Source organism: Oncorhynchus gorbuscha, linkage group LG04, assembly GCF_021184085.1.
Source record: "Oncorhynchus gorbuscha isolate QuinsamMale2020 ecotype Even-year linkage group LG04, OgorEven_v1.0, whole genome shotgun sequence".
Taxonomy (NCBI): domain Eukaryota; kingdom Metazoa; phylum Chordata; class Actinopteri; order Salmoniformes; family Salmonidae; genus Oncorhynchus; species Oncorhynchus gorbuscha.
In genome coordinates this window covers 51,815,655-51,957,517 of record NC_060176.1, presented here as the reverse complement: position 1 = coordinate 51,957,517, position 141,863 = coordinate 51,815,655, and the positions used below count along the sequence as shown (strand labels likewise).

The 141,863-nt window shown below is 45.2% G+C and overlaps 9 protein-coding genes, 1 long non-coding RNA gene and 1 pseudogene across 15 annotated transcripts in view; 6 read left to right on the top strand and 5 right to left on the bottom strand.

The window, feature by feature from the left end:
- Positions 1-2,057, bottom strand: part of LOC124034247 (transforming acidic coiled-coil-containing protein 1-like) — a 33,284-nt gene extending 31,227 nt beyond the window's left edge. The window contains exon 1 of one of the 2 annotated variants that reach the window (XM_046347157.1): positions 1,595-2,057. In XM_046347157.1, coding sequence (XP_046203113.1) covers positions 1,595-1,659 — 65 coding nt within the window. In that variant the 5' untranslated portion in view covers positions 1,660-2,057. Of the gene's footprint in view, positions 1-1,074; positions 1,216-1,594 lie in introns of those variants that run through there. The other variant, XM_046347156.1, reaches the window with a different exon arrangement.
- A 6,772-nt stretch (positions 2,058-8,829) lies between these two features.
- LOC124033283 lies at positions 8,830-12,782 on the bottom strand. Its single transcript, XR_006838355.1, has 3 exons — positions 12,577-12,782; positions 12,116-12,324; positions 8,830-11,904 (listed from the first exon to the last, which is right to left on the bottom strand). It is a non-coding gene; the product is annotated as an uncharacterized LOC124033283 (long non-coding RNA).
- Positions 12,783-29,043: 16,261 nt separating this feature from the next.
- Positions 29,044-45,938, top strand: si:ch211-166a6.5 (clustered mitochondria protein homolog). Its single transcript, XM_046347149.1, has 28 exons — positions 29,044-29,790; positions 33,178-33,287; positions 34,819-34,990; positions 35,836-35,973; positions 36,155-36,312; positions 36,397-36,551; positions 36,943-37,065; positions 37,255-37,387; positions 37,519-37,611; positions 37,769-37,935; positions 38,078-38,260; positions 38,469-38,867; positions 39,032-39,105; positions 39,191-39,295; positions 39,438-39,538; positions 39,625-39,777; positions 40,656-40,718; positions 40,854-41,086; positions 41,247-41,331; positions 41,413-41,566; positions 41,680-41,819; positions 41,933-42,013; positions 42,176-42,301; positions 42,430-42,539; positions 42,622-42,715; positions 44,223-44,339; positions 44,434-44,513; positions 44,612-45,938. The coding sequence occupies exons 1-28, from the start codon at positions 29,742-29,744 to the stop codon at positions 45,336-45,338; spliced, it is 4,323 nt and encodes a 1,440-aa protein (XP_046203105.1). The 5' UTR covers positions 29,044-29,741; the 3' UTR covers positions 45,339-45,938.
- A 15-nt stretch (positions 45,939-45,953) lies between these two features.
- Positions 45,954-48,969, bottom strand: srrd (SRR1 domain containing). 2 transcript variants are annotated; one of them, XM_046347153.1, is made up of 7 exons: positions 48,383-48,969; positions 48,187-48,227; positions 47,825-48,030; positions 47,495-47,551; positions 47,212-47,363; positions 47,020-47,065; positions 45,954-46,895 (listed from the first exon to the last, which is right to left on the bottom strand). In XM_046347153.1, exons 1-7 carry the CDS (start codon positions 48,529-48,531, stop codon positions 46,641-46,643), a joined length of 906 nt encoding a protein of 301 aa, XP_046203109.1. In that variant the 5' UTR covers positions 48,532-48,969; the 3' UTR covers positions 45,954-46,640. The 2 variants fall into 2 exon arrangements, with proteins under 2 accessions (XP_046203109.1, XP_046203108.1); XM_046347152.1 differs by having other exon boundaries at positions 47,453-47,551; positions 48,383-48,912.
- On the top strand, positions 48,714-56,495 carry tfip11 (tuftelin interacting protein 11). Its single transcript, XM_046347150.1, has 15 exons — positions 48,714-48,861; positions 49,280-49,498; positions 49,644-49,821; positions 49,998-50,166; positions 50,290-50,417; positions 53,177-53,338; positions 53,514-53,705; positions 53,835-54,014; positions 54,143-54,277; positions 54,411-54,517; positions 54,636-54,804; positions 54,946-55,189; positions 55,429-55,571; positions 55,734-55,899; positions 56,003-56,495. Exons 2-15 carry the CDS (start codon positions 49,290-49,292, stop codon positions 56,350-56,352), a joined length of 2,532 nt encoding a protein of 843 aa, XP_046203106.1. The 5' UTR covers positions 48,714-48,861; positions 49,280-49,289; the 3' UTR covers positions 56,353-56,495.
- Positions 56,496-57,091: 596 nt separating this feature from the next.
- On the top strand, positions 57,092-78,833 carry LOC124034245 (THO complex subunit 5 homolog). The gene is made up of 20 exons (XM_046347151.1): positions 57,092-57,249; positions 63,313-63,427; positions 63,627-63,770; positions 63,877-63,990; positions 71,203-71,300; positions 71,443-71,589; positions 71,678-71,792; positions 72,053-72,185; positions 72,487-72,564; positions 72,699-72,745; positions 73,648-73,747; positions 75,256-75,364; positions 75,440-75,541; positions 75,657-75,753; positions 75,862-75,973; positions 77,090-77,193; positions 77,430-77,517; positions 77,662-77,777; positions 77,925-78,115; positions 78,205-78,833. The coding sequence occupies exons 2-20, from the start codon at positions 63,335-63,337 to the stop codon at positions 78,266-78,268; spliced, it is 2,052 nt and encodes a 683-aa protein (XP_046203107.1). The 5' UTR covers positions 57,092-57,249; positions 63,313-63,334; the 3' UTR covers positions 78,269-78,833.
- A 5,679-nt stretch (positions 78,834-84,512) lies between these two features.
- Positions 84,513-88,904, bottom strand: LOC124033282 (neurofilament medium polypeptide-like). Its single transcript, XM_046345268.1, has 4 exons — positions 88,073-88,904; positions 86,955-87,154; positions 86,629-86,753; positions 84,513-86,481 (listed from the first exon to the last, which is right to left on the bottom strand). The coding sequence occupies exons 1-4, from the start codon at positions 88,857-88,859 to the stop codon at positions 85,185-85,187; spliced, it is 2,409 nt and encodes an 802-aa protein (XP_046201224.1). The 5' UTR covers positions 88,860-88,904; the 3' UTR covers positions 84,513-85,184.
- Positions 88,905-99,460: 10,556 nt separating this feature from the next.
- fancg (FA complementation group G) lies at positions 99,461-109,350 on the top strand. 2 transcript variants are annotated; one of them, XM_046345267.1, is made up of 14 exons: positions 99,516-99,652; positions 102,988-103,188; positions 104,209-104,308; positions 104,717-104,842; positions 104,942-105,117; positions 105,297-105,432; positions 105,528-105,658; positions 105,739-105,885; positions 105,966-106,123; positions 106,255-106,641; positions 108,156-108,196; positions 108,287-108,430; positions 108,518-108,632; positions 108,792-109,350. In XM_046345267.1, exons 5-14 carry the CDS (start codon positions 104,998-105,000, stop codon positions 108,892-108,894), a joined length of 1,482 nt encoding a protein of 493 aa, XP_046201223.1. In that variant the 5' UTR covers positions 99,516-99,652; positions 102,988-103,188; positions 104,209-104,308; positions 104,717-104,842; positions 104,942-104,997; the 3' UTR covers positions 108,895-109,350. The 2 variants fall into 2 exon arrangements, with proteins under 2 accessions (XP_046201222.1, XP_046201223.1); XM_046345266.1 differs by lacking the exon at positions 102,988-103,188 and having other exon boundaries at positions 99,461-99,652.
- Positions 109,351-109,834: 484 nt separating this feature from the next.
- Positions 109,835-119,854, top strand: LOC124034242 (transitional endoplasmic reticulum ATPase-like). The gene is made up of 17 exons (XM_046347148.1): positions 109,835-109,991; positions 110,995-111,106; positions 111,283-111,455; positions 114,672-114,814; positions 114,913-115,043; positions 115,265-115,396; positions 115,790-115,892; positions 116,001-116,134; positions 116,374-116,509; positions 116,621-116,733; positions 117,565-117,729; positions 117,857-117,979; positions 118,068-118,280; positions 118,420-118,728; positions 118,856-119,011; positions 119,113-119,267; positions 119,354-119,854. The coding sequence occupies exons 1-17, from the start codon at positions 109,975-109,977 to the stop codon at positions 119,457-119,459; spliced, it is 2,421 nt and encodes an 806-aa protein (XP_046203104.1). The 5' UTR covers positions 109,835-109,974; the 3' UTR covers positions 119,460-119,854.
- Positions 119,855-121,391: 1,537 nt separating this feature from the next.
- Positions 121,392-126,421, top strand: LOC124032998 (annotated as a pseudogene).
- A 2,459-nt stretch (positions 126,422-128,880) lies between these two features.
- Positions 128,881-141,568, bottom strand: LOC124033279 (dnaJ homolog subfamily B member 5-like). 3 transcript variants are annotated; one of them, XM_046345264.1, is made up of 5 exons: positions 141,486-141,568; positions 141,009-141,365; positions 139,112-139,364; positions 137,715-138,370; positions 128,881-129,142 (listed from the first exon to the last, which is right to left on the bottom strand). In XM_046345264.1, exons 3-5 carry the CDS (start codon positions 139,320-139,322, stop codon positions 128,909-128,911), a joined length of 1,101 nt encoding a protein of 366 aa, XP_046201220.1. In that variant the 5' UTR covers positions 139,323-139,364; positions 141,009-141,365; positions 141,486-141,568; the 3' UTR covers positions 128,881-128,908. The 3 variants fall into 3 exon arrangements, with proteins under 3 accessions (XP_046201220.1, XP_046201219.1, XP_046201221.1); XM_046345263.1 differs by lacking the exon at positions 141,486-141,568 and having other exon boundaries at positions 141,009-141,462; XM_046345265.1 differs by lacking the exons at positions 141,009-141,365; positions 141,486-141,568 and adding an exon at positions 140,579-140,662.
- Positions 141,569-141,863: the final 295 nt, after the last annotated feature.

Sequence of the window (141,863 nt, the reverse complement as noted above, 5' to 3'; positions counted from 1 at the left end):
CTTCAGGAAACAGCAGAGAGATCACCCCCCTATACACATCGATGGGACAGCAGTGGAGAAGGTCGAAAGTTTTAAGTTCCTCGGTGGACACATCACCAGCAAACTGAAACGGTCCACGCACACAGAGTGTGGTGAAGAAAGCGCAACAGAATGCGCAACAGTGCCTCTTCAACCTTAGAAGGCTGAAAAAATGTGGCTTGTAACCAAAAACCCGAACTAACTTTTACAGGTGCACAATGAGAGCATCCTGTCAGGGCTGTATCTCCGCATGGTATGGCAACTGCACCGCCCACAACTGCAGGGCTCTCCAGAGGGTGGTGCAGTCTGCACAACGTATCACCGTGGGATAACTACCTGCCCTCCAGAACACCTACAACACCCAATGTCACAGGAAGCCATAAAGATCATCAAGGACAGTATCCACCCGAGCCACTGCATGTTCACCCCGCTTCCATCCAGAAGACGAGGTCAGTACAGGTTTATCAAAGCTGGAACAGAGATATTGAAAAAAAGCTTCTAGCTCAAGGCCATCAGATTGTTAAACAGCCATCACTAGCAGAGAGGCAGCTGCCAACCTACAGACTGATATCATTGGCCACTTTAATAAATGGAACACTATTCACTTTAATAATGCCACTTTAAGAATGTTTACATATCTCGCATTACTTATCTCATATGTATATACTGTATACTGTATCCTACACTATCTATTGCACCTTAGACGCTCTGTCACTGCTCATCCATATATTTTATATTTATATATTCTTATCCCATTCCATTACTAGATTGTGTGTATTAGGTTTTGTTGTGGAATTGTTAGATATCACCTGTTAGATACTGCTGCACTGTCAGATCTAAAAGCATAAGCATTTTGCTACACTCGCAATAACATCTGCCAACCATGTGTATTTGACCAATTTTTTTGTTGTTGATTTAATTGAATTTTAAGTGATTCAACCACACCTCAACACTTGCCTTAGTCAGAGGCCATCATAAGACAATGCATTATAGTGTTATATTATTCACCTGATTAATGGACATAAACTGTTGGTCTTCTGTTGATTGATCACTCACCTTACATGCCACCTCATCTTGTGCATGTTCAGCACTAAAGAAGTATCTCCGTCAGGACATCTGATCACATCTCTCTCATTACATCTCTCTGATGACCCTAATACTCTGTACATCTCCCCTATCTAGATCTCCTTTCTGAAGTCAAATAAGTTCAATCCAAACAAGCGTTATTGTCGTGTCGGGTTCTGCTGCACTTTAGCTAATGGACAATGCTGGGAAACCTGTTCAGAGAGCGATACACAACATTTACACAGGAAACTAAACCACATGCTCACGGGACAGGAACAAGATCAATAATGTGTGTGCAAGCACACAGACGCGCACACACACACACACACACACACACACACACACACACACACACACACACACACACACACACACACACACACACACACACACACACACACACACACACACACACACACACACACACACACACACACACACACACACACACACACACACACACACACACACACACACACACACAATAACAGTGATTAGATTGTGTACTCACATGCTGCTCTTCTTTCTGGGGGAGCTGAAGGAGCTCTTTCTGTGCTGACTGAGGGAGCCCCCCATGGCAACGCTGGGTGTGTATGTGTGTAGTGTGTGTGTGTTGTATCTTATTCCAAGCGACAGGCGTATCTCTTTTAGAGCACTCTCTCCATATTCCCACTCTCTGAAAATAGTAGAATCCCAGTGATGAGGGCACGACCACTATAGCCTCTTCTCATCTCACACACCACATCCCTGACTAACTAGCTCCTTCTGCTTCTCTCTCTATCTCCTTCTGCTTCTCTCTCTAGCTCCTTCTGTCTCTCTCTAGCTCCTTCTGTCTCTCTCTCCAGCTCCTTCTGTCTCTCTCTCTGGCTCCTTCTGTCTCTTTTTAGCTCCTTCTCACTCTCTCTTGCTGCTGCTGATGTTGTATCCAGGGTGAATGGTTTGGCTGCTCGGGAGTCCTGATCACATATCAACTATTCTGCCAGTCCCTGCCTCTCTCTCTGTATGTCTGCCAGCCTCTAACCCCTCCTCTCCTCTCTTCTCTCTCTCTCTTTCGATCGAGTGGTCCCTCCTGCACAGACCAGATTCCTTGCATTACAGAGCTTCTCTAAAGAAAGAGAGATAGTGGGAGTGAGAAAGAATGAGAGAGAGGGCGGGAAGGGGGTGGTGTAAAGGCCACTAAGCTCTAACAGTAAAGGGGGAAGAGGGAAGGAGGGTAGGGCTGAGGGTATTGTTCCAGAGGGAGACTTGCCCCTATTGTTAGTCAGCTGAACAACAGACAGAGGGAAGAGAGCGAGGGATGGTGGGAGGAGAGAGAGGGTTGTAAAACCAGCCTATATTTATGTTTATTTATTTTCCCTTTTGTACTTTAACTATTTGCACATCGTTACAACACTGTATATAGACATAATATGACATTTGAAATGTCTTTATTCTTTCGGAACTTTTGTGAGTGTAATGTTTACTGTTAATTTTGTATTGTTCATTTCAGTTTTGTTTATTATCTATTTCACTTGCTTTGGCAATGTAAACATGTTTCCCATGCCCATAAAGCCCCTTATTAAATTGAAATTGAATTGAGAGAGGGATGGTGGAAGAAAAGAGAAGGGGGGTGAGCATTAACACAGCCCCTGTTGTTCTGAGACATTCTACCTGCTGTGAACCAATGTGTGTCAGGACCCCTCCCCCAAGCCCAGCATTAGCATGCACATGTGCACGCACACACACACACACACACACACACACACACACACACACACACACACACACACACACACACACACACACACACACACACACACACACACACACACACACACACACACACACACACACACACACACACACACACACACACACACACACACACACACACACTCTGAGAGAGAGAGCAGTCCGAGGTTGGACTGCACAGCGTTCTTCTCAGTCAAAGAATGAAGGAAATCTGAGCACTGGTGTAAAGTACTTGAGTAAAAATACTGTAAAGTACTACTTAAGTAGTTTTTGGGGTATCTGTACTTCAAATGTTCCTAATGTTTGGTAAACTCAGTGTAGTTCAGCAATTACATTTACTTTTGATACTTAAATATATTTGAAACCAAATACTTTTACTTTTACTCAAGCAGTATTTTACTGGGTGACATTCACTTTTACTTGAATCATTTTCTATTAAGATACACAATATATATATACAAAAGTAGGTGGACTCCCCTTCAAATGAGTGAATTCGGCTATTTCAGCCACACCCGCTGCTGACAGGTGTATAAAACCGAGCACACCGCCCTGCAATCTCCATAGACAAACATTAGCAGTAGAATGGTTTTACTGAAGAGCTCAGTGATTTTTAATGTGACACCGTCATAGGATGTCATCTTTCCAACAAGTCAGTTTGTAAAATGTCTGCCCTGCTACAGCTGCCCTGGTCAACTGTAAGTGCTGTTATTGTGAAGTGGAAACATCTAGGAGCAACAACGGCTCAGCCACAAAGTGGTAGGCCGCACAAGCTCACAGAATGGGACTACCATCTTTTATCGATGGTAGTTATGTATTTTAAGTTGATAATAAGACATAAGGCCCATACATGCTTATATCAAGCAATACGGTACACCAGTCAGCTTCAAATTAAATGTTATTAATTTGATACATTTAGGTTTTAAATACGTAATGTCACGAAGTGCAAAACGTTATGTTATCAGAACAAAAGACTTTGGGAGTGAAGCAGAGGGCGAGTGCTCCCAGAGCAGGGGTTAGGGGTCAGAGGTTAGGCGTCAGAGATTAGGGATATCTCACACAGCCCATTTTAAGCAGGGAATTAGCTGCCTAGTCAGAACCTCCAAGCCTCTTCTGTGGTTGAAGCATGTTGAGAAAACTGAGATCTATTGTTCAGCTATCTCTGGTCCAGTGTGTTAGGTGCGGCTTAATGTAATGCACTGAACCAGAGATAGCTGAACAGTAGATCTCAGTGTTCAGCTAGCTCTGACTAGCAGAGGAGAGTGAGGTCAGCGATTGATTCATGCCATGTTAAAGGACTGCTGTGGGTTTGTTGCTGTTTGACTGACAGCGAAACCAGCAGAGTTGGGGTCAATTCAGTAAGTACAATGAAATTCCAACTATAATTCTCTTCAATGTTGGGTCAATTTCTGAATTGAAACCAACCCTGGAAACCAGTGTCAGAGATCTCCAGAGAGAGACGGAATGTATGTATAGCTACAGGGGTTCTGCTGACCTACCTTGTATAGCAGGATACTACATTTCACTCACAAGACAACCCTGTCCCCTTCCTAACCTCATACATTCCTGACTCTCCGATAAAGTACTTGGAGGAAAACATTTATTGTGTCAGTTCCATTAAAGATATATATCATAGTTATTTTTACAATAGTTGAAATACTTAGCCTTTACATCATACAAATAAATACAACAACTTAATTACCCATAGTCAGTCAGTCAGTTAGGCTAGAGAGGAGTGACATCAGAATATAATATTGCACTTTTTATGGTAACTTAGCGTGGTGATATGTAGCAATGATAAAGCATTCATAAAGGCTTTATATGCATGACAAAGAGTCAATGCCCTACATGTTTTTATACCCTTTATAAATGCTTTTATGAGGTCTTATGCAGCAGCTAAGTAAAGTGTTACCCTTTTGGTAGTCAGGACTGATACGTACTGATATACAACCACTAAACACAAAGGAGAGGAATCATCGTCCTGCATAATCGTCAGTCTTTGTATATGTATTATAGGAATAATAAAGTCAAAGGCAAAGTAAAAAATAAGTGACTTTATCCTAACTTTTCTATCGGTTATTTTTGAGACATGATCAAAAAGGATCTGATTGGTTAGAAACACACAGTCGGTGCCTTAAACAGGAGGATCTGGCCCAGATCCTTCCGTGTGGTTTTAGGAATCCTGGTTTAGGAAGGCAACCAAAAAAAATCTGAGATTTCCATACCAAAGGGGGAGGAGTTGCAATCTACTGCAGAGATAGCTTGCAAAATTCTGTCATACTCTCCAGGTCTATACCCAAACAGTTTGAGCTTCTAATTTTAAAAATAAATCTCTCCAGAAATAAGTCTCTCACTGTTGCCACCTGTTATAGACCCCCCTCAGCTCCCCGCTGTGCCCTGGACACCATATGTGAATTGATTGCCCCCCATCTATCTTCAGAGTTGGTTCTGTTAGGTGACCTAAACTGGGATATGCTTAACACCCCAGCAGTCCTACAATCTAAGCTAGATGCCCTCAATCTCACACAATTTATCAAGGAAACTACCAGGTACAACCCCAAATCCATAAACATGGGCACCCTCATAGATATTATCCTGACCAACCTGCCCTCCAAATACACCTCTGCTGTTTTCAATCAGGATCTCAGTGATCACAGCCTCATTGCCTGCATCCGTTATGGGTCCGCGGTCAAACGACCACACCTCATCACTGTCAAACGCTCCCTAAAACACTTCAGCGAGCAGGCCTTTCTAATCGACCTGGCCCAGGTATCCTGGAAGGATATTGACCTCATCCCATCAGTCGAGGATGCCTGGTCGTTCTTTAAAAGTAATTTCCTCACCATATTAAATAAGCATGCCCACTGCACTGAGGTTGGCTGCCAGCTGCCCACTGCACTGAGGCTAGGCGACACGGTCACTACCAATAAATCCATGATAATCAAACATTTCAATAAGCACTTCTCTACAGCTGGCCATGCTTTCCTCCTGGCTACCCCAATTACGGTCATTTACCAATCTCATTCTCGGACTGGAAATGTTGTTTGCAGAGTTCACAATTTCATTTTCAAGTTCATGTTTAAAAAATAATGATATTTTGGAGATTATTTAATTTTCAAATAACCGAAAGTGAGCGCTTGTAATCTGAATAAAGGGAGAAAGGCCATTCTTGAACATGGGTGAGACAATAGGCCCTTGTAATTTTGTCTGGCTTGCCATTCCAAATCAAATTGAATATTTTTTGCTCATACAATTTTAACAGGTCGCTCTCCGCCTGACTCTCCACCAATGCAGCCTGGCAATCAACCAAAAACACAACATCTACTGTGGTATTCCATTTCCAGAAAGACTATTCAAGCCATCGACTCACTGATGGTTGAAGATGATGAGCGAGTGCTACAAAACCAGTTCGGATTTAAGTATAACTTTTGTGTGACTGACGCCTTTAGTGAGAGGTTTCTCTCTTTAGTGAGAGGTTTCTCTCTTTAGTGAGAGGTTTCTCTCTTTAGTGAGAGGTTTCTCTCTTTAGTGAGAGGTCTAATGCTTTAATATTCAATCATTTCTGCAATAATTTATCGCCCATTCATTGTCAGGTAGAGACACATTTAGCGCCTTGAGACCCAAAAGCATAATCAGTGCTCTAACTCCCCCTTGCATTGGTCTGGAGCAATGAAACAATGATGCAGGGTAACGTACTAAACCACAAATGACCTCTATGTCTCGCAGCATAATCTCTAAACTTTTAGTTGAGCAACCACTGAAAGCCCAATATAGGCTATATCTCCATCAATTCAAAAAATACAGTATTCTGGTGCTCCTGAATGTTATGTTGTGCTCCTAACTTTTTTAAAGTTGGGAGCACCAGCTCCAGGGGGGGGGGGTGTATTTATGAATCACAAATATATTCAGCCCACAGAAGAGCAAGATAATAAGCTTGAGTAGCCCAGTAGAACTCCATCCCATACAAAATGTCAACATAATATGATAGTACATGGGCCAATGCAATCCAGTGAAAATGAATGACCCTGTCGTGGAAATTACCACCAGGGATACCTGAAGTCAAACTTAAATGAATCATTCTTTATTGTCAGTTAACTGGAGAGGTTCCAACAAACTTATAATGCACCACAGTACACGTTGGTGTAACGTCTGCATCCAACTCACACTCAAACACGTAGACCCCCTGAACACAACTCTCCAGCTCTCGCTCTCAAACACATAAATCCCCTGAACGCAGCTCACTCTCCAGATCCCAATCACCTGAATTCTGATCACATGTTCACACACCTGTATGTCATTATGACACAATATTTAGTTCAGTTCATTGCACCACATCATTGTGAGGTATTGTTTGTTTTGTGACATGTTTATATTTAGAGTGCTGGTTTCCCTGTAATTTATGCCTCCTGTGTATGATAGTTTTTGCCTGCCTCACTAACGATGCCTATTCACTGCCTGTACTTTATCCTATCGGCATTCCTTTTGTCTACCTGTTGCCTGATCTCCCAGATGATGTTACTAGCCTTTTCCCTGCCTGTACTGGTGCCTCTGTATAGAAGCTTCACTAGACACCCTGTTTCAAATCCATGCTGCATTTCTATCAAAGTAAGTGCCTTATGTTATGATAGTTTCTGTATGTCATGTTATGATTGTTATGATAGTTTCTGTATGTCATGTTGTGATTGTTATGATAGTTTCTGTATGTCATGTTGTGATTGTTATGATAGTTTCTGTATGTCATGTTAATAATAATAATATATGCCATTTAGCAGACGCTTTTATCCAAAGCGACTTACAGTCATGTGTGCATACATTCTATGTATGGGTGGTCCCGGGGATCGAACCCACTACCCTGGCGTTACAAGCGCCATGCTCTACCAACTGAGCTACAGTTGTCATGTTGTGATTGTTATGATAGTTTCTGCTGCAGTTCACTGTGTATACCGTGTAATATGTCTTATAACTGCGGACATGTGAGGTAATGTTACTCATTTCATAACCTTTATGGTGTTGTATTCAATTGTGCTTATGTAGCTACCTACATTATTCCCTTAGTGCTGTAAAACAATGCTAATTGCCTCAGAAGTATTAGCTTGTATTGTATTTTGACGCTACCCTGGCCGTAAACTGCTGCACCACTTGGGAGTCATAGGGCACAGCATCTAGAAGCGTCACTACAGACACCCTGGTTCAAATCCAGGCTGTGTCTATCAAAGTGCCTTATTACATTACATACTTTCTGTATGTGATATGCATGTGAAATGTTTGTCCCATTAGAAAAGTACCTTGTTCAGGAATAGTTCACTGCCAACTAACAGGTGAGAGTATGTGGCCATTGAGGGCAGTGGCAACCAGATGGAAAAATATCTTCTTATACCACTTGGTTATTTTCTGAGTGCATTCCACAAACTGTTTATCATGTCCGCCTTATCCACTGCCCCCATTTTTGAGGTTATAGTGTCATGGAAATGTCCTCTATTTACAAAATCATGGGAGCAAACCACACACAAGTCAGAGTTAGTTATCAAAGTCCATCTTTAATTATATGAGCTCTATCACAACCCTGTGACTCTCAGATAAATTCAGTGTCTCTCAATTAATTCTCTGAGAGAGCCCCTTCCACATTGCAATAGCCTTTTGACTTTCAACAGTTCAGTATCTCTAATGAAAAGTTGAGAGTCCCCACACAATGGCAAAATGGGATCCTTTATAGCAAAGATCACACATAGTCAGACAGCATAGACAACAAATCGTTCAGCTTTGTCTCCTTACTCACCCCAGAACCATAAACCAATCCTCCATATCAACAGGCATATATCAAATTGTCATTTAGATACAACCAACTCTAAATACAACCAATCCTGGACAAGCTCACGGAGACACACTGAACTGGCACACAGACATTGTGGAGTTAAGAGATGTTTACACATGATGACACTTTGACCTCTCCCCTCTCTGTGGCTCATGCAACTTAGTCTTGACATAGAACAGATAACTGCAACCCCGCCACAGTATTATACAAAAATACCATTCTGATGAGAAGTAACTTACACACATTTGATGAATATAAAACCTCTTACATATGTTACCAACAAATTCTGATTATTCCCTAACAATAGTCAAGCACACAGTCTGGTTTAATTTCTCTCTCCCGTCAGGTGGAGCACCTTCCCTGTGGACAACATGGTTGCTGTATGGACAGTGGAGAGGACATGGACGTCTCGTTTGTCATGCCACTCTACTGTCAGCTGTTGACCATTCTCCTTGAACTCCACCTCCCCGCATATCCTTCCTGTTCGACCTGACTGTGCCACAGGCCGCTGTGCTGTTGGAGAGCAGATGCTGGAAGAGTGTGGGACTGATGTAACAATTGTCCATATACAAAGTGTGTCCCTTGCTGAGATGAGGAGCCAGCACGGTCATCACCACGGACCCGGACACCCCAAGCCCCTCATAATGTTGGCTGTCAGTGGTGGACCCGGTGTAAACTAAAATGTCCTGGACAAATCCTGTCTTCATATCGCACATGACCCCAAACCTGGTGTCTTTTGGAGGGAATTGACGGAACGCCAGCTTACCTTTCCCTAACATCAGGTACTCATCAATGCATAGGTCCTTGTATGGCACAAAGACCTGACCAAATGCTGATGTCAGGCTGGTATGAACATTTATTTTGTGTCACAGGGTCATTTAGGATCGCAGTAGCATTGTTGATGAAATGTAGGCATCGCCGCTGAACTAGGAAGCGGTCTTGGGAAAAGAGGGTGGCAAAGAAGGGAGTTGCAAACATAGGATCTGTGCTCCAGTATTCTCTTAGGGAGTTCTTGTTTACTATCCCCATGAGAAGGACTGTCACCAGGAAGGTATACATTTCACTAATTGTGGTTGTCACTCCTGGCAGTCTTCTCCTGTAGTTCCAAGGCATAGTGATTGGTCTCTTCTACGATGTCTCCCACCAGCCCCTCTGTCAGAAACTACTTGAAGCACTCTTTATCAAATGGAAAGGAGCATTGCACTCCAAACTGAGACTCATCAAAGTAAACTGCAGGGCCAGGAGGGGTGAAATGGCTGGCGGCCTTCCAGCTACCACAGAACCCCTGTACTTCATCCACTGTCGGTCTGCCTCCACCAGAATCTTCAAAGGGACCTGGGACGTGGACAAGAAGTCCTCAGATTCAGGGTTCTCAATGGCTACAAGGTTGGGGGGGCAGCTCCTCACTGTCAGAATCTGATTCCTGACTTTCATACTCAGACTCATTGTCAGAATTTTAAGAGAATCTCCAGAATTTGTGAGGTGTCTCCTTTTGAAATACATTGATAATGCTACAGCTTAGCTCACTAGCTACGTACATAAATAACATTGAGTGAGAGGTTATGTGATTGACTGGGGGGGATGTGCAACTTGTATCAATAAGTCACTATCAGAAAATGTTTTGTGGTAATTAGTTACTGTTTTATTAACATGTTTTCCATTTCCGGTGACAAATCATGCATTCCAATTCTTGCATAGACTGTAATGGGCACATGTGTGTAAATACTGTTTTTTTGAAGGTTGTACTGATTATGATGAACTAAACTATTTCCAGCTGTTTGTGTGGAGCCATGTTTGTTGACATACAATGCATTCTGGGTTGCACATTATTCTGTCAGACCAAAGATGTTATAACCTAGTGAGGTGCATAAGGGTTCACTCATTTTTGAGAACTTCTGGAAATGAATGGTGGGATGTGAACTATGGTAGACGCACCCCCATTCATGCATACTATAAACAGACCAAACTCTTCTTAGCTTTGGTTTCTGTGAGGGGGGAAGCATGGCAGCGAACAGAAACTACCCATCGTCAGCTTACTTTCGAGTTTAACACTAGAGTTTAACTCTCTTTCGCACAATGGTGAGCTCACCTGTGATGTGATTCATTTCTATTAGCTAATTCATATTGTAGTTTGTCAGCCGAGAGTTATATAAGCGGTCATATTTTTGTTACTCGATCTTTCCTCAGTTAGTGCTCGGACAACTGTAGCCTAAGTTTTTCCCGGTTTGAATGATTGTGTTATGCTGTAGATACTTCTGTGAATGTCTGAACATTGTATCCAAAAATAAACTGCTCACATTCTGGACATCACTTTAAGGACTGTGTTTGTGCAAAATGTTTCTGAAAACTGTGACCAGCTCAAATGCTGATAGTTTCGAATGACGCAACAGACCATTCTAAATAAGCGTTCTAATCACACTAGTTTGATCGTACACTACAGGGACCACTAGAATGATCACGTACGTGTTAAAAGGTTCAATTGTATTAATTTTGTTATTACTTAGAACCTTCTTTGATTGTTTATCATAAGTAAACTAAATCAATGCATGAAACCAAAGACTTTCAAACCCTTCATTCTGTATTGTACAATCCAACAAGAAACTGATCCTCTTTCCATAGCCCTTACTTGTAAAACCATTGCAGTAGAATGTTTTAACATAAGACCTTCGCTTCATACAGCTAAACATATGCTTCATTACACAATTTCATTAATGGATTCTGGCAATGACATTTCAGCTGGAGCATTTGTCACGAGTGGCATGTTAATGACAGATCAACCTGATACCCCAAATAAACAATTTTGCACAAGCCTAAATCAATTACAGGCACGGTTGACCACCCCCCTCCTTCCCGGCACTCATTCTTCTGCCATTTCTTCTTCAGATAGTCTTTCAGTTTGTCCAATGCTCATGTTCAAAGTGGATGGCCCTTGATAATGTCCCGATTTCTCTCACCTGAGCCACCATTATCCTTTCACGGTCCATTATGTCTTGTCCTTTTTCCAACCAGTACACCAGCAGCATGAAAAGTTTGGACGGGATCTCTCTCCATGCTCAATCCACGTGGATCCATTGCGCACTCCTGAGATAAAAGGCAGTAGATAGCTTCGACTGGACGCTGTGCACAAGTTGCTGGCTCGGACTCAGGAAGGACAGGGTCATAGTGAAAGCTGTTGTAGTCATTACTTCAGCCAGTTAGAGTTGGGTGAGGCTCACACTGTTCTTGGATTAATTATATCTTCCATGCATCTAGACACCATCTGTGGTCACCTTCGCCATAACCTCGAAAGAGGACAGACCAGAACAACCGTTTAGTTTAGGGCATTTCTGATTCAGGAAATCCAGGAAAACGATTCACTGTGTGACAAATGATTTCTTCTACCAATATTCTTAATACAAAGAGAATAACAAGACACATTTGAAACCATTTTTGCAAATTGGCTTACACTCACTCCCCTATCACATTGTATCATGTGTGTTATGCGTGTCTCACCCATGAGGCGTCCAACCACAGACACTGCTCCAGTAAACTCTGCGTGTCTGTGTTTGAACAGTAAGTGGAGCTTGTTAACCTCTGAGGCCCCAGTGTCCACTGTGGTCTGGCAGTAGGTAGGACTGTTGTAGAAGAACAGGTCTAGCAGAGTGTCAAAGGTGAATGGTCTCAGACGACTGGTGCTGGGGAGAGTGATCCTCTGGATGTCCCTGAGAGAGAGGGGGAGGGGAGAGAAGGGGTGAGAGAGAAGGGAGGACAGAGGAAAGAGAAGGGATGAGAGAGAAGGGAGGACAGAGGAAAGAGAAGGGGTGAGAGAGAAGGGAGGACAGAGGAAAGAGAAGGGGTGAGAGAGAAGGGAGGACAGAGGCAAGAGAAGGGGTGAGAGAGAAAGCGATGTGTCAAAATGCAGTAGTAAATAGTGGTTGAGTAGACTGAGGACGCTTATCTGTGTGTGTTCTTACTTGGCTACTCCAGTGGCCTGTCCATGTAGTGCACTGTGCCAGTTGACAGGTTGGAACTCAACTCTGGCCACTCCTGTAATCACTCCCCAGCAGGGACAGGGACGCCCTCCTGAAGTACATCAGCTGATATCTCGAAGTGCTGTACAGAAACCCAGCCTAAAACCCCAAACAGCAAGCAATGCAGGTGTAGAAGCACGGTGGCTAGGAAAAACTCCCTAGAAAGGACAAAATCTAGGAAGAAACCTAGAGAGGAACCAGGCTATGTGGGGTGGCCAGTCCTCTTCTGGCTGTGCCCGGGTGGAGATTATAACAGAACATGGCCAAGATGTTCAAATGTTCATAAATGACCAGCATCGTCAAATAATAATAATCACAGGCAGAACAGTTGAAACTGGAGCAGCAGCACGGCCAGGTGGACTGGGGACAGCAAGGAGTCATCATGTCAGGTAGTCCTGAGGCATGGTTCTAGGGCTCAGGTCCTCCGAGAGAGAGAAAGAAAGAGAGAATGAGAGAATTAGAGAGAGCATACTTAAATTCACACAGGACACCGGATAGGACAGGAGAAGTACTCCAGATATAACAAACTGACCCTAGCCCCACGACACATATTTTGTAATTGACCAAATACTTATTTTCCACCATAATTTGCAAATACAAATTTGTATTTGTATTTGTACAATGTGATTTTCTGTTTTTTTATTTCTACTTTTGTCTGTCATAGTTGAAGTGTACCTATGATGAAAATTACAGGCCTCTCTCATATTTTTAAGTGGGAGAACTTGCACAATTGGTGGCTGACTAAATACTTTTTGCCCCACTGTATCATTGAGTTAATAAAGCAACATACAAACAGGGAGCTCCAAAATGCAGGTGTTTCAGCCTAGCTCAGTGCTTTCTGTGGTGATGGGGCAGGCCTGCAGAAAATAGGAGCATTCCACTGTGATTGGCTCAACATTGCACCGTGATTGGCTCAGTGTTCTGTCACTCATGGGGACACTGTCACCCGCCTTTAGTAACGGTAGACATCAAGAATGTGAGCCCTTTGGGTGCTGCCATAGAGTTACATTAGAAGTGCTCTTCCAAGAAGGCTCAAGGTCATTGGCCATAGATAAAATGACGTCAAATCACGTTATATCTACAGTAGCTTTGATTGGACTGATCATGTCAACATCTTACTTTCAAAATCTTAGCTAGCAGTCATTGTCATAAATCAAGTAGACAATCTACTGGCAAATCAGTTTTAATCCTTGTCAAATGAAGAGAAATAATGAAGATAAATTATAGATAAAACATATCGGTGCTCAAAGGCCATTGGACATAAACATTACACAACAAATTGGAAATTGCAAATTCAAAAATGAGTTGTTTGGAAGGAATCTGTGACATTGGCTAACCGTAAGCATTGCAACTGGGAAAATGTGTTTTGAACTGTCATCCAAATGTAAGTCTTTTTCTTTGATGACAAAATGTGTCAACAAAGGACCGCCGCGCACAAGGTGAGTCCAAAAATATCTTATTTACCTTTATTTAACTAATAATTAAAACATTCAACTTTTTTTATTTTTTGGTTTGTTTTGTAACGCGTTGGCAGAATTTACAATTACCTGTCTTTCCCATTTGAATCTGTCTCAATCTGTTTATCGTTCTCTCTCTTAAGTAGAAGTAGTAATGCAATGGGTAGTCAGTTAAGTCAGTTAAGAACAAAGTCTTATTTTCAATGACGGCCTAGGAACAGAAGGTTAACTGCCTGTTCAGGGGCAGAACAACAGATTTGGACCTTGTCAGATCAGGGATTTGAACTTGCATCCTTTCGGTTACTAGTCCAATGCTCTAACCACTAGGCTCTTATGATGGTCCCTCCCTCTCTGTCTAGGCTACTCCCTCTCTGTCACTAGGCTCCCCTGCTGCCCCAAAATGTTTTTATATGCTGCTACATAAATTATGTAATATGCCAGGGAGATATGGTCAGCCATATCAGCTATGTTTTTTAAGAATGCAGTAAACTAATTGTTTCGCTGCCAGACAAGGCTCCACTGATAGCCAGGTGTAGCGGTGGTAAGGATTCACTCCATGGTGCTGAAAATAAAGCTTTTCTGTTGGGACAGCTTTATGTAGGCCCTAACCGTTTGTGGGCACCGCTTGTCGCCGTTATAGTGCAATTAATGTATTGTTCAGTGTTGTGTAGTGTATTTGATGGCATTGCTGGCATACATCTAAAAAAAATGTTGGGGAGTTTGCCCTACCAAGATTTAAATGCTTTAAATCACCACTGGAATTTGGAGTTGTGCCCATCCACCTAGTCGTGGGTGAATAGGGAGTACAGGAGGGGACTGAGCACGCACCCCTGAGGGGCCCCAGTGTTGAGGGTCAGCGTAGCGTATATGTTGTTGCCTACCTTCACCACCAGTTGCAGAGGGAGGTGTTCAATCCCAGGGTCCTTAGTTTAGTGATGAGCTATGGTGTTGAACGCTGAGGTGTTCCTTTTTTCCAGGTGGGAAATGGCAGTGTGGAGTATAATAGAGATTGCGTCATCTGCAGATCTGTTGGGCGGTATGGGAATTGGAGTGGGTTTCTGAGATGATGGTGGTGATGTGAGCCATGACCAGCTTTCATGGCTACAGATGTGAGTGATTTGGGGGCGGTAGTCATTTAGACAGACTATCTTGGCGCTCTTAGGCACAGGGACAATGGTGGTTTGCTTGAAACATGTAGGTATTATTCAGGCTGTTCGGGAGGCAAAGGAGGGTCTGACCCGATACTCTGACAGACCCTGTGTCATGTTTTGTCATTTATTATCATGTCTTGTCCCTGTGCTTCCCATTCTATTCGTTTCCCTCTGCTGGTCTTATTAGGTTCTTTCCCTCTTTCTAGCCCTCTCTCTCCCCCTCCCTCTCTCACTCTCTCGCTCTCTCTTCTCTCTATCGTTCCGTTCCTGCTCCCAGCTGTTCCTATTCCCCTAATCATCATTTAGTCTTCCCACACCTGTTCCCGATCCTTTTCCCTGATTAGAGTCCCTATTTCTCTTCTTGTTTCCCGTACCTGCCCTGTCGGATCCTCATTTATAATTCACCGTGCTGTGTCTATGTTTTGCCCTGTCGTGTCGTGTTTCCCTCAGATGCTGCGTGGTGAGCAGGTGTCTGAGTCTGCTAGGTTCAAGTGCCTTCCCGAGGCAACCTGCAGTTCTCGATCAAGTCTCCAGTCTGTTCTCGTCTTTACGTGTAGTATTATGCTTTTTGTTTTGTAAAGTTTATTCTGGATTAAATACTCTGTTTTCGCCAAGTCGCTTTTGGGTCCTCATTCACCAGCATGACAGAAGGATCCGACCGAGGAATGGACCCAGCGACTACAGACGCTCGTAACACTGCCGTCGAGATCCAAGGAGCCATGCTCGGCAGACACGAGCAGGAATTGTCTGCTGCTCGCCATGCCGTGGAGAACCTGGCCGCTCAGGTTTCCGACCTCTCTGGACAGTTCCAGAGTCTTCGTCTCGTGCCACCTGTTACTTCCTGGCCTGCCGAGCCTCCAGAACCTAGGGTTAATAACCCACCTTGCTACTCCGGGCAGCCCACTGAGTGCCGCTCCTTTCTCACCCAGTGTGAGATTGTGTTCTCTCTCCAACCCAACACATACTCTAGAGAGAGAGCTCGGGTTGCTTACGTCATTTCACTCCTTACTGGCCGGGCCCGAGAGTGGGGCACAGCTATCTGGGAGGCAAGGGCTGATTGTTCTAACAATTACCAGAACTTTAAAGAGGAGATGATTCGGGTTTTTGACCGTTCAGTTTTTGGTGGGGAGGCTTCTAGGGTCCTGGCTTCCCTATGCCAAGGTGATCGATCCATAACGGATTACTCTATAGAGTTTCGTACTCTTGCTGCCTCTAGTGACTGGAACGAGCCGGCGCTGCTCGCTCGTTTTCTGGAGGGACTCCACACAGTGGTCAAAGATGAGATTCTCTCTCGGGAGGTTCCTTCCAGTGTGGACTCTTTGATTGCTCTCGCCATCCGCATAGAACGACGGGTAGATCTTCGTCACCAGGCTCGTGGAAGAGAGCTCGCATCAACGGTGTTTCCCTGCTCCGCATCGCAACCATCTCACTCCTCTGGCTCGGAGACTGAGCCCATGCAGCTGGGAGGGATTCGCATCTCGACTAAGGAGAGGGAACGGAGGATCACCAACCGCCTGTGCCTCTATTGCGGATTTGATGGACATTTTGTTAATTCATGTCCAGTAAGAGGCCAGAGCCCATCAGTAAGCGGAGGGCTACTGGTGAGCGCTACTACTCAGGTCTCTTCATCTAGATCTTGTACTACTATGTCGGTCCATCTACGCTGGACCGGTTCGGGTGCTACATGCAGTGCCTTGATTGACTCTGGGGCTGAGGGTTGTTTCATGGACGAAGCATGGGTTCGGAAACATAACATTCCTTTCAGACAGTTAGACAAGCCTACGCCCATGTTTGCCTTAGATGGTAGTCATCTTCCCAGTATCAGATTTGAGACACTACCTTTAACTCTCACAGTATCTGGTAACCACAGTGAGACTATTTCTTTTTTGATTTTTCGTTCACCTTTCACACCTGTTGTTTTGGGTCATCCCTGGCTAGTATGTCATAATCCTTCTATTAATTGGTCTTGTAATTCTATCCTATCCTGGAACGTATCTTGTCATGTGAAGTGCTTAATGTCTGCCATCCCTCCCATTTCTTCTGTCCCCACTTCTCAGGAGGAACCTGGCGATTTGACAGGAGTGCCGGAGGAATATCATGATCTGCGCACGGTCTTCAGTCGGTCCCGAGCCAACTCCCTTCCTCCTCACCGGTCGTATGATTGTAGTATTGATCTCCTTCCGGGGACCACTCCTCCTCGGGGTAGACTATACTCTCTGTCGGCTCCCGAACGTAAGGCTCTCGAGGATTATTTATCTGTGTCTCTTGACGCCGGTACCATAGTGCCTTCTTCCTCTCCGGCCGGGGCGGGGTTCTTTTTGTTAAGAAGAAGGACGGTACTCTGCGCCCCTGCGTGGATTATCGAGGGCTGAATGACATAACGGTTAAGAATCGTTATCCGCTTCCCCTTATGTCATCAGCCTTCGAGATTCTGCAGGGAGCCAGGTGCTTTACTAAGTTGGACCTTCGTAACGCTTACCATCTCGTGCGCATCAGAGAGGGGGACGAGTGGAAAACGGCGTTTAACACTCCGTTAGGGCATTTTGAGTACCGGGTTCTGCCGTTTGGTCTCGCCAATGCGCCAGCTGTTTTTCAGGCATTAGTTAATGATGTTCTGAGAGACATGCTGAACATCTTTGTTTTTGTCTATCTTGACGATATCCTGATTTTTTCACCGTCACTCGAGATTCATGTTCAGCACGTTCGACGTATTCTACAGCGCCTTTTAGAGAATTGTCTCTACGTAAAGGCTGAGAAGTGTTCTTTTCATGTCTCCTCCGTTACTTTTCTCGGTTCCGTTATTTCCGCTGAAGGCATTCAGATGGATTCCGCTAAGGTCCAAGCTGTCAGTGATTGGCCCGTTCCAAGGTCACGTGTCGAGTTGCAGCGCTTTTTAGGTTTCGCTAATTTCTATCGGCGTTTCATTCGTAATTTCGGTCAAGTTGCTGCCCCTCTCACAGCTCTTACTTCTGTCAAGACGTGTTTTAAGTGGTCCGGTTCCGCCCAGGGAGCTTTTGATCTTCTAAAAGAACGTTTTACGTCCGCTCCTATCCTCGTTACTCCTGACGTCACTAGACAATTCATTGTCGAGGTTGACGCTTCAGAGGTAGGCGTGGGAGCCATTCTATCCCAGCGCTTCCAGTCTGACGATAAGGTTCATCCTTGCGCTTATTTTTCTCATCGCCTGTCGCCATCTGAGCGCAACTATGATGTGGGTAACCGTGAACTGCTCGCCATCCGCTTAGCTCTAGGCGAATGGCGACAGTGGTTGGAGGGGGCGACCGTTCCTTTTGTCGTTTGGACAGACCATAAGAACCTTGAGTACATCCGTTCTGCCAAACGACTTAATGCCCGTCAAGCTCGTTGGGCGTTGTTTTTCGCTCGTTTCGAGTTTGTGATTTCTTACCGTCCGGGTAGCAAGAACACCAAGCCTGATGCCTTATCCCGTCTGTTTAGTTCTTCTGTGGCTTCTACTGATCCCGAGGGGATTCTTCCTTATGGGCGTGTTGTCGGGTTGACAGTCTGGGAATTGAAAGACAGGTTAAGCAAGCACTCACGCACACTGCGTCGCCGCGCGCTTGTCCTAGTAACCTCCTTTTCGTTCCTGTTTCCACTCGTCTGGCTGTTCTTCAGTGGGCTCACTCTGCCAAGTTAGCTGGTCATCCCGGTGTTCGAGGCACTCTTGCGTCTATTCGCCAGCGATTTTGGTGGCCGACTCAGGAGCGTGACACGCGCCGTTTCGTGGCTGCTTGTTCGGACTGCGCGCAGACTAAGTCGGGTAACTCTCCTCCTGCCGGTCGTCTCAGACCGCTCCCCATTCCTTCTCGACCATGGTCTCACATCGCCCTAGACTTCATTACCGGTCTGCCTTTGTCTGCGGGGAAGACTGTGATTCTTACGGTTGTCGATAGGTTCTCTAAGGCGGCACATTTCATTCCCTCGCTAAACTTCCTTCCGCTAAGGAGACGGCACAAATCATTATCGAGAATGTGTTCAGAATTCATGGCCTCCCGTTAGACGCCGTTTCAGACAGAGGCCCGCAATTCACGTCACAATTTTGGAGGGAGTTCTGTCGTTTGATTGGTGCGTCCGTCAGTCTCTCTTCCGGGTTTCATCCCCAGTCTAACGGTCAAGCAGAGAGGGCCAATCAGACGATTGGTCGCATACTACGCAGCCTTTCTTTCAGAAACCCTGCGTCTTGGGCAGAACAGCTCCCCTGGGCAGAATACGCTCACAACTCGCTTCCTTCGTCTGCTACCGGGTTATCTCCGTTTCAGAGTAGTCTGGGTTACCAGCCTCCTCTATTCTCTTCCCAGCTTGCCGAGTCCAGCGTTCCCTCCGCTCAAGCGTTTGTCCAACGTTGTGAGCGCACCTGGAGGAGGGTGAGGTCTGCACTTTGCCGCTACAGGGCACAGACTGTGAGAGCCGCCAATAAACGCAGGATTAAGAGTCCTAGGTATTGTTGCGGCCAGAGAGTGTGGCTTTCCACTCGCAACCTTCCTCTTACGACAGCTTCTCGTAAGTTGACTCCGCGGTTCATTGGTCCGTTCCGTGTCTCCCAGGTCGTCAATCCTGTCGCTGTGCGACTGCTTCTTCCGCGACATCTTCGTCGCGTCCATCCTGTCTTCCATGTCTCCTGTGTTAAGCCCTTTCTTCGCACCCCGTTCGTCTTCCCTCCCCCTCCCGTCCTTGTCGAGAGCGCACCTATTTACAAGGTACATAAGATCATGGACATGCGTTCTCGGGGACGGGGTCACCAATACTTAGTGGATTGGGAGGGTTACGGTCCTGAGGAGAGGAGTTGGGTTCCGTCTCGGGACGTGCTGGACCGTTCACTCATTGATGATTTCCTCCGTTGCCGCCAGGATTCCTCCTCGAGTGCGCCAGGAGGCGCTCGGTGAGTGGGGGGGTACTGTCATGTTTTGTCATTTATTATCATGTCTTGTCCCTGTGCTTCCCATTCTATTCGTTTCCCTCTGCTGGTCTTATTAGGTTCTTTCCCTCTTTCTAGCCCTCTCTCTCCCCCTCCCTCTCTCACTCTCTCGCTCTCTCTTCTCTCTATCGTTCCGTTCCTGCTCCCAGCTGTTCCTATTCCCCTAATCATCATTTAGTCTTCCCACACCTGTTCCCGATCCTTTTCCCTGATTAGAGTCCCTATTTCTCTTCTTGTTTCCCGTACCTGCCCTGTCGGATCCTCATTTATAATTCACCGTGCTGTGTCTATGTTTTGCCCTGTCGTGTCGTGTTTCCCTCAGATGCTGCGTGGTGAGCAGGTGTCTGAGTCTGCTAGGTTCAAGTGCCTTCCCGAGGCAACCTGCAGTTCTCGATCAAGTCTCCAGTCTGTTCTCGTCTTTACGTGTAGTATTATGCTTTTTGTTTTGTAAAGTTTATTCTGGATTAAATACTCTGTTTTCGCCAAGTCGCTTTTGGGTCCTCATTCACCAGCATGACACCCTGCTCCCAGTACACAGCATACCTCACCCCATCTACTGCCATACCCCCTCCTCCTTGTCCTCTCATCCTACAACACACACACACACAGATTCTCAATGAACCCAGATTAAACAGATACGGAGACAGTGTGAGCATGTGACGCACTAACATGCTCACACTGCCTATTCATCTAGTCTATTCATCTAATCTCTGGCAGCAGCAGGGACTGACCCAGTGGGCCGCAGTCCAGAGAGGAATGTTATGATATCTCATCCAACAGCTGTTCCACACTCGCTACCTATTCCCGTTACTTCCCCTCCTCACTCACCGGTAGACCAAGCCTGTTCCAGTCTCTCCGAGTCCTCTCTGCAGATGGGGAGCCACAAGTCCTTGGAGTCTGCACAGTGACAGTAAAACCAATGGGGTTGTACAGGCTGGTAGAGGGGCGGGGTAGGCTCCATGTCAACGAACTAGAAGGAGGAAGTGAAAAAAGGAGATGTCTCACCCCCCACACCAGACACCTGTAGTGGTAACATCATTATGACATTATACTGTTACTTATAGTGTAACTAACAAACTAGAAATCTGTGTTTCCACAATCACACATGAAGCAACACTGAAGAAACTAAAATGTCTAAATAACACTTAGCTCTGCCAAACCAAAACCAATCCTTTAGTCCTCATTTGTTTTCTGCATTCACCTAAACTGAGAAAATCTAGTTTAAAACTTCATAGAGATCCATAGGTGCTATTCTAGTGAGGGAGTAGCGTCACAACCAAGACGTAGCTCGATCTACCTTCCACTCCACAATTGTTATTTTTTATTGAACTTTTGTTCAGGGCGGCAGGGTAGCCTAGTGGTTAGAGCGTTGGACTAGTAACCGGAAGGTTGCAAGTTCCAACCCCTGAACTGACAAGGTACAAATCTGTCGTTCTGCCCCTGAACAGGCAGTTAACCCACTGTTCCTAGGTCGTCATTGAAAATAAGAATTTGTTCTTAACTGACTTGCCTAGTTAAATAAATAAAAAATAAATAAAAAATATTCAACTTGGCAAGTCAGTTAATTAAGAACAAATTCTTATTTACAATTATCTACAGTTACAGCCAGGAACTTCAATAATTTAACATTAGCCAGGCAGTTGTCCCTTGTCCCTGTAGCTCCCACTGATCAGAGAGGAGACCAGGACAGGCGAGAATAGCCGAGTAAAAGACTTCGGCCGGGATAAACAAAGCCCTGTTTTATTCTCTCTATCACTGCAAGCTTCTCCTCTACTTTGCTCTCTTTCACTTGCCTCCTCTCCTCCCCTTTTTTCCTCTACTTACAGCTGAATCGGTCCCTAGCTCAGCCCTGGGTGTGTTCCTGTCCAGAGGTGTGTGTGCAGGTGTATTCAAATCAAATTTGATTGGTCACAAGCAAAATGCTTGTCCAGAGGTGTGTGTGCAGGTGTGTCAGACAGGTCCTGAACGATGCGGGTGGGGCCAGGCTGAGACCCCTCCCCTCTGACATCACCCTGACATCTCAGGCCTACAGAGAGAGAGAGAGAGTTGGGTATGGAGGCACTTGCCACAGGGGTGTGGTCTGTGTGATGCTCTGTGCCAGACTAGGAGCCAGATCAGTGGGAACTAACAGAGGAACTGAAAGACAAATAACAAGAAAACAACCATGTTAGCTAAACTCTGAGCATTAGCCAAGGATACACCAGAGAGTACTGGTATTACCCATGCATGGCATCTCTGTTTAACATTAGATCAGCAATAGTCCAGATGACAACAGAAGTGCTAGTTCTTTGGGTCAAATTAGTGCCAGCTACCTGGCTTATACTAGAGGCTCAGTGAAGCCAAGCTATTTAGCTAATTAATAGACCTCTGTCTTAGCTACGCTAGTCAGCCAGCCATAAGGCAAAGCTTTCTTAGCCTGGCTGCAGGTTTAAATTGTATTTTTATATTGTCACATACCCTGGAAAGGTGCAGTGAAATGTGTTGTTTTACAGTGTCAGCCATAACGTATCAGTACAAATTAAGGTTAAGCGCCTTTCTCAAGGGCACATCAACAGATTTTTCACCTAGCATTAGCTATTATTATTGCTAGTTATCCTTGGTTGCTGTATCTATCTAGCTAGTAGGTTTTTATTTTTTTATTTAACCTTTATTTAACTAGGCAAGTCAGTTTAAGAACACATTTTTATTTACAATGACGGCCTACCCCAGCAAAACCTCCCCTAACCCGGACGATGCTGGGCCAATTGTACACCGCCCTATGGGACTCCTCATCACGGCCAGTTGTGATACAGCCTGGGATCGAACCTGGATCTGTAGTGATGCTTCTAGCAGTGCGATGCAGTGCTTTAGACCTCTGCGCTACTCAAGATCCCTACCCTGGAGTAGCTACATGATTGAACACCACAGTCCAGTCTTTGCTAGTTAGCTAAAACAGACTCACATCAGTCAGTGCAGTGCCTGTTGCTTGCTAGCTAATTGTAGCTAGTCAGGACAGAGAAGGCAGTCCAAAAACAATATGAACTGACCTACTGCTGATCTGGATAGTTTGATAGGACAGTCGGTCAGGGCATTCACATCAAATTTTCTGACACTACTGACTGTATACAGAAGTGCCACCCTGTCACTAAACTAACCCCGGGTTGCCTAATCAATAAAACCATGTAGTTAGCAACATTTGTTGAAAACATTCCCACCTAGCTATCCGATTACCCAGTGTGCGATAATCACTTGGCTGTAGTGTTGGTGCTTTGAATTTTCAATTGGGAACACAAAACACCCGCTGTGAAATCATGACATCAGTGATCTTCAGGTCGGAAAGTCAGAGCTCTAGAAAGATGACAAATTTCCGACTTGCAATTCCGAGTAGTATGACCTTTCAAAGCGATTTTTCCCAGTCAGAGCTTGTTTTTTTTTTCAGAGTTCCCAGTTGTCTTGAACGTACTGAAGCCACCGGTCGGCCATATTGGCACTTTCCAGGAGGTGCAGTTCTCCATAGGAATGAATAGAATTGTACAGTATTTCAATTAAATGTTTCAAGGACATTATTTTCTTGTTGTAGGGGACAGTAATAAGTAATCTAAAAATATATATACTTTAAGTGAAAAAACATGTTTATACTTCAAGGAACATAAATATTTTAATGTTTATCTCACATAATGTAATGTAAAAATATGTATTAAGGTGTCTGGAAAAGAATGCATGTGTCAAAAACAAATGTTGACATTTACACATGCATTTCTATGGCTTCCAAAATATGTTTTACAACAGTGGGGGAGTGCCAAAAAATGTCTGGAAAAGAATGCATGTGGAAGCAAACTAAAACATTGAAAAACAACCAAACTTGTGAAAAAAACAATGTAAATATCCAAGAAACACGAGGATAAAGTCTCACTTTTAGTAGTTAGACCAACTTTTATGCCTGTGCGGACACACACACACATCTACACCCCCTTATAAAACTTTTGTAGTGGCCATATTTCTCATGGCAATGACCCAAGTAACTAAACATAATACAGGGGTGGTGTGTATAGAATGAGTGATATTGTGTATCTCCCCTGTGAGTAGGCATATCACTGGTGGAAACCAGATGATTGACAGATCATTATCTCAAAACGCAACTGTAAATGTTACCCATGATGTTGGAAGTTGTTGTACCTCTAATATATAGGTACAGCCAGAGCTGTATAATTGTCAGATTTGGTTAGCCACTAAAAGGTAAAAAATCCTATATTCTAGAGAGATTTCAATCTGGAATGTGATGGGAGTGTAACCCTTCATTAAGTAGGAATGTTAGTGTGTGTGTGTTTGAGAGAGAGAGCGAGAGAGAGGAGGGCAGATGTTATTGGCTCCAGGTCGGTGGCTCTTCGCCTGTGGAGTCGAGGGGAAGCGTCATCATGCTTTAATTCGGCTGGCAGCTAACCGAACACGGCCATGCGAACCGAACGAGTGTGCTCGCTTACTCCATTAAAATACCTTCCCTTGAAAAACGAGAAAAAAACAGGAATTGTATTTTGTCCATTTTGAGTCCCCGTAGCCAGATTACTTCAAAATAATTACAATTCGTGTAATATAACTCAATAAATCTGTTATTACTTTGACACTTGTTGGCGAGGAGATCTTAGTCGCTCAATTTAATATCTAACTAAGATGTTTGGTACAGTATTTCTAAGTAAAGAAATGTGCATGAAAACGAGTCGTCTCTCGTTGAATGACAACAGACTTTCCTGAAGAATCCCTACTGTTGACCAATCACCGTCGAAGGGGCGTCGACTTCAGCTCCGAAATCCGGCTTGCCTCAAGAAAAAATGTCGTGTGCCCGAACAGGCGAAAGAAACCTTACCTAAATTCAAAATCAACAAAAACGTCGTCATAATATGTGCCCGAACAGTTTCGTCTGGGAAGCATGCAGACGCGTGAGCGTTGCTGCGCGAGGTGGGATAGCTATAACGTTATTATTCCTATTTCTTTCTGCATCACTAGATATGAAACAAAGCTGCAGAAATACTTTTAAAACAGCTACTGCAGCATTTGTTTTGCTACGAAACACTACTCGCACGTACTTCACTTTAGACTATTTTCATGAAATGCTCGCACTGACCTACCGCCAATATGGCTGGTGAATTGACCATTCGCTAAGCCCCGCCCCCCTTGGAGAGGAAGACTTTATGTCAGTATATTTTTTATTTTACTAGGCAAGTCAGTTATTAAGAACTAGTTCTTATTTACAATGATGGTCTATCCTGTCCAAACCCTAACAACGCTGGGCCAATTGTGTGCGACCCTATGGGACTCCCAATCCTGTCTGTGATACAGCCTGGAATCGAACCAGGGCTGTAGTAACACCTTTAACACAGATGCAGTGCCTTAGCTGCACCGCTCGGGAGCTTATGTAGATCATCTTTGAATTTACTCAGTCAGCCCAAAAACATGAGCCAAAATTGTAACGATTGTCTTCCTCTTCTGATGAGGAATAAGAAGGATCGGACCAAAATGCAGCGTAGTACGTGTCCATGATAACTTTAATAATTCGAGAAAATACCAAAAGAACAACATGCAGGAACGAAATGAAAATCAAACCAGTCCCATATGGTAGAAACAGAAAACAACTACCCACAACCCATAGTGGGAAAACAGGCTGCCTAAGTATGGTTCTCAATCAGAGACAACGACAGACAGCTGTCCCTGATTGAGAACCATACCCGGCCAAAAACAAAGAAATACAAAAACATAGAACGCCCACCCACCCACAAAAATGTAACTTCTCCTGCGATAATATATTTAAGTTGTATGTGGGAATAATGTTTTTTGAAACTATAACGATATAGTAAATTGATAAAAAATAGAACAGAAACAGATAACACAATGGTCCATGAATCCTTAGTTTGGGAGTTATAATAAGAAGATAACAGGATAATGCTCATTAAAGCATCAGCCATAATTATCCACCTATATTTGACTTCCATTTGGCCTAAACTAAAGTTAATTATCTCTGCAGAGGTTGCTGGCTGGCAAGAGGCTGAACAATTATTAACTCATTATGGTGCTGTCGTGATGATTGAAGCAAAATGCCATAGCTGCGAAAGACACCAGTCCTGTATTTCCAGTCTTATCTCAGTCTAGTCAATCATTCAATCAAGCATAGTGGAGAAACAACTCCAGGAATAGGTCAAAACAGATACTGTTCACATAACCATGTTACGGTGTGTGTCATTACATGTTGGTTGAGCTATAGGTTACATATGTGGTGTTATTACCTGTAGGTAAGCATCGAACTGGCCCACTGGCTGCACACTGGTTGAATCAACATAGTTTCAAATCACATTTTATTTGTCACATGTGCCTAATACAACAGGTACACCTTACCATGAAATGCTTACTTATGAGCCTTTAACCAACAATACAGTTTTTTTTTAAAGTAAGTAAGAAAAATGTGCTAAATAAACTAAAGGAAAAATAGTAACACAATAAAAGAATAATAATGATGTTATATACGGGTACTGAGACAATGTGCAGGGGTACGGGTTAGTTGAGGTAATTGAGATAATATGTACATGTCGGTAGGGATAAAGTCACTATGCATAGATGATAAAAATGAGAGGGGCAGCAGTGTGAAGAGTGTGATGGAATGTGTGTGTGTGTGTGTGTGTGTTGCAGTGTCAGTGTAGTATGTGTGAGTATGTGGTTAGAGTCCAGTCAGTGTATTAGCATGTCCAAGAGAGTCAGATAATTGTTTTATTATGAATAATTATAGAATAAGAGGGGTCAATGCAAAAATTCTGGCTAGGCATTTGATTAACTGTTCAGTAGTGTTATGGCTCGGGGGTAGAAGCTGTTAAGGAGCATTTTGGTCCCAGACTTGGTGCTCTGGTACCACTTGCAGTGCGGTAGCAGAGAGAACAATCAGTCTATGACTTGGGTGGCTGAAGTCTTTGACCATTTTTAGGGTCTTCTCCTGACACCGCCTGGTATAGAGTCAAATCAAATTTATTTATATAGCCCTTCGTACATCAGCTGATATCTCAAAGTGCTGTACAGAAACCAAGCCTAAAACCCCAAACAGCAAACAATGCAGGTGTAAAAGCACGGTGGCTAGGAAAAACTCCCTAGAAAGGCCAAAACCTAGGAAGAAACCTAGAGAGGAACCAGGCTATGTGGGGTGGCCAGTCCTCTTCTGGCTGTGCCGGGTAGAGATTATAACAGAACATGACCAAGATGTTCAAATGTTCATAAATGACCAGCATGGTCAAATAATAATAAGGCAGAACAGTTGAAACTGGAGCAGCAGCACAGTCAGGTGGACTGGGGACAGCAAGGAGCCATCATGTCAGGTAGTCCTGGGGCACGATCCTACCTCCTATAGAGGTCCTGTATGGCAGTAAGCTTGGCCCCAGTGATGTACTAGGCTGTACACACTACTCTCTATAGCATCTTGTGGTCAGATTCTGAGCAGTTGCCATACCAAGCCGGAATGCAAACAGTCAGGATGCTCTCCATGGTGCAGCTGTATAACTTTTTGAGGATCTGAGGTCCCATGACAAATCTTTTCGGCCTCCTGAGGGGGAATAGGCATGGTCGTGCTCTCTTCACAACTGTGTTGTTGTGTTTCGACCATGATAGATCCTTAGTGATGTGGACACCAAGGAACTTGAAGCTCTTGATGAATTTCAATGAAATTACGTTGAACCAACGTGGAATAGATGTTGAATTGACATCTGTGTCCAGTGGAGTAGGATATTTATTATTACCTGTAGTTAGGCCTAGAACTGTAGGTTATAACTTTAAGCCTGATCATTAGGGTACGAAACTGACCTTAGATCAGGGGTTATAGACACTTAATCCTACCTCTTTGGGTGCTCAGGTTTCATTCCTTGAATCCAATTATATTTCTGACTTCTCTCCCTGCCATAGGCACTATGATAAGGAGGTGAGGCTCTGTGTGTGATATAAAACTGTCTCTAGGATGGAATTTGAAAGAAACTGTACCACTGTTGCCTGCAGTCAAATTAACAAATCGCCCTCTAGTGGCCTCATGGGTGGATTGTTATTCATATTTTTTATAATGTCATTATTAATTAATAAACTTGTTTTTTTTAAACCCGCTGAAAACCTGATTTTCTATGTCGAACAAATGGTTTTGTTATGTTTCAGTATCCTTTGATGTATATAAAGTGTAATATTGGGATGCAAACTTAAAATGGAATACATTTAAACTCTATATCTGACATGGTACAGGTGTCTTCTTTTTTAAGCCCATAATCATGTGTGTGAGGTGTATACTTTTCTTTCAAAGTAGATTTGTTTAAGACTACCAAGAAACACTGTGTGACCCTGATTTATCCCACTGCAGTAAAAAGATAAACTGGCATTCCTGCAAAGGAAAGTCCTGCACATGCGCACACACACGCACGCACACACACACACACACGCATGCACGCACGCACGCACGCACACACACACACACGTACACACACCATTCATACACACATTACACACAGTCCATCCCCAAGCCTAATAACCAAGACATCTAACTTTACGTTCATGTTCTGTGAAAGGTGAGAGTTTCATAGCATGTGTTCCTTGTTCCTTATGTAAATGTGTGGGTCACCATAATGTATGTGTGATGACTCCCATTTCCCACATCCCTGGGTGTGTGTGTGATTAGTTTGATGGGTGTGTGTGGATAGCATGATCACACCTTTCCTCCAGGGCAGAGAGAAAAAGAGGGGGAGTGAGGGTAGAGGGGGAGGGGGAAGAATTAAGGAGAGAGAGTGAAGAGAGAGAGAGACTGAAGAGAGCAAGATTGAGCAGACACCCATTTTCAACACCTAGGCGAGGCACAGCAGCTTTGAGGGAGAGGCAGAGAGAGTTAAAGAAAGGGGGAAGGGGAGAGTTGAGTAATAGGAGGGTGTGGTTATCTTCCAGAGGGGAAACGATAAGCAGAGTTAGCTTGGTGGAACTCACTACACTCTTTCACTTGCTCCCACACACACTCTGCATTTACAAATACACACATACAAACTCCTAAACATACTCAATCTCACTCTGACCGGACGAAGAGAAGAGAGTGGGAACAGCAAGTCTGAGAGAGCAACCGCGTGCCAGCACAGAGAAACAAGAGAGTGAGGGAACAGCAAGTCTGAGAGAGCAACCGTGTGCCAGCACAGAGAAACAAGAGAGTGAGGGAACAGCAAGTCTGAGAGAGCAACCGTGTGCCAGCACAGAGAAACAAGAGAAGCACAGAGAAACAAGAGAGTGAGGGAACAGCAAGTCTGAGAGAGCAACCGTGTGCCAGCACAGAGAAACAAGAGAAGCACAGAGAAACAAGAGAGTGAGGGAACAGCAAGTCTGAGAGAGCAACCGTGTGCCAGCACAGAGAAACAAGAGAGTGAGGGAACAGCAAGTCTGAGAGAGCAACCGTGTGCCAGCACAGAGAAACAAGAGAAGCACAGAGAAACAAGAGAGTGAGGGAACAGCAAGTCTGAGAGAGCAACCGTGTGCCAGCACAGAGAAACAAGAGAAGCACAGAGAAACAAGAGAGTGAGGGAACAGCAAAAAAGGAAATTGGACATGAAAGACAAAGTGAAGAGAGGAGGAGCAGGAGATCAGGGAACGTCAGGTGAGAAAGAACACGACTGCTCAGCCTTGCTCTGGTGTCTGTTTCACAACACTCTTCTGTCTTTCACTTTCCCCCACTTCCTTGTTTTTCCATATGGTCTCTCTCTCTTTTTCTCTGCTGTTCCACACTGCCCTACAGGGTGCTATTGTAGCACTGCTGGTCTGCTGTAGCCTGGTTCCAGCCTGGTTCTCTTTCAGTCAAACTGTTGTTGTCTTGCCAAATGGTCTGGTCTGCCAATGCAACACTAACAGTGTGGCATTGTTAAAGGCAGGTAGAGTAAAGTCAGGAAGCCTGACTATGTCTGTAGGGAACACAAATCCTATATAGAGAGTACAGTTTTCAACACTGCCAATTACTAAGCCATGTTGTTGAAGGAAACAATTGTATGTATTACGTATATTCCTAGGGGATGCAGGAATGTCCCTAATATATAATCTCTGCTCTGTGTCGTTCCTCTTCGCCACACCACATGTCTCACTGCATGCTACAGTATGTTGTGCCCTTTTTCCAATGGAGGCTTTTCTCCCTCTTCCTGGCTTAAACACACACAAACACACACACACACACACACACACACACACACACACACACACACACACACACACACACACACACACACACACACACACACACACACACACACACACACACACACACACACACACACACACACACACACACACACACACACACACACACACACACACACACACACACACACACACACACCCCTCCTTCCATACTTGTGTAGTGAGCATATTTCTCATGGCATTGACCCAGGTAACTAAATACACACACATCTGCCTCTGTGTTACACTCACCCAATACAGGGGTGGTGCGTATAGAATGAGTGATAGTGTTTGTGTGTTTTCTCATGAAACCCATACCTGTGTAGTGACTGAGGATGTGTGTGTCTGTTGGGGGGGGGGGGTTGTTATCTTCCCTGGCATATCTCCCCTGTGAGTAGGCATTACCCGGGGGCAACCAGATGATTGACAGATTGTTATCTCGAAACACTGTTGTACCTCTAATATATAGGTATAACCAGAGCTGTGTAATTGTTAAGACTTGGTTAGACACTAAAAGGTCAAAACTAATAGATTCTAGTGAGATTTCAATCTGGAATGTGATGGGAGTGTAACTTTTCATCAAGTAGGAATGTTAGAGGTGTGTGTGTGTGTGTGTGTGTGTGTGTGTGTGTGTGTGTGTGTGTGTGTGTGTGTGTGTGTGTGTGTGTGTGTGTGTGTGTGTGTGTGTGTGTGTGTGTGTGTGTGTGTGTGTGTGTGTGTGTGTGTGTGTGTGTGTGTGTGTGTGTGTGTGTGTGTGTGTGTGAAAGAGGAGGGCAGATGTTATTGGCGTTAGGTATGGTGGCTCTTTGCCTCTGGAGTCGAGGGGAGTAAAGCGTCAGTTCTTCAGTTTGGCTGGCGGCTGGCAGCTTCCCTTGAAAAACGAGAAAAAAGCCACAATATTACTATTGTCCGTTTTGAGACGCTGTAGAATCGATCTAAGATAACTTAACTGGGGTCTGCATGATTCTCAGCTGAAACAGTTCGTAAGAGTTTTTGCATATTAAAATGATAACATTTTGTGACATTTTCTGTTCGTTTCGTTTTCTTCAGACGTTCAGGCACCCAACATTTTTTCTCGAGGCAAGCTGAAGTCGGTAGCTGAAGTCTACACCCCTTTGTAGGTGATTTGGTCAACAGTAGGAATTCTTCAATAAAGTCTTTGTTGTAATTCAACGAGAGACGACTCGTTTTCATGCACATTTTGTATTTGAGAACCACTGCATCAAAACATCTTAGTTAGATGTAAAATTGCGCGACTAAGATCTCCTCAGCAAAAACGTCAAAATGTTCTTTATTTATGTCTGAGAAAAAAACACTTTTCAACCTATATCATCTAATACACAATAAATGTATAGTAAAACATAAACAAATATAATGATATGACAAATAAAGAATGAATAAGCCTTTTCATACTTTATTATATGTCCATATATAGTTATAATCTGTTTGAGGAACATATACCCCAAATATTTCACCTTCTTTTTTACTTTACCAAACATATCATGACATTGTTGATAGTCAAAATCTGTTCCATGTGTGCACGTCTAAATCAACATTTGGGCCATTAAACTTAAACAGCGTGCGGGGGAGAAGGGCTTTGCAAATGGCTCGATTTTGTCGTTCTGACCCTATGCAATGTGTCTGCCTTCACCATGAAACAATTTTGTTTGGACTTCCTCACAAAATTACTTCTTTACTTGTAAGTTTAAGAAAGTGTGTAGGTCACATTCTGTATCGTAGAGGTATGAAAGTTATGTATTTAGATCCACCTGCTCGAGACAAATTCAGCCATTTCTTTGCCATGTCTGCGTCGTGAAGCAGTTGAGCAGGATACATGTTTTTCTAAGGACTATCCCTTTGACGTGACTTCGCAGTGAAGTGATATAAATTGATGTAATGACGCAGCCGACCACCAAAGGGAGGCAAATACCATTTTATTCAACAGAGGACCTTTACATGGGGAATGCGGGATAGCTGGTCAGCTGTACAGCCGAATGCATTCAACTGAAATGTGTCTTCCACATTTAACCCAACCCCTCTTAATCAGAGAGGTGCGGAGAGCTTCCTTAATCGACATCCACGGCACCCGGGGAACTGCCTTGCTCAAAACAATAGATTTTTGACCTTGTCAGCTCGGGGATTTGATCCAGCAATCTTTCACTGGCCCAACGCTTCTACCCACTAGGCTATCTGCCACACCTAATGGTCCTAGGAAGGTCTGGATTTCTGTCTTCTGACTTATAAAACGGTGGTAAACATATACATATAATTCTAGTGCCCAATTTCGGGGACTGACACCTTAAGAGGTTTTGAGTAAGCGCACTGTGCATGCTGCAGTACTTGATCAGGTCTGTGTGTGACATGGACTGTATGGTGTGTGAGTGTGAGTGTCGGTGTGTATGTGTGTGTGTGTCTCTGTGTGACTATGTGTCGGTGAGTGTGTGTAGGCATTCACATGCCAGGGTTGGGTGTGGCAGTCCCTTACCTCTGAGGTGACATCACTGCTTCTAGGCAAATACTGCCAACTCAGACACAGACCCACCCCTCACACATGCTGGGTCCTGCTCTTGTCTGTGTGTCGAGGTAGGGAACCTCTTCCTTTCCTCCTCCCCTCTCTCTCTCTGGCACACTACACACTCACTCTCTCTCAAAGCGACACTATAGCTGGCTACTGTGACATCTTGAAAAAAAAGATAATCCCACTGCAACGCAGTCTGATATACAATGTTTCTGCGGCCTTAATTCACCTGAACATGTCCAGGGGTTAGGGTTTGTTCTTAATGATCCGATTGGCATGTTCATTCCCTCCCTTAATCAGATACACTCACACTGACCATTGGGAAAACAGCTGCTGGTATGAAGGAGGAAGAAAACCCATCATTCCTTGTGAAGATCCAGGGGGCGGGAGTGGAACCATTTGAGCTACAGGTAAAACAAAGAGAGACACTAACACATAGTAACCAATGATTTATATAAACTCTGGATTGGTGATGATATGTATTGGCCATTGAGAGGCTTTGACGCCACCTGTCAGCTGTATTAATGGAATTCTACAGTATTAAATGCATTGAAGTATGTTTGTTGTTGTAGTGGAGACAGTGACATTAGTAAACCCCCAAAAATTGTACTTTAAGGAAAACGCTTATATATTCTTTCATTTAAAAAAACTTTTTCGTTCATAATATAATGAAAAGGTATGAATTAAGGTGTCTGTAATATAATAAATGTGGCAAAACGAATGTAGACGTTAATAAAGGAATTTTTATAGTTTCCAAAATAGCTTAAAATATATAGTGTATATATAAATGAATCATTGATAGTCACACACACTACACATTCACACACATTGGGCCTGAACCTTTAAACAACCCAGAGCCCCCTGTCCTCCAGGTTATGCACATCTGAAGGAAATGGATGCAGGAGTGTAGGGTGGGACATTCAATAGTACCACAACAGGTACAGATGTGCAGTGAGGGTGGAACAAGAGGTGAAAGGGACCTAAATTAGCACACCATTAATTCATATCACACTAGTGACTACATACCATGAGGCCACAGCCAATCTAAATGTGGAAGCATCAAATCAAATTTATTGGTCACATACACATATTTAGCAGATGTTATTGCGGGTGTAGCGAAATGCAAACTTGTTAAGTATAATAATGCCAAGTTCACCCACTAACTATTCTAAAGGACCACTATATATTGTGTAAGGACCAGTCAAGTGCATGTATGTGCATGTATGGCCAAGCCTGTGAAAGTGTATATTCATTTGAGTATGTTATCTAAGTAGCATAATAAAATAATCCCCATCAAAATCCGTCAGTTTAAACTGGAGATATATGGATAATCCATCAAATCCGCCTGTCAGCCTTCTGCATCTGCTGTGGAAAGTGGCCGAGTTACTAACCTGATCTCAGAGCATGTCGTATTATTCTGTATGTAATCCGAGACACTTCATACTAAGTAGTTGCAAAGTAGCTAACAGGCTAAAATGCTAAAGTTGTCGTTGATGAGATTTGAACTCACAACCTTTGGGACTTATGTAACCATACCAAATGTAACATATCAAACTAAATAGAATGTCTCGGATTCACATACAGAATAATACAAAATGCACTGGAGCTACAGCGGTGTTTCTCTGAAAATGCTTTAGAACCGTTGGGACTACAAACTAATATAACGCCACTATGGAAAGGGGAGACTCACGAACACGATGGTGTTCTCCGTTTTGCTTTAGGACCCATCCACAAGTGTCACAGGATTCATTTGAATGTAACCCATGCAAATTAATGGAAGTATGGAGGTAGTTTTGTGCCAACAAAAATAATAGGTTTAATATGTGTCCAAAAAACGAAAATATTTCCTGAGCTTTCATATATTTCATAGATATAGTACAGACACTTCAAAACCGTATTCTCTATGATAAAAAAATACAATAATTGTGTGTATCTCCGTAGGTCCATGGTTTCTGGCTGGTTCAGGAGGCTGTGATGGCAGTGTTGGGTAGAGAGGAGGTGTTTCCTCGCTCCAGCCTCTCATTGGCCCTCTCCGGGATGACCCTTGACCCCTTGACAGAGCTGCAGAGCCTGAAGAACCTCAAACCAGGAGCCACGCTCCGCCTGATGGAGGGTAGGAGAAGAACTACTTTACATACAATACTACTGTCTCCATGGTTACATCCAAAATGGCAACCTATTCCCTTAGTAGTGCACTACTTTTGACCAGGGCCTACCATATACTGTATGAGTACCATTTGAGACTTAGCCTCTCTGTCTTCCCCTTTCTTTCTTTCTTTCTTTCTTTATTTCTTTCTTTCTTTCTCTTCCTCTGCCTTTTTTAATTTAAATGTAAGAAATTTAGCAGACACTCTTATCCAGAGCAACATACAGTTAGCACATTCATCGTAAGTAAGTACATTTTTCCTCAGTAAAGTACTGTAGCTACCAGCAAAGTCAGAGCTAGTAAAGGGGGAAAAAAGGTCAAGTGCGAGTGTTAGTTCACAAAAGGCATTATTTTATTTACTTGTTCTTTCTCTCTCTACCACTCCTGACTCAGTCAACATCAAAGTCTTGTATGGGTTGAGAACATCAAAGCAGCAGGCTTGGCACAGGGATAACCTTTCTGCCAACCAGACTGCTTTTCTGTCTGAATACGAAACAGCCAAGGAAAAACCCAGCAGCAGGGCAGGTCTATGCCTGTGTGTGTATGTGAGGTAGAGAGTCGAGAGAGAGAGAGGTGTGTGTGTGTGTGGGTGTGTGTGTGTGTGTGTGTGTGTGTGTGTGTGTGTGTGTGTGTGTGTGTGTGTGTGTGTGTGTGTGTGTGTGTGTGTGTGTGTGTGTGTGTGTGTGTGTGTGTGTGTGTGTGTGTGTGTGTGTGTGTGTGTGTCAGCGGGACAGGTCAGTGCAAGTAGAACTATAACAATTAACCATCGGGCTCATTGGAATATGGCTTGTCTTTTGTCCTCTGTTCTCCAGAGCCATACTCCCCCAGGTCTGCAAGGGTTCATCTGGCTCGTGTGCTGGAGCTGCTGAGAGCTGTTGGACCAAACGATGCTCTGATGGAAGGACGATCACCTAGCCTACTGGACTCACTGACACACACACACTCTACAGGTACACACATGACAAACACATTAACACACACACACTGTAAGGAATCGCACACTTGTCATATTTCCAGGGTAATTGTTGCTATCCAGCTCGAAGGACCATGAAAACGAGCCCCTCTATTCGTACAGCTTAGAAGACCAACAAGTATATTGCCCATTCTCCTCTCTTTCTGCATGTTTTGTAGACTCTTCTGTCCAAACCAATGGGAAAAGCCTGAAACGCTCGTCCAGCAACACAAAGACTGACCCGGCCAATCAGGATGGAGCTCCTCCTGAGTACCTCCTCCCTGGAGCCACAGAGAGACCACTACTGGCCATGCTGCCTCACAACACTCAGCCAGAGGTACAAACACACACACATACACATACACACACACACACACACACACACACACTTCTCTCTCTGACTCTGTGCCTCTCTCCGAAGGTTCCCAGTTTTCTGCAGGACCTGTCACTCAGCTGTTGGAACCCGCCCCCTGGGCACAGAAAGCTACAAGGGGACTTCCTGTACATCACTGTAGTGACCCTAGATAGTCGCAAGTGTGACATCACATCCTGTCCACGAGGATTCTTCCTGAATAGGTGAGGTTCTCAGAAGTAACAAGCATATACGTTGAGGTCTGAAATGATTGACACACTTGATAAAGATGAACTATAATGACTGTATAAAATAAATTATTCAACTACTGAGCTATATTTTATGCAACAATATAGAGAAATTATATTATTTTATACTAATACAATTGCTCTTTCTTTGAGCATTTGAATGCGTATAACATAATATAATTCTCCATTCAATATGTGAATTATTTGTTTTACACTGTCAATATTGCTAATCATTATCGAGGGTGTCAATCATTTCGAACCCCACTCTACATGTTATCCATACGATATTATTTCAGTCAATATATCTCAGCTGCATATTGTTATTATCACAGCAATGACAACAGCAATGTGTGTGTGTGTGTTCTAGGTCTACAGTAGAGGTGTTTGATCCTCGGCCAACCTCGTCCTCTCCAGTCAGTCACTGCCTCACTGACCTGCTCTCTCATATCAGTCCTGCCTTCAAACAGGCTCTCGCCACTCTCAGAGCCAGGTAACACACGCACACACACACACACACACACACACACACACACACACACACACACACACACACACACACACACACACACACACACACACACACACACACACACACACACACACACACACACACACACACACACACACAGTGACGGACCCTATGTTCCGTATGTGTAATGTAGTGTCTGTCTCCCTGTAGGCCCCAACTGCCCCCAGTAGAAATGATGCTGACTCCCTACCGCACACTGAGCTGGCTGGGTCCCCCATCAGCCTCCCACTCCCACAGAAACCCTCTCAGTAGGCTGGGACTGGATCAACACTCTGGAGCACAGGTCTGTGTCACACACACACAGTTTAACAGCTCTTCTCAGTTTTTAGGCCAAAGGACGGACGAAAAACCAATCGACCAAGTGACTGACTGACTGACCAATTAATTGATTGATTTGGTGTTTGTGATGTAAAGGCTCCAGACTGGAACGAGGAGCTGCAGGCAGCCAGAGATCTGCCTCAGGGCAGTCAGGAGGAGAGACTACAGAGAGACAGAGCTCTACTACAGGTACGCACACGCCATACTCACTAGGAGTCCTCCGGGAATTATTCACTGCTGACAAGCTGTTATTGTTGCTCTCAAAAAAGGATCTGTCATGCTGCTGTGTTTGAACTGTAAGGCTATTGAGACATTTCTAGAAAATACATTATTCTCTCTCATTCAGGTGAACAGTGCGTTTGTGTGGGCGGTGGCCCAGGGTGCGGAGACTGTTATTGACGGCTGTGTAGAGCCAATCAGTGGAGGGCCTGATGACCCCGCCTTCCTGTGGGGCGGGCTGTTCCTGAGCCAGGGAGGAGCAGGGATGGCATTAGGGGGCGAGAGGGGACGCAGGTAAGATCTTGTTCAGCTTGTCTTCAGCGGATCTCATTGTATGTAGCGAGAGAATTACCAGTCTTTTTATAGTGTATAATCATAGAAACAATCCTGTTGAACTCATCATGCTGCTGTATAACAACACACTCCTCCCTCCCAGGGTGGCCCAGAGGCTGGAGCTGAGAGGTGTACAGTCCTACAGTGACCTGGAGGGGGTGCTCCAGGGCCTCCACACCCTGCCCACCGCCACCGTGGACTACAGGGGGATACGTCTGTCTGCCCAAGGCCTGGCTCCTGGCCTGGAGGGCCCAGAGCAGGACCAGGGCCCCTCTGCTCCTACCAGGTACAACTCAATAAGAACATAACCATGAGCTTTTATATGCTCCCCAGTGATTTGTTTAATTAGGACAGTGTTTGCATCTACCTGCAGTTCGTCTTTGTCGGGGGCATGCCACCCTCACCTTCTCCTACCTTCTCTCTCTCCCCCTATCTCTCTCTCCCTTCCTCGCGCTCCCCCTCTTTCCCTCCTTCTCCCTCTCTCTCTCCCCCAGGGGTATTCTGTACGGGGTGGGCGCTGGGCCCCAGGAGTCCCCCCACCGACGCTGTCTCTTGGAGCTGCTGGCTCAGGCTGCTAAAGGCCTCAGCCTGCAGAGACACGCTGTAGTGGGGCCCAACGGCCACCAGGTGCCTCTGTTCACCGCACTTGACGCCCAGGGGCTGCTTGGGGCTGATGGGAGGTTCTACCTGCTAGACCTCTTCAGGAGCCTGCCGGCCGATGCCAACTACTGCCCTGATGGAGGGAGGCAGAGGGAGGAAGTGGAGAAGAAGGAGGGGTCATGGGAGGAGGGCTGGCCAGAGCAGTACCAGAGCACTTCAGGTCTGCCCAGGAAGTTCCCTCATGGCCTCTGCAGGCTAAGACCAGAGCTGCTGCAGGCATTCATCCAGGACAAGTCAGTACAAAACACCTCTAGTTAGCTATACTGTAGGAATAGTTCTTATGTACTGTATGCATGTGGGACAGTCTTTACAGTAACTTTGCAGTAAGTCACATTTCTAAATGTTTTTTTTGTATTGTGTTGTTTCTAAGATTGTTCCCTCCCTCCCTCTGTTCCAGACAGTCCCAATTCACTCGCCGCTGCAAAGAAAGGATGGAAGAGAATGGAGGCGTGGAGGAGTGTGTGAAAGCAGGTGAGGAAAGGACGTTTTTATTTTTGCTCTATATTTCAAGGCTATCAGAGCTGACATGTTATTTTGTGTGTGTATGTGTTACCAGGTGACCATCGAGGTACAGATGCAGTGAGAGGTGCTTGTAAAGATGTGGGATCAGTCAGTGACATCATCTTTGAGATGCGCTTCAACCCCAGCGTGTTCTCCTCGGGTATCCCATCTGCTCCACACATGCACGAACACGCACAACACACACCCTCCCCTTCCCCATACAGCTGAGACAAAACCACTGCTGTGGCATACCAGAGTGTAAAAGTTGCCCCTGTCTCTGTCTCACCTCTCTGTATGTTCAGACGTGACCTTCCCCAAGAGTGACCATGAGGCCGTGAGGCTGCAGGAGAGGCTACTTAGAGAGGCTGCAGCCTCCATCATCACACAACAGATACCTGCCATCGTGAGTGGAGGAGCTCTCTATTCCTGGAGTTCAGTTTATCAACCTGTCGTAACCTGTCTCTTACTCTAGCTGTATGTGTGTTTCAGGTGGAGGCATGCCTGCAGGGCAGTGAGATGCCTCTAGATGGAGCTACGCTGAAGCAGGCGCTACACCAGAAAGGCATCAACCTCCGCTACCTCGGCCAGCTGACCAAGGCCATCAGCCAATCAGAACACAAGGAGCGGCTTAGACATATAATGGTCAGACTCAAAACTCACTCACACACAACGCAACGGCACTCGAAGAACAAGATATACATACGCTGAGTGTACAAAACTTTGGGATCATGCTCTTTCCATGACATCGACTGGCTAGGTGAATCCAAGTGAAAGCTATGATCCCTTATTCATGTCACTTGTTAAATACACTTCAATCAGTGTAGATGAAGTGGAGGAGACAGGTTAAAGAAAGATTTTAAGCCTTGAGATAATTGAGACATGGATTGTGTATGTGTGCCATTTAGAGGGTGAATGGGCAAGACAAAAAATTTAAGTGTCTTTCAACGGGGTATGGTAGTAGGTGCCAGGTGCACCGGTTTGTGTCAAAAACTGCAACGCTGCTGGGTTTGCTCAACAGTTTCCCGTGTGTATCAAGAATGGACAACCACAAACGACATCCAGCCAACCTGTGGGAAGCATTGGAGTCAACATGGGCCAGCATCTCTGTGGAATAGTTTCGACGCCTTGTTGAGTCCAAGCACTGACAAATTGAGGCTGTTCTGAGGATATATGCTTATATATGTATATATATATATAGAGGAGTGGCAGGTAGCCTAGCGGTAAGAGCATTGGGACAGTAACCGAAAGGTTGCTAGTTCAAATCCCCAAATGGACAAGGTGAAAAATATGTTGATGTTCCCTTAGGCACTTAACCCTAATTACTCAGGGTTGTTGTTGATAATGGTAGACCCTGGCTAACTACGACCCCAGTCTCAAGGGAAGTTTCTAACTCACATAATACCCACCTATACATGTGGGAAACAGGACAAATATAAGCACCTACCTAATAAATGTTTTATACGAGCTGTGATGATAGGGATTTTCTAAACGTCACGCACCCTCGCTTTTCTCTCTTACAGAGGCTAGCTGTTGGAGAGATTGTGGTTCGTTCTTCCAGAAGGATCTTCAACAACTTCTTGCAGGTACTGAAACAGTCTTCATTACAGTGTCATTATCACAGTCCTTATTAACTCGTCTGGGGTCAGCTCCTTGACTGGGTGTGGGGAAAGCATCATTACTGTCTGTAACCATAACAACCTCCTCTCCTCTGTCCACAGGGTGTGGAGGTGTCAAGTCTCTCTGCAGCTGTCAGTCACTTCCTCTGCTGCCTATTGGTTGCCCATTACAGCACTGCCCCCACAGGGGAGGAGCCTAAGAAGAGGTCCAGGAGGCGGGGTCGTGGGGGAGGAGCTTCAGACAGCACTGCCTGGAGTGCGCTCAGTGGAGCGGAGCTCTGGATCCTGATTGGCCAGGACGCAGCAGAGACCTATGACATCACTCCTGGCCTAGGGTTGGCACATTTAATGAATTAGTCATCAATCGATTAATCAATCAATTAGTCCATCACTTGTTACTTGTACAGTTCCTTGCGTTGTCACCTAATGATTATGATAGTATAATAATACCAGTAGTTAGTGTGAGCTGATGTTTTATGTGTCTCTGTGTTGCAGTTCCACTGCTGACCAACTAGTAGAGACGTATGGGCTGCAGAAGGTCTCCCTGCTTAGAGAGTTCTGTTTGAAGACTGGATTACAGGTACACACACACACACGCAAGTACACACACACATACACACCTTCTCAAACAGACCTCACAATCTTTATGTGTGTCCCTCAGCTGCGACTGAGAGAGTACTTCTTCGACAACCGAACTAAGGCTCCCATTGGTCCAGACGACGTGCTCAACATTTTTCCTGTTGTCAAGCATGTCACCATGACAACACACGATGCCTCGCGAGCGTTCCGAGCTGCTCAGAGTAGCGTTCAGAAAGGTGAGTTGGGCGGGTCACTGCTTGGTTCAACACACCTGGTTAGAGTTTGTTGGTGTGTGTTTTTCTGTCGTTGACACCAGCGGATGTGATATGTATGTTTTCCCGTCCCCCAGGCATGATGGAGCAGGCTTATGAGCGTCTGAAGGAGGCAGCGTATCTGTTTGGTCGTGTGTGTGACGACCTGAACGCGGAGGCCTGCTCCTGTCTAAGCCTGATGGCCAGAGTGGCTTACTTACAAGGCCAGCCCACAGAGGTATATACACACACACACCTCAGATTATGGCCTCAAATGTAAGGCATAGGATTGTACGGCTGTGTAACTCACTATTATCCTGTGCCTCTCTACCCCCACCCACAACCCACCAGGCCCGCAGTGTTCAGCTCAAGGCTGTGGTCATTAGTGAGAGAGTCCTGGGCTTTGACCACCCCAACACTATCCAACAATATGTAAGTACCACATTGTCATCCACTACTCATCCAAAGCACCACCGTCCTCTGGGGATATCAAAACTCCCAAGGATCAATAAACAACAAGTTGGCCTTTGTATGCCTTATTTATTTGTCATCCGAGTCATCTTTAGCTAAGTGAATGAGGTGTGTGTCCTGTAGGCTCTGTTGGCGGTGTATGTGTTCGCTGGAGGAGAGTCTGCTCTAGCTCAGAGGTGTCTGTTCAGAGCCCGTCTCCTGATGCTCACAGTCCATGGAGAGGACCACCCCTACACCGCTACACTGGACGTAAGTCTGCTACACTCCAAACCTACACCGTTATACTGGAAGTGAGTCTGCCATACCCTAACCCACCCCTACACTGTTACACCGCCAAGACCTGTTAGAGGAGACTAAACTCTCTCCCTCTCTCTCAGAGCTGTCTAGGTTTGGTGTTGCCGAGCGAACAAGCAGGGCAGTTCCTACAGAACGCACTCAAAATCAACACTTCCTTCTTTGGCCCCACCGACGTGCACACTGCTCTCAGGTATCAAGCACTTAAATCCCTCACTCTCTCAACCAATCAGCCAAGTCACTACGCAATCACTCTATCTCCCCCATCTCTCCAGTCAGCATCTGTTGTCCCAGTGGATGTGTGGAGTGGGAGACTATCGTTCTGCCATGAACCACGAGAAAGAAGCTCTGTCTGCCTTCACCAGCCTGGTCTGTACCTAGCATACTGTGTGTGTGTGTGTGTGTGTGTGTGTGTGTGTGTGTGTGTGTGTGTGTGTGTGTGTGTGTGTGTGTGTGTGTGTGTGTGTGTGTGTGTGTGTGTGTGTGTGTGTGTGTGTGTGTGTGTGTGTGTGTGTGTGTGTGTGTGTCAAATCAAACTTTGTTTGTCACATGCGCCGAATACAACAAGTGTAGACCTTAGCGTGAAATGCTTACTTACAAGCCCTTAACCAACAGTGCAGTTCAAGAAGAGTTAAGAAGATATTTGCCAAATAAACTGAAGTAAAAAATAATAAAAAGTAACATAATAACATAACAATAACAAGGCTTTATACAGGGGGTACCAGTACCAAGGTTAGAGGTCATTTGTACATGTAGATAGGGGTGAAGTGACTATGCATAGTTAGTAAACAGCGAGTAGCAGCAGTGAACAAAACACATTTTTTTTGGGGTGGGGTCAATGTAATAGTCCAGCGGCAATTTGATTAATTGTTCAGCAGTCTTATGGCTTGGGGGTAGAAGCTGTTAAGGAGCCTTTTGGTCCTAGACTTGGTGCTCCGGTACCGCTTGCCATGCGGTAGAAGAGAAAACAGTCTATGACTTGAGGGACTGGAGTCTTGACAATTTTATGGGCTTTCCTCTGACACTGCCTATTATATACGTCCTGGATTGCAGGAAGCTTGGCCCCGGTGATGTACTGGGCTGTATGCACTACCTTCTGTAGTGCCTTACGGTCAGATGCCGAGCAGTTGCCATACCAGGCCCTGATGCAACCCGTCAGGATGCTCTCGATGGTGCAGCTGTATAACTTTTTGAGGATCTGGGGACCCATGCCAAATCTTTTCAGTCTCCTGAGGGGGAAAAGGTTTTGTCGTGCCTTCTTCACGACTGTCTTGTTGTGTTTGGACCACAATAGATCGTTGATGTGGACACCAAGGAACTTGAAACGCTTGACCCGCTCCACTACAGCCCTGTTGATGTTAATGGGGGCCTGTTCGGCCCACCTTTTCCTGTAGTCCCCGATCAGCTCCTTTGTCTTGCTCAGATTTAGGGAGAGGTTTTTGTCCTGGCACCACACGGCCAGGTCTCTGACCTCCTCCCTATCCCTATCTCATCGTTGTCGGTGATCAGGCAACCACTGTTGTGTCGTCAGCAAACTTAATGATGGTGTTGGAGTCGTGTTTGGCCACACAGTTCTGGGTGGCCACACAGTCGTGGGTGAACAGGGAGTACAGGAGGGGACTAAGTACACACCCCTGAGGGGCCCCAGTATTGAGGATCAGCGTGGCAGACATGTTGTTGCCTACCCTTACCACCTGGGAGCGGCCCGTCAGGAAGTACAGGATCCAGTTGCAGAGGGAGGTGTTTAGTCCCAGGGTCCTTAGCTTAGTGATGAGCTTCGTGGGCACTATGGTGTTGAACGCTGAGCTGTAGTCAATGAACAGCATTCTCACATAGGTGTGTGTGTGTCTGTGTGTCACCCTGTTGTCTCGGTCAGTATGGTGAGGACCACCCCCAGAGACGTTGCAGCTATGAGTTCCTGCGTTCCATTACCCAGCAAGCAGTGCGTGTGGAACGCTCTCTGAGGCAAGGCGGGAACCCGCTCACAGCTGAGGTAATAAACCTTATTCTGTTCTCTTTGTGTACTAAATAAAGGTCCAGAGAAGGTGACCATTAAATTCCCTTCTGCCTGTCTCCTCTCTCCCCAGGGGCAGTCTCTGTCTCCCTCAGCTGAGACCACTCTGGAGCAGCTGGCCCTGGTCACAGGCATCAGGACACCAAGCCACAGGTAACACACAAGTGAAGAATTGTATTAATATATATGTATTCATATATTACCAAAATTATATTGGCAGACACGAATCTAAGCGTGGTCTGGTCTCTTAGTGACAGGCTCCTGGAGTTCAAACAGAAGCTGATGGAACAGAGAGAGGCAGAGGAGGCCGCTAATGCCAAACCAGACAACACACACACAAAAACAGTGAACGGAAAGGAAGTGAAGACCCCTGAAAGAGAGGAAGAGGAGGATGGGGTAGTCCAGGAGACCACCAGTGAGGAGCTCCCAGAAGAGGTAGATCCAGAGAAGAACACAGCCGACAAACAGACAGTGGACGGCCATCAACTGGAGGCCAATGACTGGTCCGTAGATGTGGGATCAGTAGTAACAAGCATAGTAGAGGGGTCAGCGGCAGAGAGTAAAGCAGTAGAGAGTGGACCTGTAGTAGAATCCAGTGAAAGAGATGGAGATGAAGACAGAGCTGCCCCAGAGGCTGAGCAGCACACAGGGACAGGGGATGGAGAGGCAAACCTGATGGCTACAGAGGAAATGCAAACTGAGCCAGTCAGAGACTGTTTAGAGGACAGTCAGAGTCTGAGACAAAATGGAGGTTTAGAATCAGAGGGAAACCAATCAGACAACGATGTGGAGGTAGCCAATGAGAAGCCAGCGTCAGATAAGGTCAGCGGTGTGAACGGAACGCCAAGGACCAGCAATGACCAAGCCTCAGGAGGTCTTTGCGAACAGGGACTCCTCGACGACCATCAGCCAAACAAAATAAACACTGGTCACAGCAGAGGGCAGATGCTAGCTAATGGACCAGTGGTGTCAGAGTGAAGACAGAGAGGGAGGGTCCATCATAAGAGCCTAGTGGTTAGAGCATTGGACTAGTAAGCGGAAGGTTGCAAGATCAAATCCCCTAGCTGACAAGGTAAAAATCTGTCGTTCTGCCCCTGAACAAGGCAGTTAACCCACCGTTCCTAATCATTTGTTCTTAACTGACTTGCCTAGTTCAATAAAGGAAAATATAATAATAATTAAAAAGAGCAAGTGACCATAGAGAGGAGTCATAGGACAGACAGGCAGCTGCCAACAAGATGGGAACTTATTAACGGTGCTGTTGATTCAGCTGGATCAGAATCTTTAGAGTAGAGAGCTGTGGAGGATGAGATGAAAAACAAAAGCAGAAAGTGAATATAGAAGTGTACCATTGTCCTTGACCTGGTGGTTTCTTTAGGGATACTGGAAGAGGGCTACACTTTGTGTTGCTTTTTTTCAATATTAAACATTTAACTCTTGACTGTTAAACAAACCAGTGTTTTTCTTACTGCTGTTGTCTAATTTAGTTACAGATAAATCAAATGTTATAACAGCATAAAACTGAATGTTTACACGAACACAACTGAACCAAAATAATAAATACATTGGGAAAAAGAGGCAGTCTGGTAATTGTTCTTTAAAAAAAATGTATTCTTCTTCCAAATTTTATAACATACATACATTCCACATATCAACAAACACACATAGGTCCACAGTACTCAGACACTTCTGCCAGATTTTCCGACTGTGGAAGTGAATCCACCATCCTATCCAGGGTTTTTCCTGGATCAAAAAGGGGCTTAGGGGTGGGCGTGGTTTGCTGCAGTAATGAGCACAGATGACCGTCGGCGTGGCTACATTTTAGAGGACCCTATCTTGGCGCTGTATCAAAAAATAAGCCAATTTCCTGCAAGTCAACAAATTTCTCCATGGAGCGGAGAATGTTTTTGGCCGTTTTAAAGCTAATTTTCTGCGATTCTATATATTCTGCCATGGAGCTGAGAGACAATGTTGCAGTTTTAAAGCTAATTTCCTGCAATTCTATGCATTTCACCATGGATAATGCTGTGTTCTTTTGTTCAAACATAATAACAAAAGGAATACGGTTTTTGGAATTTTCAATTCTCCCTGTCTAGCTTTTATTTTGGTGATTGTTAGTTCTCAAAGATTATATTATTCAAAAAATATAGATGTTCATTGATTTTTCTACATACTTTATATCTAGTTTAAGTTTAACTAATTTTTCCACCCTGAAAATAAATTTACCCCAAAAAGAAAATGTCCCACCAAAGGATTACTAGGGCAACAAAAAAATCCTTGTTATCCTCTCATTTCACTGGGAACCACAGAGACCACAGTGATTCCTTCATCCTCCACCCCTCTCATCTCTGTGGGCCTCTGTATGATCTCCAGATCGGGGCAGTGTTGGTATTGGGGCTCTGGTGCTTCCCTCCAGGCGGATTGTGGGAGTTTGCAGAGACTGCTGGGCTTAAAGGTGATGAGGGCAGTGTCATTGAAGATGTCCAGGAGTCGGGACGGGCATGGAAGGGGCCACTCCTCACACACACACACAGCCTGACACACAAAGGGGGGGGTTAAGGGTCAAATAACTCCATAGACAGTGGATCATATTTAGCTATACTGCATTTCTATTGTATATCTATTTTCTTATGACACTGTACTTAGTTTTAAAGGATACGTGTGCTATGTAGCTGTAGTCTCTCTGGAGTTCTCTCTGAATCATCCTGAAGGAAAGACAATCGTTAGAGGATCACACACACACACACACACACACACACACACACACACACACACACACACACACACACACACACACACACACACACACACACACACACACACACACACACACACACACACACACACACACCTGTCCTTTATGCCTGCAAAGCTGTTTCCTATGATAGTCAGTAGAGGCAGTGCATCTCTACTCCAGTTCTTCCAAAGCAGGTTGTTGTACAGAGCCTTCCCACAATGCATCAGGTAGAAAAGAGTTGGCCTCGACACTGCTCGCTTCCCCTCCTGATGACATCACACACATGAATACAATAGCATTTCATTAGTCCATCTGCAGAGACAAAAATTGTGTTCTGTATTTCTTCCACACACACCTCGTTCTCAGTCAGCACGTTGAGGCCAAGCTGTCTCAGTACCTCCATCTCCCCTGAGGAAAACACAGGGTCGTACACACTGCACCACTCCATAGGGATCTAGACAGGAATACAGTGTACATTACACACAGTATAGTATGGAATATAGGGTCGATTATGGCAGCCCTTCACACCTCTCTGATTCAGAGGTGTTGGGTAAAATGCGGAAGACACATTTCAGTTGAATGCATTCAGTTGTACAGCTGACTAGGTATCCCCCTTTCCCATTACACACTGCACTTCTTCATGGGAATCTAGAGTGGGACAGGAGAAATACAGTGAAGCGGTGTCTTTAGGCCGTGTCTTAGGTCTTGAGAGAGAGCGAGAGAGTACCTGTAGTGACTCCAGAATCAATAGCAGCATAGCTAGTTGGTAACGAGCTGTCACACAGCAAGAGAAGGAGCCCAGACCATAACACACACACTCCAGTGGGCCGCTAGGGGCCTCCCGGGCCCGGTCCCCACCCTCAGGTCTTGGGTCAGAGCCTGCTGCTGGGTCCCCTCCAACCTCTGGGGAGTCTGCCACAGCCGTCAGTCGATCTGAGAAAGGAAAGAACTCTATTACCATAGTGTTTACACTTATCCAATTCTTTCAGGTTTATTGTGTCGCTATTAGTAGAGGCTGGAAGTTATGGGACTGGCCAAATGGGACCAGATACAGAACAAGATCATCTATTAGAGTATTAGAGTACGCACCTCTCCACTCAAACCAGAAGTCTGCACACCTCAATTCAGCACTACAATGGGAAAAATAAAGAAACACAGTTATGTTTTTGTGCCAACTGCTGTGATTAGATAGGCCTACTGTCCACCTTTGTACAATACAGTACAGTGAATGACATATGGGAACAGTCAGGATAATCCTGGATTTTAATAGCTTTGTTCTTCTTACATGGTTTCTGTGATCCTTTGTTTGGTCCTATCTATGTCCACAGCGTCGGCGTGTCCAGGTTCATGACAGGCCGTGTGAGGAATCTTCCCTCTGCGGCCTGCTCCCTTCCGTCGCCGGGCCACCTGCCACTCCTCACCATTGTTCGGCATCTGGAATAGTTCGCTTATCTACATCCACACAACAGCTCGCCTAACCAACACAGGTATAAGACTCATTAATTTATGATAATGATACTGTCACTAATTGTGTAATCGTAGGGAAAATGAATAAAACAAAAAGTTAGTAGCTAGTATTTCTGGCAACACAGGGGGGACTGTTTTGAAAGTGGCGCACGCAAACCCATTTTGCTTCCGGTGTAATATTTGTCAAGGGGAAGTACTTGGGGTTTCGTCTTCGTTACAATGCTAGCTAGATAGCGGTACACATTGTCCATCTATTTTTTATCGTTCATCGATAGTTGCAACAACTGAGCAGTTCAGGTAAGTCATTAAGTTCAATGTACTTTCCTAGACATGTAAATCGAGCTGGTCCCTCCAACGACGCATAGCCAGAGCAGGAAACCCGCTGTCCCATGACGATGTTAGACTAGCTAGTTTGGTAGCTAGAATTAATATATAACTAGCTAACACTATATAGATCTAAATCAGCTTTATCAATGTCAACTTGTATATTCTGCATGCAAACAGGGTCATATCACTTAAGTTGTTTCGCCATAAAGCAAGCAAGTCCAGACAATAAATACCTAACGTTACTATGTTACTTTCTAAAAAGTGTAGTCCATAGACTGTACAGTGTATGCACTACCTACGTTTTAATCGTCCATATGAGGAAGTGACTGGGTAGTTTCTGTTAACTATTCCTTAACGATGAAGGCTTGAATAACTGTTTTCTTCTCAGAGACCCAGCCATGTCTATGTCCCACCTGTACGGACGGCAGGGAGAGGAGGAGGATGAGGGGGTGGAGGTAGAGAAGTTTGAGGTGACAGAATGGGACCTGGCCAATGAGTTTAACCCGGAGCGTCGCAGACACAGACAGACCAAAGAGGAGGCCGTCTATGGCATCTGGGCAGAGAGGGGAGACTCCGACGATGAGAGACCCAGCTTCGGAGGGAAGAGGTAGGAGGCTGGTTCCTGTACACTGTCCACCTGATAAAATGCTGATGACTGAACTACACACACATTCAGAAAGAGGAGACGGTGGCAGAGATGGATGTCACAATCTCATGGTCTTCATTGGATCTGTGTCTACTCTTAATCCCAGGTCTAAGGACTACTCTGCCCCTGTGAGTTTTGTGAGTGCTGGGCTACGCAAGTCTGCAGCAGAGGAGAATCAACAACAACAGCAGCAGATAGATGGAGGGTCAGATGACTCTGACAATGACAACACTCCCCCTGCCCAACCCCCACCCCGCGACACTGCACCTAAGAAACTGCAGACGGTAGGTGTATGTGGTGTGTGTTTTATGGGACCTTGAAGGAGCATTAGGTTCTGTGAATCAAAGGTTCAACACAGAATCACATATTAATGACCAATAGACAGAATTATTAGGAGGAATGATTTTGTCTTACTTGCATGGTTAACTCTGTTTTTCCTTCTTCTGTCTGATTTCTCTAGGGTGGTCATTTCCGTGGCAATAGCCAGTCCCAGAGGACGGGGTTTGCGGCCGGTATCCGAGCTGGAGGAGACTTGGGCACTTGGGAGAAACACACCAAGGGGATTGGCCAGAAACTCCTCCAGAAGATGGGCTATGTACCAGGGAAAGGACTGGGGAAAAACGCCCAGGGTGAGTATATGAGAGAGAGAATGAGAGAGGGGAATTCTGCTAATTCTTCTGTTAAGGTTCAAAAGTCCTCTTTCGAATGCTGCCTCTCTCCTCAGGTCTGACCTCTAAACCCTCTCTCCTAAGGTATTTTGAATCCCATTGAGGCAAAGCTTCGGAAGGGAAAGGGGGCGGTGGGCGCCTACGGCAACGAGAGAACCAAACAGTCACTACAGGACTTCCCTGTGGTTGACTCCGAGGAGGAGGAGGAGAAGGTAGCTCTCTCTTTCTGTTTCTCCCCATCCTCAACCACTTCTGTAGTCTGAGCACAGATCTGAAAGGGACTGGTTAGGTATAAACAATGCAGTGATGACCTTTCCACTATATTCCTCTCCTATTCGGTCCTTTTAGATTTGTGAGCACAACATCTGTACCCGGTTTAATGATGTATGCCTTTGCTCGCCTGAGGTAGAGTATCTCATGATAAGCTGTAGACAACTCTTTTTAGATAGTGTGTTCATATGTATTTTTTGTAGCTGTTTACATACCACCACAGACCGACGCTGGCACTAAAACCGCACTCAATGAGCTGTATTCCGCCACAAGCAAACAGGAAAACGCTCACCCGGAGGCGGTGCTCCTTGATGTGGCCGGGGACTTTAATGCAGGGAAACTTAAATCGTCTTACCAAATTTCTATCAGCATGTTAAATGTGCAACCAGAGGAAAAAAAAACTCTGGACCACCTTTACTCCACACACAGAGAAGCATACAAAGCTCTCCTTCGCCCTCTATTTGGCAAATCTGACCATAATTCTATCCTCCTGATTCCTGCTTACAAGCAAAAATTTAAGCGGGAAGCAACAGTGACTCGAACAAATAAAAAAGTGGTCAGATGAAGATGTTAAGCTACAGGACTATTTTGCTAGCACAAACTGGAATATGTTCCTGTGATTCTTCCGATGACATTGAGGATTACACCACATCAATCACTGGCTTTATCAATAAGTACATGGAGGACGTCGTCCCCACAGTGACTGCTGCTTTCAAGGACCGGGACTCTAACCCGGAAGCTTATAAAACATCCCGCTATGCCCTCCGAACCATCAAACAGGCAAAGCGTCAGTACAGGACTTAGATCAAATCGTACTACACCGGCTCTGACGCTCGTCGGATGTGGCAGGGCTTGCAAACCATTACAGACTAGAAAGGGAAGCACAGCCAAGAGCTGCCCAGTGACAGGAGCCTACTAGACGAGCTAAACTACTTTATGCTCGCTTCGAGGCAAATAAAACTGAAACATGCATGAGAGCACCAGCTGTTCTGGGAAGACTGTGATCACGCTCTCTGGACCCGATGTGAGTAAGACCTTTAAAACAGGTCAACATTCGCAGGACCGCAGTGCCAGATGGATTACCAGGACATGTACTGCAAGCATGCGCTGACCAACTGACAAGTGTCTCACTGACATTATCAACCTCTCCCTGTCTGACTCTGTAATACCAACATGTTTTAAGCAGACCACCATAGTCCCTGTGCCCAAAAACACTAAGGTAACCTGCCTAAATTACTACTGACCCGAAGCACTCATGTCTGTAGTCATGAAGTGCTTTGAAAGGCTGGTCATGGCTCACATCAACACCATTATCCCGTAAACCCTAGACCCACTCCAATTTGCATAATGCCTTAACAGATCCACAGATGATGCAATCTCTATTGCATTCCACACTGCCCTTTCCCACCTGGACAAAAGGAACACCTATGTGATAATGCTGTTCATTGACTACAGCTCAGCATTCAACACCATAGTGCCCTCAAAGCTCATCAATAACCTAAGGACCCTGGGACTAAATACCTCCCTCTGCAACTGGATCCTGGACTGCCTGACGGGCCGCCCCCAGGTGGTAAGAGTAAGTAACAACACATCCGCCATGCTGATCCTCAACACAGGGGACCCTCAGGGGTGTGTGCTCAGTCTCCTGTACTCCCTGTTCACTCGTGACTGCACGGCCAGGCAACACCATCATTAAGTTTGCTGATGACACCACAGTGGTAGTCCTGATCACCGACAATGACGAGACAGCCTATAGGGAGGTGGTCAGAGACCTGGCTGTGTGGTGCCAGGACAAAACCTCTCCCTCAACGTGATCAAGACAGGAGATGGAGGAGATGATTGTGGACTACAGGAAAAAGAGGACAGAGCACGCCCCCATTCTCATTGACTGGGCTGTAGTGGAGCAACTTGAGAGCTTCAAGTTCCTTGGTGTCTACATCACCAACAAACTATCATGGTCCAAGCACACAAAGACAGTTGTGAAGAGGGCACGACAAAACCTATTCCTACTCAGGAGACTGAACAAATTTGGCATGGGTCCTCAGATCCTAAAAAAGTTCTACAGCTGCACCATCGAGAGCATCCTGACGGATTGCATCACTGCCTGGTATGGCAACTGCTCAGCCTCCGACCGCAAGGCACTACAGAGGGTAGTGCGTACGGCCCAGTATATAACTGGGGCAAAGCTTCCTGCCATCCAGAACCTCTATACCAGGCGGTGTCAGAGGAAGGCCCTAAAAATGGTCAGACTCCAGCCGCACTAGTCATAGACTGTTCTCTCTGCTACCGCACGGCAAGCGGTACTGGAGCGCGAAGTCTGAGTCCAAGAGGCTTCTAAACAGCTTCTACCCTCAAGCTATAAGACTCCTGAACATCTAATAAAATGGCTACCCAGACTATTTACATTGTCCCCTCCCCCATTTTACAATGCTGCTACTCTGTAGTCACTTCAATAACTCTACCTACATGTACATCGACTAACCGGTGCTCCCACACATTAACTCTGTACCGGTACCCCCCTGTATATAGTCTCGCTATTGTTATTTTACTTCTGCTCTTTAATTACTTTTATTTCTTATTCTTATTTGTACTGCATTGTTGGTTAGGGACTAGTAAGCAAGCATTTCACTGTAACCTGTTGTATTTTGCGCATGTGACTAATAAAATTAGATTTAACATACCTTTATCCCCCTTTTTCTAGGAGTTCCAGAGGGAACTAGGTCAGTGGCGTAGGGACCCTGCAGGTGGTGGAGGGAAGAAGAAACCAAAGTATTCCTACAGGACTGTAGAGGAGCTGAAGGCTAAAGGCAAGCTGGCTGGACGGACCACACAGACACCCGCTGGAGAACTGGCTCAAGTCAAGGTGGGGGACACACACACACACACACACACACACACACACACACACACACACACACACACACACACACACACACACACACACACACACACAGTTACACATTTAAGTATCCAGAAACTGATTTAAACGCTTGAATTTTATAATTTAAGAAGAAAAAATGCTCCCCACCTCTCTCTAGGTGATAGATATGACAGGCAGGGAACAGAAGGTGTATTACAGCTACAGTCAGATGACTAACAAACTCAGTGTACCAGAGGAGGCTCCACTGAGTGTGGCCACACGTGAGCAGAAGACGTCTGGCTTTGCCCTGCCAGAACTGGAACACAACCTGCAACTACTGATCGACCTGACGGAACAAGACATACTACAGGTAACCCCTAACCCCTAGGATACACAACTTTCTGCTTCTGAGACAACACACCTCACCGATTTACTATAACACTATTTCCAGAGTTCAGAAACTCATAAACTCACACTTTATTCCCCTGTCTGTCTGTAGTCCTCACGGCGTCTGCAGCATGAGCGTGACGTGGTGGTGACTCTAAGCCACGAGAGCTCCGGTCTGCAGACGAGGCTCGGGACAGAACGGGATGCCATCCAGAGGCTAGAGGCAGTACTGCAGCTGGTGGATCGCTTTCAGAGCGGGGAGACTGCACCCGGGGTAGGACCCAGCCTGCAGGTACACATGTTTGTGCTTTCTCGGGACAGGTCATTTTTCAAGATGGAGAATAACAATGGTCCCAGTATTGAACCTTGTGGTACAAACTTTTCTTTATTGTATTTTACTCCCCCTTTCTCTCACCCTAGGAGTGTGCTGGTGTTTTTGAGACTCTACAGAGTGAGTTCTATGAGGAGTACAAGACTCTAGGTTTGGGAGATCTGGCTGCGGCTGTAGTACATCCACTACTCCGAGAGAAACTACGCACATGGGATCCTCTCAAGGTACACACACACTCCCTTGCGTGCTCCACCTTTTAGTTGTGGAAGCACCACCAAGTGCATGAAAACACTTGCATGTACTCCTAGTTCCCTCCACTCCTGCTGGAGTCTGGCTGTTTGTGCTGTTTGTCTGTAGGACAGTTCATATGGTCTGGAGGAGGTGGGTCAGTGGCGAGCCATCCTGGAGTCTGATCAGCTTCACCACGCCAACGCCCCTGAAGCACACATGGACCCATACCACAGGTAAATCAATACCACTTCACACCTCAGGTGTGTGTCTGTGTGTGCACAGTGGGCAAGTGGGAAAAATACCATAATGTCAAGCCTTATGCGAGTAAATATAACGTGTGTGTGTGTACAGGCTGCTGTGGGAGGTGTGGATCCCTGTGCTGCGAGTGTGTGTGTCGGGGTGGCAGCCTCGCATGGTAGGACCCATGGTGGACTGTGTGGAGGTCTGGGCCCCTCTGCTGCCCCTCTGGATACTAAACCACCTCCTGGAACAACTCCTCTTCCCCAGGCTGCAGAGAGAGGTAGAATCACACAGTAGTAGTAGTAGTAGTAGTTTGGTCTTGGTGGGGTAGCTCAAAATGTCACTTTTTTCTACCCAGAACCATAAACATAATGAACGCACTCTTTCTACCCCCACTAACCCCACCCCTTCTCTTTCATAGGTGGATAGCTGGAACCCCCTGACCGACACAGTGCCCATCCACTCCTGGCTCCACCCCTGGCTGCCTCTGCTCCAATCACGGCTGGAGCCTCTCTACCCACCCATCCGCAGTAAACTGGCCAATGCGCTGCAGCGCTGGCACCCGAGTGACGGCTCCGCCCGCCTCATCCTCCAACCATGGAGAGACGTGTTCACGCCCGGTGCCTGGGAGGCCTTCATGGTCAAAAACATAATCCCTAAACTAGGTAAACATACACACACTTACCTTCAGTGGCCCCTGAAGCCAGCTGAATGACACTACGCTGAATGACACTACGCTGACTGCGTCCCAAATGTCACCTTCTTCCCAAGATAGTGCACTACTTTTGACAAACTCTGGTCATAAGTAGTGCATTATAAAGGACATGGGGTGCCAAAATGGGGACGCAGACAAATATTACTGGATAGTAGAACAGTAGTTTCTTCGTACTCTCCTTCCCTATAGCTCTGTGTCTGGGGGAGCTGGTAATAAATCCTCACCAGCAGCAGATGGAGCCGTTCAATTGGGTGTTGGACTGGGAGGGCATGCTGTCTCCCTCTAGCCTCGTATCACTGCTGGACAAACACTTCTTCTCCAAGTGGCTACAGGTATGTATGTGTGTGAGCGAGCACAGAGGTTGTGCTTAATGATAATTGACTTACTCCTGATGTGTTTGCCTGTGCTGTTTTTTTTTTTTTAGGCCTAAATAGTCTGTAAATGTTCTTAACTATGCGGAGATAATTGATTTGTGTGTTTGTCTGTTTGTGTAGGTGCTGTGTTCGTGGCTCAGTAACAGTCCTAACTATGAGGAGATTACAAAGTGGTACCTAGGCTGGAAGTCCATATTCAGTGATGCTGTTCTGGCTCAGCCACTCGTTAAGGACAAGTTCAACGAAGCTCTGGACATCATGAACCGCGCTGTCTCCTCTGGCCTTGGTTCGTATTACACACACACACACACAGTTCCAAACAACATGAATTGATCACCGACCTTTGGCATAGGTTAATATGATACACATGCACCCTTCTCTTTCTGCAGGTGGGGGGTACATGCAGCCTGGTGCCCGTGAGAACATAGCATACCTCACACACACAGAGCGTCGTAAAGACTTCCAGTACGAGGCTCTGCAGGAGCGCCGGGATGCTGAGAGCGTGGCGCAGCGAGGCATCGGTGCCAGCTTGCCCACCAACTTCAAAGACCTGATCCAGACCAAGGCTGAGGAGAACAACATTGTCTTCATGCCGCTGGTTGCCAAACGCCACGAGGGCAAACAGCTGTACACCTTTGGACGTATCGTCATCTACATAGACAGAGGAGTGGTCTTCGTACAGGGAGAGAAGACCTGGGTCCCTACATCCCTACAGAGTCTCATAGATATGGCCAAGTGATAGAGGGAGTACATAGAGATGGCGATAAGGTGAAAGATGTGTAGAGGCAGCACGCTTGTCATTTGTTTGTAATAAGTTTGTTATTCAGCTGGTAATCACTGAAATATGTAATTGGAACCATGAATAAATGATTTGACTTTCTACATAAGTTATTTTTTGTTGTAGACTCACCGCTGCAAACCAAGAGTATTGCTCGTAGGAGTTTAAATTACTTGGCTGTAAAATCACGACTGAAACCCATTTTTAACCTTTATTTATCTAAGTCAGTTAAGAACAAATTCTTGTTTACAATGATGGCCCAACCCGGGTGACACTGTGCCAGTTGAGCGCCGCCCTATAGGACTCCTAATCACAGCCGGTTGTGCTACAGTCTGGATTCGAACCAGGGTGTCTGTAGTGACGACACTAGCACTGAGATGCAGTGCCTCAGACCGCTGTGCAACTTGGGAGCCTGTATGTATGTTTGCCTACCACTGTTGCACAACTTCTAGTGAGAAGAGAACTCCTGAGTGGAACAGTGGTGTAAGACGCTGCATCTCGGTGCTAGAGGTGTCCCTACAGAACCGGGTTCAATTCCATTCCATTCTCAACCGGCCATAATTGAGGCCCATAGGGCGGTGCACAATTGGCCCAGTGTCGGCTGGGGCAGGCTGTCATTGTAAATAATTTGTTTTTAATGGACTTGCCTAGTTAAATAAAGGTTAATTGAAGACAATGAACTAGCTGAGGCGCGGTACTCCAGTAGCCTAGATGGCGGTATGCCTCACTAATGTACCCGCTGCCATGACCAACGAAAAAGACTGTTACCCATAGTGCTTTGCGTTGGAACTGGAATCTACGAGCTTAATGGATAAATGAACGTTCTGGATTTTGTTTACCGTATTTTATATCGTTTTGGTGAGTATATCGTGTGTGGTGCCTGCAATAATTGTTATTGCTACTTTGATAGCTAGCTTGTGTATTTACTAACTTTAGCTGGCTAGCAACTCCATCGTTATAAAAAAATATTAGCCATTTTGGCCAGAGCATAGGTATAAAGGACTCATCGTGGATAACTCAGTTTGGCATGGACATAATCGCATATTGCCTAGAAAGCCGACATTGAATTCTACGTCGGCAGCATTGAGCGTTTGAATCAGGAAAGTTCTCTCATGACCTCTACAAAGCCTCCACTTTACTGGTTGTCTGACCATGCGGTTGGCCCTTTATCCACTATATCTACAGAATTGTAATTACATCAACTTTTCAAAGCGCTGGTAGCGCAAAGTGTGTTCGGAGTTATCAGCTGGAGCATGCGCAGGAGCATGTAACGTGCACGGCGCATGCTTCAGGTGCTATACATTTGAATGCATCAGAATCACAGCATTAATCATGCTACAACGCACCAATAGGATCTCGCTAGCTCCTGCGTGGCTTTGCTCACCTCCTTGCTGGTTCTACGCACTGCTTCATTTGCTCCCACTGTAAACGACCTTATTTTGGGTTAGTTATAGCTCTGATATTTGCACAACGGAAAGCATTCAAGTGAAATATCTCCCGCATTTAACCCAACCCCTCTGATTGATACCATTCAATTGACTCCATTCCAACCAATTATTATGAGCTATCCTCCCCTCAGCATCCTCCACTGTACTTAACCTGAATCCAGAAAATGAATGGTGAACGCAAACATTGTTATACTATTTGTTATGTTCTGTTAATTACTGATGTCCCCTTTAAGGATGGAGCACCCTTGATCATGCGCAGTGTTCTATGTTATTCTGGTACTAACTCTGAGTAAATGTGAAGCTCCAGTTCAATTGCTTTGTATTCCGAGTCTTTCTTATTATATAAATAAGTACTAAGTGTTAAGACACTACACTATTGATAGTTTCAGATGATTTCAGGGTTTGTATATTGATTTATCTCAAATGTCATCTGATGCATTTGTTCCAGACTGAATTGTTGAATCAAACTTTTTGCCGCCAGCTCCTGATATCAGGGCATTAAATATCCTGTCCCGAGTTTGTTTTACACAGTTTTCCATGGTTAAGCTAGCTGGCTAGTTTAACAATGCTGGTTTTAGTCAACTTGGCCAAACTTTTTAAATACTGCATTGACTTAACGAGTCACACAATTATGCAACTTTTTCGCTGGAACTAAACTTAAATGCATTGTTTAGTTGAATAGTCATGGCTGCTGGTTCGAGCTGTCGTGCCGTAAGACAACGGTGGCGAAGCATATCATTGCTACTTAATTCAAGTAAAATATTTAACTTTTTGGGTGACCAACTAAATTCACATAAATGTTATCTGTCACTCATTGAACGTCTAAGTGGTGGGTCTGTTCTATTTGCACTATTTCTATGCTTCCCAGTCTGAAGTTTTGTTTTTGCGTACAATGTGGTTATTTAAAACATTTCAGCGGTTTCGATGGTACAATGATTCTCTATACTTTGTTTTGTCGAACTGAAATTCGGCAAACTATTCAATGTTTCTACTAGGAAATGGCGGAGCGATTTCTGCATAATGTACCTTTATCGCAGATCCAAGTTCCGTTTTGAGCTCCACCGGAGTCATTGGCTAGGGTTAGCTGGACGTTTCTGACTGGTCTTGGAACTGTGACAACGGACAGCCTCTACCCGCATTGCTCGATGGGGTATCTAGTGATTTTTTTTTTGCCATCACAGCCAGATATGTACAGTCTTGTACCATTAACCTTTTCTAAACTGATATATTTATTGATTTACAGTGCATTCAGAAAGTATTCAGACCCCTTCACTTTTCCACATTTTGTTTACCTTAACCGTATTCTTAAACGGATGAAATATTCCCCCCCTTAATCTGCACACACATCCCCATAATTATAAAGCAAAAACGGGTTTAGATTTTTTTTGCACATTTATATATTTTTTTTACAAAGTCACATTTACATACAGTTGAAGTCAGAAGTTAGGTTACACCTAGGTTGGAGTCATTAAAACTCGTTTTTCAACCACGCCACACATTTCTGGTTAACAAACTATGGATTTGGCAAGTCTGTTAGGACATCTACGTTGTGCATAAAGTAATGTTTCCAACAATTGTTCAGACAGTGAAATAACCTATCACAATTCCAGTGGGTCAGAAGTTTACATACACTAGTTGACTGTGCCTTTAAACAGCTTGTAAAATTCCATAAAATGATTTCATGGCTTTAGAAACTTCTGACAGACAAATTGACATCATTTGAGTCAATTGGAGGTGGAGATGTATTTCAAGGCCTACCTTCAAACTCAGTCTCTTTGATTGACATCATGGGAAAATCAAAAGAAATCAGCCAGGACCTCAGAAAAAAAATTGTGGACCTCCACAAGTCTGGTTCATCCTTGGGAGTAGTTTCCAAACACCTGAAGGTACCATGTTCATCTGTACAAACAATAGTCTGCAAGTATAAACTCCATGGGACCACGCAGCTGTTATACCACTCGGGAAGGAGACTCATTCTGTGTCCTAGAGATGAACGTACGTTGGTGCGAAAAGTGCAAATCAATCCCAGAGCAACAGCAAAGGACATTGTAAAGATGCTGGAGGAAACGGGTACAAAAGTATCTACAGAGGGGCAAAAAAGTATTTAGTCAGCCACCAATTGTGCAATTTCTCCCACTTAAAAAGTTGAGAGGCCTGTAATTTTCATCATAGGTACACTTTAACTATGACAGACAAAATGAGAAAAACAAATCCAGAAAATTGGATTTTTAATGAATTTATTTGCAAATTATGGTGGAAAATAAACATTTGTTATTGACAATTCTTATCTCAATACTTTGTTATATACCCTTTGTTGACAATGACAGGTCAAATGTTTTCTGTAAGTCTTCACAAGGTTTTTTAAGTGGGAGAACTTGCACAATTGGTGGCTGACTAAATACTTTTTTTCTCCCACTGTATATCCACAGTAAAATGAGTCCTATATCAACATAACCTGAAAGGCCACTCTGCAAGGAAGAAACCTCTGCTCCAAACCCACCATAAAAGAGCCAGACTACGGTTTGCAACTGCACATGGGGAAAAAGTTCATATGTTTGGAGAAATGTCCTCTGGTCTGATGACACAAAAATAGAACTGTTTGGCCATAATGACCATCGTTATGTTTGGAGGAAAAAGGGGGAGGCTTGCAAGCCGAAGAACACCATCCCAACCGTGAAGCACGGGGTGGCAGCATCATGTTGTGAGGGTGCTTTGCTGCAGGAGGGACTGGTGCACTTCACAAAATAGATGACATCATGAGGAAAGAAAATTGTGGATATATTGAAGCAACATCTCAAGACATCAGTCAGGAAGTTAAAGCTTGGTCACAAATGGATCTTCCAAATGGACAATGACCCCAAGCATATTTCCAAAGTTGTGGCAAAATGGCTTAAGGACAACAAAGTCTAGATATTGGAGTGGCCATCACAATGCCCTGACCTCAAGCCTATAGAACATTTGTGGGCAGAACTAAAAAAAGTGTGTGCAAGCAAGGAGGCCTACAAACCTGACTCCGTTACACCAGCTCTGTCTGGAGGAATGGGCCAAAATTCACCCAACTTATTGTGGGACGCTTGTGGAAGGCTACCCAAAACGTTTGACCCAAGTTAAACAATTTAAAGGCAATGCTACCAAATACTAATTGAGTGTATGTAAACCTCTGACCCACTGGGAATGTGAAAGAAATAAAAGCTGAAATAAATCACTCTACTATTCTGACATTTCACATTCTTAAAATAAAGTGGTAATCCTAACTGACCTAAAACAAGGGAATTTTTACCAGGATTAAATGTCAGGAATTGTAAACTGAGTTTAAATGTATTTGGCTACGGTGTAGGTAAACTTCTGACTTCAACTGTACAAGTATTCAGACATATTACATTTACATAAGTATTTGACTCTTTACTCAGTACTTTGAAGCACATTTGGCAGCGATTACAGCCTCAAGTCTTCCTGGGTATGGCACTACAAGCTTGGCACACCTGTATTTCGGGAGTTTCTCAAATTTCTTCTCTGCAGATCCTCTCAAGCTCTGTCATGTTGGATGGGGAGTGTTGCTGCACAACTATTTTTAGGTTTTTCCAGAGATGTTTGTTCGAGTGGCTGGGCCACTCAAGGACATTTCAGAGACTTGTTCTGAAGCCACTCCTACGTTGTCTTGGCTGTGTGCTTAGGGTCATTGTCCTGTTGGAAGTTGAGCCTTCGCCCCGGTCTGAGGTCCTGGGCACTTTGGAGCAGATTTAAGTATCTCAGGACTTTGCGCCATTCATCCTTCCCTCAATCCTAACCAGTCTCCCAGTCCCTGCCGCTGAAAAATATCCCAACAGCATGATGCTGCCACCATGCTTCACCATAGAGATTGTGCCAGGTTACCGCCAGAAGTGCCGCTTGACATTCAGTCCAAAGAGTTCAGTATTGGTTTCATCAGACCAGATTTTTTTTTTTCATTGTCTGAGTGTCTTATGTGCTTTTGGCACATTCCAAGCAGGCTGTCATTTGCCTTTTACTAGGAGTGGCTTCCATCTGTCCACTCTACCATAAAGACCTGATTGGTGGAGTGTTGCTGAGATGGGAGAACCTTCCAGAAGGACAACCATCTCCACAGAGGAACTCTGAAGCTCTCTGAGTGACCATTGGGTTCTTGGTCACCTTCCTGACCAAGGCCCTTCTCCCCCGATTGCTCAGTTTGACCGGGCTGCCACATCTAGGAAGAGCCTTGGTGGTTCCAATCTTAAGAATGATGAAGGCCACTGTGTCTTTGGGGACCTTCAATGCTGTATAAATGTTTTTGTACCCTTCCCCAGATCTGTGCCTTGAGACAATCCTGTCTCAGACCTCTATTGACAATTCCTTCAACCTCATGGCTTGGTTTTTGATCTGACATGCACTGTCAACTGTGCGACCTTATATGGACAGGTTTGTGCCTTTCCAAATCATGTCCAATCAACTGAATTTAACAAAGGTGGACTCCAATCAACTCGTAAAAACATCTCACGGATGATCAATGGAAACAGGATGCACCTGAGCTCAATTTTGAGTCTCATAGCAAAGGCTCTGAATGCTTATGTAAATAAGATATTTTAGTAATTGTTTTGTTGTTGACATTTGCAGAAATTTCTAAGCCTGTTTTCACTTTGTCATTATGGGGTATTGTGTCAATTGAGGAAAAACATACATTTAATCATTTTTAGAATAGGGCTGTAACATAATGTGTAAAAAGGGAAGGGGTCTGAATACTTTCCGAATGCACTGTAAATCTGACTTTATTCGTGTGAGTAATCCAAGAATGTTACGTGTTAATTGACACGAACGCCAATGGCTAAATTTCCTCCGATCTCCTCATCACCACTCTATTGCCATTGAGGGTTTCCACCATGCTTCCGTTGTCAACTGGGTAGGGATTTCTATAGGTTTTACTGACACTATAATGGCACAGAAAAAAAGGCAAGTCCTCTATCTCTATGGGCCAAAGATAGGAATCTCCATTGGATTTGTATTAGTCCCCATTATGTATGTTGCCCGTACATTGCCAATGGGCTGTGCGGTGTATTCTGGGTACAATCCTGCAAAGAAAGCACTCCTTCAAGGAGTCAATTGGGTGCAAGCACAAAAACCCAACATGCGCATGAATTAAGTGAACTAGATGCTCAACATTACAAATATTTTCTGAGATTTGAGAATTAATTCTTTGTAATGTCATGATTTCAAAGCTATAATACATGTACTTTCGAGGAAAATATGCATGTTTCTCGACTCACTCGTACTTTTTAAATGGATTGTGTGACGATTATCTTAGCAACTGCGTTACGCAGCATGACAATGAACGTGATTGGTTGACAGTCTGTTGGGTGGGGCGTTATATGTTTCTCCATTCATTGGCCACTGGGATTCCTATCTCCTCCTTTCTCCAATATCTCTGTCGTGCCTAGCGTATCTAGCTATCTTTCTATATAAATACGTTTTCTCTATTTAGTGTCCTCTGACCTTCACAAGCCATGTCTGACGCCCTGAAGAAGCGCAAGTCGAAAGTGCTCCGCAGCGAGACGGGCACACCGGAGGGGAAATGCGGCCGTGGAGAAGGGGACCAGGTGAGCACTAGTCTCTCTAGACAGACAGGTTACCTTCCACAATATACCAATGGTGCTGTTGTCTGGGTTTTCAAATCTAGGTGAGCAAAGGAGTGAACAGCAGATACGGGTGGGCGGGCGCAAGTTGAGAATTGTAGGCCGAGGGGAGGCAGAGGAGTATGGAGGGAGCGGTACTGAAATTGACTGTGTGTGTTTTCAGGACATACGTGTGTACAGTGAGGAGGTGGAGCTAGATGGCAGGGACCCTGAAGAGGACTACCAGCAGTATAAACTGACCTGTGAAGCTCTGGCTAAACTGATGAACGACATCCAGGAGCTGAAAGCCAACGGTGCCAAGGATGGGGTGAGACACCCACTCAGTCAGAAAATCAGTGTCCTATATAATCAGACGCTACTCCGTCTTATAAAGGAATTGCTCTAACCCCCATGATGGCTGCCCTTCCCTCCAGTGTGTTGAGGTAGAGGAGAAGAGGATGCAGAGCTGTATCCACTTTATGAGCCTGAAGAAACTCAACCGCCTGGCTCACATGAGACTGAAGAGGGGGAGAGACCAGACACACGAGGTACTTACATACGAGATACATACAGTGAGGTCCAAAAGTATTTGGACAGTAGCAAGGTTTCCGTCCAGTTGGTGACATTTTCATGCAAATATTCTAGAATCCACATAAAGAAAATACGCTTATTTTACGCTTATTTTACGCTTATTTTTATTTTACGCTTATTTTTATTTTACGCTTATTTTTATTTTACACTTATTTTTATTTTACACTTATTTTTATTTTACGCTTATTTTTATTTTACGCTTATTTTTATTTTACGCTTATTTTTATTTTACACTTATTTTTATTTTACGCTTATTTTTATTTTATGCTTATTTTCCCACCAATAGTGGGTTGACACCAAATGGACTTGTTACAGGTAAAAAAAAATCAGTGCACGATGACTTATTGAACACAATGTACTTTTTCACTCAAGTTTTCATGTACCAAATAAAAATCTAAAGTTCGATGTGTCCCCATCACATTTTCAACTATACAGATACACGACATGGCCAAAAGTGTGTGAACACCTGCTCGTCGAAAATCTCATTCCAAAATCATGGGCATTAATATAGAGTTGAACCCCCCCCCCCCCCCGTTTGCTGTTATAACAGCCTCCACTCTTCTGTAAAGGCTTTCCACTAGATGTTGGAACATTGCTGCTGGGACTTGCTTCCATTCAGCCACGAGCAGTAGTGAGGCAGGGCACTGGTGTTGGGTAATTAGGCCTGGCTCGCAGTCGGCGTTCAAATTCATCCCAAAGGTGTTCGATGAGGTAGAGGTCAGGGCTCTGTGCAGGCCATTCAAGCTCTTCCACACTGATTTCGACAAGCCATTTCCTATGGACCTTGCTTTGTGCACAGGGGCATTGTCATGCTGGAACAGGAAAGGGCCGACCCCAAACTGTTGCCACAAAGTTGGAATCACAGAATCGTCTAGAATGTTCAGAATCGTCTATGCTGTAGCGTAAAGATTTCACTTTACTGGAACTAAGAGGCCTAGCCCAAACCATGAAAAACAGCCCCTGACCATTATTCCTCCTCCACCAAACTTTACAGTTGTCACTATGCATTCGGGCAGGTAGCGTTCTCCTGGATTCCGCCAAACCCAGATTCGTCCGTCCGACTGCCAAAGAATGCATTTCCGCTGCTCCAGTCCAATTGCGGCGAGCTTTACACCATTCTAGCCGACGCTTGGCATTGCGCATGGTGATCTTAGACTTGTGTGTGGCTGCTCTGCCATGGAAACCTGTTTCATGAAGCTGCTCACAAACAGTTCTTGTGCTGATGTTGCTTCCAGAGGTAGTTTGGAACTCGATAGTGAGTGTTGTAACAGAGGACAGACCGTTTTTAAGTTCTACGCGCTTCAGCATTTTGGTACCCTTCCCCAGATCTGTGCCTCGACACAATCCTGTCTCGGAGCTCTACAGACAATTCCTTCGACCTCATGGCTTGGTTTTTGCTCTGACATGCACTGTCAACTGTGGGACCTTGTATAGACCGGTGTGTGCCTTTCCAAAAAAACAAACATTTATTTTACCTTTTGATTTCAACTAGGCAAGTCAGTTAAGAACAAATTCTTACTTTCAATGACTGCATAGGAACAGTGGGTTAACTGCCTTGTTCAGGGGCAGAATGACAGATTTTCTTAACCTTGTTGTCAGCTCGTGCGATCTTGCAACCCTTCAGTTACTAGTCAAACACTCTAACCACTAGACTACCTGTCACCCCCAAATCATGTCCAATCAACTGAATTTACCACAGGTGGACTCCAAGTTGTAGAAACATCTCAAGCATGATAAATGGAAACAGGATGCACCTGAGATCAATTTTGAGTCTCATAGTAAAGGGTCTGAATACTTAGGTAAATAATGCATTTTAGACATTTTTGTTGACATTTGCAAACATTTATTAAAAACCTGTATTATGAGGGGGGGATTAATATAATGCATTTTAGAATAAGTCTGTAACGTAATAAAATGTGGAAAGGGGAAGAAATCCAGTTATGCTCTCCAACGAACCATCAAATCAGAGAGTAGAACAGGGACAATGCAAATAGTCTGGGTAGCCATTTGATTAGATGTTCAGGAGTCTTATGGCTTGGGGTAGAATCTGGTTAGAAGCCTCTTGGACCTAGACTTGGCGCTCAGGTACTGCTTGCCGTGCGGTAGCAGAGAGCAGTCTGACTAGGGTGGCTGGAGTCTGACAATTTTTAGGGCCTTCCTCGGACACTGCCTGGTATAGAGGTCCTGGTTGGCAGGAAGCTTGGCCCCGGTGATGTACTTGGCTGTATGCACTACCCGCTGTAGTGCCTTACGGTCGGAGGCCAAGCAATTGCCATACCAGGCAGTGATGCAAGCGTCAGGATGCTCTCGATGGTGCAGCTGTAGAACGTTTTGAGAATCTGAGGATCTATGGCAAATTTTGAGGAGGAATGGGTTTTGTCGTGCCCTCTTCATGACTGTCTTGGTGTGCTTGGACCATGTTAGCTTATTGGTGATGCCAACGAACTTGAAACTCTCAACCTGCTCCACTACAGCCCCGTCAATGAGAATGAGGGTGTGCTCGGTCGTCCTTTTCCTGTAGTCCACAATCATCTCCGTTGTCTTGATCGCGTTGAGGAAGAGGTTGTTGTCCTTGCACCACACAGTCAGGTCTCTGACGACCTCCTTATAGGCTGCCTCATTGTTTTTGGTGATCAGGCCTACCACTGTTGTGTCATCGGCAAACTTAACGAGGGTGTTGGCGTCCTGCCTGGCCGTGCAGTCATGAGTGAACAGGGAGTATAGGAGGGGAATGAGCACGCACCCCTGAGGTGCTCCCGTGTTGAGGATCATTGCGGCAGATTTGTTGTTACCTACCCTTACCACCTGGGTGCTGCCTGTCAGGCAGGCCAGGATCCAGTTGCAGAGGGAGGTGTTTAGTCCCAGGGTACTTAGCTTAGTGATGAGCTTTGAGGGCACTATGGTGTTGTCAATGAGTAGCATTCTCACATGGTGTTCCTTTTTGTCCAGGTGGGAAAGGGCAGTGTGGAGTGCGATAGAGATTGCATCATCTGTGGATATGTTAGGGTGGTATGCAAATTGGAGTGGGTCTAGGGTTTATGGGATAATGGTGCTGATGTGATCCATAACCAGCCTTTCAAAGTTTCTCATGGCTACATGTAGTCATTTATGCAGATTACCTTAGTGTTCTTGGGCACAGGCACTCTGGTTGTCTGCTTAAAACATGTTGGTATTACAGTTAGACAGGGAGAGGTTGAAAATGTCAGTGAGACACTTGCCAGTTGGTCAGCGCATGCTCAGAGTACACGTCCTGGTAATCCGTCTGGCCCTGCGGCCTTGAGAATGTTTACTTGTGTAAAGGTCTTACTCACATGGGCTGAGGAGAGTGTGATCACACAGTCTTCCGATCAGCTAATACTTTTCATGCATGTTTCATTGTTACTTGCCTCGAAGTGAAAATAGAAGTAGTTTAGCTTGTCTGGTAGACTTGTGTCACTGGGCAGCTCTCGGCTGTGTTTCCCTTTTGTAGTCTGTAATACTTTACAAGCCCTGCCACATCCGACAAGCTTTGGAGCCGGTGTAGTACGATTGTAGGCATCAGGATCTTGTCACGTTATCACTGCATTCAAATTGCCATTGATAAAATTAAATTGTGTCTGTTGTCCATAGCTTATGCCTGCCCATACCATAACCCTACTGCCACCATGGGTCACTGTGTTCACAACGTTTACATCAGCAAACAGCTCGCCCACACAACACCATACACATTGCCTGTGTTTGTGAGGCTTGTACATACTGTCAAATTCTCTAAAATTATGTTGGAGGCAGCTTATGGTAAAGAAATTGATGTTAAATTTTCTGGCAACAGCTCCGGTGAACATTCCTGCAGTCAGCATGCCAATGGCACGCTCCCTCAACCTGAGACATCTGTGGCATTGTGTTGTGTGACAACTGCACATTTTAGAGTGGCCTTATATTGTCCCCAGCACAAGGTGCACCTGTCTAATGATCATGTTAAACCTGTTTGGGAAAGGCGTGCCGCTAGTGGGGCACCTCAATAAAATCCGGTGAAATTGCAGAGCGCCAAATGAAATTACCATAAATATTTAACCTTCATAAAATCACAAGTGTAATACATCAAAATAAAGCTTAACTTCTTGTTAATCCATCCGCCCTGTCCGATTTCAAAAAGGCTTTACGGTGAAAGCAAACCATGCGATTATCTGAGGACAGCGCCCCGCATACCAACACATGGAAAACATATTTCAACCAGGCAGGTGCGACACGGAAGTCAGATATAGCGATGTAAAAAATGCCTTACCTTTGAAGATCTTCTTCTGTTGGCACTCCAAAAGATTCCAGTTACATCACAAATGGTCCTTTTGTTCGATAATGTCCTTCTTTATATCCATAAAAACTGTTTAGGTGGTGCGCTTCAGTCAATAATCCATCCAGTTTCCCTTCATCAAAATGCATACAAAATGAATCCAAACGTTACTAATAAACTTTTCCAAACAAGTCAAATGTTTTGTTACTAAAGCACGTTATACCACCCACCACTGCGACCTGTATGCTCTAATCGGCTGGCCCTCGCTACATATTTGTCGCCAGACCCACTGGCTCCAGGTCATCTACAAATCCATGCTAGGTAAAGCTCCGCCTTATCTCAGTTCACTGGTCACGATGGCAACACCCACCCGTAGCACGCGCTCCAGCAGGTGTATCTCACTGATCATGCCTAAATCCAACACCTCATTTGGCCGCCTTTCGTTCCAGTTCTCTGCTGCCTGTGACTGGAACGAATTCCAAAAATCGCTGAAGTTGGAGACTTTTATCTCCCTCACCAACTTCAAACATCTGCTATCTGAGCAGCTAACCAATCGCTGCAGCTGTACATAATCTATCGGTAAATAGCCCACCCAATTTACCTACCTCATCCCCATACTGTTTATATTTATTTACTTTTCTGCTCTTTTGCACACCAGTATCTCTACCTGTACATGACCATCTGATCATTTATCACTCCAGTGTTAGTTAATGTGTTAGTTAATCTTCAAATTAATTAATTATTCGCCTACCTCCTCATGCCTTTTGCACACAGTGTATATAGACAATTTTTTTTCTATCTACTGTGTTATTGACTTGTTAATTGTTTACTCCATGTGTAACTCTGTGTTGTCTGTTCACACTGCTATGCTTTATCTTGGCCAGGTCGCAGTTGTAAATGAGAACTTGTTCTCAACTAGCCTACCTGGTTAAATAAAGGTGAAATAAATAAAAATGTTTAAAAAATTATAATCAAACCTTAGGTATCCTAATACACAAATAAATGATAAAATGTAAGTTCATTACCGGATATAATTCAGAAAGAACATGCTTTCTTCCACACGCTTGGAAACACTACAGTCAAAATAGGAGCCACCTAGAAAAACTACAATTTCCGGGTCATATTTCCAAAAACCAGCCTGAAACTCTTTCTAAAGACTGTTGACATCTAGTGGAAGCCCTAGGAACTGCAATTTGGGAGGACTTGGACTTATAATTATAGTACGAGCCATTGAAAACAGTGGTAAGCTGAAATTATAATTTTTGGGGAATGGTTTGTCCTCTCTGTTTCGCCTGCCATATCAGTTCTGTTATACAGACAGACTTTAATATAATATATATAACTTTAACAGTTTTAGAAAACACTCAAGTTTCTATCTAAATGTAATTATATGCATGTCCTAGCTTCTGGGCCTGAGTGACAAGCAGTTTACTTTGGGCACGCTTTTCATCCGGACATGAAAATACTGCCCCCCCCATCCCAGAGGTGGATTGATTTTCATGGCAAAGGAGAAATGTTCACTAACAGGAATGTAAACAAATGTGTGCACAACAGTTCTCTAAAATAAGCTTTTTGTGCATATGGAACATTTCTGAGATCTTTTATTTCAGCCCATGAAACATGGGACCAACACTTTACGTGTTGTGTTTATTTTTTTGCTCAGTGTAGTGATATAAAATAAACAATGGAGCTCTATACAGGGTGTAACAGTGCCAGGTCAATGTGCAGGGGTATGAGGTGTCTGAGGTAGATATGTACATGAAGGCAGGGTAAATAGACTAGGCATCCGGATAGATAATAAGAGTAAGAATAGAATACAGAATGGCAGCAGCAAATGATGAGTTTGAAAGTGTGTGTTGTGTGGCGGCGGCGGGGGGGTTGTAAGTTAGTGTAGTAGTGGGAGTGTTTTTACAGTGCTTTCAGGTAGTATTCACAAGTTGTTGTTTTTTAAGTTTAAAAAAAAGAAAGTATTCCTCTTGACTTTTTCCACATTTTGTTGTGTTACAGCCTGAATTTAAAATGCTATTAAATTGAGGGATTGTTTTTGTCACTGGCCTACACACCGTACCCCATAATGTGAAGGTGGAATAATGTTAATTCGCAAATGTAGTAACAAAATGTTTTTTTTGTGATACATCCAACCAGTTTGACTCTGCAAACTTCTTGGATGTATTTTCAGTTTGTTTTTGTTTCAGATTATTTTGTGCCCAATAGAAATTAATGGGAAATAACGTATTTTGGAGTAGCATATTGTAAATTAGAATAGAATATGTTTCTGATAATCGTGAATAATGAGTGATGAAGTTGGAGGCATAACACACCCCCCAACACGCAATAAAGACTGTTAACCTCCCCTGTTATTGGTAATGGTGAGAGGTTAGACTGTCTTGGGGTAAGATCTTTGTACCTCTAACTTTATCACTCCTCATTCTTCACAATTCATTCAACATTATCCATAGTCATGAATGTAGAAGTGTTAAACATTATATTCTTATTTACAAAAAAAAGTGACTCAAATGAGTGCATTATTTACCATTCATTCCTATTAGGCACAAAATAATATGAATAATATGAAACACAACCAAAACAAATGGCAAATGCATCCATCAAGCTTGATGTAGTCATTGTGTGCTAGGAATATGGGACCAAATACTGAACTTGCTGTGATTTCTAAACAGTTCACCTGATATGGATGAAAATACCATCAAATCAAAGCTGACAGTCTGCACTTTAACCTCCATAGTCATGTGCTGGAGTAAAGAGACAAAACAGAACATTTGTCACTGTCCAAATACTTTTAGACCTCACTGTATTTACACTTTCAAACATTACATTATAGAAAACCCTCTACACACCCACAGCAAAAGTATCTAATACCCCTTCCTCCCCTCTCTCCCTCCAGGGCAAGCAGAGAGTGGATGTGTTGCACCTGCAGCTCCAGAACCTGCTCTATGAGGTCATGCACCTGCAGAAGGAGATCAGCAAGTGTCTGGAGTTCAAGTCAGTACCACTGGGGCTGGCTGGCTGGCTGGCTGGCTGGCTGGCTGGCTGGCTGGCTGGCTGGCTGGCTGGCTAAGTCCAGGAATGAGAAGCTTCGAGAGTATTGGTCTTTTCTAAGTTGTTGATTTTTGTTTGTGTCCAGGTCTAAACATGAGGAGATAGATCTGGTGAGTGTAGATGAGTTCTACCAGGAGGCCCCCCCTGAGATCTCCCGCACCCCCCTCACCAAGGACGACCCCCACCAACTCACACTGGCCAGGTTGGACTGGGAACTGGAGCAGAGGAAGAGGTGCCACATACACTGAGACACTGTTGTTCCTCTGTAGGTTGGCTAAGCAGTACATGAACTCCCACTTTTCTCTGGTGTGTGTGTGTAGGCTGGCTGAGCAGTACAAAGAGTCTCTGTCCAGTAAGGAGAAGATCCAGAAAGGCATTGAGGTGAAGAAGGAACACCTGAGTTCTCTACAGCCTGGACTCAACGCTATTATGCAGGTAACACACACACTCTCTCACACCCCCTAGAACCTGGACACAATGCGATTACACAGGTACAGTGACGCAAAGTGAACTTAAATATCCCTGGACAGAACAACACCAGTTCCACAGAGCTTTTACAAGTCCAGGGTTCTGTCTGGTATGGATGGCTGGACTTGTGCAAGATAACATGCACTGCAGGCAGGGCCTTCTGAAATGGTGTTGTACCCAGAATGTAACCTACCAGGCCTGAAACCTAAACATGTCTCACTCCCCAGGCATCCCTCCCGGTTCAGGAGTACCTGTCAATGCCGTTTGAACAGACCCAGAGACAGACAGAGATCGCCCGCCACCTTCCCCCCTCTCTCTACGTCCTCCTGGTACAGGCCAGCGCTTACGGACAGGCCTGCGGTGAGTGTTTTTGTATGTTTACTTAGATTTTGTGAAAAGTTTGATCATACCCACATCCTTAAACTTTAGGCGCTGGGCTAGTAAAGGATGCTTGTAAAGAACAGGAGGGCCCGCACACTGTTTATGCTCCCAGTTCACTGCTTCATTGACAACGTATCAATCCAAAACAGACTCTTCGCCAGCTTTACTTTCTTGTGAACACGATTTTTGTCTTTTTTTCCCCCTTTGTCAAATGATCAATTTTGTGGAGGGACAAGTCTTGGGACATGCGGTTTTCATGTTTCTATTTGTGTGTTTTCAGATAAGAGCCTGAGTGTGTCCATCAGTGGAGATGTGGACGAGGCCAAAGCTCTGTCTAAACCTCCAGAGGACTCCCAGGGTAAGACTGCTGTGTGTGTGTGCGTGCGTGCGTGCGTGCGTGTTCGACAGGGCAGTGATTATTTTTTGACTGTGCAGTGGTGAATTAATGAATTGTGTTGGTATTGAAATGTGTGTGATTTCTCTCCTCTCTAGATGATGATTCTGGTGACTCTGATGCAGAGGAGGAGCAGGAGAAGACGGTCTGTCCCACCCCATACTGCCACTAGAGGCCCTTCTAATACCATTCTGTACACACACAGACACGCGCACAAACACGTCAGGGTCAACGAGTTCACCTATCCTCTACATACATTGTTCCAACAACCTCTGCTGATACACACACACACAATATTATAGCAGACAGGGAAAGGGGGTCTATTGATCGCTTCCTGACAGGTGCCATGTGGTGGGTTCTGGGAAGCATGGATAAGATGGGTCACTGTAACCCAAGCCCACCCACAGTTGGCAGTCATACTCTTCACTCTCACACGTGTGTCATACTCCTCACACACACACTCCTTCACACACAACTTACACACTCCGAGACTGTCTGTGATTTGCTTGGTCACATTACTGCTGCACTGTCACTACACCTCAGCTGACCCTCCCTCCCTTCATCTAGTCTTTCTCTGTGAAATAATTCTGAGATGAAGGGCAAGCCCAGGTTAACTCTGTCCTCCTTTAGCCGGCTGCAATGATCGATCAGTTAGGATTATAGATTGTGTCCCAAAGAGCACCCTACTCCCTATATAGTGCACTGCTTTAGACCAGGGCCAGATATCCGTAAATCTGATTAATTAAGCAATAAGGCACGAGGGGTTGTGGTATATGGCCAATATACCACGGCTAAGGGCTGTTCTTATATTGGCCATATACCACAAACCCTCGAGGTGCCTTATTGCTATTATAAACTGGTTACCAACATAATTAGAGCAGTAACAAAAAGGATCTGGGGTCACTCCTGTCATGTACTGGTCTGATATAACACAGCTGTCAACCAATCAGCATTCAGGGCTCGAACCACCCAGCTTAAAATGAGCAGTAGAACATGATGGCATGATAAAATACTAATGGTAATACTCCCCCCTTTGTCTGTCTGTAGAAGAGGAGGCGACCTACTACAGGTGGTCAGCTGGATGATAAGAGACGTGAGATGCTGAAGAGACACCCTCTCTCTCTTTGCCTGGACCTCAAATGCAAAGGTACACACACACTGTTCCTGTGTGACAGGCAGCAGGACCCTGTCGCTGCTTCTCAGTCTCCCTTGGACAGTAGAGGAGAGAGGATCATTCAGCGATATATGATAGGACTGTTAGGAACTGATATTAATCGTGCTGATGAGGATTCTGTGGACAGTATATATGATGATAAATAGGTGGGTGCTTGTATTTGTCCTATTTCGATGATGGTTCGGTGCATAGATGACAGTGAATAAACTGTTCTTGTCCAATGGGCAATGACATCACTACAGAGGTTACACCAGGTCACCTCTCCTCTTCTGCCTCTGCAGTCAGACAGAACCCAATGACACCCTGAGAGACTGACACGCACACACTGCTTTTAATGCAGCAAACAGCCAAAAACTGCCCGTGGTTTAGAGGACAACAGAGAGAGCAAGAAGAGGCTGATGAAAATATCTAGAATAAGGTGTGACTGCTGCAGCCCTACACTGCTGCCAGCTCCACCTACACGCACTGTCCGCACCCGCTTGCCTATCAGTGGATGGATGAAGTTACGCCTGCAATGCTGAACCTCCTTCTCCACCTCCCCCTCCCTCTTCTCATCCCCATTTCCTTTCTTCCGCCCCTCGTCTTCTCCCCCTGTCAGCAGGGTATAAACAGTCCCTCTCTTCTCCTTGGCTCATCCTGTCCTATACAGCTACCCACACAGTAGCACTACGTGGCAGAGTGGGGCAGTGACCCCATGACATCATGCTATACATTGTACTATATAATTAAGTGTCAATTCACACTGAGATGACTGTTGCAGGTGGAACCTTTTGGCAGAGAGGCAATTTACCTTCCACAGTACATAGATACGCGTCCCAACTCCCTGTTTGCCGAATAGAATATACACATATACAGTGGGGCAAAAAAGTATTTAGTCAGCCACCAATTGTGCAAGTTCTCCCACTTAAAAAGATGAGAGAGGCCTGTAATTTTCATCATAGGAACACTTCAACTATGACAGAAAAAAGGGGGGGAATCCAGAAAATCACATTGTAGGATTTTTAATGAATTTATTTGCAAATTATGGTGGAAAATAAGTATTTGGGCAATAACAAAAGTTTATCTCAATACTTTGTTATATACCCTTTGATGGCAATGACAGAGGTCAAATGTTTTCTGTAAGTCTTCACAAGGTTTTCACACACAGTTGCTGGTATTTTGGCCCATTCCTCAATGCAGATGTCCTCTAGAGCAGTGATGTTTTGGGGATGTTGCTGGGCAACATGGACTTTCAACTCCCTCCAAAGAAATAAATATTTTTTTGACCCACTGTATATATAAGTAGATGGCATCATGCTCACAGACACACCCAGTGAACCTCCTCTCTCTCTCTCTGTCTCTCTCTCTGTCTCTCTCTCTGTCTCTCTCTCTGTCTCTCTCTCTGTCTCTCTCTGTCTCTGTCTCTCTCTCTCTCTCTGTCTCTCTCTCTGTCTCTGTCTCTCTCTGTCTCTCTCTGTCTCTCTCTCTGTCTCTCTCTCTAGACGGCAGTGTGCTGCATCTGTTCAACTACTACCTGATGAACCTGAACATCATGACTGTCAAGGCCAAAGTCTCCACCGCCACAGACCTCACTGGAGCCATCAGCGCAGGGTACGTCTCAGCGACCCGTGTTTGTTGGAGCTTGGAGTGTGTGACCTGTGCTGTAACAATTGTTTTCTCTCTCAGGGAGCTGTTAAATTCTGACACGCTTCTCAACTGCCTGTATGCTAATGACCAGGGCCGCGAGACACCCAACCCCGCTAACCGTTACCAGTTTGATAAAGTGGGGTATGGATGCCTCCCTAATGCCAGACCCCTGTATACACACCTTATACAATTTGCTTCAGTATCAATACACATATTGTAGGATCAGTATGGCTAATTATGTTGTGTTTTCTTGCAGGATTAGTTCGTTTGGAGACTACGTGGCAGAGTTGGGTCATCCCTACCTGTGGGTGCAGAGTCTAGGAGGACTGCAGTTCCCAAGTGATGCCCCAGAGGTGTGTGTGGGTGGCCCTGCCATTGTGTATAGTAAAATGTCTCCTGCTATGGGGTGTGCTTTCTGTGTGTGTCTAACCCTGCTATGTGTGTGTGTGTGTGTTTTTCAGGGTTTGCGTGCAGGCAGTTCTCTTAGTGCCAGTCACATGGAGAGCACCATGAAGCTGCTGAGAGGACGAGTCCAGTCCCGCCTGGCCCTGCACAAACAGTTCTCCTCACTAGGTACACACACGCCTGGCCCTGCACAAACAGTTCTCCTCACTAGGTAGACACACGCTTGGCCCTGCACAAACAGTTCTCCTCACTAGGTAGACACACGCTTGGCCCTGCACAAACAGTTCTCCTCACTAGGTAGACACACGCCTGGCCCTGCACAAACAGTTCTCCTCACTAGGTAGACACACGCCTGGCCCTGCACAAACAGTTCTCCTCACTAGGTATACACACGTCTGGCCCTGCACAAACAGTTCTCCTCACTAGGTAGACACACGTCTGGCCCTGCACAAACAGTTCTCCTCACTAGGTATACACACGTCTGGCCTGACCACACAACAGTTCTCCTCACTAGGTAGACACACGTCTGGCCTGATCATAAACAATTCTCCTCACTAGGTAGACACGCGTCTGGCCCTGCACAAACAGTTCTCCTCACTAGGTAGACACACGCCTGGCCCTGCACAAACAATTCTCCTCACTAGGTAGACACACGCCTGGCCCTGCACAAACAGTTCTCCTCACTAGGTATACACACGCCTGGCCCTGCACAAACAGTTCTCCTCACTAGGTAGACACACGTCTGGCCTGACCATAAACAGTTCTCCTCACTAGGTAGACACACGTCTGGCCCTGCACAAACAGTTCTCCTCACTAGGTACACACACGCCTGGCCCTGCACAAACAGTTCTCCTCACTAAGTAGACACACGCCTGGCCCTGCACAAACAGTTCTCCTCACTAGGTAGACACACGTCTGGCCCTGCACAAACAGTTCTCCTCACTAGGTAGACACACGCCTGGCCCTGCACAAACAGTTCTCCTCACTAGGTAGACACACGTCTGGCCTGACCACACAACAGTTCTCCTCACTAGGTAGACACACGCCTGGCCCTGCACAAACAGTTCTCCTCACTAGGTAGACACGCGTCTGGCCCTGCACAAACAGTTCTCCTCACTAGGTAGACACACGCCTGGCCTGACCACACAACAGTTTTCCTCACTAGGTAGACACACGCCTGGCCTGACCATAAACAGTTCTACTCACATTTCTCATCTCCAGCTACACACACAGACAAAATAACCTGTCTTCTGCATGCTGTTGGTATTGTTTGTCTGTTTTCAGAGCACAGTATAGTTCCAGTGTCCACGGAGTGCCAGCACCTGTTCCCTGCTAAGGTTCTCTCCCGCCTGGCTCGCTGGACAACCATGTCACATCAGGAGTACACAGTAAGACACGCACAACCTCCCGTTTTGTTTCATCTCGCTACGCAATCGAGGAGTACACAGGAAGTGCACAATCTTGACTACAACTCAACCTCGCACTCACTATAACTTCTGATTCTCATTGGCGCTGCGGTGTAGATGGTGTCGCTATAAAAAGCATTTTATAAATCAAGGTGGTTTAATTAAGTAAAACGTATACTGGTAGCTTACTTTTCTTCGTGTGTTCTATCTCTCTCTAGAATCTGTCGTTCACGCAGCACGTGTCAGATGCAGGTCTGGCTCGGGAAACGGACCTGTTCTTCATGGCTGTGGTGGAGAGAGGAACAGGTAAAGATCAGGGCCCAAAGAGATGATTCACTTCTCAATATATGAAGACATTCCTGACGAAATGGAGGCCTCTCTGTTTTCTTTGTTTGGACCATAAGATAAGAAAAGTCTGGAACCATAAACTATTTATCCCCCCCCCCTCAGCTCGTCTTCAGGCTGCAGTGGTGTTGAACCCCCGTTATCCAGAAGTCTCTCCTCTGTTTGCTCTTTCACTCAGCTGGAAGGGCGAATGCAGTGGACGTACAGATGACAACCTTAGAGTGAGTGTATATACACACACACACTCATCACGCACTGAATATGAGACCCTAACCCAGGGGAGGATCTCTATATTTTGTTATGTCCTTTGATGTCAGTGGTTAGTCATGCACACCGGCTGTGACTGACATGTGTATCCCCTCCCCCAGGCCATGGAAAGTGAGGTGAATGTGTTTAAGTCAGAGCTCCAGGGGCCCCGCCCAGGACACCAGCTGCTGACCAATCAGGTGGCTCGTCTCTGTGTCTGTCTGGACGTATACCTGGAGACCGACGGACAAGATGACAGCGTGGAGGGACCGCGGGAGTTTCTCAGAGAGAAGATGTGTCTACGCACCGTAAGGTACGTACATACACACGCGCGCGCGTACACACTCCTACACTCCTTTCGCAGTAATTCTGACAGCGTGTTTCTCTCTGGTTGTGTTTCAGGGGTCCGAACCGTCTGAAGCCGTTCAAGTACAACCATCCCCAGGGCTTCTTCAGTCACCGCTGACCTCCCCCTTAACCCCTATCCCTTCACCTCTTATATCTTACAGCTGATTTCATAGCCCACCTCCAGGCTTCTTCAGTCACCCCTGACCTCCCCCTTAACCCCTATCCCTTCACCTCTTATATCTTACAGCTGATTTCATAGCCCACCTCCAGGCTTCTTCAGTCACCCCTGACCTCCCCCTTAACCCCTATCCCTTCACCTCTTATATCTTACAGCTGATTTCATAGCCCACCTCCAGGCTTCTTCAGTCACCCCTGACCTCCCCTTAACCCCTATCCCTTCACCTCTTATATCTTACAGCTGATTTCATAGCCCACCTCCAGGCTTCTTCAGTCACCCCTGACCTCCCCCTTAACCCCTATCCCTTCACCTCTTATATCTTACAGCTGATTTCATAGCCCACCTCCAGGCTTCTTCAGTCACCGCTGAACCTGACCTTCTGCCACGTCCCTTCCTTCATATCCCCCTGTTTTTTTAATACACCGTAGTTTTGTCTGTTTTAGTTTCACACATTCTGTGTGTTGGTTGGACAATAAAAAGCTAGTGATTTTGTTTGAATCAGCAAGTTCTTGGTATTTTGGTGTTATTCTTCACTGCTATGATTTATGTTCAGCTGTATTCTATCATGAATTACCTCTCCTTTCTTCTTTTAGCTATTGCATATTTCATCATCTCTCCCCCTCTTTTTATTTTCTCTGCATCGGATCACATTATTTTATGGCTTTTATTATCTTGGCTCAGCACTTCTCTAAGCTGACTCATGCCCACTGGTTCTGGAAATACAGAGAATACATTATCACACACACATACACCTAAAAATGCATTCCCTGTCCTGTAGTTAGTGTAGTAAGAGCTGATAACAGGACTACTGGTGGACTGCATCACTGCTCTGGATTTAAACAGACATTGGTGCAGCATCACAGAACCCCAGTAGCCCTCCCCTGCAGGACATGCATTCCACTGTTAGGATGTAGCCACTGTGTTTTTTGGGGGGCTCCTTATGCCATGGTGATCATTCTGAGGATGTTTTTGGGGGGCTCCTTATGAAATGGTGATCATTCTGAGGATGTTTTTGGGGGGCTCCTTATGAAATGGTGATCATTCTGAGGATGTTTTTGGGGGGCTCCTTATGCCATGGTGATCATTCTGAGGATGTTTTTGGGGGCTCCTTATGAAATGGTGATCATTCTGAGGATGTTTTTGGGGGCTCCTTATGAAATGGTGATCATTCTGAGGATGTTTTTGGGGGCTCCTTATGAAATGGTGATCATTCTGGGGATGTTTTTGGGGGCTCCTTATGAAATGGTGATCATTCTGAGGATGTTTTTGGGGGGCTCCTTATGAAATGGTGATCATTCTGGGGATGTTTTTGGGGGGCTCCTTATGAAATGGTGATCATTCTGAGGATGTTTTTGGGGGGCTCCTTATGAAATGGTGATCATTCTGAGGATGTTTTTGGGGGGCTCCTTATGCCATGGTGATCATTCTGAGGATGTTTTTTGCTGCAGGTTCTCCTGTTAATACAGTCATCCATCAGCCACAAAGAGGTGACATTTTGCCATTACAACCCCAAGGAGAAACCTAATGATCATGAGGAAAGAATTCGAGGAGAAACGTAACGTTTCTGGTGATATAGTCATAATTCAGGGAGATACAGCATCTCGATGTCAACAGAACTTCCTTCAGAAAGTATTCATACCTCTTGAAATATTCCACATTTTATGTTACAGCCTTAATTCGAGATGGATTAAATATACAAGTACCAGTCACAAATTGACACCTACTCATTCCAGGGTTTTTCTTTATTTCTACTATTTTCTACATTGTAGAATAATAGTGAAGACATCAAAACTATGAAATAACACGTGGAATTATGTAGTAACCAAAAATATTATAAAAACAAAACAATATAAAATCAAAAATATATTTTGATTTGTGTACCATTTTGGTTACTAAATTATTCCATATGTTATTTCATAGTTTTGAATGTCTTCACTTTTCTACAATGTAGAAAATAGTAATAAAAAAAGAAACCCTTGAGTGAGTAGGTGTCAACTTTTGACTGGTGTACTGCACAGTATATATTTTTTCTCACCTGTCTATGCTCAATACCCCACCATGACACAGTGAAAACATGTTTTTTTTAATTGAAAATGAAATCCAGAAATGACACATTTACAGAAGTATTCACACCCCTGAGTCAATACTTGATTGAAGTACCTTTGGCAGCAATTACAGCTGTGAGTCCTTCTGGATAAGAGCTTTCCACACCTGGAATGTGCATCATTTGCCCATTATATTCTTTTCAAAATTCTTCAAGCTCTGTCAAATTGGTTGTTGAACATTGCTCGACAACCATTTTCAGCTCTTGCCATAGATTTTCAAGGAGAGTTAAGTCAAAACTGTAACTCGGACACTCAGGAATATTCCCTTTCTTCTTGGTAAGAAACGCCTTCTGTTGAGGTTATTGTCCTACTGAAAGGTGAATTCATCTCCCAGTGTCTGGTGGAAAGCAGACAACCAAGTTTTCCACTAGGGGTTTGCCTGTGCTTAGCTCCATTCCTTAAATATCCTGAAACGATTACAAGCATACCCACAACATGATGCAGCCACCACTGTTTGAAAATATGGAGAGTGGTACTCAGTAATGTATTTGCCCCAAACATAACATTTTATTCAGGACAAAAAGTTAATTGCTTTGCCACATTTTTTTGCAGTAATACTTTAGTGCCTAATTGCAAACAGGATGCATGTTTTGGGAATATTTTTATTCTGTACAGGCTTCCTTTTTATTCTGTTAATTCCGTTAGTATTGTGGAGTAACTACAATATTGTTGATCCGTCCTCAGTTTTCTATCACAACCATTTAAACTGTTTTTAAAGTCACTATTGGCCTCATGGTGAAATCTCTGGCTGGTTTCCTTCCTCTACGGCAACTGAGTTAAGGACACCTGTATCTTTTTTGTGACTGTGTGTATTGATACACCATCCAAAGTGTAATTAATAACCTCATCATGCTCAAAGGGATATTCAAAGTCTGCTTTTATATTTTTACCCATCTACCAATCGGTGCCCTTCTTCGTGAGGCTTTGGAAAACCTCCCTGGTCTTTGTGGTTGAATCTGTTTGAAATTCACTGCTTGACTGAGGGACCTTTTTTATTGATAATTTATGTGTGGGGTGCAGAGATGAAGTAGTCATTCAAAATAATATTAAACACTATTATTGCACACAGTGCGTCCATGCAATTTATTGTTACTTGTTAAGCACATCTTTACTCCTGAACTTATTTAGGCATGCCATAACAAAGGCCTTGAATACTCATTGACTCAAGACATGTCAGTGTTTTCATTTTTTATGAAATGTGTAAAAAAATATATATTTAAACATAATTCATTATGGGGTATTGTGTATAGGCCAGTGATTTTTTTAAATATTTATCTTTATTTAACTGGGCAAGTCAGTTAAGAACAAATTCTTATTTTCAATGACTGCCTATGAACAGTGGGTTAACTGCCTGTTCAGGGGCAGAACGACAGATTTGTACCTTGTCAGCTCGGGGATTTGAACTTGCAACCTTCCGGTTACTAGTCCAACGCTCTAACCACTAGGCTACCCTGCCGACAAATCATAATGGATTACCATTTTAAATTAAGGCCGTAGCACAACATGTGGAAAGAGTCAAGAGGTGTGAATAATTTCTGAAGGCACTGTACATGCGCTCCAGTCCCTATGGAAAACATTGTTTCCATTGTAACTCCGCAGAATATCACAACTACTGACTCCACTGTAGTTTCCACAATGATTGTGGACAACTGTCACATCAAGGACATCATAGACAGGACTCTAAAACTGACATTAAAGTCTAATGGAAGCCTTTGTTGTGAAATAAAGGTTGTGATGTCTGTTTATAACACGTCTCATAATGTGGTCTCACTGCTCTGTCGTTAGCAGCACATGCATGGATGGACCCTCAGATTAACTGGTGCATCTCCTCTGGCTTGGCAGGTCACTCCAGAATCGATCGATCTAGATGGTGTACGTTATCATATTATTTATGATAATTATGCTTTTGGACTGTTTTGATCCATGCTTACCGTTTCAGCAGGCTAGATTTGTGGAGCAGGTATAGAAGAGAGTTAAAATGAGGGTGCGATGAGGATGAGCGACCTAACCTAAGGATAATCGTGAGAGATGTGCAGAGGGCAGCTGTATTCTCTAACTCCAGGATGTTGTGGTGTAGAAAGCAGAGGGGGAGCCGCTCTGTTCAGGTAGCGCTGTTCTCCAGAACACCTGATTTATATATGAGCCCAGGCTATGTGACGTCAGAGCAGGGAGGGGAGGTGCACTCCTCAGCCGCAATGCAGTACAGCACACACACACACACACCCACATAGTGAGATCCTCATCTTCCTTCTTTTCATACCACCTCAGTTGGTGTTCCGTTCAGAACTGTTCCTTTCTTCATAGTGTGTATACTGGCATGTGCAGTTGAAGTCGGAGGTTTACATACACCTTAGCCAAATACATATAAACTCAGCTTTCACAATTCCTGACATTTAATCCTCATACAAATTCCCTGTCGTAGGTCAGTTAGGATCACCACTTTATTTTAAGAATGTGAAATGTCAGAATAATGGAAGAGAATAATTTATTTAAGCTTTTATTTCTTTCATCACATTCCCAGTGGGTCAGAAGTTTACATACACTCAATTAGTATTTGGTAGCCTTGGGTTAAATGTTTTGGGTAGCCTTCCACAAGCTTCCCACAATAAGTTGGGTGAATTTTAGCCCATTTCTCCTGACAGAGTTGGTGTAACTGAGTCAGGTTTGTAGGCCTCCTTGCTCGCACACACTTTTTCAGCCCGCTCATTTTCTATAGGGTTGAGGACATGGCTTTGTGATGGCCACTCCAATACCATGATTTGGTTGTCCTTAAGCCATTTTGCCACAACTTTAGAAGTATGCTTGGGGTTATTGTCCATTTGGAAGATCCATTTGCGACCAAGCTTGAACTTCCTGACTGATGTCTTGAGATGTTGCTTCAATATATCCACATAATTTTCTTGCCTCATGATGCCATCTATTTTGTGAAGTGCACCAGTCCCTCCTGCAGCAAAGCACCCCCACAACATGATTCTGCCACTCCCGTGCTTCACGGTGGGATGGTGTTCTTCAGCTTGCAAGCCTCCCCCTTTTTCCTCCAAACATAACGATGGTCAGTATGGCCAAACAGTTCTCTTTTTGTTTTCATCAGACGAGGGGACATTTCTCCAAAAAGCACGATCTTTGTCTCCATGTGCAGTTGCAAACCGGCCTTTCAGGTTACGTCGATATAGGACTTGTTTTACTGTGGATAAAGATACTTTTGTACCTGTTTCCTCCAGATACTTCACAATGTCCTTTGCTGTTGTTCTGGGATTGATTTGCACTTTTCGCACCAAAGTATGTTAATCTCTAGGAGACAGAACAAGTCTCCTTCCTGAGCAGTATGATGGCTGCGTGGTCCCATGGTGTTTATACTTGCGTACCATTGTTTGTACAGATGATCGTGGTACCTTCAGGCGTTTGGACATTGCTCCCAAGGATGAACCAGACTTGGTCTGATTTATTTTGATGTTCCCATGATGTCAAGCAGAGGCACTGAGTTTGAAGGTTGGCCTTGAAATAGGTACACCTCCAATTGACTCAAATTATGTAAATTAGCCTATCAGAAGGTTCTAAAGCCATGACATAATTCTCTGGAATTTTCCAAGCTGTTTAAAGGCACAGTCAACTTAGTGTATGTAAACTTCTGACCCACTGGAATTGTGATAAGTGAAATAATCTGTTGGAAAAATGACTCATGCCTAAAGTAGATGTCCTAACCAACTTGCCAAACTAGTGTTTTAACAATACATTTGTGGAGTGGTTGAGTTTCAATGACCCCAACCTAAGTTCCGACTTCAAATTGTACATGAGAGGAACTAGATGGAAGCGATATAATTTGTTGTCTAGTACCTCAGTACTATACCAGTAAATGATCTATTTTAACAAGCCATTTTTTTCTCACTGGACACGCATTGGTTGAATCAATGTTTCCACACCATTTCAATGAAATTACATTGAACCAATGTGGAATAGACCTTTAATTGATGTCTTTGCCCAGGTCAGGTCGAAACCATCACTGAGGCAAATCAGTATGTTTCACACCAGAGTATATATTAGTATTAGAATGATATAATAATAATAACACACAGAAATTGTTCAGTTTGAAGATTTTATTAGTTACATCAGTTTGTATTGCATATTCTCAGCAGTTTATACATGGCACAGTCATCCCTGACTTCAGAGTTCTCCTCCCTGACCTAGCATACTAACCACAGCACAGTGACTCAGCATAACCATCAGACAGGGAGCTGTTTAAGGTGCACAATGAGCGGGTTCATAGTCTCTTTGCTTTTTATAGTCAATATAATATACTAATTTATATCGTCCTAAATATACACATACAGTACAATATATTCACCTGACACAATCTTTTATAGACATTTGTTGACATCTCTGCCCTTGAAGGCTTCAGAAGGTACATGGCCCTGTGCTGTGCTCCCAGCCAGAGCGATGTTGCTATTTTAATGCACTTGTTATTATTGTTGGGAAGTCAGACACATTCAGAGTTTAGAGCATTCTGCAATCTTTACAGTCATACATTAGAAGAAGCATCATATCAGGGTTGAGTACCCAGGGATTAGGAACTAGAGAAACACTATTGCTTTGCTTGTTTATTGTTTGTCTCCTACTCTGCTCTGGCCTCTCTTTACAAAGGCTTCTCAGATCTTCAGTAGCCTCCCTCCCTTCCCCCTCCCATCCCTCCCCGATAGTTCTTTGGCGTCTCTCTCTCTCTCTCTCTCTCGGCTCATACACAACGCGTTAGTGATTCACTTCATGGCTTTCTCTTTGACCTCAGTACTGGAGGACTTTTCGTCCTTCTCTGCCTTACCTTCCACCTTCGTATCCTTAACCTCTTTACTGTCGGACCCTTTAGAGGCCTCCTGCTTGTCCTCCTTCACCTCCTCTTTGGGCTCTGGTTTCTTCTCTTTCTTGCTCTCTGTTTTCTCTGGTGATTCTTTGGGGGCAGGCTTCAACTCTGCCTGAGGTTTGTCATCTGTTTTGGATGGGGCCTGTTTCTCATCTTCCTTCTTAGCAGCGGTGGGGCTCTCCTTGGCGGGGGCGGGCTTCTCCTCTGCAGGCTTGGCCAAGGCGGCGGCAGGAGGGGCAGGTGCTGGGGTCTCCTCTGGCTTGCTCTCCTTCTTGGGATCTGGTTTGTCTGTCTTCTCCTCAGCCTTCTCTTTAGGCTCGCTCCCACTCTTCTCTTCCTCCTTGGGTTCTGGCTCCTGTTTATTCTCCTCTTTTACAGGCTGGGGTTGTTCCTTCTCTTTCTTCTCCTCCTTGGCTGGTTTGTCTTCTGCAGGGGGCTTGGCCTTCTCCTGGATGGGGGACTTTGGTTCAGGAGACTTGGGAAGGGGGGACTTGGGAGGAGGGGACTTGGACTCTGGGGATTTGCTAGGGGGAGATTTAGATGGTGATTTCACAGCCAGGGATTTGAGCTGGGGAGATTTCTCCGTTGGAGATTTGGGGGCAGGAGACTTGGCGGGTGATTTGGGGAGGGGAGATTTGGCTGGGGGTGATTTGGATTCAGGGGATTTGACGGCGGGAGATTTGGGCTGGGGGGTTTTGGTGGGAGACTTAGATGGAGAAGCAGCCTCCTCAGGTGACTTAGACTTCTCTTTCTCCTCACCTGACTCCTCTTCCCCCTTATCCTCAGATCCTTCCTCTTCCTCCTTATCACACTCTTCCTCCTCTCCTCCCTTATCCTCATATTCTTCCCCTTCCTCCTTATCACCCTCTTCCTCCTCTCCTCCCTTATCCTCAGATCCTTCCCCTTCCTCCTTATCACCCTCTTCCTCCTCTCCTCCCTTATCCTCAGATCCTTCCCCCTCTCCTACCTCAGCTTTGGTCTCATCCTCTTCCTCATCCTTTACTTCCTCTTCATTCTCTTCGCCCTTCTCTTCCTCTCCTTCCTCTGTCACCTCAGTGACCTGTGTCTCATCCGTCTGTTCCTCCAGTATGACTGTGTCTGAGAGCTCCTCCCCCTTAAGCTTAAGGTGAATGGAGGAGTAGGAGAACAGGCTTGGCCCAGATAGGAACCGAGTCTCCTCCCCTTCCAGCAACTTCCTGTTTAGGGGAAGAACATGGGAAGTACAGTCTGAGTTGGGTGTGTCAATACAGTCTCCTGTTAAAAAAGATATATATATTCCAAGAGCAAGGTTGTTCAGAGCCAGTCTGAACACCCTTAACCTCTCCCCCTTAACCCTGACCCACCTGTAGGCAGCTATCTCTATATCCAGAGCCATCTTGACATTCAGCAGCTCCTGATATTCTCTCAGCTGACTGGCCATCTCCCACTTAGTACTCTTCAGCTCACCGTCCAGCTGGTGGATGGTCTCCTACACACACACACACACACACACACACACACACACACACACACACACACACACACACACACACACACACACACACACACACACACACACACACACACACACACACACACACACACACAAACACGTTGGTGAGCAATGTGTGTCAGAATGAAGGAGAAAGAGAAAAGCCAGACAGATGGTCAGTCAGGCAGAGGAGTGTACCTGTAGGGAGTGGATATCCCCATGGTGTCTGTCCTCACTATCCATGCGTTGTCTCTCCAAAGACTCCTTGGTTCCTTTGAGGGTCTCCAGTTCGATGGTGCGGCTCTGCAGCTGCCGTCTATACTCGGCTATCTCCTCTTGGGCACCACGGATTGCATCCGTATTAGAGTGAGCTGCATCCGCCAACCGTTCCATACGCACTTCAGAAGGTGGGGGGGGGGGTGGATAGGGTCAGAGGCAGGGTGTTAGAGGTCATGGGGACAGGGGCTATAACCCAAAATTATAAAATAGTCTCCTGTCTTAGGACTGGCCAGGTGCCTGAATGCTTTTCTGTATTGAGCTTTAGTAAAGGTCTGTCATTGAGAACACACATCCTCTTCTCCAGGAAGGAGTGACCTTGACAGTGCCTGTCTGTCAGAGGTCTGACTCAGATACATGACACTGAACAACATTTCGATGAAAATCTTGTCAAAAGAATCTTCCAAGGAGTCTTGAATGAGCCATCTGTGTTTTTAGGGACCTAATATTGCTGACTCATAGTTGCCTGCGGCAGGAATGCATGATGAACAGTAATAAGATTTTCCAAACAGGACTGCAGGTGGACAGATAGTAGACGACATGAGTTTACACCAGACAGAACACTTAGTCCTCTCCATAAAATGAACCAGTGGGCTATTTCATCACATTATTCACATCCAATACTTTTTCCAAATGCAATTATAGCCTATCATTTCATAACTATGGCGTTTGATTCGAAAGTACCCTTGTCACTCAAGGTGTCATTACAGTAATTGGTATGCACTCATAGGAGGATGCTTACGCAGGTTTAGCTGAATATATAGCCTAGAGAGTTTAAAGCAGTTCGCTTCCAATTGTGATCTTACGAGGCATCAATGTCCCAAATGGGATTGATAATAGCCTAGATGCACCACTATGTACCACTAGCCTATTTGATTGTAAAACCAAAGCGCTCCCAAATTCAGCACCATGGACAGCGAACAATGATGCGTCACCGCACGGCCACACATTATAGTCCTATAAGACTATAAAACTGGCTTTCTCACGACCAAAAGACAGGTGGGTATTAAGGTAGATTGATATAAAGTTGCACCTCTCACCTTTGAACCATCCCTCTGCCTGCATTGCGCTCTTGGTCGCGTGGCCATCCAGCTGAGCGCGGATCTCCCGCAGCGCGCTCGTCACGTCCGCCTTGATCGTGTCTCGAGCCTCGAACCTCACCTGTGTACCCTGGATCTGTGCGAGCATCTCGGCCACCTCATCCTCGTGGTTCTTCTTCAGGAACGCGGCTTCTTCCTGCAGCGCGAACAGCTTCTTGTCCAGCTCCAGACGTGCAAGCCCAGACTCATCCACATACTTGTTCATGACGCGTGCTGCGGCCTCCAGCTCCTCCCGGCTGCGTGCCTCGTCCTCGAGCCTGGTCCGCACATGCTGGATGTCCTCTTCAAGGTGGTCATGCTCCAAGAGTGTGCGTGCCTTCTCCCCGGTCAACTGCTGGACCATAACCCTCAGGTCCCCCAACTCACGCTGATAGTGCTCTCCAACCGTAGCGCGCCCGGTCTGGCTCTGTCGCAGTGCAGCCGCTTCCTGCTCCAGATTCGAATTAATCAGCTCGAGGTTCCGCACCTTGTCGATGTAACCGGCGAACCGGTCGTTGAGTGTCTGCAGAATCTCCTTCTCGTTCCTCCGAGTCATGTCGCCATTAAAGATTTCCAAGCTGTCTGCAGAGGCTACCTGGCTGTAGGCCGGGCGGTGGCGCTGGGAGGTCGTCCAGGGCTGGGAGTGGTAGCCGGAGGAGGAGAGGGAAGCGGCGGGCCGGGCAGAGAGGCCCTGTGGTGTCCTGCGGTAGGATCCGTGGCCGTAGAGGTGGTCCAGCGGGTAGCTCATCTCTAAACCGGATGCAGACTGCGGCAGGGTGAAGAGAGATGAGCTTTTATACCGCGGGAGGAGAAACAACTCAGCAGGAACAATCTCTCTCTTTAAAGAGACATCATCTTCGCCATCGTCATCACCCCTCCTTCCTTATCACACAGACTAACCACAAAAACGCCATGATACAGCGGATGATAGGCTTCTTGAATTTTCACGCAAATGTCCAATTGTATGATATTATTTACTCTTGATTTCTGAGTGCCCACAATGGGATTTACGTGCCATGTTTGTTACAGTAGACCTAGGCCTATAGGCTTCAACTTTTTGAAACAAATGATGCCCACAATACCATGATCACCAAAAGAAAAGTACATAGCTAATACATGCTGGGTTTAAATTCTATGATTGGGGTTGGAATAGTTTTATGTGCAGCTCTTCATTATATTTGTCAGTGTTGTGAATACATGACAGTGAAAGTGTGTGTGGTTCTGTCAGTGGGCCAGGTGTGTCCCCAGGTGGGTTGGAGTGGATCTGCAGACTCACACTGCAGAGGTAATCCGACTGCACAGCAGCAGAAAGCAGCGCCTTCTCTTTGTCCCCCCCCTCTCTCGCTCTCCCTCTCGCTCACACACCTAGCTGGCCCACTGACAACTTTACACCTCATAACAGTGTGTGAGGTTTGACACGTCTTCATCATGATCCTCAGAAATGTATATAAGTGGATGGATCAGAATGACCTCTGTCAATAACCCAGGTTCTTTGAAAAATCAGACAGTGGAGAATTAAGTACGCACGCACTTGCTATTTTAGTGCGGCCCTTGTAGGTGTGAGGATAATTCTGTCCCTACTACAGCACCTATTGATCAGACTCCTTCAGGCTTCCCACACACACACACACACACACACACACACACACACACACACACACACACACACACACACACACACACACACACACACACACACACACACACACACACACACACACACACACACACAGCACCATGGCTGTAAATCTTAAAGGAACACCGTAAATATCTCTGTCATTGTAAAGTTCTGCAGCCCCATTTTACACAACTTTATACCGTCATGATCTTGGATACAAAGACTGAAATGTTTCTGCACGTGTCAACATTGCACAAACCCTTGTATTTTCTCTGTTTGTATATTACAGGTGATCACCCTCAGACCGAGACCCATACGTTGTCATGGCCTTCTCCTCTGTGACATAAACACTCACATGGACATTTTTGTCATTTAGCAGATGCTCTTATCCAGAGCGACTCACAGAAGCCTAGTCGGCACGGTGATTCGAATCAGCAACTCTTTGGCCCAACGCTCTTAACCGCTAGACTATCTGCCACATATTTCTCATCACATATTTATAATCACATATTTATAATCATATTTATCACACAGAGTATCATATTTAGACCAGAAATGAACACTCCACATGCTTCTAGTCCCAGTTACTCACTACATCCACTATATACAGTGCCTTCGGAAAGTATTCAGACTCCTTGACTTTTTCCTAATTTTGTTATGTTACAGCCTTATTAAAAAAAAAAATCCTCAGCAATCTACACACAACACGCCATAATGACAAAACAAAAGCCGGTTTTTAGTAATATATTAAAAATTAAAAACAGAAATACCTTATTTACATAAGTATTCAGACCCTTTGCTATGAGACTCGAAATTGAGCTCAAGTACATCCTCTTTCCATCGATCATCCTTGAGATGTTTCTACAACTTGATTGGTGTCCACCTGTGGTAAATTCAATTGATTGGCCAGATTTGGAAAGGCACACACCTGAGAATTGTCCGTAGAGCGCCGAGACAGGTTTGTGTTGAGGCATAGATCTGGAGAAGGGTACCAAAAAATGTCTGTAGCATTGAATGTCCCCAAGAACAGTGGCCTGCATCATTAAATGGAAGAAATTTGGAACCAAGACTCTTTCCAGAGCTGGCCGCCCAACCAAACTGAGGAGTCGGGGGAGAAGGGCCTTGGTCGGGGAGTTGACCAAGAATCCGATGGTCCCTCTGACAGAGCGCCAGAGTTCCTCTGTGGAAATGGGAGAGCCTTCCAGATGGACAACCATCTCTGCAGCACACGACCAATCAGGCCTTTATGGTAGAGTGGCCAGACGGAAGCCACTCCTCAGTAAAAGGCACCTGACCGCCTGCTTGTAGTTTGCCAAAAGGCACCTAAAAACTCTCAGACCATGAGAAACAAGATTCTCTGGTCTGATGAAACCAAAATGGAACTCTTTGGCCTGAATGCGAAGCGTCACGTCTGGAGGAAACCTGGCACCATCCCTACGGGGAAGCATGCTGGTGGCACTATCATGTTGTAGGGATATTTTTCACTGGCAGGGACTGGGAGACTAGTCGGGATCGAGGCAAAGATGAACAGAGCAAAGTACAGAGAGATCCTTGATGAAAACCTGCTCCTGAGTGCTCAGGACCTCAGACCGAGGCAAAGGTTCACCTTCCAACAGGACAACAACCCTAAACACACAACCAAGACAACGCAGGAGTGGCTTTGGGACAAATCTCTGAATATCATTGAGTGGCCCAGCCAGAGCCCAGACTTGAACCTGATCAAACATCTCCTGAGAGACCTGAAAATAGCTGTGCAGCAATGCTCCCCATCCAACCTGACAGAGCTTGAGAGGATCTGCAGAAAAGAATGGGAGAAACTCCCGAAATACAGGTGTGCCAAATATTTTTTTAAACTAGGCAAGTCAGTTAAGAACAAATTCTTATTTACAATGACAGCTTACTGGGGAACAGTGGGTTAACTGCCTTGTTCAGCGGCAGAACGACTGATTTTTACCTTGTCAGCTCAGGGATTCGAACCGCCAACCTTTCGGTTACTGGCCCAATGCTCTAACCACTGAGGCTGTAATCGCTGGCAAAGATGCTTCCACAAAGTACTGAGTAAAGGTTCTGAATACTTGTGTAAATTAGCAAATATTCTAAAAAACATTTTTTTCTTTGTCATTATAGGGTATTGTGTGTAGATTGAGGGGGGGGGGACTATTTAATACATTTTACAGTAAGGCTGTAACCTAACAAAATGTGGAAAAAGTCAAGGGGTCTGAATACTTTCCAAAAGCACTGTATGAGTTGACTGCGGATGGAGCAGAGAGCAATGAGCCAGAATGGAGGGGTAGAGGGTTGGCCTGCATTCTCAGGAATGTCAATCAGTTTGAAGGCAAGTGAAGTGAAATGGGATGAAGTAAGAGGAAGAGAAAAAGAAGAGGGGAGGAGGAGGGCGATGAAGAGATTTGATGGACATGGAGGGAGGAGAGAGATGATGGAGGGAGGGTGAAGAGAGTGACCTTGGGAAGACAGAGCTCTACTGGCAGGCCTCATATAGATGAGTCAGCGTCTGTACATTTAATGTTTTGGATGATATTACATTGTGTTTGTGTGTGTGTAAGAGAGAGATCTCAACCATTTCCAAGTCCATTGACATACAGTATACTTGTCTTTGGTGACCTAAACACCAGAACTTGACAAGAACCTGACACCTTCAGCACACAGGGGAACAAGCACATACCTGGAGGGGACAGCATTCCCTCCCAAATATTCCCCCCTAGACACAGCTACAACAAAACAACCAGGAAAAATGGGTCACAACTTTTGCAGCTCTGTCGCACACTGGGTCTGTACAGAGTCAATGGTAGGCTTTGAGTGGATTCCTACAGTAGGTTAACCTACAAACATAACATTTTGCATTGTTGCAAAAAAGTTCAATTTTGGTTTCATCTGGCCAGAGCACCTTCTTCCACATGTTTGGTGTGTCTCCCAGGTGGCTTGTGGCAAACTTTAAACAACACTTTTTATGGATATCTTTAAGAAATGGCTTTCTTCTTGCCACTCTTCCATAAAGGCCATATTTGTGCAATATACGACTGATTGTTGTCCTATGGACAGAGTCTCCCACCTCAGCTGTAGATCTCTGCAGTTCATCCAGAGTGATCATGGGCCTCTTGGCTGCATCTCTGATCAGTCTTCTCCTTGTATGAGCTGAAAGTTTTGAGGGACGGCCAGGTCTTGGTAGATTTGCAGTGGTCTGATACTCCTTCCATTTCAATATTATCGCTTGCACAGTGCTCCTTGGGATGTTTAAAGCTTGGGAAATCTTTTTGTATCCAAATCCGGCTTTAAACTTCTTCACAACAGTATCTCGGACCTGCCTGGTGTGTTCCTTGTTCTTCATGATGCTCTCTGCACTTTTAACGGACCTCTGAGACTATCACAGTGCAGGTGCATTTATACGGAGACTTGATTACACACAGGTGGATTGTATTTATCATCATTAGTCATTTAGGTCAACATTGGATCATTCAGAGATCCTCACTGAACTTCTGGACAGAGTTTGCTGCACTGAAAGTAAAGGGGTTGAATAATTTTGCACGCCCAATTTTTCCATTTTTGATTTGTTAAAAAAGTTTGAAATATCCAATAAATGTCGTTCCACTTCATGATTATGTCCCACTTGTTGTTGATTCTTCACAAAAAAATAAATATGTTTGAAGCCTGAAATGTCGCAAATGTCGCAAAAGGTCGCAAAGTTCAAGGGGGCCGAATACTTTCGCAAGGCACTGTAAATGGAGACAAATTTGACCTCTACACTTACACTGGAACCTGCGTCAACAGTAACCTCAGGAAAATCCTCTGCAGTATCATCAAAAGCAGACTCTAACTTTTCCTCAGTGAAAACAATGACCTGAGAAAATGTCAAAATGGTTTCTTACCAAAATATCACACGGCAGAGCACATGTACACCCTGCAAACCCTAATTTACAAAACAAAAAACTATTATAAAATCAATATACACAAACAAGTGTGCAGTTAAAATTGGCAATAAAGAGCCGTGGGACGAGACAGGGATGCAGCTTGAGTCCCACCCTTTTCAACATATATATATCAGTTCATTGGCGAGGGAATAAGAACAGTCGGCATCACTCTGCCTCACCATACTAGACTCTGAAGTAAAATGTTTACTGTTTGCAAATGATATTGTGCTTCTGTCCCCAACCAAGGAGGGCCTACAGCACCACCTAGATCTTCTGCACAGATTCTGTCAGACTTAGGCCCGGACGGTAAATCACATTAAGACAAAAATAATGGTGTTCCAAGAAAGTTCCCCATGCCAGGACAATAAATGCATATTCTTTCTAGATACCGTTGCCATAGATTACACAAATATTTATACCTACAGTTGAAGTAGGAAGTTTACATACACCTTAGTCAAATTTAAATTCAGTTTTTCACAATTCCTGACATTTAATCCAAGTAAAAATTCCCTGTTTTAGGTAAATTTGGTCACCACTTTGGAAATGTCAGAATAATAGTAGAGAGAATGATTTATTCCAGCTTTTATTTATTTTATCACATTCCCAGTGGGTCAGAAGTTTACATACACTCAATTAGTATTTACTAGCATTGCCTTTAAATTGATTAACTTGGGTTAAACATTTTGAGTAGCCTTCCACAAGCTTCCCACAATAAGTTGGGTGAATTTTGGCCTATTCCTCCTGACAGAGCTGGTGTAACTGAGTCAGGTTTGTAGGCCTCCTTGCTCTCACACACTTTTTTAGTTTTGCCCACAAATTTTCTATAGGATTGTTGTCCTTAAACCATTTTGCCACAACTTTGGAAGTTTGCTTGGGGTCATTGTCCATTTGGAAGACCCATTTGTGACCAAGCTTTAACTTCCTGACTGATGTCTTGAGATGTTGCTTCAATATATCCACATAATTTTCTTGCCTCATGATGCCATCTATTTTGTGAAGTGCATCAGTCCCTCCTGCAGCAAAGCAACCCCACAACATGATGCTGCCACCAACATGATGCTGATTCACGGTTGGGATGGTGTTCTTTGGCTTGCAAGCCTCTCCCTTTTCCTCCAAACATAACAATGGTCATTATGGCTAAACAGTTCTATTTTTGTTTCATCAGACCAGAGGACATTTATCCAAAAAGTACAATCTTTGTCCCTGTGTGCAGTTGCAAACAGTAGTCTGGCTTTTTTTATGGTGGTTTTGGAGCAGTGGCTTCTTCCTTGCTGAGTGGCCTTTCAGGTTATGTCAATATAGGACTCGTTTTACTGTGGATATAGATAATTTTGTACCTGTTTCCTCCAGCATCTTCACAAGGTCCTTTGCTGTTGTTCTGTGATTAATTGGCACTTTTCACACCAAACTACGTTCATCTCTAGGAGACAGAACGTGTCTCCTAGAGCGGTATGATGGCTGCATGGTCCCATGGTGTTTATACTTGAGTACTATTGTTTGTACAGATGAACGTGGTACCTTCAGGCGTTTGGAAATTGCTCCCAAGGATGAACCAGACTTGTGGAGGTCTACAATTATTTATTTTTAGGTCTTGGCTGATTTCTTTTGATGTTCCCATGATGTCAAGCACAGAGGCACTGAGTTTGAAGGTAGGCCTACATCCACAGGTACACGTCCAATTGAATCAAATGATGTCAATTAGCCTATCAGAAGCTTCTAAAGCCATTACTTAATTTTCTGGGATTTTCCAAGCTGTTTATAGGCACAGTAAACTTAGTGTATGTAATCTCCTGACTTTCTGGATTTGTGATACAGTGAAATAATCTGTCTGTAAACAATTGTTGGAAAAATGACTTGTCATGCACAAAGTAGATGTCCTAACCGACTTGCCAAAACTATAGTTTGTTAACAAGAAATGGGTAGAGTGGTTGAAAAACTAGTTTTAATGACTCCAACCTAAGTGTATGTAAACTTCCAACTTCAACTGTACCTCTGCCTAAAAGTCAAAACCACAGGTAACTTCCACAAGGCTGTAAACGGTCTAAGAGACAAAGCTAGAAGGGCTTTCAATGCCATCAAAACTAACAGAAAACTCTACATCCCAATTAGGATCTGTCTAAAAATACTTCAACCAGGTATAGAATTGGGACTATACTCGCTAATTATCAAAATCCAGAAAACCAATTCTGCAGCCACCTAAAGGGAAGTGATGCCCACACATTCCACCACAAAGCCCTCACTTACAGAGAGAGGAACCTAGCCAGCTGGTTCCTGGGCTCTGTTCACAAACAGAACTCACAGAGCCTCAGGACAGCAACACAATTTGACCCAACCAAACTATGAGAAAACAAAAGGAAAACTGTTTAACACACTGGAAAGAATAAACAAAACAAAGAGCAAACCGGAATACGATCTAGCCCGAAATAGAGAATACGATCTAGCCCTAAATAGAGAATACGATCTAGCCCTAAATAGAGAATACGATCTAGCCCTAAATAGAGAATACGATCTAGCCCTAAATAGAGAATACGATCTAGCCCTAAATAGAGAATACGATCTCGCCCTAAACAGAGAATACGATCTCGCCCTAAATAGAGAATACGATCTAGCCCTAAACAGAGAATACAATCTAGCCCTAAACAGAGAATACGATCTAGCCCTAAACAGAGAATACGATCTAGCCCTAAACAGAGAATACGATCTAGCCCTAAACAGAGAATACGATCTAGCCCTAAACAGAGAATACGATCTAGCCCTAAACAGAGAATACGATCTAGCCCTAAACAGAGAATATGATTTAGCCCTAAACAGAGAATACGATCTAGCCCTAAACAGAGAATACGATCTAGCCCTAAACAGAGAATACGATCTAGCCCTAAATAGAGAATACGATCTAGCCCTAAATAGAGAATACGATCTAGCCCTAAATAGAGAATACGATCTAGCCCTAAATAGAGAATACGATCTAGCCCTAAATAGAGAATACGATCTCGCCCTAAACAGAGAATACGATCTCGCCCTAAATAGAGAATACGATCTAGCCCTAAACAGAGAATACGATCTAGCCCTAAACAGAGAATACGATCTAGCCCTAAACAGAGAATACGATCTAGCCCTAAACAGAGAAAACAGAGAATACGATCTAGCCCTAAACAGAGAATACGATCTAGCCCTAAACAGAGAATACGATCTAGCCCTAAACAGAGAATACGATCTAGCCCTAAACAGAGAATACGATCTAGCCCTAAACAGAGAATACGATCTAGCCCTAAACAGAGAATACGATCTAGCCCTAAACAGAGAATACGATCTAGCCCTAAACAGAGAATACGATCTAGCCCTAAACAGAAAATACACAGTAGCAGAATACCTGACCAATGTGACAGACGTCACTGACCACATGAAATGGTTCATTTACACAGACAGTGTGGTGAAACCAAATCCAATTTTATTTGTCACATGCGCCGAATACAACAGGTAGACCTTACAGTGAAATGGGGCGGCAGGGTAGCCTAGTTGTTAGAGTGTTGGACTAGTAACCGGAAGGTTGCAAGTTCAAATCCCCGAGCTGACAAGGTTCTACCCCTGAACAGGCAGTTAACCCACTGTTCCTAGGCCGTCATTGAAAATAAGAATTTGTTCTTAACTGACTTGCCTAGTTAAATAAAGGTAAAAAAAATGCTTGCTTATAAGCCCTTAACCAACAATGCAGTTTTAAGAAAAATACATTTAAAAAAATAAATAATTAAAGAGCAGCAGTAAACTAACAATAGTGAGGCTTTATTTTATTTATCTGTTATTTTAGCAGGTAAGTTGACTGAGAACACGTTCTCATTTGCAGCAATGACCTGGGGAATAGTTACAGGGGATGAATGAGCCAATTGTAAACTGGGAATTATTAGGTGACCATGACAGTTTGAGGGCCAGATTGGGAATTTAGCCAGAACACCCCTACTCTTACGATAAGTGCCATGGGATAAGTCAAGACACCTGTTTAATGTCCCATCAGAAAGACGGCACCCTACACAGGGTAGTGTCCCCAATCACTGGCCTGGGGAATAGGGATATATATATATTTTTTTTTAGACCAGAGGAAAGAGTGCCTCCTTCTGGCCCTCCAACACCACTTCCAGCAGCATCTGGTCTCCCATCCAGGAACTGACCAGGACCAACCCTGCTTAGCTTCAGAAGCAAGCCAGCAGTGGTATGCAGGGTGGTATGCTGCTGGCACTAAAAGGGGGTACCGGTACAGAGTCAATGTGCAGGGGCACCGGTTAGTCGAGGTAATATGTACATGTAGGTAGAGTTATTAAAGTGACTATGCATAGATAATAAACACAGAGTAGCAGCAGCATAAAAGGGGAGGGGCAATGCAAATAGCCTGGGGTAGCCATTTGATTAGATGTTCAGGAGTCTTATGGCTTGGGGGTAGAAGCTGTTGAGAAGCCTCTTGGACATAGACTTGGCGCTCTGGTCCCTCTTGTCATGCGGTAGCTGAGAGAACAGTCTGTGACTAGGGTCGCTGGAGTCTTTGACTATTTCTAGGGCCTTCCTCTGACACCGCCTTGTATAGAGGTCCTGGATGGCAGGAAGTTTTCCCCCAGTGATGTACTGGGCTGTACGCACTACCCTTTGTGCCTTACCATCGGAGGCCGAGCAGTTACCATACCAGGCAGTGATGCTCTCGATGGTGCAGCTGTAGAACCTTATGAGGATTTGAGAACCCATGTCAATTCTTTTCAGTCTCCTGAGGGGGAATAGGCTTTGTCGTGCCCTCTTCATGACTGTCTTGATGTGCTTGGACCATGTTAGTTTGCTGGTGATGTGGACAACAAGGAAATTGAAACTCTCAAGAAGCAACATTAAAACAACCCAGGTTACAGCAACCTCATAATGGGTATAGGGAAGATTTGAGTATCATGTAGTAGCCTAAACCTATTGATGTTACATTGAACTGGGTGAATGTAATAAAGCACCCGATGTCCCAGGAACGCCAAGAATATCATCAAGGACCTCAGCCACCCTACCCATGCCTGTTCCCAAGAAGACAGTGCAGGTGTGTCAAAACAGCTTCTATTTCGAGGCCTATTTCCACCCAGTACCCTGCCCTGAACCTTAGTTACTGTTCTAGCCGGCTACCACACGGTACTCTACCGTGCACCTTAGAGACTGCTGCCCTATGTACATAGTCATTGAACACTGGTCACTTTAATAATGACTCTGACATTGCTCGTTCTGATATTTGCACCTGCGATAACATCTGAAAAATATGTGTAAAGTTGATTTAATTGTAATTTTATTTGAGCTGCACTTCCTTACCTCCTGCCAAAGGTATGGCCATATTTGAGACATATTTCCCACAGAGCCACAAAGAATTTGAAAACAAGTCAAACATTGATATACTCCCATATATGTTAGGCTAAATACTGCAATGTGCAATCCCAGCAGCAAGATTTGTGACCTGTTGCCATGGAAACAGTGCAACCAGTGGAGCACCTACATCATTGAAATACAACCAATATTATCTGTTTACTTATCGTCCCCTACTGTTCACACTCCAACTATTTGCACATGGTTAAATCACTGTGCATAGCTGATAACGTGTGAGTGCAATGTTTCCTGTACACTTGTACTTTTCTGTTGACGTTGTTTTAGTTTATTCTCACTTTAGTTTTTCCCCCACTTGCTTTGGTAATGTAACATGTTTCACATGCCATTAAAGCCCCTTTGAATGGAATCGAGAGTGTTGCCTGCTTTATCCAGTAGGCGGCGGTAGAGCAACATGGACATACGCCGGACAGAACATTCTTCGCTGACAAATAGCTTCCTGTCTTTGACTCCAGAGAGGGAAAGTTCGAAACAACAACAAAGAGACACGAGCGGTTGTATTTTGAAATATTTGTAAAGGATTGTGTGACAACGATGTCTCGCGTATCTGCTCCATGTTTGCTGGACAGATGGACTGAAGAAAATAACGCTATCGTAGACAAGTGGAAGGTGAGCTACTATAGCTAGCTAGCTAGCCAACAAAAGAAGGGTCATGTCTAGATGGATCCAACATTTGTCAAAAGTATACTCATATATATATATATAACATTTTAGCTAACTCTAACCCTTTTCCTAATTCTCAACCTGTCACGTAAATTCTCCAAAACTTGCTACAAATGATGGATCCCTTCTTGACCACAAAGTGTTGCCCTCTATCAATTGAATTAGGCAGTTAATTAACGTTATAATGAACAAAAATATGAACGCAACATGTAAAGTGTTGGTTTCATGAGCTGAAACAAAAAGATGATGTCTCAAATGTCGTGCACAAAGGCTCCTTTGCCAAGATAATCCATCCACCTGACAGGTGTGGCATATCAAGAAGCTGATTAAACATTAAACAGCATGATCAGTACACAGGTGTACCTTGTGTTGGGGAAAAATAAAAGGCCGCTCTAAAATGTACAGTTTGGTCACAACACGATGCCATAGATGTTTTAATGGAGTGTGCAATTGGCATGCTGATTGCAGGAAGGTCCACCAGCACTGTTGCCAGAATTTCTCTACCTCCAATGTAATTTTAGAGAATTTGGCAGTATGTCCAACTGGCCTCACAACCACAGACCACGTGTAACCACGCCAGCCCAGGACTTCCACATCCGACTTCTTCACCAGCAGAATTGTCTGATACCAGCCACCTGGACAGCTGATGACACTGGGTGTGCACAACCAAAGAATTTCAGCACAAACTGTCAGAAACTCTCAGGGAAGCTCATCTGCATGCTCGTCGTCCTCACCAGGGTCTTTGCTGATATCAACGTTGTGAACAGATTGCCCCATGGTGGCGGTGAGGACCGGGTTATGGTATGGGCAGGCAGGCAGGCATAAGCTATGGACAACAAACACAATTAGACTTTATTGATTGCACAGAGATATCCTGAGGCCCATTTTCATGCCATTCATCCGCTGCCTTCACCTCTTGTTTTAGCATGATAATGGACGGCTCCGTGTCACTAGGATCTATACACAATTCCTGGATGCTGAAAATGTCCCAGTTCTTCCATGGCCTGAATACTCACCAGATGTCACCCATTGAGCCTGTTTGGGCTGTTTGGGATGCTCTGGATCTACGTTTACGACAGCGTGTTCCAATTCCTGCCAATATCCAGCAATTTTGCACAGCCATTGAAGAGGTGTGGGACAACATTCCACAGGCCACAATCAACATGGGGCGGTAGGGTAGCCTAGCGGTTAGAGCGTTGGACTTGTAACCGGAAGGTTGCAAGTTCAAACACCCGAGCTGACAAGGTACAAATCTGTCGTTCTGCCCCTAAATAAGGCAGTTAACCTACCGTTCCTAGGTCATCATTGAAAATAAGAATTTGTTCTTAACTGACTCGCCTAGTTAAATAAAGGTAAAATAAAAATAGCCTGATCAACTCTATGCAAAGGATATGTCGCACCAGATACTGACTGGTTTTCAGATCCACGCCACAATCTTTAAAAAAAAATGTATCTGTGACCAACAGATGCATACAGTGCTTGAACTTTGCGACCTTTTGCCACATTTCAGGCTTCAAACATAAAGATATAAAACTGTATGTTTTTGTGAAGAATCAACAACAAGTGGGACACAATCATGAAGTGGAACGACATTTATTGGATATTTCAAACTTTTTTTAACAAATCAAAAACGGAAAAATTGGGCGTGCAAAATTATTCAGCCCCTTTTCTTTCAGTGCAGCAAACTCTCTCCAGAAGTTCAGTGAGGATCTCTGAATGATCCAATGTTGACCTAAATGACTAATGATGATAAATACAATCCACCTGTGTGTAATCAAGTCTCCGTATAAATGCACCTGCACTGTGATAGTCTCAGAGGTCCGTTAAAAGCGCAGAGAGCATCATGAAGAACAAGGAACACACCAGGCAGGTACGAGATACTGTTGTGAAGAAGTTTAAAGCCGGATTTGGATACAAAAAGATTTCCCAAGCTTTAAACATCCCAAGGAGCACTGTGCAAGCGATAATATTGAAATGGAAGTATCAGACCACTGCAAATCTACCAAGACCTGGCCGTCCCTCTAAACTTTCAGCTCATACAAGGAGAAGACTGATCAGAGATGCAGCCAAGAGGCCCATGATCACTCTGGATGAACTGCGGAGATCTACAGCTGAGGTGGGAGACTCTGTCCATAGGACAACAATCAATCGTATATTGCACAAATATGGCCTTTATGGAAGAGTGGCAAGAAGAAAGACATTTCTTAAAGATATCCATAAAAAGTGTTGTTTAAAGTTTGCCACAAGCCACCTGGGAGACACACCAAACATGTGGAAGAAGGTGCTCTGGTCAGATGAAACCAAAATTGAACTTTTTGGCAACAATGCAAAACGTTATGTTTGGCGTAAAAGCAACACAGCTCATCACCCTGAACACCCTATCCCCACTGTCAAACATGGTGGTGGCAGCATCATGGTTTGGGCCTGCTTTTCTTCAGCAGGGACAGGGAAGATGGTTAAAATTGATGGGAAGATGGATGGAGCCAAATACAGGACCATTCTGGAAGAACCTGATGGAGTCTGCAAAAGACCTGAGACTGGGACGGAGATTTGTCTTCCAACAAGACAATGATCCAAAACATAAAGCAAAATCTACAATGGAATGGTTCAAAAATAAACATATCCAGGTGTTACAATGGTCAAAGTCCAGACCTGAATCCAATCGAGAATCTGTGGAAAGAACTGAAAACTGCTGTTCACAAATGCTCTCCATCCAACCTCACTGAGCTCGAGCTGTTTTGCAAGGAGGAATGGGAAAAAATTTCAGTCTCTCAATGTGCAAAACCGATAGAGACATACCCCAAGCGACTTACAGCTGTAATCGCAGCAAAAGGTGGCGCTACAAAGTATTAACTTAAGGGGGCTGAATAATTTTGCACGCCCAATTTTTCAGTTTGATTTGTTAAAAAACTTTGAAATATCCAATAAATGTCGTTCCACTTCGTGATTGTGTCCCACTTGTTGTTGATTCTTCAAAAAAAAATACAGTTTTATATCTTTAGGTTTGAAGCCTAAAATGGGGCAAAAGGTCGCAAAGTTCAAGGGGGCCGAATACTTTCGCAAGGCACTGTATCTGTATTCCCAGTCATGTGAAATTCATATATTAAGGCCTAATTAATTTATTTCAATTGACTGATTTCCTTATGCTGCATGTCGCGTTTTATATTTTTGTTCAGTGTAACTGCTTCCATAGCCTCTTTAAAGTGAACTCTGTGGTAAAACACTGTTCTTTGTATTCACATTGTCCTTGCCTTTGAATGAAAACTCAACTCTTTTGCCAGTTTACCGGATGACGCTGTGCCAATTGAGCGCCGCTCTATGGGACTCCCAATCACAGCCGGTTGTGATACAGCCTGGAATCGAACCAGAGTCTGTAGTGACTCCTCTACCACTGAGATGCATTGCCTTAGACCGCTGCGCCACTCGGGAGCCTATTTAATAGAAATGACAGTAGCTGGGAATTAACGGTAAATGTACTACTGGTGAGTCATTCCCGCAGCCTCCACAATGGATTAGTCCACTCCGAGAAGTGTGAATCAGACAGGTTTCTCGTGTGCCATAAAAATGTTTATATATTTATTTGCGGCTGTTAGGCTGTTGGTCGACCAAGTTTTTTTTTTTTGTCTATTTACCAAACAATCACTGACCTCCAACTTTTTATTTTTCATTAACGGCACCTACTGTACTAGAGTGCCCCGCCTCCCGATTATTCTAATTTAAAAAATGACCAATAGAAGTATAAAGATGAAGGAACGCCCCAAATTGCGGGTCACAAATGCACCCGTCTCATTTATTAGGCTACAGATTAAATAAGTTATGGCAATTTCACAGGGTGATGAGCTTGGTGCTCCTTTCCAATAAATATTGAGTGTATTATTCTGGTGACATGATCGCTATTTTGTCAAAAATAATCTAATGTAGTGGGCAATACCAGCTTTGTATCTGCAAGCTGTTGGCTAGAGCGCACTTGCCAATACCAGAGGGGGCACACGTTATATAACGCAAACAGTAGAGTTGAACATTTGTGGAAAATCATTTAGCTTGTATTTTATATTCGGTACATTGGAATTGAACCGGAAGGGTAGTTTATGTGCACTACGGCATCACGCACAGCCTTTTCTCCGCAACAAGTCAATTTGACGGAAACCCATCTCTGGTAGGAAAATGCGCATATTGTTTTTATGCACATTTTGTCTATGTTCACATGAAAATCTGTCGCCAAATGGATGGTGGCACCAATGTGAGGGGATTTGGCAGGGAAACCGTGTTGCAGTAGCCTATTGTGTGGTGTGGGAATAATAACATGCAAACCTGAAAAAGGAAAATGGTCCGTGGAATTTAAGTGTACCAAACTCAGACCACTTCTGGAGATGGTCTCAGTTCGGTTCGCTACAGGGCTCTTTTCTAAGGGTCTGAGTTCCTTTGTTGCATTAACATTGCACAGAAAATTAAGCAGCACTGTTCGGTTGTGTGACAGCACCCTAACAAACGTGTCTTTTCAGCAACATCGTGACAGAGGAGACGCAGTAACTCGGGAACAGGGTCTGACACTACTGAAGTGGTGCTACGTGGAGAGTCACAAACTATTACAGAAAATACAAGGTGCAATATCTAAGATGGCATTTAATTTAAGCTAGCACCCCACAAAAAAGTATTCTACAGATAAGTCTCCCCTCACCCCCCCCCCTCTCCTCTCTCCATCCACCCCACCTTCCCTCACCTCCTCTCCATCCCTTTCCGCCCTCTCACCTCCTCTCCATCCCTTGCCGCCCCCTCACCTCCTCTCCATCCCTTTGCCCCCTCACCCCCTCACCACCCTCTCCATCCCTTTCCGCCCCCTCACCTCCTCTCCATCCCTTTCCGCCCCCTCACCTCCTCTCCATCCCTTTCCGCCCCCTCACCTCCTCTCCATCCCTTTCCGCCCCCTCCATCCCTCCGCCCCCTCACCTCCATCTATCCCTTTCCGCCCCCTCACCTCCTCTCCATCCCTTTCCGCCCCCTCACCTCCAGGTGTACTTGCGGTGCCGGCCCATGTCCAGTTGGAGTTGACAGTGGTGTATAACTGCTGTCTGTTCTCCTTCAGTCAGACACAACTCACTGAGGCAGAGCATCTCCTCACACACAGTCTGGAGAGAGGTATGAAACACACGCACACTCACACAGGTAGGAAACACACACATCTATCTTTGCCCTCTTCCCCCATCTCTCTCACCTCACCCCCTATACTTTGTGCAGCTCTCGATGCTGTAGGTTGTGATCGTCCACCTCCCAACCCCCCAGTGTTCTGGTGTATGGTTCTAAAGTCCCTGGGTTCCACACCTTCCCTGCGCTCCTGTGCTCTGCATCTGCTCTGTCTGAGCTGGGCTCTCTGGCTGTCTACCTGCAGACTGGGGCACATACAGGAGCTGCAGGTAGTGTGTGTGTGTGACCAACCTGTTATTGGATTTCTCTGTGTGTAAAACACTAGGATTGGCGTATTAGGTCATGATGAAGTAATCAGAAATTAGGTCTTAAAACAATAGTTCTTTACTGTTACACACTGACATCACATCACAAATATTCATGTTTTTCTGGTTCCTTCTGTCTGCAGGAAGAGCTGCAATCGCTCTCTGAGGGACTGAAGGCAGTAGAGGTGGCTGTGGAGAGGAGTGCAGTCAGGCCAGGGGTGCTAGTGCACCCCAGGGATCTAAAAGACCTCCTTCTCATCTGCACTGTCATCGCTCAAGGTCTGAACCATTCAGAGCTCCCCATGCTGGTTAGATTAACCTTTACCTGTCCAAGGTCAGAGAGGTTTAACCCTTACCTGTCCTTACCTTTGCAGGTGCTGAGCTGCTGTGTGAGGGGCGGTGTTCAGAGGCCCTGACTGTTCTTCAGAGAGACCCCTCCCCATTGGCCCCCAGAGAACTGCTGGCCCAGATACACACTCTCACAGGCCTCTGCCTCAGCCGCACGGTAAAAACACACACCTCACAAGCCCTTCAGACGCATGGTGAGAGAGAGAGTGATGACAACTGATATGTGTTTATGTGTAGGGTCGTCCACACAGTGCTATGCAGTGTTATAGGAAGGCGTTGGAGACGGACGTGAGGTGTGTGTGTGCGCTGCACCAGAGCATCCTGGTCTACAGGCAGTTGGGAAACACACAAGCAGAGATCCAGGCTCTACGTCTGCTACACTCAGTGAGTGACACACACAGATTAAAGGCATCTGTCTGAGGCAGTAGTTGACTGAGATGTGATGGGTCTTGTGTCTGTGCCAGGTTCTGATGATGCCACCTGCCACCCAGCCTGCTGTGGCCCCACCTATCATCTGTCCCACCTCTCTGCTCCCTGGCCAATCCCTATCCAGCCTGCTTTCTGTCCCCTCCCCCCTCAGCGTACTACACAGTCTGGCTCAGAAGTGTGTGCTCCATGGAAGGCAAGTTCCCAGATGGCCAACATTGTCGACATACCTCCTAGGAACGTCTTCAGATCTGAGAGGGTTGAATTTGTACGACTGTTGTTTATCTTATAGTGTGCTATCCTATGGTTGTGTGTTTTGTGTTGTAGTGTGTCAGAGGGTGTAGAGCACTACCTGGACCTCCTAGCTGCTCTTCAGTCAGATCACCAGCTGTCTCAGGGGTTCTCTGAGGCCCCTTCGCTCCCCAGGTTACCTGAGCTCTACCTGGAGGCTGGCTCCTCCCTGCTGACGGCCCAGCGGCCTACAGACTGCCTGGCACTTTGTGATGAAGTCATCAGTACGACTCTGGAGCTGCTCCCAGAGAGGCTGTTGCTGGAGGAGCCCATGGAGGCATCTGTGCCTGGGTCTCCAGACAAGCTGGGGTTAGGCCAGGACCGGCTGGGTGTGGTGCTGTGGTCTGGGGCTGCCTACCTTCTCCAGGCCCACTGTTACTCCCACCTCAAGGACTGGAAGCAGGCTGTCACCCACTACACCAGGTAAGCCTCATATCGCATCACACTTCACCCACTGCGCCAGGTGAGTCTCATATTGCGGGCCTCCCAGGTGGCGCAGTGGTTAAGGGCGCTGTACTGCAGCGCTAGCTGTGCCATCAGAGACTCTGGGTTGGCGCCCAGACTCTGTCGTATCCGGCCGTGACCGGGAGGTCCGTGGGGCGACGCACAATTGGCCTAGCTTTGTCCGGTTTAGGGAGGGCTTGGCCGGTAGGGATGTCCTTGTCTCATCGCGCACCAGCGACTCCTGTGGCGGGCCGGGCTAACCAAGGTTGCCAGGTGCACGGTGTTTCTTCCGACACATTGGTGCGGCTGGCTTCCGGGTTGGATGCGCGCTGTGTTAAGAAGCAGTGAGGCTTGGTTGGGTTGTGTATCGGAGGACGCATGACTTTCAACCTTCGTCTCTCCCGAGCCGTATGGGAGTTGTAGCGATGAGACAAGATAGTAGCTACTAAAATAATTGGATACCATGAAATTGGGAGAAAAAGGGTCAAATTCAACAACAAAAAACAACAACAAAAAAGTCTCATATCGCATCACACAGCACCAGGTGAGTCTCATATCGCATCACACAGCACCAGGTGAGTCTCATATCGCATCACACTGCACCAGGTTTGTCTCATATCGCATCACACTGCACCAGGTGAGTCTCATATCGCATCACACAGCACCAGGTGAGTCTCATATCGCATCACACAGCACCAGGTGAGTCTCATATCGCATCACACAGCACCAGGTGAGTCTCATATCGCATCACACAGCACCAGGTGAGTCTCATATCGCATCACACTGCACCAGGTGAGTCTCATATCGCATCACACTGCACCAGGTGAGTCTCATATCGCATCACACTGCACCAGGTTTGTCTCATATCGCATCACACTGCACCAGGTGAGTCTCATATCGCATCACACTGCACCAGGTGAGTCTCATATCGCATCACACAGCACCAGGTGAGTCTCATATCGCATCACACTGCACCAGGTGAGTCTCATATCGCATCACACTGCACCAGGTGAGTCTCATATCGCATCACACTGCACCAGGTGAGTCTCATATCGCATCACACAGCACCAGGTGAGTCTCATATCGCATCACACTGCACCAGGTGAGTCTCATATCGCATCACACTGCACCAGGTGAGTCTCATATCGCATCACACTGCACCAGGTGAGTCTCATATCGCATCACACTGCACCAGGTGAGTCTCATATCGCATCACACTGCACCAGGTGAGTCTCCTATCGCATCACACTGCACCAGGTGAGTCTCCTATCGCATCACACTGCACCAGGTGAGTCTCATATCGCATCACACTGCACCAGGTGAGTCTCATATCGCATCACACTGCACCAGGTGAAGCTCACATCGCATCACACCAACATAGAAGTTCCCATTAGACTGGTCGGGTTACCGACTCCACCAGGTGAGCATCAGTCCTTACACCTGAGTGCTGAAACTGAACTTCTAGTTCTGAAGGAGTGTGTGTTGTGTTTCAGGTGCATCAACCTGCTGATGAAGGTGTCTGTTAAACAGAAAGGTGAGTATTCAGACTGGCCACTTGGACATAGGTCAATTGATGTTGTATGTTTGTTAATTTGTCTTGACGTGTGTTGGTGTTGTGTTGCAGGCTGTGTGAAGCTGGAGCTAGGTGTTAGGACCCTGCAGAGGCTGAAAGGGCTGGCTCTGGCAGGGAGAGGAATCAGCTTCACACACAGAGACCAGAAGAGGGAATCCCTGAGAGACCTACAGCTCAGCCTGCAGGCTGCACCAGGCAACTACAGGGTTAAATTGTCTTTATGTAGACTAGTATCTAGTAAGTAATACATGATTGTAATCCAGCCCCTGGGTGTGCATACAGGGTGTGCGAGCGCTGGGCTGTGGCTGACTGAGGTGCTGTGGAGGCTGGGGAGGAGACAGGAGGCTGCAGCCTTTTGGGAGAAGACCCAGAGTTCCAGCACAGCTCCATCATTAGAGTAAGATGACATCAGTGGTACAAATGATCACCTGGATTTACTCGCAATACAAATGGAAAAACATGTAGAAAAACATTGTTTTGAGTATAAAACTGAGAGTTATAGGTGTCATTTGAGACACATCCTAACCCTCTGTTTGTCTGCGTTCTCTCCTTCCAGAGGTGTTCCCCTGTACCTGCTGGACCCCCAGACTGACCCCTCCCTGGACCTCACTGACCTCCGACGCAGAGTGGAGGAGTTCATCAACGCTCAGCACAGCTAGGGTGTGTCTCCAGAAACACTGGCGTGTCCACATAAGCTCTGGGATGTCTCCATAAGGCTTAGTAAGCCCTGTACCTGGGACAAGCTGGTTTTACCCACCTGACATAGTGTGAGGTTCATATCCTGGCTGAAATGGAGTTCCAATTAAGTGGAGTGGGAACTCTGTTAACCTCTGAAGCCCAGCCAAGATTTTGGAGGATGGCCACTGTGTGAGCCGTAGCCACACTGCCTGGCGAGGCGGTTGCCTATCCTGTTCCGCATACAGAAGGAATAGGACAGGCAACTCTTTGGGAATGCCACAGTGCTCTGTCTGAGTGATTTATGTAAAAATGTGTCAGTAGTACATTATAGTGATATGACAAATATGATACGGTGTTGCTTTATTTCTGTAAATATGTAATATTTTGGTTTGAAATTATTTTTTATTTACTCAGCACCATAAAGAGTGTGGTTTATCTCTTCTGTGTCAGTTATTGTTTTAACGAATGTTCAGTGTGGGAGATTTAGCAAGCTCCTGTTACTGGTAAAAACAACTGTCTCTCTGTTTTGCTATTAGGATGAACTTGTGCTATAAGGTTAGATCGAGAGAGCTAATGTTATAAAGCAACACAGTGATTATATACAGTCAGCGTGATATGGGGGATTGCACTTATTTTACGCCCCAGCAAACCGAGGCAGAGTCGAGATATGAACCAGAGAATAGACCAATAATGCCACACTAAGTCGGTTTCAATAAATCGAGTGCATCTGCCTTGTCGCCATAACGTCAACGCGGTGCACTCTGATTGGAACATAGCAGTTGAATGACAGGCGCATTAGCCAATGGGTCTGAGCACATGGATGTCGCCCACTAACTGTCTGGGAATCCAATTGGTCAACAATTTCACAACGTCTAGAAAATGTTAAAACGGCCTATGTGATTGGGTTCTCGAATGTAGTGTCTCGTTATGCATCAATTTGAGAGCTCTAGTCCATAACAGTAGCAATTGGACCTGAAGAGATCGGTGTGAAGTTACTTTGCCAGTGACGCTTCACAAATAGCGAGCTACTTTTTATTTATACATACTAATTCAGTAGTACCATGGCCTCGGGAGGAGAGTAAGTAGAAATGTGTTACCAGTTGCCTAACCACTGTTAGCTAAACAGCCAACACATCTAGAAAAGTATTTTCACAAGCGTGTTACTAAACTCGAGTATTATACCTCAGCTAAGGTTAGCTAGCTAGTTAGCGTATATGTCATGCCCTACTAACGTTACGAATTAACTTAGCTAGCTAACTAACGTATGAGCTAATGTAAAGTAAAGTGTAATTGGGAACAGTTATTGGAATGACCCGATTGACAAACGTTTGTAGGTAGGCAGTTAGCTAGCTAGGTTACGCTGTGTCAAGCTAAGTTGGCTGGGCCTACCGGCACATTTGACTAACTATGTAAGCTAACTAGCCTGTGACACGCTGGCCTCCAGGCTTGACAAGCTCATCCAACGACCATGATGATAAATTAGAGTCAGGAAATGACTAAGTTACTGCAAACTCAATTCGTTAAACGTTACTAGTTACCCAACTCGCTAGCTACGTAACGGTAGGTAACGTAAGTGGCTAGCTAACTCAAAGCTGGGTGAAAATGTCGGCCTTGTCACTGGTTTAGCTAACATACTAGCCTAACGTTACCAGCCTAGCTAACTAATAAACGGGTAGTGTTATGATGGTTTAGGAGTATGGTATATTGCGAAAATATCTAGCTAATGCAATAAGGTTTATATACCGAACTAGCTAACGTTAGCTACATCAATGTTTTAGCTGGTTAAAATAGCCGTAGCTTGCTAGCTCGGGATCCCAAAAGTTGTCCTTTTGCTGTGTCATCTGCTCACTGCTACTGAGCTAACGGTAGCTAGTTAGCCAACATTTGCTAGCTGGCGATGAATTAACAGTATTTAAGCCAAGCTGTCTAACATTAGCATAGTTGACTAGCTGACTACGAAAATTACGTTTCTAAATAATCTGAATAAGACAATGACTAAATGTTTATGGAGTAACAACTGCGAATTATCTGACGGTCAGCTTTGAGTTTTAATTTGTCGCTTTTGTTTCTGTTTGAACTAGATCCAAAAATGATGATCTTTCCACTGCGATTCTGAAGCAGAAGACCAGACCAAACAGATTGATTGTCGATGAATCCATCAATGAGGACAACAGTGTGGTCTCTCTCTCTCAGGTAGGCCTAACATACAGGTCATTGGGTGGAGTTGTGTTCACGATTAGAATCCCAGAATGTGATTATTTTATTATGTGTTATTTTGATACTGCTGCTTGTGTGGAAACGATCTGGTCCTGCGGTCTATGTATTTAGTACACTTAGTGAAATTAATGTCATTCGTCCTCTGTTTTTAGGCAAAGATGGATGAGCTGCAGCTGTTCCGTGGTGACACAGTGCTGATGAAGGGGAAGAAGCGCAGGGAGTCTGTGTGTATTGTCCTGTCTGACGACACCTGCTCTGATGAGAAGGTCCGCATGAACCGTGTGGTCCGCAACAATCTCCGTGTCCGTCTGGGGGATGTCATCAGGTATGCACACACAACTGTATATTTACATTTACATTACATTTAAGTCATTTAGCAGACGCTCTTATCCAGAGCGACTTACAAATTGACTGGATGGTGCCGATAGAGATGGCAGCTTCGCTTCAAGTCCTTAGGAAACTGCAGTATTTACATTTTTTGTTTTTTGTATTTCTTAAATTGATAGCCCAGAAAACAACCTTAAGTGTTATTACATACAGACGGGAATAACTATTGGATATCAGATGGCAATTTACCAGCACTACGACCAGGAATACGACTTTCCCAAAGCAGATGCAGACACAAAGGTGTCTGCACCTCCCAGGGCATGTGAACTGATTAGATGGTTACAAAAACATCGCCATCGGAGGAGATGGTGCCGGAGTGGTCTTCCAGTGAGTCTTCGGATGCGTGCACACCACCCATAGCTTCAGAGTATATTACTCGCTAATGTCCAGTCCCTAGTTAACAAAGTCTACGAAAATAGGGCAAGAGTTGCTTTCCAAAGAGGGATCTGGGATGGTAAAAATACTGTTTCACGGAGACATGGCTAGCTGGGGACATGCTGTCGGAGTCCATACAACCAACGGGATTTTCAGTGCATCGAACAAACGTCCGGCAAGAAGGGTGGGGGGTGTATGTTTCATGATTAACGACTCATGGTGTAATTGTAACAACATAGAAGAGCTCAAGTCCTTTTGTTGACCTGACCTAGAATTGTTCACAATCAAATGCCGACTGTAATATCTCCCAAGACAACCTCCTCGGTTATCGTCATAACCGTTTATATCCCCCCACAAGCGTATACCAAGACGGCCATCAAGGAACTTCACTGGATTTTATGCCAACTGGAAACCATATATCCTGAAGCTACATTTACTGTAGCTGGGGATTAGATCGAAGCTAATCAGAGAACAAGGCTACCTAAATTATATCAGTACATCGATTGCAGTACACGAGAAATACACGACTTCTGCTACTCCAACTTCTGCAACGCATACAAGGCCCTCCCCGCTCTCCTTTTGTCAAATCTGACCATTACTCCATCTTGTAACTCCCTTCCTATAGGCATAAACTAAAACGGGAAGCGCCCGTGCTTATTTCTATCCAATGCTGGTCTGAACAATCGGATTCCACACTCCAAGATTGCTTCAATCACGTGAACTGGGATATGTTCCGGGTAGCTTCAGACAATAACATTGACGTATACTCTGACTCGGTGAGTGAGTTTTTATAAGGAAGTGTATAGAAGATGTACCCACTGTGACTATTAAAACCTTCCCTAACCAGAAACTTTTGCGGCATTTGCGCAAAACTGAAAGCATGTACGACCGCATTTAATCATGGCAAGGCGACTGGAAACAAGACCGAATACAGTGTAATTATTCCCTCCGTAAGGCAATCAAATGAGCAATTCAACTGCTCAAACACGAGACTTATGTGGCAGGGTCTACACACAATCAAGGATTACAAAAAGAAAACCAGCCGCGTCACTGACATCGACGTCTTGCTCCCAGATAAATTAAACAACTTTGCGCGGTGAGTAAATTTTTTTAGCGTGTTAACCCTCGCAAGGCTCCCTGCCCAGACTGCATCCCTAGCCACGTCCTCAGAGCATGCGCAAACTGGCTGGCGTGTTTACGGACATAATCAATCAATCCCGATCCCAGTCTGCTGTCTCCACATGCTTCAAGATGGCCACCATTGATCCTATTCCCAAGAAAGCTAAGGTAACTGAACTAAATGACTATCGCCCTGTAGCACTCCTGTCATCATGAAGTGCTTTGAGAGACTAGTCAAGGATCATATCACCGCCACCCTACCTGTCACCCTGGACCCACTCCAGTTTGCTAAGTGCCCCAATAGGTCCATAGACGATGCAATAGCCATCAGTGCACACTGCCCTATCCCATCTGGACAAGAGGAATACCTATGTAAGAATGCTGTTCATTGCCTACAGCTCAGCATTCAACACCATAGTACCCTCAACTCATCATTTAAGCTTTAGACCCTGGGTCTTGACCTTGCTCTGGGCAACTTGGTCCTGGACTTCATGACGGGCTGCCCCCAGGTGGTCAAGGTAGGAAAAAGCGTCTCCTCTCCGCTGATTCTCAACACTGGGGCCCCACAAGGATTTGTTCTCAGCTCTCTCCTGTTCTCCCTGTTCACCCACGACTGCGTGGCCATGCATGCCTCCAACTCAATCATCAAGTTTGCAGACGACAACAGGGTGTTAGGCTTGATTACCAACAACTATGAGACAGCCTATAGGGAGTTGAGGGCCCTCGGTGGGGTGTCAGGAAAATAACCTCGGTCAATGTCAGCAAAACAAAGATATTGTGGATTTCAGGAAACAGCAGAGGGAGCACCCCACTATCCACATCGATGGGATGGCATTGAAGGTGGACAGTCTTAAGTTCCTCGGTGTACAACGACAAACTGAAACGGTACACACACACACACTGACAGTGTGGTGAAGGCGCAACAACGCTTCTTCAACCTCAGGAGGGTGGGGGAAAAAATATGGGTTGTCACCGAAAACCCTCAAACTTTTACAGGTACACAATTGAGAGCATCCTGTTGGGCTGTATCACTGCCTGGTACGCCAACTGCACCGCCCTCAACCGCAGGGCTTTCCAGAGGGTGGTGCATTCTGCACAACACATACTACCTGCCCTTCAGGACACCTACAACACCTGATGTCACAGGAAGGCAAAAAGATCATCAAGGACAATAATCCCGAGTCACTACCTATTTACCCTGCTATCATCCAGAAGGCGGTCAGTACAGGTACATCAGAGCTGGGACAGAGAGAGGAGCTGTTTTTCAATCTCAAGGCCATCAGACTGTGAAACGGTCACTACTAGCACAGATATCATCGGCCGCTTTAATAAATGGAACACTAGTCACTTTAATGCCACTTTTAAAGTATATACACATACGAGATATGCAAACATACTGTATCCTTCACAATCTATTGGGTCTTAGCTGCTCGGTCGCTGCTCATCCATATGTTATACTTGTATATTCTCATTCCTTTACTAGATTGTATCAGGTTTTGTTAGATTGTTAGGTACGGCTGCACTGTTGGATTCTAGAAGCATAAGCATTTCGCTACACTCGCAATAATATCTGCTAATCTTGTGTATGTGACCTATACGATTTGTTTTATATAAATATTACCAAAGCAAATTGAGATTAGTGACGGTTCTCCTTCTACAGTATCCAGCCGTGTCCTGATGTAAAGTATGGGAAGAGGATTCATGTTCTGCCTATTGATGACACAGTCGAAGGGATCACTGGCAACCTGTTTGAGGTCTACCTCAAACCCTATTTCCTAGAGGCCTACAGGCCCATCCGCAAGGGTCAGTACACACACCTGTTAACAATCATTTTGTTTCCAAAGTAAGACTGAACAAAAGAGTTTGCTCTGTATTTAATTCTGTGATGTCATTGTGTGTAGGTGATATCTTCCTGGTTCGGGGGGGTATGCGTGCGGTGGAGTTCAAGGTGGTAGAGACCGACCCCAACCCCTACTGCATCGTCGCCCCAGATACAGTCATCCACTGCGAGGGAGAGCCAATCAGGAGAGAGGTGGGTCACAACCTTCCCCATCGCTTGTGAGCAGAGCACTCTTCATTTAGCCTATGGAAATATAGGTGTTGTGCTTGCTTTCCTGAAGTCCACAGCAACGGGGGGGGGGGGTGATATCTATATTGAATTGGGTCCTATGTATCCTGAAGTCCCTGCCAATATCCGGCAAATGGTTAGCAAACCTACCCTCAGACTGACTTGTATGTTTCCTGTGTGTGTAGGATGAGGAGGAGTCCCTGAATGAGGTGGGCTATGATGATATCGGAGGAGTGAGGAAGCAGCTAGCTCAGATCAAGGAGATGGTTGAGCTGCCTCTCAGACACCCTGCACTGTTCAAGGCTATAGGAGTCAAGGTAAAAAAACAGAGCTCCTATCTTCTAGGCCAGGTGTATTCAACTCTTACCCTATGAGGTCTGGAGCCTGCTGGTTTTCAGTTCTACCCGATAATTAATTCCACGCACCTGATGTCCCAAGTCTAAATCTGTTTCTGATTAGAGGGGGAAAATGAATTAAAGCGGTGGATCTGGCTTTGAGGTCCAGAATTTAGTTTGAAGGTTCTAAGTCTTCTGACAGCCTCTACACGCTTTCTTGATTAGTAGAATTTAAACGCATACTTTCTTGACTTATAAAGTCAATGATTTCAGTTGGCTTTAGCATAGGAAACATTTAGTTGTATTGGAAACGTGTTCTAATGTCCCCTGTCAACAACACTAAGGAGATTGACATGTACCTCTACTCTCCTCCAGCCCCCCCGTGGTATCCTGCTATACGGACCTCCCGGTACAGGAAAGACCCTGATTGCCAGAGCTGTTGCTAACGAGACCGGAGCCTTCTTCTTCCTCATCAACGGTCAGATGCTAAACCTTACCCAGTCCCTGGTAGAGGATCACTATTCTTTTGTCATTTTGTGGTAGCTGTTTTGATTTTGCCCTGTATGACCTCTATCGGTGTGTGTAGGTCCTGAGATTATGAGTAAGCTGGCTGGGGAGAGTGAGAGCAACCTGAGGAAGGCCTTTGAGGAGGCTGAGAAGAACTCTCCTGCCATCATCTTCATTGATGAACTGGATGCTATCGCTCCCAAGAGAGAGAAGGTGTGGAGAGGGGGAATGGGTATTAACGGTGTATATCGGTTGATGTGCAGAAGAGGTTAATCAAAATGGAATATTAAGAAACCTGAAATCCCCTTTTTAAAGGACAATAATGGGTCACCCAACAATGACACTATAATAAAGACCAAGTGTAGCGGCTATAAATGGTGGTCTGAAATTTTCTGTAGACTAACTGTTAGATGGAGAGACATTTCATGCTGTTATGTTAACTGTGGTTGTAGACTCATGGAGAAGTGGAGAGGCGTATCGTGTCTCAGCTGCTGACCCTGATGGACGGGCTGAAGCAGAGAGCTCATGTTATCGTCATGGCAGCCACCAACAGACCCAACAGCATTGATGCTGCACTTAGAAGATTTGGTACGTATATACACACTATCTGTTGGATACAGGGTGTTATTGTTTTATTGTGCAGGTGTTGTGTATTGGTTTTCCCAATGCTAAAACGTGTGTGTGTGTGTGTGTGTCCAGGGCGTTTTGACAAGGAGGTGGACATTGGTATCCCCGATGCTACAGGCAGACTGGAGATCCTGCAGATCCACACCAAGAACATGAAACTGAATGATGATGTTGACCTTGAGCAGGTGTGTGATGACTCTGTGTCTCAAAGGCACTCTATACCCTACAGCCCTGGTCAAAAGAGCACTGTTTGAGGATAGGGTGCCATTTGGGATGTATCCTTGGTGGGTGTCTGTCTTGAAGTGTCTGACACATTTGCCTAGGGATAAGTGATATGGCCCAAATATCATATCACTGTATTTCTCTCATTTCTGAATTTCCGAATAATTGTTAGAAAATGTTTGTGTAGTTCATGACAACTTCATTCTAAGTTGTTTTAATGGGTTTTCTCCTTTTCTGGTTGCTTTATACCGTTCAACCAATTAGAGGCTAAACTGACAGCAATTTGTAAGTCGCTCTGGATAAGAGCGTCTGCTAAATGACTTAAATGTAAAATGTAAATGTATTCCGATTTGTACAACTTTGCATATGATACTCGACCAATGGGTGTCCATTTGCATTATTGATAAATTACAAGATTTTCATAGTTTATTTCATGCACTAATTTATCATTAATTTCTTTTGTCTTATAAATACTTTCTTATTTTTGCCACTAGGGGTAGTCGGTAATATTTCTGGGGATCTGTTTGGCAAGCTAGAAAGTTGGCTAGCAGTTCTCAGCATTTAGCAGTTTCTTACTGGCGATTTAAAAAATGTATGATAACCATAATTGTCTAAACATTACTGAACAACTTTAATGTAACAACTATAACGATATTTTTGTGTCAGATAAGGTAAAAATCCAATCCGGTCCGTGAATGAATAACTGTATTTTACTGCCTAGCCCATGTAACTGTCAGCATTGTGTTCTGAGGGGCTCCTGCATGTGTTAACTCCCTCTGTCTTTCTTTGTGTAGGTGGCTAATGAGACCCATGGCCACGTGGGTGCTGATCTGGCTGCCCTGTGCTCAGAGGCTGCTCTCCAGGCCATCAGGAAGAAGATGGACCTCATCGACCTGGAGGACGAGACCATCGATGCGGAGGTCATGAACTCCCTTGCCGTTACCATGGATGACTTTAGGGTAAGAAACACTCTACCAACTGTAAACTACGTAGGGTAGACTACACGCAAATTCACACTCCTGCATATAATAACTATACAGCTACCTGTTAATGTTTTTATATATTAAACGTGGGTATTTCTTTCAGTGGGCTCTAAGCCAGAGTAACCCATCAGCTCTGAGGGAGACAGTGGTGGAGGTTCCTAACATCACCTGGGGGGACATCGGAGGACTGGAAGACGTTAAGCGGGAGCTGCAGGAGCTGGTGCAGGTAAGGCGTGCGCAGCGCACACAGTTTAACCTTACATTGTCATACCTAATTACACATTATCATACCTAATTACCTCTTTTCCCTGTAGTACCCAGTGGAGCACCCAGATAAGTTCCTGAAGTTCGGTATGACTCCTTCAAAGGGAGTGTTGTTCTACGGGCCTCCGGGTTGCGGTAAGACCCTGCTGGCCAAGGCCATTGCCAACGAGTGCCAGGCCAACTTCATCTCCATTAAAGGACCTGAGCTTCTCACCATGTGGTTTGGAGAGTCAGAGGCTAACGTCAGGGAGATCTTTGACAAGGTATGACATAGTGACTCTCCAACAATAAGTGAACATTTTGTATTAGTGCACTATAGTAGATTCTAAATCAACATGGAGAAAAACTGGGGTGTTAGCGTTGAACCCTGCGGTTCAATCTCCTGTGTTTCTCTGTTTGCAGGCTCGCCAGGCAGCCCCATGTGTGTTGTTCTTTGACGAGCTGGACTCCATAGCGAAGGCCCGTGGAGGTAATGTGGGAGACGGTGGCGGTGCGGCCGACCGTGTCATCAACCAGATCCTGACTGAGATGGATGGCATGTCCAGCAAGAAGAACGTCTTCATCATTGGAGCCACCAATCGCCCTGACATCATCGACCCTGCCATCCTCCGACCCGGCCGTCTGGACCAGCTCATATACATCCCTTTGCCTGACGAAAAGAGCAGGATCAATATTCTCAAGGCTAACCTCCGGAAGAGCCCCATTAGCAAGGTAAAATGCACAGTTCCCCAACAGTCCATCCTCCTGCGCCTGTCATCATGCCAATGTAGCAAGGGCTGATGCCGTTATATAACCTTAAATTATTGATTGAACCTGGTCTCTTCCGTCTGTCCTGTAGGATGTTGATCTGGACTTCCTGGCTAAAATGACCAATGGGTTCTCGGGTGCTGACCTTACAGAGATCTGCCAGCGGGCCTGTAAGCTGGCTATCAGAGAGTGCATTGAGAACGAGATTCGCCGAGAGAGGGAGAGGCAGACCAACCCCTCTGCTATGGTCAGCTCACAGCTCATTCACACACCTCACTCGCTCACTTAATGTTTCTCTCCCTATGTCTACTTTTCTCTTTTTCAATGAACCTTTCTCCTCCTCTCCAGGAGGTGGAGGAAGATGACCCTGTGCCTGAGATCAGGAAGGACCACTTTGAGGAGGCCATGCGATTCGCCCGCCGCTCTGTCAGCGACAATGACATCCGCAAATACGAGATGTTTGCCCAGACACTGCAGCAGAGCCGAGGATTTGGCAGCTTCAGGTACGGGTGTGACTGCGAGTGGGGGATGGTGTGTTTAAAACTTGTTTTTATTTTTTATGTAATGGTGAATATTTTCTCTCTCCCAGGTTCCCCTCCAATGCTGCAGGGGGCAGCGGTCCCAGCCAGGGTACTGGGGGCACTGGTGGGGGGCCAGTGTTTAATGAGGATAATGATGATGACCTGTACGGATAGATGGACGGCTGAATGGATGGTGCCACATGGTGGCCAGCTCTGTTATCATACCTGTACAAACACTCAAACCCAATTGACCATTTTTAGGACTATGTGCTTCTTTCATGTGTTTCTTTTTGTATGATTCCTCTCTGGTGGAGAAAACAACATGTAGCTGCCTGGTTTGATCTGGAAGGGGGGCAGTGGATAGAGGTGATTGGGGGGGGGGGGGGGGGCTTGAGTGGCCCCATTCTGAGTTTATTACAATCCCATGTGACTGGTTTTGGTTGTGGGATTCTATGCGAGACTATAAAGGGGATTAAAGAATAGCTAATGACTTAATTTTTTTATGAGTAGTAGCATATAATGTATGACAAGTTTGAAAATGTTGCAAATAAAATCTCACGAAATGACAATGTTTGACGTAATTGATGTCTGTCTGTTCCAATTCCTTGTTTGACACCAGGTTCACCATAACAAAGTTGTCTAACCAGTTTCTCATTCCTTTAGATGGGATGTCAGAGGTCTGACCAATTGTGGGACTGGGTATTGAACCCAGGACATCTGCATGCTTTAGGACGTGTTAGACCATTGTGCTAAAAAGCCTCTATTTGGTCTAGTTGCTAACCTGAGCCCTTAGGTCTTCAGGTTTTGTTATAACAAGCTTGTTGAGTAGGAGTGTTAACCCTAATGTCCTTCCAAACCTGGTCACTGTACCACCATGGCAACCTTGCGTTAAACACCTGTAAATTAAATTACAATGGATAAAGTTGAATGTATGAGCTCTCAACGTTTATATCCAAAATGGTGGCCATTGTTTCAATTTATGCAATCCTTTAGCTGACCACACGGTGTCCCACTTAACTGACCAGCTCATCCCAGGGTGCATATAAACTGTAATTTAAACTTTGACGCACATTATTGTTTGATATTTAAATGTATTTAATGAGCCCGAGTGTTCTGTCTACGAGTAAAAATGGGTTATTTGCAGGTGGGCTGTTTCGGGGCCTGTTCCTCTATAGATGCGTACGGTCCGTTTTGGCTGTTTACCAACCATTTGGGTTACAGATCCAGCCAGACTTGGTCTTAAACCAGTGTGACTCCTGAGTATTACAGACTGGCTGACAGACAGAACTATCACTCCTTACGGTTTCTTACTCTAGCATGTTATTTCTACACGGATGTAACGTCTCACATTACAGGGAACCTTTACTCTCCACGGTGGACAGGCGCCATAATGTTTGACTAAGCTGCACTATTGTCTTAATTCGTTCATCACTATTTGCACGTAATGTGGTTCAGAGCAGTGTTGAAAGCGTGTAGACCATAGCAATCTATTGGAACAAATGCAATTTTAAACTGAAGCTGAAACGAGTAGCAGGAGGGGTAATTCTGATTTCAGCAGCATGACCTCAGACCAATCAACCTGCTTTGGGTATTGGACTATGCTTTAATACAATTCTCTATCACGTGACAATGTAATATAGGATGATACTATTTAGACATGTATTCAAGCCAGCCTGTGACTGTCATATAGTTGGATCAGCTATTTAGCTACAGAAGCTAAATTAATCTAGTTAAAATATGATGGGTTCAGAGCTGCTTGAAAGCGAAATGGAGAAAAGTGCTGGCTTTGACTGTTTTAACTATGTATATGGGGTATCATATCCCTGTCTCGGATGATAAGTATTTGTCACACGTGAGACCCCTGTGCTGAGTTAATGAATTCCGACATGAATTATAATCAGTAACACCGCATTCAGACTTAGTCATGGTGACTTGCAACTCACTCCAGGTCATCTGGGTCATTCTCCGAGTCCTATAGAGATGCTTTGACCTCTAGCGCTAGATACCGTGTTGCTACCTCATACAATTCCATTAATTCCTAATGTGTTTGTCTGCCTGCCCTGTCAAAACCTCTGGTCTGAACCATGAGTTTCTACGTGACCCTGTTGTCTGGGAACCTGGAAGAGCACTCCCGGACAGGTCAGAATGCTATTAAAAGGTACGTTTTTAAGCTAGCTGTGGAATGAGTTAATGGTACCTTAACTCCGTTACATGAGCATGCGCAAGCTTTCTTGTTCCCATTGTGGTGATAGAAATGAGAATGAATGTGCATGCACGCAACTGGAAAAAATATTGTCCTTTAATGCTTATTCAAAAACAGATAACCGTAACCTGTGTTTATGGTTTGACCATCTGCGTCTCCAGGTGAAGCAGGAGGTGCTGGCGGCTCTAGACTGTGGCTACAAACACAATGATTGTGCTGCAGTTTACAGTAAAGAGCAGGAGGTGGGGGAGGCACTCGCTCTGAGGCTGGGACCAGGAAAAGTGAGCCGCACACAGTCTTTCAAGGCCATTCTACGCTTCCGGGACCATTCTGACACACACAAACACACAGGAAGAATAATCAGGTCTAGGAAAAGTAGAAGTTTGACCGAAGAGCATTACCAAAAGTCTTTAAAAGCTACACATGATCACAAGTATGTGGACACCTGCTCCTCAAACATTTCATTCCAAAATCATGGGTATTAACATGGAGTTGGTCAAGCCCTTTGCTGCTATAACAGCCTCCACTCTTCTGGGAAGGCTTTCCACTAGATGTTGGAACATTGTTGCAGGACTTGCTTCCATTCAGCCACAAGAGCATTAGTGAGGTCAGGCACTGATGTTGGGTGATTCGGTCCGGCTCGCAGTCGGCGTTCCAATTTATCCCAAAGGTGTTCGATGGGGTTGAGTTTGGGCTCTGCAGCCCAGTCAAGTTCTTCCACACCAATCTCGACAACGTTTCTGTATGGACCTCGCTTTGTGCACAGGGGCATTGTCATGTTGAAGCAGGAAAGAGCCTTCACCAAACTGTTGCCACTAATTTGGGAGCACAGAATCGTCTAGAATGTCAGTGTATGCTGTAGCGTTAAGATTTCCCTTCAGTGGAACTAAGGGGCCTAGTCCAAACTATGAAAACATAGCCCCAGACCATTATTCCTTCTCCACCAAACTTTACAGTTGGCACTATGCATTGGGGCAGGTAGCTTTCTCCTGACACCCGCCAAACCCAGATTTGTCCATCGGACTGCCAGATGAGGAAGCTGATTGTTGGAAAGGTGTCATCCTATGACTGTGCCACGTTGAAAGTCACTGAGCTCTTCAGTAAGGCCATTCTACTGCCAATGTTTGTCTATGGAGATTGCATGGCTAGGTGCTCGATTTTATACACCTGTCCGCAACGATTTGGCTGAAACTTTGGCTGAAACGTTGGCTGAAATTTTTTTGAAATTGAATGGGTGTCCACATACTTTTGAACATATAGTGTATGTGTGTCATGTGTGTTGATCCCCTGTGCAGTCCCCCAGGCCCTGCGTCATGAGGATGTGTTTCTGACCTCTAAGCTGTGTAACACCCAGCATCACCCTGACTACGTAGAGACAGCCTGTAGTAAGAGTCTAATACACCTGGGACTGGAATACCTGGCCCTCTACCTCATGTACTGGCCCACAGCCTTCCAGTGAGCAACACACACATACACCTAATCACACCTCAAATTTGTCCCACACATGTTGGTCCTCTGAGCTGCCTGCGTGTTCTCCAGGCGTGGGACAGAGCTGATGCCCAAGCGGGTCGTTGGCAGTGTGAGTTATGATGACATACGCTACTGGGAAACCTGGGTTGCCATGGAGAACCTGGTTGATAAGGGGATGGTCTGAGGAATCGGTCTCTCCATCTTCAATTAGGTATGTGTGGTGTGTGTGTGTACAGTATGTTTTTGTAATGGTGTCTCACTCTGTGTGTTAGTAGGTGGAGTGTCACCCATGTCTGTCCCAGGCCGAGCTGCTGAGTCACTGCAGGTAGGTGTGTGTGTGTGACGGCCTACTGTCCCCTGGGTAGTGCTGAGCAGTCCAGGGTTTCGCCTGATGAACCCTGCCTGCTGCAGGACCCTGGACTTGGGGGCTGTCACCCTCCACCACAGAAAGACCCCTGCTCAGGATATACTCACGTAACACACAAACACCTCAGTGTAACTAGCCGTAGTGTAATTAACAATGCTCAAGTGTGTGTCTCTCTGTCTCCAGGTGGCAGGTACAGAGAGGGATGGTCTGCATCCCCAAGAGCATTACTCCTTCCAGGATCCTGCAGAACCTGCAGGTCAGGACAGCGCCATCTAGTGGAATGAATACCAATTGAACTGCATGATGTTTTACCAGTTTGGAAACTATTCACCTCTTCCACAAAATGTGACTTTTTGCTGGCTGAGTCTAGGAAACTACAGGCTATAATTCTGTGTAGCTGCTGGGATTGTTTATCTTGAGTGGGAATTTGTTTGTCTGATTGACAGGTGTTTGACTTCTCCTGTCGGATGAAGACCTGAAGCAGACCGAGTCGTTCAACAGAAACGAGAGGTACATCATCCCGGCTGTGGAGGTGAGTTCTGATTGTCTCAGATGAGACCTCAGGGTGCAGGTCCATAGTCTTATATACAGCCTCATTACATAGTCACAACTAGATAGGTGAAGAAGAGCAGATGAGGATGCCGTATGAGACTACTGAGATGCAGCCAAATTCAGCTGAGCCATGGGGTTTTGTGGTGGTACTGAATGGAACTGTGTGTGTTCTCTTCACAGAGGGACAGAGAGTGGAGGGATGCAGACCACCCTCATTTTCCGACCTGATCTAGAGACAGATCCACTGGCCCCACATCTAGAGTCAGGTCTACTGGCCCCACATCTAGAGTCAGGTCTACTGGCCCCACATCTAGAGTCAGGTCTACTGGCCCCACATCTAGAGTCAGGTCTACTGGCCCCACATCTAGAGTCAGGTCTACTGGCCCCACATCTAGAGTCAGGTCTACTGGCCCCACATCTAGAGTCAGGTCTACTGGCCCCACATCTAGAGTCAGGTCACTGGCCCACATCTAGAGTGAGCTCTACTGGCCCCACATCTAGAGTGAGCTCTACTGGCCCCACATCTAGAGTGAGCTCTACTGGCCCCACATCTAGAGTGAGCTCTACTGGCCCCACATCTAGAGTGAGCTCTACTGGCCCCACATCTAGAGTGAGCTCTACTGGCCCCACATCTGGCCCCACATCTAGAGTGGCCTGGCCCCACATCTAGAGTGAGCTCTGGCCCCACATCTGGCCCCACATCTAGAGTGAGCTCTACTGGCCCCACATCTAGAGTGAGCTCTACTGGCCCCACATCTAGAGTGAGCTCTACTGGCCCCACATCTAGAGTCAGCTCTACTGGCCCCACATCTAGAGTCAGCTCTGCTTACCCCTCCTGTCTCAGCTTCCAGTATTTATGCTGCAGTAGTTTGTGTCGGGAGCTAGGGTCAGTCTGTTATATCTTTAGTACTTCTCCTGTCTTATCCGGTGTCCTGTGTGAATTTAAGTATGCTCTCGCTAATTCTCTTTCTTGGAGGACCTGAGCCCTAGGACCATGCCTCAGGACTACCTGGCATAATGACTCCTTGCTGTCCCCAGTCCATCTGGCCGTGCTGCTGCTCCAGTTTCAACTGTTCTGCCTGCGGCTAAGGACCCTGACCTGTTCACCAGACGTGCTACCTGTCCCAGACCTGCTGTTTTCAACTCTAGAGGCAGCAGGAGCGGTAGAGATACTCTTAATGATCGGCTATGAAAAGCCAACTGACATTTACTCCTGAGGTGCTGACCTGTTGCACCCTCTATAACTACTGTGATTATTATTATTTGACCATGCTGGTAATTTATGAACATCTTGGCCATGTTCTGTTATAATCTCCACCTGGCTCAGCCAGAAGAGGACTGGCCACCCCTCGTAACCTGGTTCCTCTCTAGGTTTCTTCCTAGGTTTTGGCCTTTCTAGGGAGTTTTTCCTAGCCCTCGTCCTTCTACACCTGCATTGCTTGCTGTTTGGGGTTTTAGGCTGGGTTTCTGTACAGCACTTTGAGATATCAGCTGATGTAAGAAGGGCTATATAAATACATTTGATTTACTGACCCACACATATACTTTTATTTATACAGAATACCTGGACTGGAGTTACTAGGCTTAGTCACTAGAGATTTGAATATTTGATCAGACAAAAGCCATCTGTTATGCAGCTCATGTTCCCTTAGTAAGAATCCACATACATACAGCTTACTCAATTATTAAGAATTAATTATTAGTGGGAAAATATATTTGTTTCTAATCCTTGATTTTGTTATACTCAAACTGATCCAGTGTTCCGATGTGTGGATATCTAATCTGTGAGATTGTTGGACAATAAATGATAGATAAAACATCCTTTCCTTCCGTCATTGAAGTAACAACAGAGCTGAGTGTGATGGATAGGTGAAAGCAGTCGAATGGGGGCCAGCTACAAATACCTCCACTCCTCACATAAACACACAAGACCATACATAGCTCAATACTTGGTTTATTGGTTGTCATTGTAAAATTCAACTCACATGGGAAACTTTGTCAAAAGGACAGAAGCTGTGAAACAGTGAGAATCACTCGGTTGCAGTGTCTGTATCTCTGTGTGTGAACATGAAAATACGTTTGGCACAACCTATAGGCAGGGAACAACAACCGTATCATTCTGTTTCCTTACATATTCCTTCAATTCCCTCTATCCTGTAGACCAGGGCTCGCCAATCCTGTTCCTGGAGAGTTACCTTCCTGTAGGTTTTCAATCCAACCCCAGTTGTAACTAAACTGATTCTGCTTATCAACATGCTAACTATTAGAATCAGGTGAGCTAAATTATGGTTGGAGTGAAAACCTACAGGACTGTAGCTCTTCAAGAACAGGGTTGGAGAGCTCTGCTGTAGATATTTCATCAATAGAAAACATATTACAAGTGGCAAAAAGACCAAGAAATGAGTCTCCATTTAATATTGATAGTCTTGAAGTGATGTATGATAGTACCAGACTGATAGGCCCCTCAGCGCAGTACAGATCACTGCAGCCCCCAGACTGATAGGCCCCTCAGCGCAGTACAGATCACTGCAGCCCCCAGACTGATAGGCCCCTCAGCGCAGTACAGATCACTGCAGCCCCCAGACTGATAGGCCCCTCAGCGCAGTACAGATCACTGCAGCCCCCAGACTGATAGGCCCCTCAGCGCAGTACAGATCACTGCAGCCCCCAGACTGATAGGCCCCTCAGCGCAGTACAGATCACTGCAGCCCACAGACTGATAGGCCCCTCAGCGCAGTACAGATCACTGCAGCCCCCATACGGTCAGTGTCGGTATACACTGGTACTGAGTACCATCAACTAAAATGTTCTACTGGTTGAGTAGCAGCACTCATATTTATATACATATATAATCTCTTTAAAGAATTGCGGCGTTCCAGCTCCTAAACATTCCAGCTCCTAAATAGAAACATTACCGGGAACAATAATGAGTACCAGCATCTATTTCATTCCTTCACCTCAAGCACCACATACAGTAGCACTCTCGCTAAACTCCCCACAGCCAAAAGATGGCATCCACAGTAGATCAGTCCTGGCTATCTGGGCAGGTTTACATTGAATGTGTTTCACAAAACCTATTATAAAGTTTCATAGAAATGTGTCTTCATATTCTCTGCGTTTAACCTGTGGACACTGAGTGTGTGTGTGTGTCTCCAAGTTAAGGCACTTACCAGTCTCTCATTGAGTCAGGGAGAGCTTAAGGCAGTTGTAAAAGACTTAGTCATCCCCTTTGAGAGAGACACACCACAGGGATCAACGCACCTATGGATGACAGACTTAGATGAAACGGTTCAATTCTGGTCCTGTGGAGCCAAAACCCTTTTGTGTCTTTTGTTTCTACCTGGTGGTTAATTGCACTCACCTGGTGTCCCAGGTATGAATCAGTCCCTGATTAGGAGAGGATGAAAAACAGAAGTTCAAGCACTGACCTAGATGATGATGACCCATAGTGCAGGGGTATTCAACTCCTCCCCTACGAGGTCCAGAGCCTACTTTTCTGTTGTACCTTTTAAGTAATTGCACACACCTGATGTCCCAGGTCTAAATCAGTCCCTGTTTAGAGGGATAAGAATGGGGGGGAAAAGCAGTGGAACTGGCTTCGAGGTCCATAGTTGAATTTGAGGGCCATAGTGGATCACACAGTGCTGGGCTTCTCAGCCAGTCAGGGGGTCTGGACCAGAGACATAGATACACAGAGTTCAGCAAACTGTCCACCATGTTACAACCAAACCTTTCACAACAATTACATGCTCATTTGCACTTCGAGTGTGGATTATGGTGAGCAAATCCAAATATCAAAATATGTTTGCCAAACTATACATCTATGTCAGTGGTTCTGCACAGGGAGGATCTGGTAGTAGTGGCTGGAGCAGTAGCCTCGTCCAGCAGATAACACGGAGTTCACACATTATGCTTTATTAAACATTAGAAACAGAAACAGATGATTACGTTAAAATGGGGAGCAGAGACTGAAGCTGCTGGTAGATAAACAATAAAATAATCCACTCAACTTTCCTCTGGAAAATCCTGGACAATCTTCTCTTTTTCAAATCAAGTGTTCCTCTCAACTCCTCCATAAGAAGAGGAGGATCAGGGGGATGTATAAAACCCTTGATAAATGTGTAGAAAAGAAGAGCATTAAGAAAAGGAGTTCCGGTAAAAGCCAAAGCCACGCTGAGCCGTTCCTCCGTATCACTTCGCCATGTCCGTGTGTGTGCGCTTGGGCAAAAAGAAACAAAAACATCCTAAAACTGGAGGTCCTCTTGTCATTCCCAGAAAAAAACCTTTCCCTTAAAAATAGTGTCCAAGTAATGTTGTGTGGTAGAAACAGTGAGATCTTAAAATGGGGGAAGATGGGTTGGGTCCAACTGGTAAAAACGATTTGTGTGTATGTGGTGGGGAGGGGAGGGATGGCGAGGGGGGTAATGAGTCTGGGGGGTGGGGAAGGGAGGAGTGTGGGGGGTGTAATGAGTCTTGGGGAGTGGGGAGGGGGTAATGAGTCTGGGAGGTTGGGGAAGGCAGGAGTGTAGGGGTGTAATGAGTCTGGGGGGTGGGGAGGGGGTAATGAGTCTGGGAGGTTGGGGAAGGCAGGAGTGTAGGGGGTGTAATGAGTCTGGGGGGTGGGGAGGGGGTAATGGGTCTGGGAGGTTGGGGAAGGCAGGAGTGTAGGGGTGTAATGAGTCTGGGGGGTGGGGAGGGGGTAATGGGTCTGGGGGGGTGGGGAAGGCAGGAGTGTGGGGGTGTAATGAGTCTTGGGGGGTGGGGAGGGGGTAATGAGTCTGGGAGGTTGGGGAAGGCAGGAGTGTGGGGGTGTAATGAGTCTTGGGGGGTGGGGAGGGGGTAATGAGTCTGGGAGGGTGGGGAAGGCAGGAGTGTGGGGGTGTAATGAGTCTTGGGGGTGGGGAGGGGGTAATGAGTCTGGGAGGTTGGGGAAGGCAGGAGTGTAGGGGTGTAATGAGTCTGGGGGGGTGGGGAGGGGGTAATGAGTCTGGGGGGGAGGGGGTAATGAGTCTGGGGGGAGGGGGGGGTGTCCTAAGACTGGGGTAGGTGTTGTCTGATGATCTCTCTGGATTGGGGAGGGATCCTGTCTGGGAAGCGAACCGTGAACTCTACGATGAGATCGCCGCGCTGAGTGGGGCTCTTAGGGAGGGGCAGGCCCTCCCCCCTCAGCCGCTTTACCGTCCCTGGCTTGATGACCTCATGGCAGGATAGCGGGATGACGCGGTTATCCAGGGTGGGAATGTTCACCGTACAGCCACACAGCGCCTGGGGGAGGGGGATATGAGAGGGTTTACTACTGTATCATATGACACAAGCATGTTTACTATATGACTGCTTCATTACAACAGTGATTCTCAATCTGTTCCTCTTGGCGTTGCACAGAGTTGTTCTACTCACACCCAATGATGACAAAATCATATGTTGTTAGTTGTTAACTAATTCAGTGATTAAGGATAGGTGAAAACGTGTGTTTCGGGAGCTATGGACGTAGAAAACTAGTATCTGTTCCAGTTTAGCAGACTAGAACACAGTTTCAGCTGGAGAACATTAGAGAACATGACTTGGCGCTCAGAGTGGAACAGAATGACATCATCATCTACAATGGATCATTCCCTCTCTGACACTTAAACAAGTTTCCTGAGCTTGGAAAACCCCGGTGTGTGTGCTTGTGTGTGTAGGGTTGATAGTTGGGGGGTTGTAGAGTGCACAGGAGGCTAATTTTAGAGTGTGGTCTCATTTCTACAGCTAATGAAGTAAGACCGAATAAGCTGAGGTCGTGGTCTCTCTCTCTCTCTCTCTCTCTCACACACACACACACACACACACACACACACACACACACACACACACACACACACACACACACACACACACACACACACACACACACACACACACACACACACACACACACACACACACACACACACACACGAACACACACACACACACACACACGAACACACACACACACACACGGAGAGAGAGGCTGAAACCTGGGTGTCCACTCATTTTAGGTCAGTTTCGCACCCTACAATTAAAAGAAAACTGATCCTAGATCTGCAACTCCTACCCAGAGCAGGCAGCACACCATACTAAACTCCAACCCTAACCTAGGGCCAGGGTTGGGTAGTAACTGAGTAATCAGAATACATAAACAAAGTAACTAATCAGCTTGGATTAATTACAAAAATGAATCATCTGATTATGCTTGCATTCTTAAAAACAACTGATTGCATTCGGGATTACTTCATCTAATCTCAAGAGGCAACATCTGTAAAACTGCCAGCATTTGCCCACTTTCATTTAGCGCACCCTCAAGACTTCTCACACGCTCTTATAGGTTCTATCGTTCTGCTGACCTCTCATCAAGGATGGATGGCTTCTTTAGTATTAAACTGGTTGAATGAATAGGTAAGGCTTCCAAAACATTTACACCTAGCCTTCTGGTCAGACAGTCGTCATCGAGTTCCTGCTTGCTGCGTTGCACTTTCCCTCTCTCTCGGTTGTGATCTCTGTCCGTAGCAGTAGAGAAATGCTTTCTGATTGCGCAATATTTCAAGACGCAATCCCAGAATAACACTGAAGAGAACTGGGACCCAGCGTTCTGTAGGTCTGAATTCTATTTATCAACTCTTACTATTGAACATAGGGCACTCACGTCGGCCATTCAAGGTGACAACATAGGCCTATATATTACATTTAGTGGTGTAAATACTACGGCAGACTATCAGTAGTCTAACTCTCAGTAGTCTAACTCTCAGTAGTCTAACTATCAGTAGTCTAATATTAGGCTAGATGTATTGTTTGCAATCTAGCTAACTACTTCCTCATTTGGTGAATTAGCCCCAAATTAATTTGCTATTTTTGTGCCCTAAAATAGTTACTTAATCTCTATTGAACAAAAAATAAATGTAAAAAAGCTGGGACTGTATTTTAACAGTAATATATAATTGCCTAATTGTCCAACTCAAAATTCGTGACAATTTAGGGTGTGCATCATAAAATATCTGGAATTGTGCATTCAAATTAATTTATTGATCATACCATTCTATTCTAGTACTTAATGAAGCAGGTTGAATTACTTAATAAGATGATTAGGCAACCCGTGTTTTCTACTACGTGACCCCGCAACAAAATCTTGGTGCGACCATATGGTCCAGACAACTGAAAATGTTGGTATGGAGCTCTGTGACTATGGTCTCACATATCAAACACTTGAGTTGTAGGATCTTTATGCTCTCACATATCAAACACTTGAGTTGTAGGATCTTTATGCTCTCACATATCAAACACTTGAGTTGTAGGATCTTTATGCTCTCACATATCAAACACTTGAGTTGTAGGATCTTTATGCTCTCACATATCAAACATATGAGTTGTAGGATCTTTATGCTCTCACATATCAAACATATGAGTTGTAGGATCTTTATGCTCTCACATATCAAACATATGAGTTGTAGGATCTTTATGCTCTCACATATCAAACACTTGAGTTGTAGGATCTTTATGCTCTCACATATCAAACATATGAGTTGTAGGATCTTTATGCTCTCACATATCAAACATATGAGTTGTAGGATCTTTATGCTCTCACATATCAAACATATGAGTTGTAGGATCTTTATGCTCTCACATATCAAACACTTGAGTTGTAGGATCTTTATGCTCTCACATATCAAACATATGAGTTGTAGGATCTTTATGCTCTCACATATCAAACATATGAGTTGTAGGATCTTTATGCTCTCACATATCAAACATATGAGTTGTAGGATCTTTATGCTCTCACATATCAAACACTTGAGTTGTAGGATCTTTATGCTCTCACATATCAAACATATGAGTTGTAGGATCTTTATGCTCTCACATATCAAACATATGAGTTGTAGGATCTTTATGCTCTCACATATCAAACATATGAGTTGTAGGATCTTTATGCTCTCACAATAGTCCCCCATTTAGAAATACTAATGTTACTCAGTTAAATAATACTGTATTAGGTTAACAATTTTTTCTGTTTTAAAATATCTGGTAATCCCAAAGTAATCCAAAAGATTGTGTTACTCATTTTGAGTAATCCAAAGGATCACGTTACCGATTACTTTATTTTCATGTAACTGTAATCAGCAACAGATGACATTTTTACTATCTAGGGCTGGATTGAATCATTAGCGCCGAAGATAAGCACGATTGAAATTTGAAGACAATGTTTCAGCGTTCACGGTGACTGCATTCTCAATGTTTTCCGCGTTCAAGGTGACTGCATTCTCAATGTTTCCGCGTTCACGGTGACTGCGTTCTCAATGTTTCCGCGTTCACGGTGACTGCATTCTCAATGTTTCCGCGTTCACGGTGACTGCGTTCTCAATGTTTCCGCGTTCACGGTGACTGCATTCTCAATGTTTCCGCGTTCACGTTGACTGCATTCTCAATGTTTCAGCGTTCACGTTGACTGCATTCTCAATGTTTCAGCGTTCACGGTGACTGCGTTCTCAATGTTTCCGCGTTCACGGTGACTGCGTTCTCAATGTTTCCGCGTTCACGGTGACTGCGTTCTCAATGTTTCCGCGTTCACGGTGACTGCATTCTCAATGTTTCCGCGTTCACGGTGACTGCATTCTCAATGTTTCCGCGTTCACGGTGACTGCATTCTCAATGTTACCGCGTTCACGGTGACTGCATTCTCAATGTTTCAGCGTTCACGGTGACTGCATTCTCAATGTTTCAGCGTTCACGTTGACTGCATTCTCAATGTTTCAACGTTCACGTTGACTGCATTCTCAATGTTTCAGCGTTCACGGTGACTGCATTCTCAATGTTTCAGCGTTCACGGTGACTGCATTCTCAATGTTTCAGCGTTTACGGTGACTGCATTCTCAATGTTTCAGCGTTCACGGTGACTGCATTCTCAATGTTTCCGCGTTCACGGTGACTGCATTCTCAATGTTTCCGCGTTCACGTTGACTGCATTCTCAATGTTTCCACGTTCACCTTGACTGCATTCTCAATGTTTCCGCGTTCACGGTGACTGCATTCTCAATGTTTCAGCGTTCACGTTGACTGCATTCTCAATGTTTCAGCGTTCACGGTGACTGCATTCTCAATGTTTCAGCGTTCACCGTGACTGCATTCTCAATGTTTCAGCGTTCACGTTGACTGCATTCTCAATGTTTCAACGTTCACGTTGACTGCATTCTCAATGTTTCAGCGTTCACGGTGACTGCATTCTCAATGTTTCAGCGTTTACGGTGACTGCATTCTCAATGTTTCAGCGTTTACGGTGACTGCATTCTCAATGTTTCCGCGTTCACGTTGACTGCATTCTCAATGTTTCAGCGTTTACGGTGACTGCATTCTCAATGTTTCCGCGTTCACGGTGACTGCATTCTCAATGTTTCCGCGTTCACGGTGACTGCATTCTCAATGTTTCAGCGTTCACGTTGACTGCATTCTCAATGTTTCCGCGTTCACGTTGACTGCATTCTCAATGTTTCCGCGTTCACGGTGACTGCATTCTCAATGTTTCCATGTTCACCGTGACTGCATTCTCAATGTTTCCGCGTTCACGGTGACTGCATTCTCGTAAACGCTGCATATGTGCCTCAATCAAAAATTACCTGTACATTTCAACCGCGCTACAAAAAATGACATTCTGCGCTATGGTTTGAATCCAGCCCCTAGACAGGTTGCTATGACACTGGAGACACACAGACAGCTGACATAAGGCCAGTCTAATGATGTAAGCCTCAGCTCAGACAAGGCAGCACCAGAATAATATATTACACACCTGATAAATTCAAACTCTGAGTACGTGCAGTAGGCTTACAGTTTTCCAGTCTCAATTCAATAACATTAAAATATTTTGAATTGTATGTTCCAGTTTAGTGCTTACAAGTTGCCCAATCAGGTGTCAACAGTCCCAGTTAGCAGTTGCCTAATCCAGTGTTTACTAACCCCCGCACCTCAACCCCCCCCACCCTCCAAAACATAAGGCATCCAGAAACCATTGCCTAAGCGTTATCACATGCTATGTTGTCTTTGCCAATGCATATAGCATATTTCTCTGTAATATCAGAAGTCAAGTTCCTCTTAGAGTTAGCGATAGCCTTCTAAGTATGATTGTGTGTGTGTGTGTTCTTCCTTCCTGTTTTCCACACTGACGCCGAATGGCAAACTGTCCTGATTTAGAGAGAACAGCCGGAGAGACAGCAGGGCTTGAAGCCTGCAGTTGCAGGTTAAGGCCACCGGCTCCAGTGATGACATAAAGGTCCAGACTCCAGACATCCTTGGTAGAGGTCATTGAATGGTCATAATGCAGAGGTAACAATTGTCTTTAGCAGACTAAATAAAGAGCCTTCAGCTCTGCACTGTGCAACGTAGCTCTCATTGGGCTTGTTATTGTTAGACCTAAAGCCTGTGTAAAACAGAGGGCCTAAAGTCAGCCGGTGTAGCTAGCATAGGGTCTGACCCAGCTATTTTAGGGCCAAAACCCAGCCAGCATAGCTAACAGAATGTATAAAAGCAGCCAGCCCGTCAACAGCGCCCAGTGCCAGGCCTCTGTAATCATACCTTCCTGTTGGATGGAAGCAGAGCTCCCTGGCAGCTCCAGTTAAACTATATTTTCAGATAATGGTTCAGATAACCCAAATACCCAATACTCTCTCTCCCTTTCCAATACTCAACATCTCCCCCTTCCTCCCTCCTCACCTCTCTCCGGTCTCTCTCAGGTTTCTCTCCTGTCTCTCTCCTTCACGGGATCTAAATGAGCATTTATTGTCTTTACTGGATACATTAGGGGCTCGATTCAATCCGTATCGTGGAAGTTCAGAGCTATAGCACGTTTGAAATGTAAATCAAATCCAATTTGATTGGTTATACACATATTTAGCAGGTGTTATTGCGCGTGTAGAGAAATGCTTGTGTTCCTAGCTCCAACAGTGCTAGGCAATGTTCCCGCGTGCGCAACGACTGCACTCACAGTAAACGATGCATATGTGGTTCAATCGGAAATGACCTTTACGTTTCAATCACGCGACAGAGCTGAACTTCCGAAATACGGACTGAATCAACAAGGTCTGTGTCCCTGATGGTACCCTATTCCCTACATGTTTAATGCACAAAGAGTAGTGCACTATCTCATAACTAAAAGATATTTCTATGGCAGTATATGACATTAAGATAGAACAGTTTATGACAGCAGTAATACAGGCCTCCTGGTTAATGAGCTTATCTGAGCACTCCGGTACTTGTATAATTAATACAGTATGTACTTAACCAGCTCCCGTTTAGGGTCTGCCATTAGCCAGTCCATGAATATAGGCAGTAGATAAATGGCAGCTATATTGGAACTATAAAAGAGTGTTTCATTTCACAGGCTGGTCACAGCTGAGCTTGTGACCACACAGGAATAGAGGTTTAATTAAATGAACTGTCTGTCAGAATACCACCCTCACACCACAATCCTCTCTCTCCCTGTCTCTCTCTATGTCTCTCTCTCTGTCTCTCTCTCTTTCTCTCTCTGTCTCTTTCTCTCTGTCTATCTCTCTCTCTCTCTCTCTCTCTCTCTCTCTCTCTCTCTCTCTCTCTCTCTCTCTCTCTCTCTCTCTCTCTCTCTCGCTCTCTCTCTCTCTCTCTGTCTCTCTCTCTGTATCTCTCTGTATCTCTCTCTCTATCTGTGTGTGTGTGTCTTGCTCTCTCTCTGTATAAAAGAGAAAGAGAGCTGTCTAAGTGTATAAATCCTTTATTGTGCGTTTTTGCACTACATGGTGAGTACCATAACGATTGTTGTGCTCATTAAAAGAGCTATCATAAAGGAAGACATATGAGGCAGGACAGGGCAGAGTGTGAGTGGGCCTGTCACACAGGGACAACACATTCCCCCATGCTCACTCACACTGCAGCGGCAGAGAGACATTCTGCAAAGCACTCAGTCTGCCCACCCAGAGCTCAGCTCACTTCACAGATAGACTGGAGGGATGTGTTGAACAAGGTCATGTACTCAGAGGAACAGCCTCTTTTAGGTGGAGTACCCATGTTTAACTGCACACACACACACACACACATCTTCCACCACTGCCCACAGCCGAGTTCTAGAAACATGAACACCAGTGTACTGCTGTTAGAGGTGCCCGGGGAGTAGGAAAGAGTGAGTGAGAGAGAGTATGAGAGAGATAGTGGGAGAGAGAGAGAGAGAGAGAGAGAGAGAGGGTAGGAGAGAGAGAGAGAGTATGAGAGAGATAGTGGGAGAGAGAGAGAGAGAGAGAGAGAGAGAGAGAGAGAGAGAGAGAGAGAGAGAGAGAGAGAGAGAGAGGGTAGGAGAGAGAGAGAGAGTATGAGAGAGAGAGAGAGAGAGAGAGAGAGAGAGAGAGAGAGAGAGAGAGAGAGAGAGAGAGAGAGAGAGAGAGAGAGAGAGAGAGGGTAGGAGAGAGGGAGAGAGAGAGAGTAGGAGAGAGAGAGTAGGAGAGAGAGAGTAGGAGAGAGGGAGATTAGGAGAGAGAGTAGGAGAGAGGGAGATTAGGAGAGAGAGAGAGAGAGAGAGAGAGAGAGAGAGAGAGAGAGAGAGAGAGAGAGTGAGAGAGAGAGAGAGAGAGAGAGAGAGAGAGAGAGAGAGAGAGAGAGAGAGAGAGAGAGAGAGAGAGAGAGAGAGAGAGAGAGAGAGGGGAGAGAGAGAGAGAGAGAGAGTAGGAGAGAGGGAGATTAGGAGAGAGAGTAGGAGAGAGAGAGAGAGAGACAGAGTAGGGAGAGAGAGAGAGAGAGTAGGAGAGAGGGAGAGAGAGAGAGAGAGAGAGAGAGAGAGAGAGAGAGAGAGAGAGAGAGAGAGAGAGAGAGAGAGAGAGAGAGAGAGAGAGAGAGAGAGAGAGAGAGAGAGAGAGAGAGAGAGAGTAGGAGAGAGGGAGATTAGTAGAGAGAGTAGGAGAGAGGGAGATTAGAGAGAGAGAGAGAGAGAGAGAGAGAGAGAGAGAGAGAGAGAGAGAGAGAGAGGAGAGAGAGAGAGAGTGAGGGAGAGAGAGAGAGAGTAGAGAGAGAGAGAGAGAGAGAGTAGAGAGAGAGAGAGAGAGAGAGAGAGAGAGAGAGAGAGAGAGAGAGAGAGAGTAGGAGAGAGAGAGAGAGAGAGAGGGAGATTAGTAGAGAGAGTAGGAGAGAGGGAGATTAGGAGAGAGAGAGAGAGAGAGAGTAGGAGAGAGAGAGAGAGTGAGGGAGAGAGAGAGAGTAGGAGAGAGAGAGAGTAGAGAGAGAGAGTAGGAGAGAGAGAGAGAGAGAGAGTAGGAGAGAGGGAGATTAGGAGAGAGAGTAGGAGAGAGAGAGAGAGTAGGAGAGAGAGAGAGAGTAGGAGAGAGGGAGAGAGAGAGAGTAGGAGAGAGGGAGATTAGGAGAGAGAGAGAGTAGAGAGAGAGAGAGAGAGAGAGAGAGAGAGTAGGAGAGAGAGAGAGAGAGAGTAGGAGAGAGAGAGAGAGAGAGAGAGAGTAGGAGAGAGGGAGATTAGGAGAGAGAGAGAGAGAGAGAGAGAGAGAGAGAGAGAGAGAGAGAGAGAGAGAGAGAGATGTGACTTTTGATGCTCTTCATTAGAACATCTCCACTTACTAACACACACACCCTTGTGAAAACCTAGAGGCAGATAGAGTTTGAGTCTCCTGTAGAGTAGAACATTTCAAATATTGTCTGAACAGGTTAGTACCACAGGCCTCCAGTTCTATGTGAGTGTTCTGTAGGGTATTTGTGGAGAGAGAAAGAAAGTAAAAGAGCACTTTGTCACAGGCTGCTAGTTTTGTAATAATGTATTTGTGGAGACAAAGTCTGTGTGAGAAAGACAGAGCGACAGACACACAGCTCCTACCTCCTTCAGACTGATATTGCCTGTGTAGATGATATTGGAGCCGTCTCTCCTAAAGTGGGCGTGTCCTTTGTCTCTGAGCACAAAGGCGATGTCTGCAGGAATGTTCTCTGGGGTCTCGTCCCCCTCCTTAGGGAAGGTGATCTTGGTGCCCTCCTTCCATCCCCTCTTTATCACGATGTTCAGGATCTTATCCTCCGTACAGCTGCTCCTGCCATCAGGGTTCAGCCTCCTCCTGGTGATCTTCATCCGCTTGGTGCAACCATGGAAGATCTCCTCCAGAGACACCTTCAGCTCGTGGACGACCGGGGGGTCCTGCTGCCTCCTGGACCCCCCCAAACGCTCCGACTGCACCCCCCTCCTCCTGCCCCCGCCATGGCCAGGGAAGCCGTTGACCCCCCCGGGGAAGCCGAAGTGTGTGAAAGAGGCGAAGGGGTCATCCTCATCCAAGTCTGTTTCCATGTCATGGTCGTTGGGGACCTTGGAGTGGACGCCGTTGGAGCGGTTGTGGTGGTTGCGGTGTGGTCCGAAGAACATATCGAAGGGGTTGGACCCGCCGAAAAAGGAGGCGAAGGTGGCATGGGGGTCCCCATGGAAGGTGTAGTGGTACGACCCACCAGGAACCCCAGACTGACCACTACTGCCCCCCGCCTTCAGACCTGACCGAGATGGAGAGAAAGAGAAGGCTGTGAGTACACACACTCACACACTCACACACATACCTGTAGCCTAATTCCCCTTCCGTAGAGAAAGGAGAGAGTTAAATCGTTTTAGAGATTAGTTTACAGCAGGTAGGAGGGTGTTTGAGGAGCGGAGGCCCTGGAGGCATGGGTACCAGTCAGAGCGAACTCATGTGGGTGAGAGAGTTCCCACAGGATCCGGTGGTGGTGGTGGTGGGGGGGTCTAGCAAGAGCCTTGCTGCTACAGAAACAGAGAAGACTACCCACAGCTAAACACACACACACACACCACCTCACTGCTATTCTTATCTCTGCCTCCGCATGGATTCAGGCCTATCTGAGAGACGCAAACACACTGTGGAAAGACCTAGTCAGACAGAAGAGAACACACAGTCAGACTGTCAGAGGGTAGAGGTGGAAGGGTGAGGTGGGGGGATAGCTAAATAAAGAAAGGAGTCTGCTCAGTGTTCTCTCTCTCACTTACACACACACACACACACACACACACACACACACACACACACACACACACACACACACACACACACACACACACACACACACACACACACACACACACACACACACACACACACACACACACACACACACACACACACACACACACACACACACACACACCCATAAATTACTTCATGACAATTATATAATCACACCGACAACACTCTCAGAATGCTGAGCACCCTCTCTTTCTCTTACCCTCCTCTCCTAGCTGGTCATAGATGACCCTCTTCTTGGGGTCACTCAGAACTTCGTACGCCTCAGCGATCTCTTTGAACTTGTCCTCTGCATTTGCGTCTGTGTTCTTGTCTGGGTGGAACCTCAGTGCCATGCGGCGATATGCCTTCTTGATCTCCTCCTCGTTAGAACCCTTAGGGATACCCAGCGTCTTATAGTAGTCCTTCCCCATGGCAACGACCTTTCTGTGACCCCCAACACACACCCTGACACTCTGGAGGTAGATGGAGAGAAAGGTTACTGGGTTAGGCATACTCCTGGGCCCGAAAAAAACAGATCCACACAGCCTGGCTCTCTGGTGAGGCACACACACACATATGCACACGCGCACACACACACACACACACACACACACACACACACACACACACACACACACACACACACACACACACACACACACACACACACACACACACACACACACACACACACACACACACACACACACACACACACACACACACACACATATGCACACGCACACACACACACACACACACACACACACACACACACACACACACACACACACACACACACACACACACACACACACACACACACACACACACACACACACACACACACACGCATATTCTAAACACACATGTGAGTATTCTAATGAATCTTGAAGTCTTTACTCCATCACAGATGATGTGTGGAACTTGCTATGGTAATGTAGTAAGGTGTTGCCATGGCAGTGTAGTAAAAGCTCAAAGTTAGTGAATGTGAGGAACTCCCTACCATCTGGCACCTCACTATCTGCCACACACACACACACACACACACACACACACACACACACACACACACACACACACACACACACACACACACACACACACACACACACACACACACACACACACACACACACACACACACACACACACACACACACACACACACACACACACACACACGCGCTATCAGTAGTCTTATAAAACCGCAGTCCTGTTAGCCTAAATATGACACTATGCGTCTGTCATTGTAGGCTACAGTCTGCCCTGCGAGCTATTTTATATCTGGATAAACTACAACAGATGGTAGGCTATTTATATGGCCTATGTATGGTTGTTATTTAGGTTTTCCTGTAAATATCTTCATCACTGTGAATCTCTACGGTAGAAAATGAGACAAAGAAACAGCACCTGTCATCCATTATAGAGCCGATCTGCGCCGCACCGAATTTCGCTGTCGTTGTTCCGCCAGGTAGACTAATTGTAGACTATTACCGGCAAATATGTCAAGAGACAACAACGCCTCTCTCAGTGTGAGAATCGAACCTATCGGTTGACCAATGCAGAAACCGGAGTGGTGCAACACCAGCTATTCCACAGGCTTCAATGACAGCGGTGGAAACTGACAGTGAGCGGTGCGGAGAGAACACATAAGAATAGAAGGATGAAATGAAACGTTTCCTACCCGTTATAATTTTCAGTAGAAAAATCGGCAGATCAGATGAACATATCCCCGTCCCTCTCTTCTCTCCCGCCCTGGTATCCCTCTCGGGTCTTTATTGTGTGACGTCAGAGTTCAACTGCTCACCGGTTCCGAAATAGTTGGTGACAGAACAACGCTCTGACGTCAATTAGGCGAATAAAACCAAAACCCATGCCATTCAATCAGTGACTCAAAATCACATAGTTATGCGGTGTGGTTCTGGTTAAATTAAATAGACCTTCAACACGTATTTCCACTTACGATGTTAAACGTCTGAGGAGAAATACGGCGTAGGCCGACAGCAACAACCCAATTCCTGTCCTAGCCATAAACTGAAATAGCCTAGGCCATATCTACTTCGAGTTAGTCTAGTAAATTAGTCCGTAGCCGGTGTGTTTTCGTAGCGTCTTACCGTATGCTAGTGACTGTCTTTGGACTTCTTCACCAACTGTCCCTCGCCGCTCCTCCGCACGACAGCTGATTTGCGGATCGAACTCTGCCAGTTCAAAGCGCAGCGCGCTTTGTTCCAATCCACTCCGAGCGGATGGGAAAATACAGCCTGACTCTCTAGATAATTTGTTGCGCTGATTGAAGCGTTTATCAAATTAACTTCACCCGAGTCAATATATCCAATCCATTTAATCATTGATCCACTAAGTGAGATGTTGGTTTACTTGACTTCCATTCCTGGGAGGAGATAAACAGTCTGAAGTTTAGGATTAGTCTACATCATGGCTCTGCTTCACTCTGAGAGAGCTGGGATTCCACTCTAAAAGAAAACAGAGACATATTAGGAGTCTGTCTGTCTGTCTGTCTGACTGTCTGTCTGTGTTGACTGTCTGTCTGTGTGAGAGAGAGAGTGTGATAGCAGAGCCCTAGGCAGATTTACCCAATGCCCGTGGATGGTACTCCAGGCTGAGGCGGTGTGTGTTTGTGTGTATGCCCGTGGATGGTACTCCAGGCTGAGCTGTGATATAAACAGAGTTGGTACATGTGATCACTGGCAGTCAGGGACTAGAACTTTCCCGCACACGCGCAGGCAGGCAAGCAGACAGACAGAGAAGCCTGAGGAATGAGTCAGTCTCTCTCACTCAGCACAGAGACCAGGGGTACATTTCAATAGTCTTAAGTGGCTGCCTCTCTCCTTGTGTCCTTTCCTTAATTGACAAATCTTACATAAATCCAATGTTGTCAGTTCAGTACAAATAAAGAGGAGAGGCCATTTTAGACTGCTGAGACGCAGCCTGTCTCCTTCCCAAAATTCTGC

Bases quoted from the DNA above. Each gene is read 5' to 3' on its own strand.
- si:ch211-166a6.5 (XM_046347149.1), top strand. From the start codon at position 29,742: ATGAAAGACAAAGTGAAGAGAGGAGGAGCAGGAGATCAGGGAACGTCA. The intron at 35,974-36,154 runs GTACACACATGA...CATGTTTTGTAG, and splicing joins GACACACACACACTCTACAG to ACTCTTCTGTCCAAACCAAT. The intron at 40,719-40,853 runs GTACTGAAACAG...CTCTGTCCACAG, and splicing joins TCTTCAACAACTTCTTGCAG to GGTGTGGAGGTGTCAAGTCT.
- srrd (XM_046347152.1), bottom strand. From the start codon at position 48,531: ATGCCGAACAATGGTGAGGAGTGGCAGGTGGCCCGGCGACGGAAGGGA. The intron at 48,228-48,382 runs GTAAGAAGAACA...TTCCCATTGTAG, and splicing joins CAAAGGATCACAGAAACCAT to TGCTGAATTGAGGTGTGCAG. The intron at 48,031-48,186 runs GTGCGTACTCTA...TTCCTTTCTCAG, and splicing joins CTTCTGGTTTGAGTGGAGAG to ATCGACTGACGGCTGTGGCA.
- tfip11 (XM_046347150.1), top strand. From the start codon at position 49,290: ATGTCTATGTCCCACCTGTACGGACGGCAGGGAGAGGAGGAGGATGAG. The intron at 54,015-54,142 runs GTACACATGTTT...CTCTCACCCTAG, and splicing joins GGGTAGGACCCAGCCTGCAG to GAGTGTGCTGGTGTTTTTGA. The intron at 55,572-55,733 runs GTATGTATGTGT...CTGTTTGTGTAG, and splicing joins TCTTCTCCAAGTGGCTACAG to GTGCTGTGTTCGTGGCTCAG.
- LOC124034245 (XM_046347151.1), top strand. From the start codon at position 63,335: ATGTCTGACGCCCTGAAGAAGCGCAAGTCGAAAGTGCTCCGCAGCGAG. The intron at 73,748-75,255 runs GTACACACACAC...CTCTCTCTCTAG, and splicing joins CCTGGACCTCAAATGCAAAG to ACGGCAGTGTGCTGCATCTG. The intron at 75,974-77,089 runs GTACACACACGC...GTCTGTTTTCAG, and splicing joins CAAACAGTTCTCCTCACTAG to AGCACAGTATAGTTCCAGTG.
- LOC124033282 (XM_046345268.1), bottom strand. From the start codon at position 88,859: ATGAGCTACCCGCTGGACCACCTCTACGGCCACGGATCCTACCGCAGG. The intron at 87,155-88,072 runs GTGAGAGGTGCA...CACCTTCTGAAG, and splicing joins GGCAGAGGGATGGTTCAAAG to TGCGTATGGAACGGTTGGCG. The intron at 86,482-86,628 runs GTGGGTCAGGGT...TCCCCTAAACAG, and splicing joins ATAGAGATAGCTGCCTACAG to GAAGTTGCTGGAAGGGGAGG.
- fancg (XM_046345266.1), top strand. From the start codon at position 99,578: ATGTCTCGCGTATCTGCTCCATGTTTGCTGGACAGATGGACTGAAGAA. The intron at 105,659-105,738 runs GTAAAAACACAC...GTTTATGTGTAG, and splicing joins GCCTCTGCCTCAGCCGCACG to GGTCGTCCACACAGTGCTAT. The intron at 108,431-108,517 runs GCAACTACAGGG...GTGTGCATACAG, and splicing joins CAGCCTGCAGGCTGCACCAG to GGTGTGCGAGCGCTGGGCTG.
- LOC124034242 (XM_046347148.1), top strand. The intron at 114,815-114,912 runs GTCAGTACACAC...CATTGTGTGTAG, and splicing joins CTACAGGCCCATCCGCAAGG to GTGATATCTTCCTGGTTCGG. The intron at 115,893-116,000 runs GTCAGATGCTAA...CGGTGTGTGTAG, and splicing joins CTTCTTCTTCCTCATCAACG to GTCCTGAGATTATGAGTAAG.
- LOC124033279 (XM_046345264.1), bottom strand. From the start codon at position 139,322: ATGGGGAAGGACTACTATAAGACGCTGGGTATCCCTAAGGGTTCTAAC. The intron at 138,371-139,111 runs GTAAGAGAAAGA...CATCTCGGTCAG, and splicing joins TGACCAGCTAGGAGAGGAGG to GTCTGAAGGCGGGGGGCAGT. The intron at 129,143-137,714 runs GTAGGAGCTGTG...CCCCTCCCCCAG, and splicing joins GCAATATCAGTCTGAAGGAG to GCGCTGTGTGGCTGTACGGT.